This window comes from Tamandua tetradactyla, chromosome 11, assembly GCF_023851605.1.
Source record: "Tamandua tetradactyla isolate mTamTet1 chromosome 11, mTamTet1.pri, whole genome shotgun sequence".
In the NCBI taxonomy this organism is placed as follows: Eukaryota; Metazoa; Chordata; class Mammalia; order Pilosa; family Myrmecophagidae; genus Tamandua; species Tamandua tetradactyla.
The window spans coordinates 12,851,328-12,994,177 of record NC_135337.1 but is presented as its reverse complement, the minus strand read 5'-3'; the positions used below and the strand labels follow the sequence as shown (position 1 = coordinate 12,994,177).

At 44.0% G+C, this 142,850-nt stretch overlaps 4 protein-coding genes and 2 pseudogenes across 9 annotated transcripts in view; 4 read left to right on the top strand and 2 right to left on the bottom strand.

The window, feature by feature from the left end:
• The window catches only part of CSF1 (colony stimulating factor 1), an 18,746-nt gene extending 16,321 nt beyond the window's left edge, over positions 1 to 2,425 (top strand). For 3 of the 5 annotated variants that reach the window (XM_077119981.1, XM_077119982.1, XM_077119979.1), the window contains one exon: positions 212 to 2,425. The gene's annotated coding sequence lies outside the window, so the exon portion shown is untranslated. The other 2 variants (XM_077119983.1, XM_077119980.1) reach the window with 2 other exon arrangements.
• An 8,430-nt stretch (positions 2,426 to 10,855) lies between these two features.
• Positions 10,856 to 12,487, bottom strand: LOC143649398 (transcription initiation factor TFIID subunit 9-like; annotated as a pseudogene).
• A 24,092-nt stretch (positions 12,488 to 36,579) lies between these two features.
• On the top strand, positions 36,580 to 38,158 carry LOC143651019 (spastin pseudogene; annotated as a pseudogene).
• Positions 38,159 to 50,722: 12,564 nt separating this feature from the next.
• Positions 50,723 to 95,785, top strand: AHCYL1 (adenosylhomocysteinase like 1). Of its 2 annotated transcripts, XM_077119977.1 has the most exons (17): positions 50,724 to 50,888; positions 81,611 to 81,722; positions 83,910 to 84,053; positions 85,013 to 85,113; positions 85,539 to 85,641; positions 86,747 to 86,841; positions 87,416 to 87,522; positions 88,334 to 88,450; positions 88,694 to 88,757; positions 89,964 to 90,052; positions 90,362 to 90,432; positions 90,772 to 90,866; positions 90,951 to 91,049; positions 91,417 to 91,485; positions 91,964 to 92,042; positions 93,122 to 93,242; positions 93,747 to 95,785. In XM_077119977.1, the coding sequence occupies exons 1-17, from the start codon at positions 50,769 to 50,771 to the stop codon at positions 93,751 to 93,753; spliced, it is 1,593 nt and encodes a 530-aa protein (XP_076976092.1). In that variant the 5' UTR covers positions 50,724 to 50,768; the 3' UTR covers positions 93,754 to 95,785. The 2 variants fall into 2 exon arrangements, with proteins under 2 accessions (XP_076976093.1, XP_076976092.1); XM_077119978.1 differs by lacking the exon at positions 93,747 to 95,785 and having other exon boundaries at positions 50,723 to 50,888; positions 93,122 to 93,246.
• A 6,530-nt stretch (positions 95,786 to 102,315) lies between these two features.
• Positions 102,316 to 125,106, top strand: STRIP1 (striatin interacting protein 1). Its single transcript, XM_077119976.1, has 21 exons — positions 102,316 to 102,504; positions 105,048 to 105,117; positions 105,869 to 105,943; positions 106,368 to 106,502; positions 106,582 to 106,702; positions 107,488 to 107,556; positions 108,866 to 108,972; positions 109,088 to 109,215; positions 110,498 to 110,680; positions 113,586 to 113,803; positions 116,101 to 116,166; positions 116,284 to 116,347; positions 118,097 to 118,168; positions 118,656 to 118,730; positions 118,965 to 119,062; positions 120,268 to 120,394; positions 120,605 to 120,705; positions 121,419 to 121,485; positions 122,023 to 122,127; positions 122,714 to 122,918; positions 124,141 to 125,106. The coding sequence occupies exons 1-21, from the start codon at positions 102,325 to 102,327 to the stop codon at positions 124,386 to 124,388; spliced, it is 2,514 nt and encodes an 837-aa protein (XP_076976091.1). The 5' UTR covers positions 102,316 to 102,324; the 3' UTR covers positions 124,389 to 125,106.
• A 5,330-nt stretch (positions 125,107 to 130,436) lies between these two features.
• Positions 130,437 to 140,841, bottom strand: ALX3 (ALX homeobox 3). Its single transcript, XM_077119471.1, has 4 exons — positions 140,571 to 140,841; positions 134,999 to 135,315; positions 131,928 to 132,056; positions 130,437 to 131,590 (listed from the first exon to the last, which is right to left on the bottom strand). Exons 1-4 carry the CDS (start codon positions 140,839 to 140,841, stop codon positions 131,282 to 131,284), a joined length of 1,026 nt encoding a protein of 341 aa, XP_076975586.1. The 3' UTR covers positions 130,437 to 131,281.
• Between the last annotated feature and the right edge of the window lie 2,009 nt (positions 140,842 to 142,850).

The window sequence follows — 142,850 nt, the reverse complement described above, 5'->3', positions numbered from 1 at the left end:
CAGAGGCTTGGACTATTGCCAGGGAAGTTCGCCTGGCCCCTCTGTGGTGTCTGGGGTGGCTGCGCAGGCGAGGGAAAGGACAGGAGGAAGTCTTGCCTGTAGCATCACCAGCGAGCCCACAGGAACGCCGCGCCTCCCCCCACCCATGTCCTCAGCGACCTCTCCCTCCACTCCCACTCGGCTGACCAGCTTTCCTTTCTCTCCCCTACAGCTGGGCGCACAGGACAGTCCCTCCATGGGAGGAGAAGTTACAGGGGCGTCCACCACCACCCCTCCCCGGCCATTCTCCTGGGACGGTGGCCTGCCCACCCTGAGAGCACCTGTCTGCCAGGATTGGACCAGCACAGCCAGGCTGGGGCCCTCCGACCGCCACCCTCTGGCCTTTGACCAACAGCTTCCCGAGCTCCCGATATTTATTGTATGCCCTGGAGGCTCCCATCCACTGGAGGAAGGTTGGCAAGCCCGGCTCAGGACCCTCTACTCCTCAGGGGCTGCATCCTCCCCACACTCCCCTCCAAGTTGACACCTGGGCCAGGAACCCAGAGTCTGGGGGATGTGGAAGAGCAGAGCAGGGGGGCTGAGGAAGGGAAGAGCCCGGTGCTCAGAGGACCCGCCTGGTGCCAAGAGAGCTCAACATTGACAAGCAGGGACTTGTCCCCGGAGAGAGAAGAAGTATGATGTTGGCAGGGCAGGACAGCGCCGGCTGGATTTCCCGTAAAGGCATGTAGCCTAAAGCCTGGAAGAGGAGGCCTCGTGTGCACCAGCAGCCAGAGAGGTTATACCCTGCCCTCCGCCTAAGGTCTGGCGGGGAGGGGGTCCATCCCTGCCCTCAGGACCTACGTGGCCTGGCTCTGACGTCGAGGGGAGGCCCCCGCGCTGGCCTCCTCCCCTCTCTTCCCCCAGCATCGGTCAGAGCTTCTCCGGGAGGCTGCGCAGAGGCTGCCCTCATGAAGGAAGCCGTTGCACTGTGAACACTGAACCTGCCTGCTGTACAGCCTGCCCCGTCCATCCCCGTGCATGAACGTCTGTCCGTCCTCCCATCCCTCCAGCCTCTCCCGTCTCCTGCACTGAATGCCCGAGCTGGCCCTGCCTGTCGACTGAGGGAGTCCCGAGCCCTAACCTTCCCCTGGCCTAGCCTTTGACTCCCTGGGGTGAACCTGGGTGGGGGGAACGGCCCAGGCCACCAGCCAGAGCTGGTCTTTCGGCTGCGTTTGTTCGCCCAGGTTTCTGCATCTTGCACTTTGACATTCCCGAGAGGGAAGTGACTGGTGGGAGTGAATAAGAAAGGGAAGGGCAAAGAAACTGAGAGACGCTGCGGGGTGCAGCTCTGATCCAAAATGGGTCTTTGAAAATAGGGACTCACCCTTGCGGTTGGCGGGAGGTGTCTGTGCCCCTGATCCCCAGGCCAATCCCTTCCCCTGCACCAGGCTCCTGCGCCAATCACAGCCCTAAAGTTGCTGCCGGCAGGCTCCTGGGGCGGAGCTCGTGTTCTCTGTTAGCAGCCCTGGGACTGGACTACACCCCAGCTGCATGGGCACCTGCTCCTATCCTCTTCTCACCTTTCTCCCTGACCCTAGAAGGCCGTGGGCACTCTCCAGCTTTCACACGCCCCCTCCCCCACCACGGTCACCTCTCTGACCAGCACAGCAGGGTGGGAGAGGGACCAGAAGGGATCAGGGCAGGCACCAACCTCCAACACTGCCTCTGAGGGCCTCAGCCCCCTGGGCCCAGCCCCCGGCGCTGAGACCCGGGGCAGTGGGTGACAAGGCTGTTGACGGCCCCATGGTCCTTTTGTGCTGCTGTGTCCCTGCTCTGCTGCCGCCCTGGACCCTCCACTGAGAGACCCTGCCCTGCTGGGCCGGGCCCAGGACCTTCTCTTGCCACCCCAGAAGGTGACGGTCCGCTGGCACCCACCTCCCTGCCCTGATGCTGACGACTGAGGGCAGGGCGGCTGAGAACTTCCACTGGGGACTCGTTCTTCTAGTCACAGACTCTATATTCGATGCTAGAAAACATGTATTTAAAAATGGAAGCTTGGAAGGGAAAAAAAAAAGACAGAAAAAAAAAAGGCATTTTTCCCCCTTATGCATACAGTATTTTAAAAGTCAGCAAAACAAATCCAGCCCATCGCAGAAAGCTCTTTGTGGGCGCTTGGTGACACAGGAGGAGCAGGAGGGGCCCCAGAGCTTCCTGTGGGTGCCTCCCCTGGCTACCGCACATAACCCCTCCTTTTCTCTGAGAAAGCCTGGAAGGAACATTGGCTCACGCACTGTGAGATTTCGTTTTTATACTTGGAAGTGGTGAATTATTTTATATAAAGTCATTTAAATATCTATTTAAAAGATAGGAAGCTGCTTATATATTTAATAATAAAAGGAGTGCACAAGCTGCCATGCGTGAGTCATGGGAAAAGTTGCTTTTGGGGTACGGGGACAAAAATTGGGGGCAGGCGGGTGGGTGGGCAGCCGCCGTTGGGCAGGCCCCAGCTCAGAAGTCTTTTTCCAGGATCCACAGAGAAGGAGGGTTCTGTCCAGGTTTCAGTCTTCTTACCAAAACTTCCTGCATTATTGCTGCCCTAAACACATTCATCTGTATATCTGTTTAATAGGCAAACAGGCAGGAATCAGCAAACCACAGACCTGGCCCAGGGCCCTGCTCCAGCGCAGCCTAGCCCAGCCTGGGAAAATGGCTGGTTGGGCTCCATCCAAGGGCCCGGGGGGCCTGCAAGGACAAAGCTCCTTGCCTGCTGAGCCCTGCTGTCCGGGATGGAGGGAGCTGGTCAGCACCCAGCAGGGTTCTGAGGTGCATGAGCCCCATCTCCGGACCTGGGAAGTCGGGGAGAGAGCCAGCAGGCTGCGTGAGGGGTCCCATCATCCTACTGGGACTGGAGAGATGGTTGATCAACTTTGGGGCTTCCAGGGAGTGACTGAAGGTCCAGCAAAGCCCGAGCACACGACCTGGGCAGAGCTGCAACGAAAGGGACCTCCCCACCCCTGAGACAGTGGGTGACAAAACTCTGAATCAGTGCTTCCCAGCCCCGGCGCACCTTAGAATCACCTTGGGGATTAAAAAATTGCTGATACCCAAGCCCCACCCTAGACCAACAAAATCAAAAGCTTTAGGCCGAGGATCAGGCACCAGACCTCAGAGATTGTAAAGATATCTCAAGTGATTCCAAAGTAATCAGGGAGGAGAAACATCTAGAGCTGCACTGTCCAATATGGAAGATATTTAAATTAATTAAAATTAAATTAATATTCAGTTCTTCAGTCACACTCGCCATATTTCAAGTGCTCGAGAGCCATGTTGGACAGCACAGAAATACAAAATCTCCATCAGTGCAGAACTTGTATCAGAAAGTGCTACACAAAAGGTTGGGTTCTAGACTTAAGGGGCCAAAGTTATAGCGCAAGGACTGGCAAACTTGGTCAGAAACTGACATGCCCCTCTGTCTGTGCCCTACCCCTCACCCTGACCTTTACCACTTCCCTTGAACTAGCTCTTCCCTTTCTATTAAAAACTCCTTAGAAAAATTTTTGAACAAACTTATTTCATCTTCAAGACCCAACTCAAAAGTCACCTCCTTTCAGAAGCCTTCCTAGCCTGACCCAGACTTCCTTAGCTCCTCCCTCCTACAGACTAAGAGCGTGTTTATTTGTCTGTCTGTCCCACCAGACTGTAAACTGTGGTAGGAGCTGTGCCATATTTCTCCTTGAACCCCAGTGTCTAAGACTATCTGGTACACAGTGAGTGTTCAATTAATGTGTGCCAAAGGGATAGCAATTAGTGCATGAACAAGGACCTGGTAATACAAATACTTACCAGATTTAATGGATGGCCTTTTCTGAGTGCCCTACTGGTAATAGCCAAAGGAATGAATATCTAATAATTACAATCAACAGTCAAGCAGGAGAGGTATGTTCAGCAGAGAAGTATCCCTGGCTTTTGACAGAGATGGGGCCAGGTTAGAATTACCACCTTGTCCCTAAGCTATGGATAGAAGTATGTCTCAAGGCCTTTAAGCAAGGATTAGCCAAAACCAAACCAAATGAACAAACCAAACCTGGTGCCTCTCTCAGAAGCCCTGGGAGCATACTTAGCAAGCCTTTCCCTGGGCTTCAAATGCCTTGGGGTGTGGGGGGCATGGGGCAGTGCTGGAAGGGTCATACCTATGGATCAATATTCACTTTGGATTTAGAGCAAGAGGACATAGGTCCTTGATTTGGATCTTTTACTGTCTAGCTGTATGACCTCGGACAAGTATTTAACCTCTCTGAGCCTCAGGTTCCTCCTCATCTGTAGAATTAGTTTAAGAGCACAAGCCAGTTATATCTGGTCTGAGGTTCAAGTGAGATGAAGCATCCAAAATCACCTTTGGACTCTGAAGAGCTGCTGCCAAATAAAGCGTGTTCTGGTACTTCCCCTGCCAGGTGGTCCCAGGTACCCAGCCCAACATATCTCTTCTTGGGGTGGGCACTGCAGGGCTAGGATGCCGCCAGAGCCTGAGCTGTTTTCAGCAGAAGCTGCTAGACCTGGGTGCTCCCTGCAGGGTTGGGGATTCAGGTATCTTTGCAGCTCAACGATTCCTGCTGGAAAGAGGGGGCAGGTAGGAGACTGGAGGGGAAAGTGGCTCTGGGGAGCAGGAGATGCTATTTGGTAGGCAGGGTCGGGAACTCTAGCTTCCGGTCTGCAACCACAAGGGATCGGCCCAAACCCAAACCACTGTCCTGCAAGAGCCAGGAATGTGAATCAGAATCAGCCAGGAAGAAGCGGGAGGTTAACCTCAGCCAGACTATGGGCCATGGCAGGGAGGGAATTGGTGGGGACCCAGGGTCTGGGTGGGTACCCAAAGACCCCTTGAGGAAGTTGCTAAAGTCCTAGGGGCTGGGCAGACACCAGGCAACCCAAGGGCCTCACATTTCTTGGCCAGAACCTTCCCACAACATGCACATATACCCCCAACCCTGGCAAAGCCCCCCCCCCCCCCAGTGCCAGAACAGCACTTTTGCCCCCTCTCCAGTTTCTGGGAAGGGGAAATCACAGGCTCTGTGGCCCCGGCTGCTGGGACTGCTGAGGGAGCAAAGGTGGACCATGCCAGCCTGGAAAGCCCCATGGCAAAGTGGCCAAACCTCAAAGAGGCTCGCTCCCGAGGCCCTAGGGGGTATGGCTGCTGTAGCCCCGTCCCTACTTTGGGACCATAGGAAAACCACAGATTGATCCCCCTGGCTCTCTGTCTGTAGCCCACAGTGACTCAGCTCAAGGACTGAATTTCTGTGAGACAGAAGAGGTTATGGATTTGAGGGTGGTTGGAGGAAGCTGGGTGAGGGGAGCTGGGTGAATTACTGGAGGAGGGCTGGGTGAGAACCTCAACTTGGATTCCTGAGCTGCTCATAACTATTGCCCAATCTCTGTCACCTCCTCCAAGAAGCCATCCCTAACTGCTCTAAGTCACAGTCCCCAACCCTGCTCTGAGGTGCTGCACACCTGCCTCCAGTAACTCTGCCGTTCAGTCTCTTCTTGAGTGTGTACACCTAGTGAGATCTGGGAATGAAGGTCATTCATCCAGTTCCCCATTTATTGCTGGTTACTGAGTATAACATGGCCAGCAGAACAGTCAATGGGGGAGACAGATTTTGGCCCAACAACCACACAAATGAATATTTGTTCACGAAATGTGAATAGAGGTAGGAAGATACAGGTGCTGTGAGAGCTTATAAGAGGGAACTTGAATAAGGGATGCAGAGACTTGCAGAAGGATTATGGCAGTAGGAAGCCTTAGGAAAGTCTCCAAACAATGAGGCATGGTCTGTTCCTCCTCCTTAACCAATGCCACCGAGGAGATGTAGTAGCTTTCAGATACTAATTACCCAGTACATGTGAGATACTTTGTGAAATACTATCTCATTCCATTCTACAACAGCCCTGCAGTAGGTGCTGAGAGCCTCGCAGATATGGAAACTTGGGTTTAGGGAAACAGAATTACTTGGCATAAGTAGAATCTGGACCAGAATCTGGCTCCAGGCCTGACAGTTTTCAAAAGCCACATTCTCGCCATAATAGCACATTCTAGTTTGCTAGCTGCCGGCATTCAATATACTAGAAATGGAAGGGCTTTGAAAAGGGGGGATTTAATGAGCTGCTAGTTTACAGTTCCAATCTAAGGCATCCATCCAGGGAAAGATACCTTGGTTCAAGAAGGCCGATGAAGTTCAGGGTTTCTCTCTCAAATGAGAAGGCACATGGCAGACACAGTCAGGGCTTCTCTCTCAGCTGGAAGGGCACATGGCAAACACAGTGTCATCTGTTAGCTTTCTCCCCTGGAGGCGTTTTCCTTCTTCATCTCCAAAGGTTGCTGGCTGGTGGACTCTGCTTCGTGGTGCTGCAGCATTCTCTGCTCTCTCTGAATCTCCCATGTTTCCTTCATTCTCTAAAATGTTTCCTCTTTTATAGGACTCCAATAAACCAATCAAGACCCACCCAAATGGGTGGAGACATGTCGTCACCTAATCCAGCTTAACAACTACTGTTGACTAAATCACATCATCCAGGGAGATGATCTGATCACAGTTTCAAACATACAGTATTGAATAAGGATTATTCTACCTTTATGAAATGGGATTTTGATTAAAACATGGCTTTTTAGGGGGCATTCATCCTTTCAAACCAGCACAAGCACATTCTAGCAGGTACTTAATAGATGCTTGTTGCACCAATGAAGGGCTTGTGAGAGCCCCAGTGGGCTTTGAACTTAGTTCCCCAGGGCCTTAGCACACTCTCCTACCCCTTAGGAGGATTGTGCAATCTGACCCAGGGAATGGACTGTCTAGGGCAGACTTCTGTTCTCCCATCCCTGTTGCTAACCTTAAACCCACCAATGAAGTAAGAAAGAACCCTCTTGGGTGGTGTACTCATTGCAGGGGCCACTGGGAAAGACTTCTTTTGATTGCCCCTCCCTCTGGTTTCCTTTCGCTGGGATCCTTTGTGATCCATAGGTTCTCTCTCTGTCCATGCTTCAGGCACCTCCCAGGCCCATGGTTAATCATTGGCCCACGTAACATCTAGGCCCTGACCGTTCCAGCTAGTAACAGACTTTGGCATCATTCTTCTTTTGCCTAACCTTGACTTCTTAGATGAAGCGTCTGGAAATCTGCTCCCCACCCACCCAGCCAGATCTCCAGTGGAGGTTGTCCCAGCCTGGGCTGGGCCCGCATTAGCAGGACTTGTTCAGCACCACAGAGGGTGACGTCTGCAGGTTTGGCATGCTCTACTGATTGTGGAGACACAGGCAGAAGGCTGGAGGGTTGAGGGCCGGGGGACAAAGTGCTCCCACTGCTGTGATGTTGGAGAGGACCTCAAACAGCCACCATTAACAGAGGGCTCTGTGGGTGCTCAGCCCATATTGGTTTTTCCATCCACATGCAGGAAGCTCTGTCTGACTGTCCACTCTTCCAGGCTTGAAGGCACTTTGGCCCAAGGTCTGTGCTATGTTGAGAGTATTTTTCTATAGCAGCAACAATAAACCCGGAGGAGGAGAAGAATCTGATTTCCAGAGTTATTGCATTATGCTATTTAAAATGTCCAGTTTTCAACAAAAAATCGCAAGGCATACTAAGAAACAGGAAACTATGACTTACACATAGGGAAAAAAAATCAATCATTAGAGAAGTCCCTGAGGAAACCAAGACATTGGATTTACATATTTTAATTATGTTCAAAGACTAAAGGAAACCACGTCTAAAGAACGAAAGGAAAGCACGAGAACAATTTGTCACCAAATACAGAATATCAATAAAGAGATAGAAATTATAAAAGGGAACCAAATAGAAACTCTGGAGTGGAAAATACACTAACTGAAATGAAAATTTCATTAAAGGGGCTCAACAGCATATTTGAGCAGGAAGAAGAAAGAAGCAGTGAACTGGAAAATAGATGAATTGAGGTTATCCAGTCTGAGGAATCGAAAGAATGAAGAAAATGAAGAAAAAGGAACAGAGCCTCAGATATCTGCAGGACGTCATCAAGAATATCAACATTTTCACACTGGGAGTCCAAGAAGGAGCAGAGAGAGATAAAGGGGACAGAAAGAGGGCAGTACAGTGGTGACTCGGTGGCAGAGTTCTTGCCGCCCGTGCCAGAGACCCGGGTTCGATTCCTGGTGCCTGCCCATGCAAAAAGAAAGGGACAGAAAGAATATTTTTAAAAATAATGCCTGAAAATTTACCAAGTTTGATGAAAAACATTAATCTATACATTCAAGAATCTCAACAAACTCCAAATAGGAAAAACTCAAAAATGATCCACACCTCAGCATATCAGAATCAAATTCGAAAGACAGAGATTCTTGAAAGCAGTAGGAGAGAAGTGACTCCCCAAGTACAACCGGTCCTCAATAAGATGAGCAGCCGATTTCTCATCAGAAAACACGGAGGTCAGAAGTGCTGACCGTCAGAAGTGCTGACAGATGCAAAGTGCTGAAAGAAAAAACGCTTAATCTATAATTCCACATCCAGCAAAACTATCTTTCAAAACAGGCATCTCACAAAAGAAGATATGCAGATAGTAAGTAAGCATGAAAGATGGTCTACATTATATGTCATCAGGGAATTCCGAATCTAAGCAACAGTGAGATACCACTACACACCTATTAGAATGGTTAAAATCCAAAATACTGACACTACCAAATGCTCTCGGATGTGAAGCAGTGGGGACTCTCATTCATGGCTGGTAGGAATGCAAAATGTTCCAGCCACTTTGGAAGACAGTCTAGCAGTTTCTTACAAAGCTAAACATGGGATTGCCAGGAGATCCAGCAATCACTCTCCTAGGTGTACACAAAATCCTGCACACACATGATTACAGCAGCTTTGTTCATAATTGCCAAAAATTGGAAATAACTGAGATGTTGCTCACTAGTTGAACAGAAGGAAAAACCCTGTGGTACATCCATACAATGAAGTATTATTCAGTGATAAAAAGAAATGAGGTCTCAAATCACATAATCACGTAAGAACCGCAAGTGCAAACTGCTAAGTGAAAAAATTCACTCTAAAAAGGTTACACACTGTATGACTCCAACTCTATGAAATTTTGGAAAAGGAAAAATTATTAGGAGAGTAAAAATATCAGTGGTTACCAAGGGTTCAGAGGAGAGGAGGGAAGGGACAAATAGGTGGCGCACAGGGTATTTTTAGTAACGTAAAACTATTCTACATGATATTGTAATAGTAGATACGTGTCAAAACCCATGGAACTGAACAACACAAAGAATGAAGCCTAATGGAAAGTATGGACTTGGGAGGAGCATCTGAGAACTCCCTGTTCTTTCTGCTTAATTTCTCTGCTAACCTGAAACTGCTTTAAACATAAAATTTATTTTCAAAATGAAGAGGAAATTGAGATGTCCCAAGATAAACAAAAACCGAGTTTACCGCTAGTAGACCAGGCCAACAAGAGGTACTAAACACTTCAGGCTGAGATGAAAAGATATTAGATAATAACTCAAATCCACATGAAGAAATAAAGAGTACCAGAAAGGTAGCTATATGGATAAATAAAAAAGACAGTATAAATATTTTTGCATTTTTAACTGCATTTTTCTATCTGTTATAAAAGACAGCTGCATAAAGCAATAACTATAAACCTATGTTGATGAGCACAAGAGGTATAAAGATGTCATTTGTGATCATAACAGCATAAAAGAGGTAGAGGTAAAAATAAATAAACAACAGGGAGAACAAATGTTAAAGTAAATTTAGTAGATTGAAATGCTAGTGATCAATGAAAGGGAGGGGTAAGGGGTATGGTATGTATGGATTTTTTTCTGTTCTCTTTTTATTTCTTTTTCTGAATCGATGCAAGTGTTCTAAGAAATGATCTTGATGATGAATATGCAACTATGTGATGAGAAAAAAGAAGAAAAGAAGAGGTAAAGGGACAGAGCAATGCAGGAGCAGAGTTTGTGTATGCTATTGATATTAAGTTGGTATTAATCCAAACTAGACTGTTATAAATTGAGATGTTAATGGTAATCCCCAGAACAAACACTAAAAAATAACTAAAAAATATGTAGTAAAAAAAGCTACTGGATCACCAGAACATTTCTCTATGAAAGCCTCACACGGATGCTCCAGTGGAAAATGGGGAGCCTTCACTCCCCGTGAGGGGAAGATGGCACATCCTGCCATTCCTGGATTCCATGATCCATCTACTCCTTAAAATACTCAAGGTTCCTTATTTTACCAGGCACTTTCCCAGATAAAATCACATTTCCTCCTCTCAGCAACACAATGACTCAGGCTTTATAATATCACTTTGTGTGATAACCATATTTACTCATTAAATACTAATTAAGGATATGAGTGTTGAATCATTAAATTGGTGTCTCTTTCAGTCTCCAGTATTTTAGAGCAGCTAGGAGTAAAAGCCTAAAATTGTGAAATTGGAACCTATGTCAACGTCTGAAATATGTTCTACCACTGATGGCCGTGCTGTGCTTGGAAATTTATAGCTTCTTTGTATATATGTTATTGTTCACAAAAAAAAAGAAGGAAAAAAGTCGACTGCGATGATAAAAAAGTATTTAAGCCCTCTAGCCTCCTATATTCTGGAACAGCTAGGAGGAAAAATATGAGAGGATCGTATGGTAGCCCATGACAAACTGGGATCTGTCCTGTAACCACTTGTTGAGAGTGCTTTGAAAACTATTGCTTTTTTATTTCTTTGCTTTGTATATATATTACACTGCACAATAAAAAAAGTTAAAAAAAAACATGAAAAAATACTAATAAGTTCAAAAGATCCAGCATGCATGTTTAATTTATGTATATTGGATTCAAGACCAAGCATCAAGGCTGGATCACAAATTATCATAGCCATCATCACCATCATCATCATCTTCGTGTTTTCTTTTCAATGCAATTGATGACTCACTGACAGTGTTTTGTGATGACACTGGGCTAGTGGTAATAAGAATGTTTTTGGACCCAATTAATGATGGGTTAATCAGAACAGTCTGAACTGCTGATGTTGCAGGAATGGATGCTTTTACAGCTGGGGACTGTGAATTGGGCGTCTAATTGCAAACTTAGCCCAATGAGGGACATCAGAGCCCCTATTTTAGTTGAAACAGACATAGTTTGTGGGGTTGTGGGAGTGCTAAGTCTGAACCCACACTTAACTGGGGAACTGTTATTCTTCCTGCAGAAGTAGATGCCTTTATATATATATATATATATAAAGACTTAAGTTTATGGTTTGGAACAAAAGCAGTATCTATCAGGTGGCAATCTAGGAACTAAATATGGCTTTATTAATGACAAACGGGGTTGATTTATTTGCCTTGTAATATCTAATAAAATGTAGGGACAATTATTCAATAGGCTGAGCCCTCGTTCTTGGGGTTTACCCATATGAAACTTATTCCTGCGAAGTATAAGCTAAACCTGCTTATAATTGTGCCTAAGAGTCACCCCCAGAGAACCTCTTTTGTTGCTCAGATGTGGCCTCTCTCTCTAAGCCAGTTCAGCAAGTGAACTCACTGCCCTCCCCCTACGTGGGACATGACTCCCAGGGGTGTAAATCTCCCTGGCAACATGGGATATGATTCCCGGAATGAGCCGGGACCTGGCATCACAGGAGTGAGAAAGCCTTCTTGACAAAAGGGGAAGAGTGAAATGCAACAAAATAAATCAGTGGCTGAGAGATTTCAAACGCAGTCAAGAGGTTATCCTGGAGATTATTCTTAATGCATTATATAGATATCCCTTTTTGGTTTCTGGTGTATCAGAATGGCTAGAGGGAAGTACCTGAAACTGTTGAACTGTACTCCAGTAGCCTTGATTTCTGTGAATGACCATATAACTATATAGACTTTATATTGTGACCATGTGACTGTGAAAATCTTTTATCCAGGGTATGGACAGAGGAGTTTAAAAAAAAAAGGACAGAAATAAATAAATAATGGGGGGGTAAGGGGTAAAAATAATTGGGTAGGTTGAAATACTGGTGGTCAATGAGAGGGAGAGGTAAGGGATATGGGATATATTAGTTTTTTCTTTTTATTTCTTTTTCTGGAGTGAGGCAAACGTTCTAAAAATGGTCATGGTTCTGAATCATACACAACTATGTGATGGTATTGTGAGCCATTGATTGTATATTTTGGATGGATTGTATGTGTGTGAAGATATCTTAATAAAAATACATTTTTAAAAATATCTAATAACAGCAGTCTCTGGGGAGGAGACGTAAAGGATTGGTCAGCACCACACTGAATTGTCAATTGCACATCAGCTGCATCAACAGTAGCTTTCCTAGCATGGCTTGAATAAGTTTTTGCATCATCTAGCGTTGTGGTCACATATCAGAAGGCAAACTCCAACATCTGATTTATAACTCTTGGCTCATAGTCTGTAATATCCTTCTGGATTTGTGCCATCATCTGTGCATCTCTAAGCATGCTCTTGGGAGATGCCGTCTTGCCAGGCTCCATGACATCAGGTGATCCGACTTCTTTAGCTAAATCACCCACATTAATGTATTTCAGTCTGGATCCTGAGGTAAGTCCTTTGCCTGGTATAGTTTCTCCAACCCCTGGTGGACTAATAAACAGGCTGCTCAGCTGCAACATGGGCCTCACCTATAATACGACTTTTCTAAGTGTGACCTCTAAGGCCCAAAGAGGTTAGATGAGCAACCCAAAGACACATGGCTAGTATGTGTGAGAGCTGGGACTAAGTGAGGGCTGCTTTGCTCAAGCACAAGGCTCTTTCCTCCACAGTTCAATTAAACACTTGTCCATCAGAGATGCGGGTGTTTATCTTGAGTTGCCCAAGTCTGGGGATAAAGGGGTCTGAGGTATCACGCAGGGAAGGGGCAACATTTAGTTAGTGTTTGGGCTGGAACGGGGATTTGGTTACCTGTGCCCAGCTTTCACTCCATCAGAGCACCGTGCCCGCCCACCTTGGCAGTAGCAGATAAACACAAGGAGACTAGGCGGGAAGGAATTAAACGCACATTTAACAGCCAGTGTTTAATGACTGCTCTTGAGTAGCACCTGGTTTAGTACTTTACATATATCATCTAATTTTTCTTTACAAAAGTCCTGGCAAACAGCCCCTACTCTCATCCCCATTTTACAGAGAAGGCCAAGGGAGGCTCAGCAAAGTTCTCTGACTTACCTTAATTCACACAGCTTATAAGTGGTGGACCCAGGTTTTGCAGCCCTGTTGTGTCAATACGTGAAAGTCACGTTCTTTTCCCTGTGTGGAGCTACGCTATGCCCGGCCCTGAGATAAAATGGGGAGCGGCTCTGCCCTTCTTGGAGTTCAGTCCAGTGGCTCCTTACTCATGATGTTCCCCAAGATGAAAAATAAGCCTAAAATCCACCCACTTCTTGAAATGTATGGATTATAGAATCCTAGATTTTAGAGTTGAAGCGGGCTCAAAAAAAAAAAAAAAAAAACCAAAAAATGCATGTAAATGTCTTCCCGAAAAATAGGGAATTTGTGTCTACAGTTTCAGACGAGCTAGCCAAAGTTGAGGTAAGGCCTCTAGATTTCTGTGTATGGGAATGACGAAGGGGCTTATGTTCCCTCCACAAAACCAGATAAGAGCAGTAGGCCCCTTGCCCATTAGCTGTCCCAGCATCTCTGGAATTTGGACTCTTGAAGGGAGACCATTACAGATGTAATTTCCTTCTGGGGTGAGGGTGATGGTGGTGGAATTTAGTTACAGGGCATTGTTAGAATTTCTCCAGATACATTTCCCTCCTGCCTCAGCTTCCCTCTGATACCCACCCCATCCACCCCATGCCATCCGATCGCACCAGGCCCAATACCTGGATGAAAACTTCCATGAAGCCATTTCACTGCCAATGAGCCTTAAGTGTTCATTCCCACACTGAGGGTTCTAAGGGTTGCTTCTGGCCACATCCCTGCTCACACATGACCTCCAGGGCTACCCAAAGCCCTCACCTACCAGCCCCCAAGGCCTGGAAACACAAAGGGGCAGAGGTGCGCATGCTCAAAGACCACCAAGGATGTCTGAGGTATGGCATATGCCATTGCTAACTGTGAACCTGCAGGGCTGAACTCACATGGCCTTCAAGAGGAAGGACATTTAGTTTTTACTGCACACTTTTAACCTTGACCCTGGTATTCTTGCTGGCCTAAGCTTTCCTGTCTCACTTTCCCAAGTTAGAGAAGGGTTCTCATTTATCCATCTCCCAGGAAACTGAATTGAGCAGTTCCTTTTATTTTGTTCTTTTTTCTGACTTTTAACTATGGAAAATGGCAAGCATGCACAAAAGTAGAGATAGTAAAATGAATACCCATGTATAAATAAACAATAAGGAGGTCAAAGGGTAAAATAAATTGGGTAGATGGAAGTACTAGTGGCCAAAGAGGGAGGGGTAAGGAGTATAGTATGTATGAGTTTTTTCCTTTTTATTTCTTTTTCTGGAGTGATGCAAATGTTCTAAAAAATAATCATGGCGATAAATACACAACTATGTGATGATATTGTGAGCCATTGACTGTACACCATGTATGGAATGTATGTGTGTGAAGATTTATCGATAAAAATATTTTTCAAAAATGAATACGTATGTGAGCCCAGAATAAGAATGAGGGCCTTTAATCCAGTATAGTTTAATGTAATGTCTGGATACATCCTAGGATATATTAAGGAGATAATCAAAAAGTATTGGCGAAGTCCCTTGAGAGATGGGAGGAAAAATATGGTACTATTAAACTTTACCACCAGAGAAACCCCTGATACTGTGCCAAACGTTAGGGATACCAAAATCAATAGGCCAAGCCCTTAACCTTAAGGCTTGCTCTTGTGAAGCTAATGCATGTAGCAGAGAAGCTTAGCCTACCCATAGTCACTTTGGGAAGACCTCTTTTGTTGCTCAGATGTGGCCTCACTCTCTCTAAGCCCAGCTCTGCAAGTGAAGTCATTGCCCTCCCTGCTATGTGGGACATGACATCCAAGGGTGAAACTCTCCCTGGCAACATGGGAATTGACTCCCAGGGTTGAGTCTGGCCCTGGCGCTGTGGGATCAACAATGCCATCTTGACCAAAAGAGGTAAAGAAGTGTAACAAATAAGGTATCAGTGGCTGAGAGAGTTCAAATAGAGTCAAAAGGCTACTCTGGAGGGGAGTCTTAAGTAAGCTTCAGTTAAACGTTTCTGCCTATCATAACTTGCCAAACCCCAACCAAAACCATTCCAGCCAATTCTAAAGAACACCTAGGGCAATATAGAAGATTCTTAGAAAGGTTCTATGCACTAGGGTAACTTTCCAGAAACCTACAACCTCCAAATGGGTCCCTAGACCAGATAAGCCCTGAAACCTAGCGGGCCCAACCTCTCCAGAACATCAGCTAGTTCCATCTTCCTACCCCTTATTACTGACAGCCCCTTCAAACATGAAAAAGTTAGAAGGGCCATAGCCCAAATACCCCTAAAGAGTGGGAGAAACACAAAGGTGATGGTGGAGTTAGAGAAGATAGGGTTTAACAAATGAGTATGATTGCTGAATCTTTATATTCACATTTCTTTTAGGGTCCAGTATCTTAAAGCAGCTAGAAGTAAAAACCTAAAAATTGCGGAATTGTAACCCATACCAAACTCTGAAATCTGTTCTTCAACTAATTGTCACACTGCGTCTTGAAATTTATTGCTTTTTTGTATATATGACATTTTTCACAAAAAAAAAAGAGAAAAAATTGATCGTGATGATAAAAAAAGATTTACTTCTTTTAGCTTCCAATATTCTGGAGCAGCTAGAAGGAAAAGTCTGAGAGGATGGTATGGTAGCCCATGATAAACTCTGGAGTCTGTCCTGTAACTACTTGTTGAAGAGCACTTTGAGAACTATTGCTCTTTTCTTTCTTTGCTTTGTATATATGTTATACTAGACAACAAAAACAGTTTAAAAAAAATGAATACCCATGTACCCACCACCCAGCATCAGCAATTATCAATTAATAGCCAATCTGGACCTGTCTGTATCCTCACACACTGGCCCCTCCATGGTCACAATTATTTTGAAGAAAATCCCAAATCCAACCTTTCAAACATAAACATTTTTGTCTGTATCTTTTAAAGAGAAGAACTCGTTTTCAAAACCTACCCATAATATTGTCATCACTTCTGAAAAAAATAGTAATTCCTTAGTACTACCAAATATCAAACATTGTTTCAATCTCCCTAATTGTCTCATAAACAGTTTTTTAGAGATTGTTTGAATATGGACCCAAATATTATTCATACGTTGTAATTGGTTAATATGTCTTTAAGCTTCTTTTCATCCATAAGCCTCCTCCCAACTCTTTCCCCACAGCAATTATTTGCTGGAAAAATGGATTCATTTGTCCTACATACAGAGATCCCCAGAATCTTGATTTTGCTGATTTCAGCTCTGTAGTGAAATGTTCCTCTGTCACCCCTATTTTCTATAAATTGGAAGTTAGATCTAGAGGCTTGATCAGATTTAGGTTCAATTATTTTTACAAGAATACTGAATTCATAGATGGTGGTGTACATTTCGATCAGGAAGTAGAGAGGACCGGTTGTGTCTTTCATTCCTCCTGACATTTATAGCTGTAAAATTTGGAAACAGCTTACATGTCTAATATTAGGAGAATAATTATATAATGATGGTGGCACATCACTACAATGGAATTTTATGCAGTCATTTCTAATCATAATTTTTGAAGAGTATTGAATGACATGTGGAAATGCTTATCTTATGATGTTAAAAAAGCAGGAATCAAGAGTACATAGTGTATCACATAAACTGCACATAGAAGAAATATTGGAAGGAACTACTACTAGGAAAGAAAAGCATTTATTTAAATAGATGTGCTTACCAAAGGTTAGAACTTTGGGTGATTTGTTTTCTTTTTTTATTCTTTCTGTATTTCCTGATTTTAACAAGTTTTATACTAATCTTATAATCAGAAGCATTTTAAGAAATATTTCCTTAAAAACTCTTACTTCTGCATGAGAAATTGTGATTTTTCTGACCCACAAAATGCTACCTTTGGAGGCAAGATCTAAATGTACAAAGCAGTTTGACCATTTGAACATATGACTGGTTGGTGGCTGGCTGGCCACTGGTTACTTGATGTCTCTGACTTGTCATTTTGGTCACAAGGACCTTTCTGTTGGTCACGTGGGCCTAGAGGGAGCAGAGGGCAGTTCATTTGAAAGGTCAGCAGAGTGGATGCCCTGGCTCAGCTGGCCTGGGTGGCAGGCTCGGGTCTTCAGAAAGCCCAGCCCCACCCACCGCCCTGCGCTCTGCTCCTACTCACTCCTCACAAGACCTCATGCTTGCAGCTCCGGGGACACGAGCCCTCCAGCAGCCAGGAAGATTCTGGCAATTGCAGGGACTAGGACAGGGGACAACACAGGGAGCCCCCCACAGGAGGCAAGCTTGAGGGTTCTTCCACCAGGACAACAAGGTTTGACCTGGACAGAGGAAGAAGCAAAAATTCTGGTTCTGATTCCAACCTTCTCCTCCTTCTGGGTCTATGTTACCCTAGATTAGTGCCCTGACCAGAACAGGCTTCAGATATTTATCTATAAGTAATGGAGATTAGATTTCAGGCTATCTGAGGCCCTTCGCGGCTCTGACACTCTATTCCTTTCTGCGACCACATGCCTTCCAAGTCCATGGTTATTTGAACTACATAAAACTGAGAGGTATTTCGTTTCCTCATTCGTAAACAACCATTTAAACATATGTCCTCACATATTCATAATTAGGTTGCAACACAGATGCCACCTACTCAGACAAATGCTGTGGGATCCGCCCACAACCTAAATTCCACTTACGTAGCTCAACCCTGGGGGAGACCACAAATCTCTTGGGTCACCCATCAACTGTTCTTTTCCATGTCGTTCTTGCTTTCCTTTAAGGAGATGACTTATTTAAAAACTTTTATAAGGTTTTTCTGTTTACAAAGGTAAATGGGAAGGGCGGGCCACGGTGGCTCAACAGGCAGAGTTCTTTCCTGCCATGCTGGAGACACGGGTTCGATTCCCGGTGCCTGCCCATGCAAAAAAATAAATAAATAAAGTAAATGGGAAAATAAAGAAAAACATAAATAAGAAAATTAAAACACTCTTTGCCCCAACAATCAGAGATAACCATTACCAACATTCTGTGGCATTTATTCCCAGTGTTTTAGATAAGTATATGCTTTTTACATAGTTAGTATCACAGTGTACATGCAATTTTATACCAATTTTTCACTAAATATTACATCAAGACAACTGCCTCATCTCATGACCATTTCTTGTAGATACTCTTTTATTCTTTTATCTTCTCTGTTTTTCTGAGCTGATTAACCAGTCCACAAATAGTTTTTAGGCTTCTCTATGTACGAGACAGTCACTGTGGGGCACTCAGATGTATATACCCATAGCAACATGTCTAGTCATGAGGAAATGAAAGACATACAGGGGCAAAGCTTTCAGACAAGGCCAGGTAGGAAAGAAACCACAAGTGTTTGGAGAGTGGAAGAGAGAGGATGGGCAATTGTGGGAACCCAATTTTCCGAGCCAAATATTGTACCATAAGATCTGACCAAGATGACCTTGGGCAAGTCATTTAGCCTCTCTGTGCCCCAGTTTCCTCCTCTGTAAATTGGAGATGATAATACCACTTACCTCTAAACTGTCCTGGGAATTAGCGCTATATAAGTGTTCACCATTTACTATTATCTGGGGGACATGGGTATTTCAGAAGCTGTTGCTTGGTTTTCAAAATGTTTGCATTTCTAGCACATTCTAAATAAGGATGGTGGTGCCAATTGTGTGACATCTGAACTTTCCTGGGAGATACAGAATAAAAGTCCATCCTCACCTACAGGAAGGGGATGGGAGGTGGGGTAGTACAGGGAAAGGGAGAGGGAGGGTGAGAAAGTCCTTCTAGATCGGGGAAGAATAAACAGAGGAGAAGGGATTTGAAATGAACTTTAGAACCTGCCTTAAAAATTATAACCCTGGGCGGGCCATGATGGCTCAGCAGGGAGAGTTCTCCGCCGCCATGCTGGAGACCCGGGTTCAATTCCCAGTGCCTGCCAAAGCAAAAAAAGAAAATTACAACCCTTTGACTTAAAGTTCAACATATGAGGTTGGAGAACCTTGCCTGACCAATTTCCCCCGCCCGACTGGGAACTCTGCTCACCACCCAGAACAGAACTGGGCACAGAGAAGAGCTTTAATCCATCTCTGTGAAGTTGAAAGGAACAAAACAGGAAGAGAAGACAAATAAAACTTTCAGACCAATTATTTCTCTCTTTATTTTTTCAAAGAGGAAGCAAATTCTGAGCTGGGACTTTTGTTCCAGTGCAAACATTCTCCATCAACTTTTCAACACAAGGTTATTTGATGTGGGATGTCAGCAGAGATCCAGCTAGAACATACTTTACACAGCATCTGCATTATTGGCTCACTTTTCTCTCCCTCTTCACAGGGTTTATATGGCTTGACAACGAGCGAGTTTCTCATTAAAAAAAAAAACAAAAACAGACAGACAAAGACCAGCCTCAAACTGTTTGCTCAGAGTGGAAGTAGCCCTCATGGTGAAATGTGAACTGATTGGAGTCACGAAACCTGGGCTCAAGTCTGGGCACCCGGGTGAAGGTGGTGGAAGTGGGGGACCAAAATAATCATTCTGAGGTTAAGAAGGGTTTATGGAAAGGCTGGGATTTGGCTCTATGAAGAGACCATCTTCCACGCCATTTCCATTCACCATCCAGAGGTTCAAGGTCACCTACAAAGTAGGCGGGTAACCCCTTCACGTTTAGGGCCCCATCTACCACGTAACCTCATCTCCAGCTACTCATGTCCGTACGCATCATGTTCTTCCTCTTTGCCTTTCTTCAGGCTCGCTCTCTCTCCACTTGAGGCGTCCACGTCCTATCCCACCGCAGACTGCCAAAATGCTTCCCCTCTAGGAAGCTTTTCTGATCCCCACTCCATCTGAGTCTCTCTTATGTTGTGTATCTCTTTCTCATACACCTTGAAACCATTTGGGTGCTCGTCTTATTTTTCTTATGCCTAATAACAATAATACCTTTTATTTTTAAAATGCTTTATAGGTTACAAAGCAATTTTGCATATATCTTATCACTTGATCCTCCCAGCATCTGGGAAAAGTAGCTTTTTAAATGATTTCCCCAGGAAGAAACTGGAGCCCAAAGAGGGTAGGTAACTTATCCAACATAATGACAACCCGGACTTTTTATGCCAAATTCTCCCCTGCTGGACTGTAAGCATGATGAGAGCAATAACTCTGCCCTTCTCACCTTCATATCCCCATCAAACCCATCACAGGACCTGGCTCAGAGTAGAGGCTCAATAAATATCTGCTCGGTGAACGGATGTGCGTGACCTTGGGCAAGTCCCTTCACCTCTCTGCCCCTCAGGTGCAAGGCAAGAACACAGTAAGTGTCCTTCCCAATTCGAAAGAGTCAATGGTGTCACCTCTCGAATTCCCTTCTGACACCTGTGTGCACCAGGTCAACAAAGTGATAGGGCGTCCATTCCATTCTATGCCCCTTAGCTCGATAAACGTCACTGTACTAGTTTCCTTGCTGCTGTAACGACAACAAAGTTATTGGCTTAAAACATCAGAAATTTACTGAAGTCCCTAATCAGTTCCAGTGTCAGGAGGGCTGGTTTCTGGTGGAGGCTCTGAGAGGAGAATCTATTTCCTTGCCTTTTTCAGCTTTTAGAGGCTGCCTGCATTCCTTGGGTTGTGGCCCCTTCTTCCATCTTCAAAGAACATCATTCCAATCCCTGCTTCTATTATCCCATTGTTTTTTTCTGCCTCTGTCATCAAATCTCCCTCTTCCTACCACTTATAAAAAAATCACACTTGTGATTATATTTCGGGCACATCTGGATAATCCAGGATACTCTCCTCAACTCAAGAATCTTAACTTAACGCATCTACAAAGTCCCTTTTGACATTAAGGTAGGATTCCCAGATTCCTGGGATTAGGACCTGGATATCTTTAGGGGGCATTATTCAGTCAACCACAATTACCATCACACTTACAATTCATCTTTTAATTGCATATTTACCTACCTGTCTCCATAGACTGTGAGCAACTTGAAAGCAAAGACTGCCTTTTTCTACCTCTCTATTCCCAGCTCCTAATTGGTGCCTGTTTTAGTTTCCTGGTTACTAAAACAAATACCATATAACAGGCTAACTTAAACAATAGGAATTTATTGGCTTACAGATTTGAGGCTAGGAGCAGTCCAAAATCAAGGTGTCTTCAAGGCCTTGCTTTTTCCCAGAAGACTGTGACACTCTGGGGCTGGCTGCTGGCAATCCTTGGTCCTTGGCTTTTTCTATCACATGACAATGCACTTGGCGGCCTCTCCTGGCTTCTCTGGGTTCTGCTGACCTCAGGCTTCCTCCCTTGGTTTTCTCAGTGTCTGATATGGTTCTGCTTATTGAGCACTCCAGTAAAAAGATCGAGACTCATCCTGATTCAGTTAGGTCATACCTTAACTGAAGTAATCTCATCAAAAGGCCCTACTTGCAATGGGTTTATGCCCGCAGGAATGGCTTAATTAAGAACATGTTTTCCTTAGGTACATAGCTCCAAACTACCACATGTAGCTGTATATGTCTCACATGCAAAAGGTGCTTAACAAGTAATTATTATATGAATAAAGAATTCCATGTATGTAGATACCAATTTCTTCTGGCTTAAGGACCATCATAGCCCAATGTCTCATTCCCCAAAAAATCTAAATCTAACTCCAAAAATGCCTTCATCTGAGCATGTAGAGGAAGTAATTACACAGTATATTATACACAAAGCTTCCCAAAAATGTGCTGAGATTTTCCTCTCTCTCCTCCAGGACTCTTCACTCAGTCTCTCCACTTGCCTGTCCATCCACTTCCCCAGGCAGCCAAGAAAAGCATCTCTTAATTTTTATTTATTTATTTTTTTTAAAGAAAGTGGAGAGAGAGAGAGAGGAGTTGGTAAATGCTCATAATTTAAAATTTCTGTACCCAACACTTTCCGTCTAGTGAAATCTTTATGGTCCGCTGCACAAATATTCCTGTGGCATCCAAAGTCCCTTCTCATTCCCAGCATTCCCACTTCTTTCTCCCCGAGAAGGAAAACCAAAAAAAGCATCAGCCTCTTCTTAAACCCTTGAGTTTGTTCCTAGATGTGTCTACACACAAGGGGCTGTGAAGCACCTGTGAATTAGTACTCAGTGGTTTCATGACTCCATTTGGAACCAGCCTGAGTCACTAGAAGCAACTCAAGGGGAACTGCCTCCAGCTGCCACCTGTACCCCCACCCCCACCCCGAGGATAGCTCTGAAGAGGCTTCTGGTGAGGAGAGAAACCTGCCTGGTGGCCCACCTGGTCTGGAGGTTGAGAGACGACCCACCAGGCATCGCCAGTGTGAACTCCTCTGAAGCCCACCTTGAAGGCCTTCTTTCTTTCTCCTCCTGAATTTGTACCATCAGCCAGATGAGCCTTGGTGAAATCTAAGTTGGTTCAGCTATAAATTCCTGACGGACTCACCTGATCCAGCCCTTTCTGATTTTCTAAGCCATGTCCCTTGGTACTTTGCTGCATGGGCAAGAGATTCCCAAGTGCCTAATAATGACAAGAGCCAAATGTTCATGAGCATTCCTATGTAAGAGCTTCCTCTGTTTTATCACATCTAATCCTCACAGAAACCCTATGAAGTAGGTCATGTTATTATCCCACATTTTACCAAAGGAAACCGAAACCGAGTCACACTCAGCTAGCATAAGTGACTGCTCCAAGGTAGCACAGTAAATAAGTGATGGAGTCTGAATTCAAATCCAGATAGTCTGACACATCCTTGAGCTAAGCATCTCATCTTTCTGTTTTCCTGGATTGTGAATTAGACATACAAATTGCAGCTGCTCTCTACCTTGCCATGTATTATTATTATTATTATTATTTTGGCATGGGTAAGCTCCAGAAATCGAACCCAGATCTTTGGCACAGCAGGTGAGACTTCTGCCACTGAGTCACTGGTGTACCACCTGCCACGTTATTCTTTCTAGGGCTTCCAGGCAGCTTGCCCCCTACACAAAGGGCTGTGGGTCCACACACACAATTCCCTATTTTGGTGGTTTTCCCGTGCCCACGCCCCAAGGTCCACCATTCTGTAACTTTGGAGGATAGCTCCCGGGTCCGTGGCTCTAGCTTCCAGGAGCATGGGGTCTCTTTATTGCTTCCTCCTCAGCAGGCGCCCAAGCTCTGGTGAGAGAGGGTCCAGGCCCCCGGACACTTCATATCTGCCTGCCTAAGCCTCCCCTTCCTTTCCAGGAAGATTTTTACTTTCCTTGGGACCAGAGTGCCCATGAGTCAATAGCACCCGTGGAGGCTAAGTTAAATCCTAACTTCTAGGCTCAAACCTCACCAGGGAGCTTTTTAGGCTTTTCAGTCTGGAGAGTTCACATAACTCTGTGTAACTCAGAGTCCTGAAGGGTGCAGAGTCCCAAATAATCAAATTCTGATCTCAAAAGTGATCCTGGCGACAGGAGGATCACACTTCAAGTTCAATAGCTCAGATGGTAGCACTGCTGAGTTGACACTCACATTCCCTCATGTCAAAAGAAAAGTCCCCAAACTGTCATTTTTAATGGTCCAATTTGTTATTATAAGAAATTTTCCTTAGAAATTCCTCTGTTATTTGGCACTTGGGTTGTTTCCATTTTTCCACTGTTCTAAACTGCTTAAGAGATTGCTTTTCTCTCCCTTCCTCTTTGTTCGTTTGCTTACTTTTGGTTTACAGTCTTGTTGATAAATTTCCTAAAGTGGAACAAGTCCAAAAGATATGACGTTTTATAGCTTTTGATAGGCATCATTTTTTTGTGTGTTTAAGAGATTGCACCAATTCATATTGTTGTCATCAGCAACACATATGTTAACACAGGGGTTACAATTCTTAAATAACTTTTAAACATTTGCTAGTTTAATAGTCCTAGAATGATACCTTAAACTTGTTTAAATATGCTTTTCTTATGCTTTTGAGGCTCTATCTTTTTCTATGCAATGACTGCTCTTCCTTTTCATTGGGTAATAAGCTATTCATCTCTTCTGGCAACTTACAGAGTGGATCTGGACACTAACTAAATATGTGTATCAGTTCTGTCCTATGTTTTGGAGTAATCTTCTAATTGTTTTTCACACATCCTTTCTTTCAATGACTTTCTTTTTATATATATATTTACTTCACATTTTAGAATAAGCTTTATATATTCATATTTCTCTATCTTGCCCTTAACAATATTCTTCTTTTCTTTAGTAGTTACAATTTTATGACCTCTTCAAACATGAGATAGCCATGTTATTTTTCCCCATATTTTAAAATATTAGTTTATGTTTCACTCTGACCCATATGAACTTTATTATTCTGTATTTCTTATTTATGATTCTCAGGTAATAAATTGCCCTTCTACCATCCCTTTGCCCAAACAACAATTGATAAGCAGTGGTTTCTTTCTGCACGGCTGCATTGCTTCCCCTTTGATGTAAATCAATTTCACAAAATGGGACAACTGCACTAAAGGGATTTCTGGTCTATTTCATTCATTCCTTCATCCACCCATTCATTCGACAAATATTTATTGAGCACCTACTATGTACCAGGCATTATTCTAGGTGCTGAGAATCCAGCTCTGAACAAAACAGTAAAACCTCCCTGCCCTCATGGAGCTGACATTCTAGAAAGAGAAGACAAACAAATAAATGATTGATGGATAAATAAATACCAAGCAAAGTAGAACAGGGCAACAGGGAACCGGGCATGTGGGGGGGAAGTTTTCAGTGTGGAACTTAAGGAGGCCCTCGGTGGGCAGTTGACATTTAAACAAAGACCTGAAGGAGGAAAGGGAACACCATGCTGCAACCATCTGGGGGAAAGAGGGTTCCGGGTAGAGAGCTTCTTGGGAAAGAAGGCGCCAAAATATTCAAGGAGCCTGAGCGTTTGCACCAGAGGGAGGGACAGCACTAGGGGAAGGAGTCAGACAGGGAAGGGGGAGTCACTCTTGTACGGCCCGGACATGGACTGTAAGGACTTAGGGGTTTACTCAGAGTGAGACGGGAAGCTTCTGGATGATTTAGAGCAAAGCGAAGGCATGGTGTGACTGAGCAACCTTGCAGGGTCACTGGGACTATAGCGCTGAGAAAGACTGGAGGAGGGCAGGGGTGGAAGCAGGAAGCTCTGGTCGAAGGCTCTGGACCAAGGAGCAGCAAAAGACACTGGTGGCTTAGGTCAGGGCAGTGGAGGGGAGGCGGGGAGCAGCCGTAAACGACGGATGTATTTTGAAGGTAGACTGGAGAGGATTTGATGACATCTTAAATACAGGGAGCGAAAAAAAGAAGGTCAAAGGATGACTCCACGGATTTTGGCCAGAGCGTTGGAAGGATGGAGTTACTATTTACCGAGATGAAGCAGACCATGGCAGAAATGAGTTTGGAATGTGGAATTGGTCCTGATAAATTTGAGATGCTGTTAGACTTTCAAGTGGCTATGTTCTATTGATTTTTTTTTTTCTGCTTAGGACCTAGTGATTTTATAAATGTGCTTTTTGTAATACGTTTTAAATTCTGTAGGAAAGTTTTAATTCTTTCCTAATTTTCCCCATTATTCTCTGAGATAAATAGCTGTGATCCAACTTCTATAATTATTTTGCAAGTGCTTTAATTAGAATTGCAGTCAATCTATTAAATTTGAAAACACTGTTAATCGATTTTGTATTTCCAATAAAGACCTGGTACATCTCTGCATTTGTTCACATCCTCCACTATTTTGCCCATTATGGTATAATAATTTTCTTGGAATGAATCTTGTGGCTCAAGGAAAATCCTCAAGTAAATTTATTTTTGGTTGGTGGTTATGAATGTGATCTTTCTTTTTTAATTTTTAGCTTTTTTATTAATATGCAGCTGTATTTCACTGACAGATAGGAATGCAAATGTTTTATGTGGATTTTCTCTGGCTCATGGCTTTGCTGAATTTGTTTACTATTTCTAGTAATTTGGGGCTTGCTTTTCTTGGAACTTTCAGGTATATAATCATGTTAACTATAAAAAGTAGTATTTCTATATCCTTACATGTTTAGTTCCTTCCCAAATAGCTATTACCAGCTTTTCTAATACCATGTTGAAAAGAATTATGGTGGGGTAGACCTCCTGCTCCTGCTTTTAAGGGGAGAGAACTCTGTCATGTGCCTTCAGTAAGTGTTACATTGATTATTCAGATTAAGTACTTGTTTCTTCTCATGTAAGATTGAAGATCTCCTCATCGTATTTGAAAACTTTAATAAGAAGAAATATTACACTTGGACTGCTTTTTCCACAACTATAAAAATATGACTATATGCTTAAAAATTACTTTTCCTTTTTCATTCATGATTTAATTTTCTCTCTTTTTAAAATGAAAATTAACTAGTTAATGAAGTGCCAAGAAATCCAAATGCAATTGTTTTTCTTTTTTCTTTAATTTTTACTAGCCTTTTATGTGTCTTTATTGTTATGAATTTGGAATCTAAAACTTGAGGATTCTTAGGCTTTCATTTCCCAATGTAAGTTATGACCCTTAATATTTAAGACTGTAAATTTTACATTATTTGATACCATGTTCTTTACACACCCATGAGAGAACTTTGAATATTTCTATCACTTTGTCTTTTTTTAAAAAGTCTTTTAATTTTAATTATTTTTGTATACATAATAACTAATTATGTTTCTTTTATAACCTAGTCTTTGAACTTTTTTCGTCCTCATAGGGAAAGTATTTCCTTGGCATTTAGTATAAATGATATACTTTCCCTTATGTTGATCTATATTTCATTATTTTTGACTTTTGTTTTCTTGTTTCTGTAGAGAAATAGAAGCATCAATCTTGAGGTAATAGTTTGACAGTCTGAAACCCTTTTTGAAATTTTAGTTTTTTAGTTTGGATTTGACAGATGTTTGAGTGCCCAACATATTTTTTTGCCTTTAGTGTCTCATTTATATGGGGTAACAAACGTGAAAAAAAAGGTATTATTATACTCATTTGCAGACGTTGAAGCTCAGGGAGGTTAAGTGTGTTGTCAATGTTTTACATTTAGTAAGTGGTAGAATTACAATTTACATTTATTATATAGCATATTGCTGTTTGGCTTTACTTTGATTCATAAACCTTACCTCTGGGAATATCCTAATGGATTACTTTCTCCTAATGGCTTACTGTCCCTGGTTGTGGTTTTTGCCTCTATAGGACTCTGCTGATAAAGAGGATCTGGCCTTTCTTTGGTCTTCAAAACACAGAAGATGACAGCTGTCAATATCTCTTGTTTATAGGCAAAGGGGAAGCTCAGATCCAAGTGCAACCTTCTCCAAAGCCATGAAGCATCACTCTGTGACAATGCCTTGGTAGATACGGCCTGGGGACCAGATGTATCTGAGAAAACTGCTTGCTAACAAGACATATTTCTGCCTCTCTCCCCCTTCCCTCCAGATTTATCAAGTCAGAAATACTGGATGGGTGCCAGAAATCTAAATCATTAAAGATGCCCCAAGTGATTTCCATGCATAATTGAGTTGGAGAGCCACTGCCCAAGTTTGATGCAGTATACTTCCTGGGTCAGACACATCCTAGGATGACCCTCAATGAGTCACAGTCTTGGGTAATCCCTTCCACTTGAGTGTAGGCAGAATGTGTGGGCTGCATCTAACCAACAGAATACGGGAAATCCGCTCCCATTGATACGTTATGTTATATAAGATCTATCTTGGAGACTGGAGAGAGAGAACCTCTATTAAAAGTGCCAGTTCAATGAGTTTTGACAAGTGTTTACATTTGCGCAATCAATACCACAATCAAGATATAGAATATTTACATCATCCCCCAAAGTTTCCTTGTGACCATTCGCAGTGTGTCCTCTCTCCACCTGCCTCCTGCCCCACAACCACTGATCTGCTTTTTGTCATTAGAGATTAGTTTGTGTTTTATGTAAACGGAATTATACATATGTACATCTAGTAAGTGGTAGAACTAGGGATTCTCCTACTAGCCTTAAAGAAGAAAGCTGCCATGTTGAAGAGGCTGTGGCAAGGAGATGTGCATGAGCTCTAGAAGCTGAGAGCAGACCCTGGCTGAGAGCCAGCAAGAAACAGAGGCTTCAGTCCTAAAACCACAAGGAACTGAATTTGAATTCTGCTAACAACCACATGAATTTGAATGAGGACCCCAAGCTCCAATAAAGACTGTTACCACAGCAAAGACTTGATTATAGCCTTGCGAGCCCCTGAGCAGGGGTGTGTCTGGATCCTGGCCCACAGAAACTGTGAGATAGTAAGTGCATGTTGTTTTAAGCAGCTAAATTGGTGGTAATTTGTTACACAGTAACAGAAAACTCAATACCTCCCTTCTCACAATCTCAGCACCCAACTTTCTTATTATAGCATTATTTACAGACTTTACCAGAGGGTTGGGGGTGGGGGTGGGGTAGAGGAGCTTTAATAATTATTTACTTATTTTTAATTTTAAATCTATCTTTAAAATAGGTAATACAATACCACTAAAGACCCATCATAAAACTTAAAAGATCAACCATATCAAATATCGGCAAGGATGTACAGCAAATGGAATTCTCACACACCGCTGGTGGGGATGGGGAAAAGGTACAATCACTTTGGAAAACATTTCTTTAAAATGTTTACATGCACCTTGGGGTCCAGCCATTCCACTCCTATGTATTTCTCAAAAGAAATGAAAGCACTTTCCATTCAACAGTTTGCACACAAATGTTCATAAAAGCTTTTCTTCACAGTAGCTCAAATCTAGAAACAATGCAGGTGCTCATCAACAGGTAACTGGATAAACAAAACCGATACACCCCTACAATGGATACTATTCGGTATCTATTTCATAGGTACTATTGCTACACATAAGGTAGGAATGAATCACAAAATTAATATGTGAGGTGCAGAAGCCAGACACAAAAGAGTACATACTGTGTGATTCCAAACTTTTGGTCTTTGTCAATTCGTACGTGAAAAAGTATATTTTATTGTAGTTGTATTTTGTGTTTCTCTTGTTATAAGTGAGGTTGAGCATCTTTTCACATTTTTAAAGAGTCATTTATAGTTGCTTTTCTGTGAAATGCTTATTCATATCTGCCCACTTTTCTATAGAGTTGTTGGTCTTTTTGATGTTGTTTAGAAATAGTTATTTACTAGGAAGCAGAATCTGAGACAAGGCTTACCTGCTGCTGTTTTATTTTGGGGGTGTAAGTCTAGGAAAACAAAAGTGAAGGGGAAAGGGGAAGCGGGACTGGGAAGGAGGGAAAGCAGATGCAAGCTCGAGGTGGCCACAGCTTCATGGGGAAACACGGTTTCTCTGTGAAATCTATGTGAGTAGCAGGAGATGGTGGAAATGGGAAGGAGAGGATTTTGTGTCAGTTCTCTTCCATCTGCAACTTCTTGTAGGTCAACATTTTCCTTACAGGGCATTAACTGCCCTGCGATCTAGATTGCATCACCCAGCACAGCTGGCGGGAAAGTCAGATGCCACGTTCCGTGGCATGGTGCTTCATCTGAGTCCAGAAGAGGGGAAAGGAGCCGTAGCTTCTGAACCTGGGCGCCAATGCAACTGTGGTCCTGGCCCAGGATTCATCCTGGTGGAGGCCAAGATAAGTAGTGTTGTCAGGGATAAGGCGGCAAGGACAGTGGCCAGGGTGCTTTGCTGAGCCACCAACGAAGATGCCGGATGGAGGGCAGGTGGCGAGAACAATTATAAAGGACACAGCACACACACACACATACATACAAGAAATATTCAAATATACACATATGCACATATATATCTATATTATTATCCTTTTTGCCATTATAGCAGGTTTCAGATACTTTTCCCCCAGTTTTTTATTTGACTTTAACTACGGATGGTGAATTTTTTTTTCATATGCTATATGGTGGGAGTCCCATTTCTGCATGGTGATTATTTTTGTCATGCAAAAACGTTTGATTTTTATGTGACTGATGTTTTATTTTTATCAATGCTTTCTATTATGACTTCAGGATATTTGTATCATACATAAAAAGCCCTTCCCTAGGATTATGTAAAGAAATGATAGAAGAAAAAAAACCTCCCATGTTTTCATTTTCATTTGCAAAGTTTATCTCTGATCTGCCTGGATTTTATTTTGGTGTAAAGATGAGTAATATGGATCCAAAGTTATTTTTTTTTCCAAACAGCTACCCAGTTGTCCCTAGTTGAAAAGGCCCCTTTTATCACATGCTAAATTTCCTTATGTTTGAAGACTTCTTATTGAACCGACTGGGCCTGAGTGTCACTAGACCTGAGAAATGATTTATGGAAATAGAGTTGTGGAGTTGTAGAGCTGAACTTTGTGCTGCACAATTGCCAGCCTATAGTGGTCAAATAGCAGGCAGTTAAGCATAATTAATAATGCATTTTGTAATACTGTGGCCAAAGTTTCATCTCCTTCATTTCACCCAGATGTTGCTAGCTATGGAGAAATCTCCCCATTTTGATGCATTGTGGTTTGAATTATAGCTTTCCCTGGAGAATGTTGTAAAATATAAATGTAGTTTTAGATGCACTATTTTTACTTGGCGTGGTCTGTGGGATATCCTCAAAGGTGTTGAAAGTGCCAAAAACACTAGCAAGACAGGAATGAGCAGGGAAAAGAAGAAAATAACCTATTTTGAAGAAATGGCCCTTCTGAAATAACCCTTGCCATATAAAATTAACTATTCCCTGTATATCCCACCACCTCCACCACCAGTGTAGCTTCTACATCCCTTTGTCATAACCCCAATACAATTATAGTGGCATTTAATTATTTATTGTCCATGTCTCCTGGCTAGACTGTAAGTTTCTTGGGGACATAGCCTGGACAGAGATCATGTCTGTCTCTGTTTAATCAGGTCTTCGGGGCTAGAAAAGCAAGACATCTCTTCCCAAAGGAGAAAATGTGGTTGAGTAGGGAGAGCATATGCTTTGGAGAAGAACTGGGTTCTAATTCCCCCTCTGCTGCTTACTTTGGACAAATCTCTTCTCTACCCTGAGCTTCAGTTTCCTGCAATATAAACTGGAAATAGTTAGGATTGGAGCTAACATTTGGAAATTTCCAGCACAGGGCAGGACATGTAGTAGGCACTCAATAATAGCTGCATTGTTGCTATTTTTAAAACTATTCATGTTATTAAGAGATCTATAGGGCTGTTGGGGATTGAATTATGTCCCCTGCAAAAGATATGTTCAGATCCCAACCCCTGGTCCCCTGGGTATGGGCCCATTGGAAGATATTATTAGTTAAGGTGTGCCTAAACTGAGTAAGGCTGGAACTTAACCCAATATAGCTGAAGTCCTTATGAGGAAATTGGACCTGAAAGGAGAAGCCATAGGGAGCAATCAGAAGTTGGATATCAATAACACCTGGAAGAGAAAGGAGAAGATGCCGGCATGTGCATGGTCACGTGTCAGAAAAGTCAAGGACCAAGGGACCCCCTAAAGCCAGCCCCATAATACCAGTCTTCAGGAAGAAAGCATCGCCTTGCGGACACACCTTGATTTTGAACTTCTCCTAGCCTCGAAATTGAGGCGATACATTGCCATCGTTTAAACCAACCCATTGTATGATATTTGTTTTGGCAGCCAGAAACTAAAACAGGGGGATACAGAGGAAGATAGGGTTGTTAGGCTTGGAGTTTAGTAGCTTTGGAGCAGCTAGTTTAGGCATGGAAATGAGTGTGGAAAGACCACCAGTGATTGTTAGAGTGACCACAGCCAGCGCATATCAAGCACCTACTGTCATATGTCACTTCATTAAAACCTTACAGCAAATCTTAACATTAGTAGTATCACCCCAACTGGTATCACTCTAAATGAAGAAAGTAAACCCCAGAGAACTCTGAGTTTCGAAGTCACAGAGCTAGTAAATGGGTTCAGCTCCAGACCCTCTTGATTTCCATCTGTGCTAGAGGCTTAACTCTAACTAGTCTGAATAACCCAAGAGCTGAGAATATTCTGGGAATAAAACCTAGGCCCAAGACCTGTCAAGAATGTGGATGGTGAGTTAAGCAGGTCTGAGATATTGAGTAAATTGCAAGGCTACATGGACCTGTTTTGCATCTCCTTGTGTTTTTCACACTACTACCGGCATTAAAGATATCTTAGCATTTTAAATTGAGCTTTTGCTGGAGCAAATGGACTGCATTAGGTATGGGCCACAGACAGGAAGGGGAGCTGGTCCTTGGAGAAAAAAAAAATCTCCCCATTCCTTCAGCAACAGAAAGTTATCAGTGGTTTTGGTAGAACTGCCTTTTAGGGAATTGTCCTGTGTCTGGATTATCATATGAATAGAGATCTCATTCGTATGCATTTTCCCAGCACACATCAGATGTTTGCCTTAGCATACCACACATTCTCAAAGCATGCAGTGCATGGGCTGCACCCCAGTCACAGCTATTGCAAAGCTTCATCCAGCCGCAGCTGCCTGATCCCTTCTCACTTGTGCACAGGCTGGTCCTAGTCAAAAGTTTCTCTTTCGTGTCACAAAATTCAGAACCAGATTCTGATTCCATGCGTTGTTGGCAATTGTTGCACAAGTCTCGTCTCCTCCGGCAGATGGTCTTAAATGTGTTCTGGCCCCCCACAGTCCCCAGCGAGTTGCAGAGCACTTGGTAAGCATTCATTAAACATGCTCTGAATTGAGAAGTTCACTGAACTGGAGGAGTTTAGCAACATTATATCTTTGCATCAGCATTGTGTGGCATCGGTATTTGGGAGAACTGGAGAGAGGCTTGGAGCAGGGGTGGTTTTTAAAATCCACTTGGTTTGTATATATGCCTCCCCACAAGAGTCCTGCCAAAAATAAGCATAATCTTCTCTGTGTGTCTCCACCACAGGAGGGGCAAATGGCACAAACTGGACCTGGAGTCCCTGGAATTGCTTTTCCGAAGGACGCCGTCTATTTACCGAGCAAGATGGGAGGAGGAAAGGGCATTCCAAGAAGAGAGAATGATTCGAATAAAGCCAAAGAGAAGAAAAGACCAGAGGTCTAACGGTGTACGGTTTGAGGAGTGAAATTCAGAGATAAGGGCTGAAAGGGAGGCTGGAGCCTTATCAAGAAGAGCTTTGAATGCTGGGCTAAGGAGTCTGGGCTTTATTCAGCAGGCAAGAGGAAGTCAAAGAAAGATTGTGGGCAGTAGATGGACATATTCAAAACTACTCATTAGGAAAACTAATTTGACAGTAGTGCTTAAAATGGACTGGGGTGAAAAATAATCATATAAAACAGCCAGCAAGGACTGAATACTTACTATGCAACCAGCACCATGCCAGGTCCTTCATCTACGCTGTTTCATGTAACAAAAGTAACAGTTAGATGGTACATTTAGGACTCGTAGCCTGGCATCTAGCGTTTTCTAATCCTCACCATCACCTTATGAGTTGGGTATTATTACCTCAATTTTACAAATGATACCTGTGTTAGTTTGCTAGCAGCCAGAATGCGACACACCAGAACTGAAACTGCTTTTAAAAAGGGGAATTTAAGTTCTCGTCTGCCATGCTGGAGACCCGGGTTCAATTCCTGGTGCCTGCCCAGGCAAAAAAAAAAAAGGGGGGGGGGTAGGGTTGTGAGAATTTAATAAGTTGCAAGTTTACAGTTCTAAGCTATGGAAATGTCCAAGCTAAGGCATCCAGGGAAAGACACCTTAATTCAAGACAGGCTGATGCATCTGAAACAGCTCTGCCAGCTGGGAAGGCATGCTGGTCCCTTTGCTGGGCCCTTGCTCCTGGGCTCCATGCTTTCAGCGTCTGTTCCTGTCAGGGCTACTCATTTTGCTTCTCCAGGGCTGGCTTTCATCACTTGGCTTCCCTTGTCTCTCTCCAGGTTCTGGTTTGCTTAACATTTCATGGTGATGTGTGCTGGGCTCCAAGCATCTCCAAACATCCGTGTCTCTGTTCTCCACACGTCTGTGTCAGCTCTGCTGTGAAGTTTTCTTTCAGCTCCGAGGCTTCTGTCATTTCTCCAAAATGTTTCCCTTTTGAAAGACTCTAGTAATCTAATCAAGACCCACCCAGAATGGGTGGGGTCATATCTCCATCTAATCAAGAGCTTACACCAGCAGTTGGGCATGTCACATCTCCATGGATATAATCTAATCAAAAGTTTCCAACTTACAGTATTGAATCAGATTAAAGGAAATGGTTGCCTCCACAAGACTGAATCAGGATTAAAACATGGCTTTTCTGGGGTACGTAATATTTTCAATCTGCAACAATTCCCAAGGTTCAGAGGGGTTAAGTATATTAGACTTGAGGTCAAACACCTATAAGAGGCAGGGCCAGGATTTAAACTCAGGTTGGTCTAACTCCAAAGCTGGTGTTTTTAAGGCAGGAAGATGTTAAGAACCAATTGCAAAAATACTGACAAGTGAGGAGCTAGAGAAAGGACAGGAGGGAAGGAGAAGAGAAGATGGATATCCATTTAAATTATGGATGTATAATAGACAGAACATCACAACTGATAGGCTGTTGGGGAGAGAAAGCGGCCAAAGATGACTCAAAGTTTGAAGCATGGGTGACCAGAAGACAGGTAAAACTATAGTGAGAAATAAGAACATTAGAGGTATAGTAAGTAAGAGGGATTCTGAGTATATTGAATATGACGTGTTGAATGTCATAACCAAGTAGAGATATCTTGCAAGCATTTGGAAATCATCTTATTTCTTACACCCTGTTTCTCATAACTCCCCATTCTTTTCATTTTCTTTTATTTGTTTAAATTAGCATAAAGTTAAATTGATGTGTGTGCATGCACAGATCTATAAATTTCAACGCATGTATAGATTCATGTAACCATCACAAAATCAGGATACAGAACATTTCCATCCACTCCCCCCAAATTCCCTTGTGCCAACGCTTTGAAATTCCATCTTCCTCTCTACCTCTATCTCCTGCCAACCAGCACTGAAGAATGTCTTCTAAATGGAATCATGCAATGTCTAAGCTTTTGAGATGGGTTTCTTTCATTCAGCATAATGCTTTTGACATTCATTACAGTTATTTTGTATATGAATAGCTCTTCCATTCTAATTCTGTGTAGCATTCCATTGCATGAATATACTATAGTTTGTTCATCCATTCACTCATTGAAGGATTGCTTCCACTATTTGAAGATTTTTAATAGAGAACATTCTTGTAAATGTTTTAGTGTAAACGTAAGGTTTCATTTCTCTAGGGCAGATAATTGTGAGTGCTATTGCTGGATCATATGGTAAGTTTATGTTTCATCTTATTAAGACACTGCAAAACTGTTTTCCAGCATGGCTATACCATTTTGCATTCCCACCAGCAATGTATGAAAGTTCCATTGTATTAAAACACCCTTGCCAATACCTAGTGCTATCATTATATTTTATTCCAGCCATTCTAACAGGTATGTAGTGGTATCTCTCTAAGGTTTTAAGTTTCATTTTCCTAGTGGTCAATGAATACCTTTTCATGTGCTTATTTGCCATTTGTGTATCCTCTGTGGTGAAGTGTTCCCTTAAATCTTTTATTCATGTCTTAATTGGGTTCTTTGTTTTCTTATTGCTGAGTTTGAGAGTTCTTTATATAGTTCCAATACAAGTCCTTTGTTGGCTCTGTGGTCTGCAAATATTTTCTCCCAGTCTGTGGCTTATCTTTTCATTCTTTTAATAGTGTCTGTTACAGACCAAAAATTGATAACTTTGATGAACTAAAAGGTATCAATTTTTTTCTTTTGTAAGTTATGCTTTCCTTGTCATGTGTTAGAACTTATTGTATGTCTCCAAGTTATGAAGATTTTTTGCTATGTTTTCTTCTGAAAGTTTTTACATTTAAGTCTGTGATCCATTTTGAGTTAATTTTTCTATAAGGTGTGAAGTTTATGTTTAGATTTGTCTTTCTGCATAAGGATGTCCGATTCTTCTAACACCATTTGTTTTTGTTTCACATGCTGCTGGAAGCAGATACCATAAAATGGGCTAGCTTTTAACAATGGGAAGTTATCAACTTACAGTTGGAGGCTGTGAGAATGTCCAAATCAAGACATCATCAAGGCAATGCTTCCTTCCTTAACAGCAGCTGCCAAAGATCCTTGGGTCCTTTGCCACATGGCAAGGACAAAGCAGGGCCTTCTGGTCTTTTTCTTCTCTTCTAGGTTTCATTGCTTTCAGCTTCTTGCTTCTGTAGCCTTCTCTCTCTCTCTGTCTATGTATTTATATACATGCATTTGTTCCATTTATAAAGTACTCCAGTAGTAAGAGGCTCAGGACCCATCTTTGATCAGGTGGGTCACACCTTAACTAAAGTAGCCTCATTGAAAACTCCTATTTACAATGGTTTATACCCACAGGAACCAGGAATGGATTAGGTTTAAGCACATGTTTTGCTAGTGTACATACAGCTTCAAGCCATCACACCATTTATTGAAAAGACCTTTCTCCTATGAATTGCCTTTGTCCTTTTGTCAAAAATCAATCGGCCATGCCTAACTGTTGTTCATGGGCTGAGCGCTGTTGCACCTGGTGGCCTTCCACCTGGGACACCTCTTCGTGCGGCTCTGTCTCTTCGTGGGCTTCTCCCACATCCTCATGAGGCCAAGAGGCACTCCCCGGCTGCACTGGCCTCTGCCTCACCCGCGGTACCTGTGTCAGGCGGGGTGGCCTAGTATGTCCGAGCCCTCTAAAAGCAGGCCTTTGAGTCATCTCCATTGTCCTGCGCATTGAAGAAGACCAGAAGGGACAGAAGGAACAAGCCGTGGAACGGTACAGAAAAGGTACTGAAGAACTAGAGGGAAGAATAGCGGTCATAGTTACAAGACAAGGTGAACACTGCGAAAGGGCTAGACGCCTTCAAGCTAAAATGATGACGAATTTAGCTATGGCCAAGGACCGTTTACAACTTCTACAGAAGCTACACCCGGTTTTACAATTTTCCAAGTCATAAATGAATGGTTATAATGACAGCACTAACTTAACATGCCACAATGGACATCTCCAGTCAGAAAATGGAGTTGTTCCAAAAAGAAAGGATCCCTTAACACACACAAGTAATTCACTGCCTCGTTCAAAAACAGTTATGAAATCTGGATCCACAGGTCTCTCAGGCCACCACAGAGCACCTAGTTGCAGTGGATTATCCAAGCTTTCTGGAGTGAAGCGGGGACCTGGTCCTATAACCGCAACTCGTAAGGGTGCTCCAAAAACAAATAGAAGTGATAAACCTACCCCTACAACTGCTCTGCGCAAAAAAGCAAAACGAAAAATTTTACCGATGTGGACAGCAACCTTGCTAACCTTATAATGAATGAAATTATGGACAATGGAACAGCTGTGAAATTTGATGCTATAGCTGGGCAAGAGTGGGCATAACAAGCATTGCAAGAAATTGTTCTTCTTCCGTCTCTGAAACCTGAGTTATTCACAGGGTTTAGAGCTCCTGCCAGAGGATTATTAGTCTTTGGTCCACCTGGAAATGGAAAAACAATGTCGGCTAAAGCAGTAGCTGCAGGGTCTAATGCAACTTTCTTTAATATAAGCACTGCAAGTTAAACTTCAATATACGGGGGAGAAGGAGAGAAATGGGTGAGCGCTCTTTTTTCTGTGGCTCAGGAACATCAGCCTTCTGTAATTTTTATAGATGAAGTTGATAGTCTTTTATGTGAAAGAAGAGAAGGAGAACATGATGCTAGTAGATGTCTAAAAACTGAATCTCTAGTAGAATTTGATGGCGTGCAATCTGCTGGAGATGACAGGGTACTTGTAATGGGTGTAATGAGCAGACCACAAGAATTTGATAAAGCAGTTCTCAGGCGTTTCATCAAACGGGTATATGGATCTTTACCAAATGAGGAGACAAGGTTACTTTCACTTAAAAATCTGCCTTGCAAACAAGGAAGTCCATTGACTCAGAAAGAGTTAGCACAACTTGCTAGAATGATTGATGGTACTCCGGAAGTGATATAATAGCTTTGGCAAAAGATGCAGCTCTGAGTCCTATCCAAGAACCAAAACCAGAGCAGGTGAAGAATATGCCTGCCAGGGAGATGAGAAATATTCAAATATCTGGCTTCACTGAATCCTTGAAAAAGATAAAACGCAGTGTGAGCCTTCAAACCTTAGAAGTATATGTATGTTGGAACAAGGATTTTGGAGATACCACTGTTTAAGGAAATATCTATGTAAAACCACAAAATATTTTACTTATCAAGAGAGAAACACTCAATCTTCAGTGAACAGTTATTATCTCAGCCTAAGTTTATAGGACTTTTCAGAGTCTTACAGTTTGTGCACTAAACTTGAAGGTAAACCAGAAAACAAATTAAAATAAAGTATACAATGCAAATGGAAAAAAAATCAATTGGTCATATTTGCATGGGTCTATTTTTAGATTTTATATACTGTTCCATCAATCTGTTTCTCCTCTGTTGACAATACCACACTATTTTGATTACTGTAGCATTATAGTAAACCTTAAAAGCAGGTAGTATGATTCCTTCAAATTTGTTCTTTTTTTTCAAAATTGTTTTAGTTATACTAGTTCTTTTGCTTTTCCATATAAATTTTAGACTCTGTTTGTCTATATCTACCAAAATATATAGGGCTTTTATTGGAATTGAGTTAAATTTATGATCAATTTTAAGAAAATTTAATATTTACTATGCTAAATCTTCTTATCCATGAGCATGATATTTCCCTCTATTTATTTAGGTCTTAAATTTCTTTCATCAGTGTTTTGCCATTTCAGCCTAGAGATGTGCTTGTTCTGGGAGATTTCATTTTTGACTATTATAAATGGTATTTTCTTAAATTTTGGTTTCCTATTCTTATTGCTAGTATACAGAAATATGATTGATTTTTGTGTATTGACCTTATATCCTGCAACCTTGCTGAACTCACATATGAGCTCTAAGTGTTGTGTGTGTGTGAATTCTTTGGGATTTTGTGCATAGACAGTCATGTCATCCACAAATATGGAAAAATTTATTCCATTTCCCATATATATGCTGTTTATTTCTTTTTCTTGCTTTATTGCACTAGCAAGCATTTCTGATATGATGTTAAATAAGAAGAATGGAAGTAAATATCCTTGCCTTGTTTCTGACCTTAAGGAGAAACCAAGAGTCTTTCACCATTAAGTATGATGTTAGGTATAGGTTTTTTGTAGCTGCCCCTCATCAGGTTAAGGACGTCCCTTCTTTTCCTTATTCACTAAGAGGTTTTTCTTTTAATCATGAATTATTGACTTTTATCAGATGCTTTTTCTACATAAGTTGTTATAATCATATGGTTTTTCTCCTTTAATGGTCAAGATGATGGAATACATTGATTTTCAAATATTGAACCAGTCTTGAATTCCCAGAATAACCTTACTTAGACATAGTGTATTGTTATTTTTCTATTCTATTGTTGGATTTTATTTTCTGAAATTTTGTTGGGGAGTATTGTGTCTATGTTCATGAGGGATAGTGGTCTGTGTTTTCTTTCCTTGTAATGTCTTTGTCTGGTTTAAGCTTAATGCCATTTTATTAATGGGCCAATTCTTTATTTTAAAAAGAATGGAACCCAAGAAATTACAAGGATTCTGCAAACATCACATATAATACACCTAATAGATTATGGGCTAATGGCATTTGTTGGATTGTGGATTGGATGTAATTTCTTTTATGTTTTGCTCCTGAATCCAAAACATAGGTAATAACCATGTTGACCTCAGTGATAACTGACTTTTGTAATCTCACTGCCTCGTTACTAATTATTAAAAATGGTCTTTCCTGTGCACACATTTTTGGTGATTGATGCAAGAAACTTTCACGGTTTCTTATTGTCAACCTGATCTCTTTTTCTGCTTCTGTCTTGCAGTTATGTTAAGACTGGAACAAATCTACCAACCAGGTCAACCCAGGCCTTTGTGTAGCCCCACAACTATGCAGATTTCCAGGGGCCTTAGGACATTTCTGCTTCCTTTTCCTTCTATAAGATGCAAATAGTTCAGGTAATCCCAGGCTTCTATATATGCATGGCATTCAGCTAAGCAGACTATCCATCTGAGGCTCATGTTCCTTCAGGTAAAGTCCAGCTGGGACACCAGCTGTGGAAACAGACAAATGGGAGAACTTTCCCTCAGGTAACTTCTCTCTAAATGGCAGGGGGAAGGAGCTGAGAAGTTAGCTATTCATTCGTTTTGTTCCATTTTCAAAAGAATGATTTTTGGGCAGTGCAATGGTGGTTCAGTGGCAGAATTCTTGCCTGCCATGCTAGAGACCCAGGTTTGATTCCTGGAGCCTGCCCGTGCAAAAAAAAAAGAATGATTTTTCTAATTCTTTCCTAAGTATTAAATTGACATAGTCCTAATGTAGAGGGATATCTATGAAATTGAGTGGGAAAATACATAAATGCATAAAAATAGTTAAAATTTGCACAGTACTTTTTATATGCAGGCATTGCTCTAAGCACTTCAGATATGTTAACTCATTTAACCCAGTAAACAACCCAATAAAGTAGTGTCATTGTTGCCTCGATTTTACTAGGCAACTGTCATAAAAGAAGTTGCAGAAAAATACCTATAGCTCCATATATGCAGAAAAAAAAAACTACACAAAAATATGTAGATGTGAGGCTCCCCATTCGAATCAAGGTAAGCCCTGGAGTATGGGAAGGGAAAGACAGGATTGCCGCTATTGTGGCATGTTCATCTGCAATGAATATGTATTACTTTTGTAATTAAAAAAAAATCCGTTAAAAATTCATGTTTTCTCCCCCAAATTACTCACAAAAGAGGTAATATATACTCACTGTAAAATTTTAAACAAGCAAAAATAAGACAATGAAAATGCCTTGTAATCTCACCACATACAGGAAGCAAGAATTTTGACGTTTACATTTGTGGTCCCTTTTTCTTTCTATAAACATATCATTTTAGGGTGACATAAAAAATTGGAGCACATTGTAATACCGTTTAAGAGCTGCTTCTTTTTAGTTAACAATATTAACACGGACCTCTGTCCATCAAATATCCCTCTGCCTGGCTGCACGGTGCTCCCTCGTAGGAATGTTCCATGTGCTAAATCGCCTACTACCGAACTTTTGCTGCTGGAAGCGTAAGAAGGTGATTAATTGAAAATGTAATGTGGCACAATAACCTGATTGAGAAAGAAGCCCTGTCTGGCTTCTTGGCTGTGGGTTCTTCTTTTCAGAAGAGAATGTGAACTATTTTCCCCACATCCTCCCAAGAGGGTGGCCAGGGCTTTCAGCCCTAGAGACTGGGAGGCCATGGGGCTGGTCTTTTGACTGGGGAGGGGGTACAGTCGAATCCATAGACAGTGGCTTCCAGCATCTGGGAATGTAACCGAGAAATTAGGATTTAAGGGATGATTGTGATTAAACTGAATCATTGTATAGATACTCCTTTTTGCTTTCTGGCGTAGATGGAGGGAAATTCCTGAAATCCCTCAATTGTAATCCAGCTGCCTTAATCTCTGATAAAGGTTGGATAGCCCTTATCTTCTGTGCCTGTGATTGTGAAAACCTTGTGACTAACCTTCATCTAAACTCAGTTACCCAGTTTTTTTTAATTTTAGAGACTTGTAATCACTAAAAATAGCCCCTAATGTTTTTTAATGAAGGGTCTTGGGTCCACCCAGAACTGCAAGTCCACCCCAAGTCCAAAGTTATCTTGATGACTGAGACTGGATCTAACCAAAGTGGGCGCACTTGACATGTGCAATAGCTTAGACTTCAACCCACAAGTCACCTAGACCTGATTCAGCCATTACCTTACATGCTTTCTGTGACCAAACATGTGATCGATCCACGCATGCTCAATAATCAGATCGCCTCTGATTACGTCACCTGGGGCCACTGTGCTCATTGTCCTAAACCCTGCCCACGTTTTCTCTAATAAAACCATCAGAATCACTGCAGTTCGTGGAGACAGATTTTGGGCTGCTAGGCCATCTGCTTTCGTACTACCCGCCTCGTGATAAACTCTCTCTTTGAAACCCCAGTGTCTCAGGAATTGGTTATTGAGCGTGTTGGGCAAAGGAATCCACGGCCTTTGTCCAGTAACAGGAAGATGGGAGATTGTGAGTGTCCACAAGTGCCAGAAGCTGAGATCCAACTGGAACATGGCCCCACCCCTTTGAGTGCCAAAGCCTGGTGTGGAGACACCTGGGAGGAGGCGGGGAGGAAGACAAGGAAGTAGGCAGCTGTGAGAGAAACCTCTGTGAGTGGGCAGCTCACTAGCCTGCCTGGAGAAACAGTGCCACGGACAGGGAGATAGAAGAGTGGCCAGAACTGTGGCTATCTCCAGGGAATAAGGACCAGCACTTGCCCTGCGGGTCCACAAGACCAAGTTCCTTCTTTGTTTGCTTGGTTTTGATTTTTTTTTTTTTAATCCAATGACCCAAGAGACACAGTCCTGATAATGACAGACTTCTCACCAATTGCAGATGGGGCTTAAGGTCAGATTTAAGTAAATTTGGAAAAATAAATAATGCTGGCATTTTTCTTCCATCAAATGTCCTTCCTCACGTCTGTGCAACACAGCGAGGAACTTTTCTGCGCTAAATCTGTGCATCCATCCATGATCACTGTTAATTTCAAATGTCTTTGTCACCCCCTAAGGGGTAGCAAAGTCTGCTGGTTCAGCCAGCTCCACGGATTAAGCCCCCTGGCTTGGGCCAGGACACATAAGGGCGGCAGAACCTGGGTTCTAGTCTTCCCTATCAATACATGATCCCAAGCAAATTCCATCACCTCTCTGGGCCCCATTTTCCAATCTGGAAAGCGTGGTGAACCATATGTCTTTGCCATGTGGGAACACTTAGTCTATAAAGAGGCCTAGACAAACTCACCCGTAAATTAAATGACACGTGCATGGGAACTGCAAACAGCAACATGTTCTCCCACGTGCTCCAGTCAAACCAGATTGCTGGCCGTGTTGTAGAACACATCCTAGATTTTACACCTCCATATTTTTGCTCTTGCTGTTCCTTCCTCTTGCATGAGTGTCCCCTCGTTGCTGCCTGTTGAAATCTGACTCATCCTTTAAGATGCAACCAGAACAGCATCTCTTCACCAGGCTGCTGGTTCCTTCTGTGAAGCCATCCTTCCTTCTTCTTATTCAGGTTTCCTATGCCTTTGTCTGTGATTATCGGGGGTATGTCACAAGCTGCCTGAAGGTATGGGCTGGGCCTCAGTCGTCTCTGCATCCCCCCAGGAACCAGTCCAGGGTGCAGCCAAATATTTGTGGACCTAAAATTGGGACCAGGGCCTGGGCTTGGATGAAGTTTCAGGCTATTTCAGGCCCTGGAAGGGTGGGGCGAGGAGGGCTGGTATTGGGAGATAAAAGTCCCGAGCAGGAAAGCAGCCTGGGCCTTACTGACTGGAATAGGCCCTGACTCCTTATGACACCTCCACGGCACAGCTTCCCCTACAGGGGCAGGGAAACACAGTGTACTCAAGGCTCTCTGGCCCTTTGGGACCTCAGCCACCCACCCCTTTCCTGGGCTCCTATAAAGAGGGGCGAAGGCCCAAGTGAGTCTGCAGGAAATGGCTAGAGGGGTGAGGGGAGAGGCCTGTGTCCCAGCTCCTGATCTCGGGCTCGGGTTCCAACTCCTACTTTTGGTCTAAAAAGTTGCATTGACCCTCTGTCTGGGCTCCCTTTGGACGGCGGAAGGGGCATGAGCTCATGCCGGAGGCTGAGCTCTTTCCTCACTGCTGCAGAATGGGACAAATGCTCAGGGTGGGGATGAGAGCGGTTAACTCTTTTCTTGGGAAAGAGACCAGGCCTGCTTTGGGTATGGTGGAGACCTCAACCCTCAAAAGGCTGTCTAGACAGTCTCCGGGCACCATGGAGCAGAAAGGAGGTTTGCAAAATGAGGACAGAGAAGTGCGAGGGGCAGCCTGGGGACTCCAGATTGACTAGAGGGAGGGCAAGGAAGGGGAAATGGTTAATGGTCTGTTGAAAAACAGGGAGAGTCCCTCCTCCAGGGGCCCAGCTGGCTGCAAAGCCAGGAGTAGAGGCTCCAAGGGTGATGCAATGGGGCCCGCCCTGCACACCAGAGAGGGTGAGGAAGGCAGGCTCCCACCCAGCAGCAGCCTCTACACCACCAACATTCTTCCACTGTCTCCTCCTCTGGTTCCAACTAACCAGATACAGGCTGGAGCTTTGGGGGCAAAAGGGCAAGATCTTGACCATCTGAGATGTGGGAAGTTGCAGCTTCTGCCTGTCTCACTCCTTGCAAACCCAGCATCTTTCCAGTCAAAGCAAGCCCCTCCACTGGCCCCTAGCAGGCATCCTGAAGGCATACCCACTGGAGAAGCTCATCAGCCCGGCCACCCTCATTTCTTCCAATTCCAGGAAGAGAGGATGGCTGCTTCTCTGTCTCCAGGTCTAGAGGCAGGTGTCAGGCAGGGGCTAGGGGTCCATGTCTGGGAGAGGCACGGACACACAATGCAGAACCTGACCCTGACAAACTGGCACCTCTGCCCTGCCAGCTCACTGTCCATTGTCTTGGGAAAGGGATCTGCTAGGGAGATGGTATCCTAGAAACTTCTAAAAGACTCAGGGCAACCCCAAGGGTGGGTTAAGTCCATTTGAACTCTGGACATACCAGTCTCCTCCCACCCACCCTAGGGACCACTACAGTCTCAGTGGCAGGGAGAGCATGGCATTTACTCTTAAGAGGGACTTCTCAGGGTGGGGAACCCAGAAAGAGAAAGGAGGCACTCCTCACGAGAGACCCAGCGGGGACCCAGATTTCCTGACAAAATCCTGCTATTGACTTTGAGCTCCATGAGGACAGGAACTGAACCTGTTTTATTTATTGCCAGATCCCCAGTGCCTAGCACCCCTCTTGACACAAATCTAGTGCCCGGTAAATAAATAACTGACCGGGCAGAGCCCTGGACTGGATCTGAAGTCCAAGGCCGATTTCAAAATTTCTGGAGTCTGCTTTTTTTTTTTGGTAAACTCCTTAGTGTGTACACACACACACACACACACACACACACACACACACACACACACACAGGCATAGAAAAGTACACAAGGTAGCATAAGGAATCATCAGAATAGACTCTTTGAATGTTGTTTACAGTCACTGCGTGCCTTTTCAGCCTTAGCTTTAATGGGCTGCAGCTTTGGAAACTGAAGAAGGATACATCGGGATATCTGGTGTAACTCAGAAATAGGCATTTGAGGAAGTTTGGAGGGGCTGCCGGATACATGGTAGCTGGAGCATGGGGCTAGGTTGGGCCAGGGCAGAGGAGGCAGGTCCTCCCAGCTGGGGCAGATCCAGCCCTCCTTTCGGGGAAGCACAACCCAAGTGAAAACAAGCACTCAACACCAGCAGTGACAAGACTTTCCTGCAGTCAGTCTCTGCTTACTCTTGTCATTCTGGGAAGCAGGGCATAGAGAGAATTCCAAATTCTCAACAACAACCCCTTCCCCCCTCCAGATTTTTAGCACGGACCCACGTCTTAGTAACCCACATTTGCACAATATTTGCAATTTGTTCAAAGCGCTCTTGTTTGTTATTTTATTGGATTGAATCATCACCAGCCCCAGATGGAGAGCTATCACCTTGTTTCGCATGAGGAATCAGAGACCCAGTAAGGCCCAGAAAGGCTCAGGATCCCAGTGGTGGAGTTGGGGGCAGAGACAAGATTTGAGCCCACCTCTCTGTCTGCCCATTGCATCTCTGTCTGCCCAGATCGCCTGCTTCCCGCCACAACACGCATCCTCCCCATGAGTCAGCTATCACGAGTTCTGGGCACACGACCTCAGATCCCCTGATGGCCCAAAGGTGCCTGATCCCTGTTTACAGCCAGGACAGTTGACTCCCCCACCCCCCCCCCACCCCGCCCCCCTCTCCCAGCTTACATTTTTTGCTGCTTCTCTCCTGGCAGGACCTGGTGCTCTGACCCAACCTTGCCTGTTTTGCTTGAAAGCCATCCCACTCCCTGACACACACTCTACTTATCTTGCACTGAGCTGGAAACAACTCAGATGCCCAACAATAAGAAAGTGGTTAAGCAAACTCCTATGTCAACACGCTGGAACACTTGGGAAACACTGACAATGGCAAGTGTGTGAACAATCTCTGGCTGTGGTGATGTGTTTTCGAAATATGTAGTAAATTGGGCAAAACACAAAATGACCCGTGCACAGTGATCACAGGTATGTAAAAATGAGCTCTTACAAATCGATAAGAATAAGGAGTGAATTTAGAAAGACATAAAGAGACTTTTATCTTTACAAGGTTTCTTTCGAATAGAAGGAAATTCAAAATAATTACAATAATGTGATTAAAAACAAGCAGAGGAGGAGACAGAGTCTTTCCCAGTCTCAGGGGACTGCCCATTTTCTCCCAAGGGCTGGAACAACAGAGAAGGGAGGGGAAGGAGCTCAGTGGCAAGGAGGAATCCAGCCTGTCTGGGGAGTGAGTGCCCAGAGCTGGGCCTGGCAGCCCTCCCCAGGGCTTTCCTTCGAGCCAGAGGGGCAGATTACCAATTTGGAGTTGCGTTCCAGGGGCACGCCTCACGTTGATGACAATGTCAGTGATGCCTCCCAGATTTGTGCAACTTGGCAGTGGTGGGGCAGAGAGAAGCCTGGGATGTAGAGGGGGACACGCCCACCCCAGAGTTCTGGAGGCAGCGCTGTGGGGCCATTCGCCCGTGTCCATGCTGCCGCGGTCACCCACGACCTCCTGCAGTGTGTCCGCACTGTTCATCTGGTAGCTGACGAGGGCCTGGCCTGGAGGAGGGGAAGGGCCCACAGGAGAGCGAAGCCCCTCTCTGGTAGGGTGTCAGGCTGGCAGGGAGCAGACGGCTGTGAAAGGCAAAAACCTGGGCTCCCTGGGACTCCGAGACGGTGCCCCCACCCCCAGCCCCCGCAGAGGTATCAAACTCCACTCAAGCTGGCTCCTTATCGCAGTGGTCCCTTCGCCCAGATCTGCTTCTCCTCCAAACACAGCGGACGGCACCCCCGTGCACCCACAGCTCACCGGGCCCTGTGTGAGCTGACCTCGGCTTCATCGCTCCCTCTGCCCCACTTTGCACTCTGGGCCCCACCTGCACTGAAACACATACCAAGTTCCCAGATCATGGCAAGACGTTTCAATAGCCCTGCCTTTTCTCCTGCTGATCGTTCACCCTGGCAATCCCCCCTACCTTGTCCAGCTGCTTAGCTTTCAAGCGTCAGCTCAGACAGCATCTCCCTCTATGAAGTCCCCCTCCCAACTCCAGGTAGAGATCAAGCCTTCGTCGCATTTTTCTCTGTTAAGTCCCAACATTGAGTGCTGCTCCTGAAACATCTTCAGCAGTCAATATATATTTTACGAATAAACGAACAAATAAGTGAATGTGGAGGGTAAATGCGAAGGAGGACAGAAGAGTGAAATGGATCACATATACCAAGCTCACCTGCGGGGCCGCAGGGCCACTACATTTCTGGTGGCAGCATCTCCCACCCCCTCCTCCCACCCCTGTCCAGAACAGGGTCCCCTTTGGTGTCCAGGCCCTTTGGAGACTTCCTCACCACACCACACACACCAGGTGTACCTGTCCTTGGGTCTCTGCTTTTCTGGCCCCTGGACAGCTCTATCAGCTGAGTGGGACTGAGCTGTTCAGAAGGGTGGGCCTGCTTGCAGAGACTCTGAGTGAGGTGGGCAGATGGACAGAAGACCACTCATTCCTTGACATCCATGTGAGGCGACCCCCCCCTTAGCTGGGCTGCGTGGAACCATTTTCGGAGTGGTGGGGGTAGCACGCTATGGCCTTCATCAATGTGATGTCGCTGCACTCCTCGGCTGGGTGGGCTCTTTGATCTCTGGCCCACACATGGGGAGTGGGGAGGGGAGGACAGGCAGCCACCCATGTCCTCAGCAACAGGTAGGTTGCCAAGAACGCCTCTGGGTCCTGGCCTGCCATGAACCGTACAGGCCTGCTACCCTTCCACCAGGGCAGGGAGGGCTGCCCCTCCCGCCTTTCAGCCTAAGTACCCCCAGCTCCCTTAGATCAGCCTCACCCACCAAGCCTCTCCTCGGGCCCAGTCTCAGGTGAGTGGAGAATGACATGCTGCTAGCTTCTTGGCCCCAGCTGCTCAGGCATGGCCTCCTCTGGTCCTGGCCCAAGGCTCCACCCTCCTCAGCGGCAGCAGTGGTGCAGACAACGCTGGGAGACCGGTGTGAGGGGAAGCCTGTTACTTTGGTCTAGGAGGAGGCAAAGAAAGGTTGAATCTCACCACCTGACTGCCATGATGCATAGCTGAACTGGGGAACTGAAAGATGAAGCTTTTGGATAATGGAAGTTTTCAAAATCAAATCCAAAAGATAGACACATCTATGCTTTTTAATTTAATAATTTAATTTGAATAAGCTATCCTAAGTTGCGTGTCTTTCTATTCGAGGGACTTGGAATTTTCATCCCTGGTTCTAACTGGCTCTGCCTCTGTTCTTTAAGCGGGCATCTCTGATCCCTGGGCTCTGATAACAATTCAGGCAAATCCACAGCTTGAAAGCTACTGCGGGCCTTAAAGAGTTGTGGGTGAGGCTGGTGTGATTCTTGGCTCTACCTGGGAGATGAGGAGAAAAATGACAGTCTGGCATGCTTATGGATGAATCTGACATTCTGGTCCTCTGTCTCTAAGCCCTTCTGCTAGAAAAATGCCCCTGAAAGGGGTGTCTGGGTGCTCTGAAGGCTGGGCCAATGAGAGAAGCATGTAAGAGAATCTATCTAAAAGCTCAAAACCGGGATCTGCAGAAGTCTGCCTTCTTCTAGGCACTTCCACAGCCCACTTCAAACAAAGAGCCTCATCAAGCTGGATGGTTAGAATGTGGGCTTCTCCGACTAAGACTTCAGGGCACCCAGTGGAGAGTATTGCACACACCAGTGGAAAAAATGTTATTTCAAACCATAACTTCTTTCTTGGAATTATTGATCCTGTTAAAGGCTCGGTGGGTTTCTGGAAATAAAAAGGTGGATTCAGAGAGGAATTTAGGGGAAAGGCACCAGAAGACTCACATTGCTCAGCATAGTTGAGAAAAATCGGGTTTCCCAGAGTCAATCAGAAAAGAAAGGGTGAGATAGAGGGATGGGGGGGAGTAAACAGGAGGGAGTTAAATTAGATGGCAATGGCTACGGAACTTTGCAGAATAGTGTGGCCAGTGAGAAATCCCGGGTGTCAAAATAGCCAAAATAACTTCTCAGGACATTTCAGAAATGTGATTTTAAATTGTTGACTGTGTGATGTAACCTCTCCCCTGTGACCCACAAACCTTTGCTAAAAATTCTGTTACATGTTACAACTTTATTTTTGTGTCTGCTTTGGGATAGGGGTGGGGGTTGAAAGGAACAAAAGCTGTGTTCTATATCTGAATTGACAGCAAGAGTCAAAGAAGCAGTCACATGATCAGGATAATGAATAAAACTTCAGAGAAGACAGAAAACTGGAGCCAGACTTGACCATGAAAATGTAAGTTCCCCCAGTAATTCACAAAAATTTCAGGGAGGACATTGGACTTTCCACAGTAGCCAATGTAGTTTGAATCTCAAAGGACAAGCTACCTTAGCTGACATGTCAGATCCATTCAGGCTCTGTCTATCCCTCTAGACTGAGCCTTGCAAAACATAAAATGTCACACTCATCTTTGCATTCCAGGGCCTTGGCACAGGATAAGGCCCAGTAAAAATGTGCAAATGGCACACGTGTGCCCTGGGCGCCCACCGAGAGCTAGCAGAGCCTAATGCTTGGTGAACACCGAGGAGGAAAACATTCAGGCCAGGGACCCTCTGCGGACCCATCAGCTGATATTCTAATGGCCACTTCAGCGAAATCACCTCTGTGGCCTGGAGATCGCGTAAACAGGTAAGACCCAGGCGGACAATGGTGGAAGAGGTCAGAAAGGACAGTACACAAATCAGACTGTCCAAAGTTTCTTATGACCAATCCCTATGGGGTGATGGAAGGAGCCATCACCGCCCTTGGAGAGGGTAATTCTGGTCCAAAAGAAACTGGGCAGAGTAGGCTGTCCCGCGCCCCAGATTATTCCTAGGAATGGCCGTAGAATGTGTCTTTTGGGGTTCATGCCTTTTCTGCTAGGTATCCCTCCTACTCCTCTCAGAGACGTCGCCCGGAATCCTGCAGCCCAGAGACCCTCCACCCCACGTCACCCTTGCAAGAATTACACGTCGCTCGCAGGGCTGATGGCGCCATCTGGCGGCGCAAAGGGTCCTGCTCACCCTGGTACACCTAAGAGCCCCACCGAGGAGGGAAGGCTTCGGCATCCAAATCCAGCGTGATGACGTCACGACAGCGCGCCCTTTCTCCCCGCCTCTTCCCCCTCCCCGGAGCTGCCAGTACTTGTCGTGGCGTCACCGCCCTCTGCCCTTACTTTGCGTGCGTGTCTGCGTGTGTCGGAGGTGGCGGCGCGGGCCGATCGGAGCTTCGCGCGGCTGCTTGTGGTGTTCCTTCTGCCGCCGTCGCTGTCGCGCTCTGTTAGACTGCCCGGCGGACGAGGCGCTGGCCAAAGCACCTCAGAACCGAACGCAGCCCGGCGTGGGACCGGGTGGGAGGGTGGGCGAGCGCGTGTCGGAGGGCGCAGTGCGGGCGGCCGGGCGGGCGGGCGCCCGCGGAGGAAGGAGGCGGGGGCGGTGGGTCAGCCACGGGCCGGGCCGGCCGGGGGATGTCGATGCCTGACGCGATGCCGCTGCCCGGAGTCGGGGAGGAGCTGAAGCAGGCCAAGGAGATCGAGGACGCCGAGAAGTACTCCTTCATGGCCACCGTCACCAAGGCGCCCAAGAAGGTGCGGGGGCTCTGGGTGCAAGCGGGGACCTGGGCCTCGCGGAAGGGGCGCGAGCGAGTGCCAGCCCGGGCTCCGGCTAGTTCGGGACTTTAGGGGAGAGGGTTCCGGGTGATCGCGGACAGCTGAGGTTGTGTGGGAGGTAGCGGTGAGCGGCCCCAGGCCCATCCCGGGCTGGAAAGGCCGCCCCTGACTTCGTTTTCCTTTGTTCCTCGGCCGTAGTCCTCCGAGATCTTTTTGAGACCCGACAGGACCGGGTCTTAAATTTGCGGCTGACTTTTCCAGGACGAAAGGCCTCGAAGACAGGTGTGGGAGGGAGTGAATCAATTCAGCTGGCCCTTCTGACCAGGCCGAGGGAGGGGGTTGAGGGGGGTGCAGAAAATCCCCCTTCAGGTGAGTGTGTAAATCTGGCAGCACTTCTTTGGGTGAATCTTAGGGATCAGGGTCCGATTTATCCAGCAACTGCGTGATAACAAGAGAAAAGAATGCGTGGACCCAGCTCTTTTTATGCAGATAAAGGCAATGAGGGCGGTGTGAGATTGAAAAGAAAACTCTAATTTTCACCTTCGGCGGTCTTCCAGTTGCTTCAACAGCTGTAAGAAATTAGCATTTGGAGGTTAGTGACAGCAGACACTGTCATGGATGCAGGTTGATCCAGGAGTCATGTGAATAGACCACTTAGGCATCCCTTGAAAAAGGAGCTTGGGTGGGTTGGAGGGGTGGGTGGTAGGGAAGGATTGCTCATTCTTTACTGCACTTATTAAGGCAGAACAAGTTTAGTCTATTGTACCGTGGGTTGAGCTCAAAGGACACTCTTATTCTATTGTTGTGGAAGACTACATGGGAACGTTTGGAGGTTGTAGTCTAAATAGCGCTTTGAATGATAGAATTGGGATCCCCAGAGCTTTCTGATCATTTGCTGACAACTTCATCTTGACTTTACTCATGCCCATCACCTGGTTAACAGTCGATCAGAGAACCTTTGCAAAGAGGTGACCTTTCTGAAGCCAGTGAGAACCCGGATAAATATTTCAGTCTAGTATAAAGAGAGTGTTTCAAGGCTATCTCTGCCTGCAGTGTTTGATAGAAAGCAGTGCTCAAGTTTTGCAGGAATAGTTACAGTTCTTAAGGCTCCTACACCTGAACTAGTTAAACTACCTTGAGTTGGAAACATGGCTTTAAAAAAAAAGAAAGAAATTTAATCTACTACTCCAGAAAGCAAATGCAAAATTGAAAAGACAAGTCACCATAGTGCACTTTATCTTTGTTTTCTCTAAAACTTGAAATCTTAACAACAGAATGTCTTTAAAATATTGAAGATCCCTTGACTTTAAGGAGTAATTAACCTTATTTTTAGAGCTCTCAGTTCAGCAGATTACTTTGTTGGGGCTGTATTTGTATTCTGCACTGTTCTTTGAAGAAACAGTCACAGCTCTTTCAAGCAAAATTCTTGTGAGTAGTACCTTAGGTGAGTTAGGGGGAAAATGAGAAAATGCTTAATTCCCTGAACTCTTCCCCCCCACACACCCCCCATTTTCTAGTCATTTCAGGGTTTGGGGTGTCTTTATTCTTACCTTTTTTAGTAAACCTTTATTCTTACTTGTCAGTGCCACTGTTGATAAGACAAAGTTTGCATTATGGATTGTAAACTTTCATAAAGACAAGGACTCTCATTCACCATTGAATCCATTGTGCTCAGTACTGTATCTAGCTTATAGGAAGTACTCAATTATTAATTGCCCGCTTGGCTAACTATTAACTGAGATGTCAGTAGGGTTGTCTATTCCTCCTCTCTTCCCAGGAGGAATATTACTAATGTGTATTTTTGTCAGGCCAAGTGCTAATGATTAGAGACTCGTATTCCGTTAGTTGAAAGAAGCAGTCTCTGCCGGGGATGTGATAAGACCCTGCTGTGAGTTACCATTTGCTGGTAAATGTGCCCCTGTGTTTTTAGTTTTACTTTTTCTGAGCTTTATTGTTTAGCATTTACACAGCACTTTGTAGTAAAGTGCTTTATAATGACTAATTACTCTTTCTCTGGTGATGATGAAATCCATTTATTTAGTTAATGGGTCAGTTGAGTACTAGTTCAAGGTCACATAGCAAGTCCTTGGTAATTTGTTTTTCAGAATTTCAGCTGAGTTGGACATTATGATTCAGGTAACTTGTCTACTTCTGCTGTGTGTTGATGATGTGAGAAAGCATGGGAAAAATAAAAGGAAAAAAAGTAACCTGGCCAGGTACTGAATGGTATGAGAAAAGGGCCTCTCACCTGTGAGGATTGCAGTTTGACTTTAGACCAAGTAATTCTTGAATAATTCCAGACCCTGAGGCCATTCAGGAAATGAGGTCATTGCTGGGGCCAGTGAGAGGGTACAGGTTACTTGAGGGTGACCTTGATGGTCCTTAATCAGGTCATATCTCAGAGGAGCTTTCTTGTTAATTCACCTTGTCTGCCTTCATTTAGGTAGAGTGAATATCCTGCAATTAAAAGCATTGATAGCTGGATTCTTTTGCTATAATCATGATTTGCTCAGTTTTATATGCCCCTGGGGTCTAGTACAGTGCTGTTGAGGTAACAGGGCTTGTTGGTTTGATTCAAGGATCCATCTAGCTGTCAAGAAGCCAACTAAGTAGGTTCCTAAGTAAATTAGTTTCTGTGCCGCAGTTTCCTTATCTGACAAATAAGTTGTTATTTGAAATAGGTAGAGATAGGAACATGTTGGGAGCTAAATAGCAAGTGTGCCTTTAAAAAAAAGTCTGTTTATATCTGGTATATTTTCCTGTTTTTAAGAGCATCTGAGATGGCTTAGAGTACAGAAGGTATAGACAATATAAATAGGAAGGAAAGTCAAAAATATAATAAGAAGGAAAGAAATATTTTAACCCTGAGGGCTAAAGTTGTTGATGAGCCTGATCATTGTATGCTACTCTAAGCTTCCTAGCTACCAGAGCACAAAAGGGAATCACAGGGCTATAATCTCATTAGCAGGCATGGGAAATAATACATACTAGTTCCTCGGAAAGACAGCTTTTCCTGACAACTAAGTTCTAAAGGAAAATTTCATGCAATAATCTTAATGGCTGTAGTCTGATTGAGGTGGTAAGGCTTGTTTACAGCTGTCACTGGCAATTTCAGATTGCATTGTCAAGATAATTTGAGGTGAAAAAAGAAGTCCTTGAGTTGTAAGGGCTGTGTTCATTGTACAACAACTGAAGAGGATCCTTGTTTTGTGTTGGCAGTTATCGGCCAAACCAAGTATGCCATTCGGTTTGTCTTAATCACTGGGTATTTCTCCCTCTTTATCTGCTACTTTGTGTTGCAAGGGTGATGGCTGTCCTTGGACCTTTGAAAAATTACACTGTCAAGTTGATTCTTTTTACAAAGAGTAAACCGAAATCCCCAGCTTTTTGATGAAACTTGCTACAATAGACACGTTCCACTGGAAGGCCTGTCTCAGAACATGTCCTATTTGAATTTCACAACTAGGTGACTCTGCAGAGTGACACGTTAGGCATTTGACCTAGGATCTGTGCATTCAGACCTTCACGTCCAGCAAAATGAAAGAGACGTAAAAAACATGAATGAAATTTCTTTTGTTTGCGGGATATTCCTTATTTGAATAAAGTATATGTAGCAATAATTCATCACAAGATCACCTGAGACTTATGACACAGACCAAGTAGAACCCCAGTGAGTACTGCTTGGGTGTTAACCTGATGGGCAAAATCCAGAGGGCTCCTCTTGTCATCGGAGTTATCTTACAGCTAATTCTTGAGGCAGTTTTATAGACTTTATGCCAGTACTACTCAGATTCACTAAGAGATTGAATAAGTTGACATTCCTGTCTTCTCTGCATCTTGAGTATCTATTGATTTTCTTCAGAGTGGTTATTGTTTATTTTAGTGGTTTCTCTGGAAAAGAGTCAGGGGTATAAGAGAATTCCATCTTTGTCAGATTTCTCCACAGATGTTGAGCATCTCTCTTTTTCTTATCTGATTTGGTTTAGTTAGATTCTGGTTTCCATATTACTTTGTTCTAAGTTCCTTTCGATTTTTAGCCTGTACCAAGAGAAGTCTTTTCATTGGCTGGATTCCTTCCCAGCAAGATGATATATGTATACTTTTATTTTATTGGGGGTGGAGTCATTTAGATTCAGTGTGTGTTAACCTACATAATTGTCTTGTAAAGTTGCTCATAAAGAATATTTTAATACATAAAATTTAGTAAATTTTCAGTTGCCTGTGACTTCTAAGTTTACTCTGCCACCTCAAGTAGTTAATGATTTGTAAATAAGCACTTTAATGGTCTCTCTGGGGCTGTTTTTTAAAGGAACTGGTTAGTAAAGCAGAAACATTTTTTACTCATCAATTTCTCAAGTTTGGGAATTATGTATTAAATTTTTATTTAAAGAAGGGCCATCCTTTACTGGGTATAATAATTCAGAACACATCATATTGAGGTGAATCAGAAGCACCCCCATCATGTAATATGTATACGCACCTTCATATAGACCAGAGTTTTTGCAACCTGAAGTCAGAGAATACACAATTGAAAACAGATTCTTAATAGGCATGTCTCTTCCAACTCTTGCCCGCACTATCAGTGCCTTACACCCAGGTACTTCTTTTGCTATACCATTATTGCTTGCTATTAGGTGAGACCTCTTTAATTTCCCCTGCTCCTAAAACTGTAAGACTTAGTACAGTAGGTTAAGCACTTGACCTTTGGAGTGAGAGAGGTTCACCTTCAGTCTCTGCCATTTGATTAGCCATGTGGCCTGGAACAAATGATTTAACCTGTCTGAGCCTCTGTTTTCTCATCTGTAGAGTGAGGAGTAATGATAGTACTACCTGTATAGGATTGTTGAGGGGTTCACATTTGTTCTAGTTTGCTAGCTGCCGGAATGTAATATACCAGAAACGGAATGGCTTTTAGAAAGGGGAATTTAATAAGTTGCTAGTTTACAGTTCTAAGGCCAAGAAAATGTCCTAATTAAAATAAGTCCATAGAAATGTCCAATCTAAGGCATCCAGGGAAAGATACCTTGGTTCATGAAGGCCGATGAAGTTCAGGGTTTCTTTCTCAAGTGGAAGGGCCCATGGTGAACACAATCAGTTTCTTTCTCATCTGGAAAGGCATGTGGCGAACACAGCATCATCTGTTAGCTTTCTCTCCTGGCTTCCTGTTTCATAAAGCTCTCTGGAGGCGTCTTCCTTCTTCATCTGCAAAGGTTGTTGGCTTGTGGGCTGCCTGCTTCTCGTGACTATGTCGTTCTTCTCTGCTCTTTCTGAATCTCCTCATTCTCCAAAATGCTTCCTCTTTTATAGGATCCCAGAAACTAATCAAGGCCCGCCCGAATGGGTGGAGACACACCTCAGCTAATCCATCTTAACCACTCTTGGTTAAATCACATCTTCAGGAGATGGTCTAATTACAGTTTCAAACATACAGTGCTGAATAGGGATTAGAAGAAACAGTTGCCTTGCAACATGGGATTAGGATTAAAACATGGGTTTTCTAGGGTACATACATCATTTCAAGCCAGCACAACATTTAATAAATATTAATTAAGTTTACACCTTTATACTAGAACAACTGTGTATCCTGATTTGCCTGGTACAGTTCTGGTTTATAGCCTTATTATCCCAGCAGAGTTGCCCGATGAGTATCTCCTTCACTCTGAAAAGTACCCGTGTTTGCATGATAAATTATATGGTTACCCTATTTATAACTCCCTGGATGATGTCACATGGTGGCTCAAATGAGAGCCTAATTTTAAAATATCCTTAACCCAAACAAAGATTTTTCTATTGGTATGCCTTTCAACAGGGAAATGGGCTATTTTATATAGAGTTTACAACAGCACTAAAATGTTTGTTGACTCGGGAGGGAGGGATGAGTGAGAAAAGCATAGACAGTGGAAGATCTTAGAGCTTGTGATGGGAATGGGATATGCTCTACTGACCTTTCCCCAACCCTACCTCCCAGACACAGTGTACTCTTAGCATCTGGGTCTTGGTCAGACGCTGTTGGTCAGGCACTCTTCTAGGCCCAAAATATGTTTATTTCTTCAAACTGCAGTAGGTCTTCCCGATTTCCAGAATCCTTGAATTGGATGAAGTAATTCCAAAGATGCTTCTGAGCTGTGGCTTTTATATGATCAATTTCAGATCCTATCCCTATGTAAACCAAACTCCCTCCCCCAGGTAGTTTCTCTCTGCTCTAAGCAGCCTGCTCCTAATTATGTATAACTGATTTTCTTCTGCTGAATTGTGTGTGCCTTTTTGCTTCACAGCAGTTACAGCACTGATGTGAAGCACACAGGCCTTTGTTGAGAGGCAGACTCATTTTATTTTAGTTTCTTTCTCTGTTCAGTTTTTTTTAAAGGATTCAGCCTGATGTCTGATTGCAGAATATTTATAATAATACTGGTATTGCTTAGCAGTATACAGTGAAGCTTAATCCTTTATGCCCAAACAGGACACAAAGTGAAAAAGTTTGATGAACTATTGGTAAAAGGTAGTATTTGAAATTCTGGGGTAGAAATTGGGCAAAGAACTTTGACAGAACCACAAATATAGGACTGTCCAAGCATGCTCCTGCTTGCGTGCCACAAAAACCTGAAAGCCTTAGCTCCTGTGCCCTGTAGGCAGCTATATGTTCTCTTTACCAGCCCAAGCCAGTTAATTTCTTTTGAAATGGACACTCTGCACTCAGTTATGTGATAGAAATGAGGCTTAAGCAGTAGGGGTTTGGGGCTTCTCACTGTTCCATGCTGTTCATCTTGGACCTAACTCAAGCTTCATTCCTTGTAAACAGAAAATTTGCCCGGTAGAGCAAGTCCTGTTGTTTCTGTATGTTTTCTTTCCTCTTCTGAACCTGTGTGCTCAAGGTGCCAAGGAAAATGCTTATGTGCTGCTTTGTAATGGAGTGCAGCTAAACGTACTAAATGCAGAGTTGGTGAATGGCAGAATGAAGAGGCTGAAGACCTAGAGGAGATGTGTGTAACCATGTTTCATTCATTTTGGCTTCTGGAATGAAGCAATTCATACTACTATTTAGAGCAATGACAAGATTTTGGAAGTTCTGTTTTTAATAAATGGTTCCAACTCTTTCAGTACTTATCAACTGTATTAAGGTGAACCTTTGGGGCACTGAGATTTCCCGGGGGATAATGGTAACTACTTTATCCCTTCCCCTTAAGACTGCCTTGACCTCAGGTCAAAGCTTTTGGGCCATGACTTGTTCCCATTATGGTACTGGGATCCTGAAATAAAAAAAAAAAAGAAAGTTATCAGGAAAGTTATAGGAGAGACTCTCTCAGACCTGCCAGAATCTGCCACCTCCATCCTATCTCCTTCCACAGAGGCTTTGAGGAAAGCCTACTTGGGCTCTTGAGACTGTTAGCTTTATTTTAGAAATATAGGAAAGCCTTTTGCCTTGAATTTTCAAAGTGCACACCCCTTTTCTCTTTAATTGCAGAGGGAAGTCAATAAATAGACAAATCTGTGTGGAAGATAGAGAATTTAAATAGGTTTCTCTCTGGCCTGCATGAGGAATGAATGCACTTGAGGTTCCCTCGATGAGATAGACTCCAGAGCAATGATTCTTAATCCGTTAAGTCATAGATCCCTTTAAAGAGCTTAAAATCATGGTTCTTTCTTCAGGAAAATGCAGATGCACTTTGAGAGGGTTTTGTGGGACTTGGTGAGACCTATATCCATGGATCCTGGGTTAAGAAGCCCTGTTTTAGAAAGTCAGACCTATAGTACCTCTTTCCTTTCCAGGTACAGAAACTGCTAAGAGATTAAGTTTCCAACCTGCAGTTTGTCCTTGTGGCTTGTAACAAAGTTAAGGTTGTTGGTATTCTTTGTGACTCCTCTCTTTGGGATGCTCCTCAACTTCCCAAGAGACTCATTATAAATGCCTTAAGGGTTCAACTCAGGAAGCAGGACGAAACCAGCATCTCAGCAGCAGCTTTTGGGGTTTTCTCATACTATCTCCACTCCACTGCTCTTCATATGGACTGTGGGCCCCCGTAAAGCACAGAACTGATACCACAGGAGTTTTGGAATAGAGAAGTCATATGCTAGACTGAGTATAAAAACCAAACAAAATAATTTGCTTCCCTGTGCCTCACAAAAATAGTTTCCATTTCAGTGTTACACTTCTCCAACTATTTTAAGGACTGACTTTAAATGATATCTGAATCTCATTCTTCATTTGATTTCTGTAGTTTTTAACATATTTAGGGAAAAGACCATATCTCACCCGTATTTATGGTATATAGTACCTGGCGTATTATACTTAGGAACTGTTTATTGAATAAAATAATGTGAGATGGTCATCCCTGGAAGAGAGTGAGTTGGACTCAATGACTTTGGCTTACTTTCCCTTTCAGTTCGTCAGGGCTGTTTTTCTAGTTTAGACTCCTCCCTCATGGGTGATAAGGGAGTACCGAGAACTGCAGGTGAGAAATTGATGGAAATTTCTAACAGCTTGTTAGAGCCCTTTATAATGCCAAAAATTGAAGGTAAGGCAGGAGACTGTCCTGAATATGTGGTCTCCAGCTTCTTAGCACAGTTTCATGAGGTTATAAGGCAGTGGGCTAGAAGCTTATGGATATCCTTAGACATAATGGGAAAGGTAACTTGAATTTCCCACACTTGCAACAACCAAGTTTTAAACACTTAGCATTAGGGATATTCTGCCCAAAGTCAAAACTGGTATTAATAAGTTGCAACAACCAGGTTTTAAACGCTTAGCATTAGGGACGCTCTGCCCAAAGTCTAAACTGGTATTATTGATAAATGCTCCTGATTTAAGGAACAGAAGTCCCTCTCAGAAGGGTGTTTGAGGTTTGGGGCTAGTGATGAGTTGAACAGTTTGATTTTGGAATATGTGTTGGAATTCCTGAAAATAATAAAGCAATAGCTCTGCCTGACAGTGCTGAGCAAACTTCAGGCTCTTCCTCTGCAACCCTACCTGCCCATTATGAGCCACAGGCTGAGCTCAATGCGCAAATGCTATATGTGCTCTTGTCTTTGAAACATATCTTCTTTATAGTTACAGTCTTCTGGGAACTGGGCCAATACTTGACTGAGCCAGGAGTTTAGACTTTAGTTAGCACCAAGGATTTTGTGTCTCTTGTTTCCTTCAGGTGCCTAGGCAGGAGTCACAAAAAAGGGAGATCTTCAGAATTTTACTGCTCTGGAAGTAGAAGTAGCTGCCTGTTAGAGATGGCAGATGTGTTCACTCGCTCTGATAACTAATTCAAGTTCTTATTGGTGGCCAGGTGGTGTCCAGCCTCTAATTCAGTCAGTACTTGAGTTTTTAGGGCCCAGCTTCTATACACCAGACTTCTTAGCAAGCAAGACATGAAGGTTCTCAATGTTTGCCTCTTATGGGGAGTAGCCCAGCTGGCTTGTCATGATGGACTAGATGAATCGTGAATGTTAATTACACTGATCAATACGGTGGCCTTGGTAACAGACTTGTAGCTGCTGTAGAATCTGTTTACTTCAGGTTTGTTACAGAAAAGAGACCAAGCTGGTTGGGGACATGATGTTCTTAGTGCTGCAAACTGTATTGTAAGTCCAGGAAAACACATGCTGCAGGGGTTGATTCTGTTGCACCCCTTCCCCAGGATTTTCCCAAAGGGAAATGTCACTCTGGGATGGTTTCTATTCTCATTTGCTAGTTGAGAATGAATTGAGGTTGGCAAAGACTTGGTTTTCAATGAAGTGGGGAAGGGATGTGTACAAAGTGTGAACTTTGGAAGAAGAGCACCCGTTACCTAATTTGTAATTAGGAGTGGATAGCGTTGATGAGGAATAGATTTGTTTCAATCCTTGTTTTCAGAAGAAGCAGCCCCTCCTGTTTGAGGAGTAGGGGTTCGGAATTCTGCACATTCTTTTGACTCCACAGGAAGGGGATTAGCTGAGTGCTGGGCATGTTTGGAATGAGAGCACCTTGCCAACTTTTACTGAATTTGGACTGGGCCATTGTGAAAATACTGTCTCCGTCTTCCTCAAACAGGCTATCTGTTTTGTGTTCCTAATCCCCTGTGGATCCAGCTGATGGACTTCTCCGTACCTGAGAGAGCTGATATTAAAGGCAGATTCTCTACTTCCTTCGTCTTATTTGTTTTATCTTTGAACAAGGAGTAGCTAACCCACTTGTTCCTTGTGTTCATCAGGTCACTTTATCAAGAGCTTGTGTTTGCCTTTCCAAACTGTGTTTAGATTGTCTCTTAGATCAGTACTTCTTATGGAGTGGGGAGGAATGGACGATATCAGTCACCTAGGGAGCATTTTCAAAATATTCGTGACCTGGGCACTACTTTAGGCCTACTGAATCAGAAAAGGAGATTGATTGAGAATAGGGGGCAGGTGGAGAATGGGTGGATATGCGCATTTTGAAATCCTTTGCCCAGGTAAACTTGATAGATTCCAGACTGAGAGCTACTCTTTTAAATTGTTTAGCAAGGTTTCCTAAAATTGTTATGAAATCTGATGTTGGAATGGCAGTACAGCTGTACCTGTCTTGAACGGCTGGCTATGAGGGAAAATATTTTACCCAATGTGGGAGTATTTGGAAATAGTTTCCCCTTACTCTTCTCCAGAGTTTCTAGAGTAAGACATTACCAGAAGTCATTGCGCAACCCTATCACCTCAGGTAGCAAGTTTAAGTTATTTGTTGAATGAATAAATAAATAAATCTTGGCTGAGTACCTACTGTGTGCCCGGGTCTGTTCTAGGCATGTAGTATAAATCAGTGAAAAAAAAACCTTAAGAGCCTACTTTCTTTTGGGGTTGTTAATTGGGTTAAGTTTAGTGTAGTGTTTCTTAACCATTGGAGGTTCCAAACCCTATCAGAGCCTTATAGTTCTCTCGGAAAAATGCCCACTGCCATAACAGTTTGCATGTGAGGGGAGAGTTGACAGCCTGAAGCCACTGACCCCAGGATAAGAACCTGGAATGCTTGCCTGGAATTGAGGATGTGGTAACTAGAATAAACCGGGCGTTTGAGAGTTGGTGTTTGAGACTGTTATCTAACCAGTCTGGGTTGTAGTTTCTTCATCTGTTGACAAAGAACTCAAGTGTTTCTCTAGAAAACTTAAGTGTAGGGAATGGCCGGGACTCTACTGAGCCAAAAACATTTCTTGAATTTGTGTTCCTTTTGAAATACTGAATATAATTCAAACTCTGTCCCTACTCCCCACTCTAGTTTCTGACTGGTTGGGTTTCCTGAACTCAGTGGATTAAAAGTCAGGTCAGAATATAAAAATTTCCTGAATATGCTAATTTATATTGTGAATTCCTAGACTGAGAATGATAGTTTTAAAAAAAAGATCATGAGGACATTTAAGTGAAATTTTAGCTTCATTTCAAAAAAGCACAGAAAACCACAGAAGGAGTTGATTGAGGGTAGATGGGCTGAGAAAGTAGACCAAGAGTAATGACTGGAGAAGGTGGTAGAAAAAATAAGAGGGCAATGCTCAAGAAAACAGTTGACTGAGCTGGTAAGCCAGGTAACCTGGAGAGCAGCTTCCATGTTAAGTCAAAGTGAATAGATCTGAAACCCGGAGAGTACAAGATTCCTTTTTAGTCCTGAAGGGGTCTGTCAGTGTTGCTTTATTATTGGATAGGATTCAGATAAAAAGAGGAGGGCAGATACGACTGTTTTATTTATAACAATATTCGTATGTCTCTGTCCCTGGAAAAGTTGTTTGACTTGAGAGAATGGCCAAACCGTGCCTCAGCAATAGAACAGTGTGTAACATATACTGTTGAAACATGAACGAAATTTTGTTTGGGGCACCAGGAGAAAAAAATTATATAGAAAGACATAGTTGGTTTTAGAGGTTGTAGCCCAGTGAGCACTCAGTGTGCGAATTCTACCTTTACTTCTTTGAAATCTGATCTTAAGTATAATCACAGGCCAAGGCCTCTTTAGGGTGATCTTTTCAGGGATATATTTGTTTCTCTGCCTGAAGTCATGAGGGGAACTTTCTGTACCCATACTGAGAGATTGCTAACACTTGCTTTAGTTCTTCCAGTCTAAACTTTTATAAACCAAGAGCCAATTAGAGAACAGAGCCCACAGTCTTCCCCAGAGGAGCCAGGAAGCTCTAGATGTTCAGGTTGTAACCAGTTTCCAGCATATAGAAAAACTATTCTGCAATAAAACCATCCAACCTGCTCAGATTAGTATAAGGACATCTCATTGGTTTCTCAGTGATGCATTAAAGCTGAGACTGCCTTGTCTAGGGGAATATAATCACACTACCACTTATCTTTATTTTCTATTTTAAAGAACCCCTTTAAAATGATCAGAGGAATTTCAGACTTCACTTTGTGGAACTTTTAATATCTGTGCAAATTCTTTTCAACCTGTGAAACTGTATAGTTAAAATTGGTTGTTTAGTTTTTTGGAAAAATTCTACAAAACTTAAAAATCATATAAACAGAAGTTTTTCTTCATTCATTCCTTGGGTATTTAAATAAATGTCTCCTGTGGATATGAAACTAATATTCAGAAATTGCATATCACGTTACTTAAATCTAGAATAGTTCAGTGGAATTAATAGCCTTACCTTTTTCTAATCATAGTTGAGACAGTTGGAGAGGTGGTACAAAAAAGTGGGAAAACATTAATGACAAAATATCTTTTTTTAAAAAAAGTTTTACTTGAGGTTACCAAATTTAATAGAACTCATTTTGTAATAGAAAAATTCAACTGTGCTCTATCTTTCTGATGATAAGAGTACTCTCTCTTAGAGAGAGTACTGTTTGAGTGGCACATCACAGATGAGAAAGGAGTCTTGCAAAATATTCTCATTTTAAGGATGCGTTCTTTGATATGTGCCATTAGTCTATGAATGAAAAATCCCTCCATCCTCAGCACAGGAGAAATAAACCCCTGTAGAAAAGTACACTTAAAATATAAGTTCTATTGCATGCTTTAAAGTATGGTAACTTCCTGTGAAAATAACCATTGAGTTTCCTAACTAAACCCCCTCACCCCCCAAAAAAAAATCGTTGGTCGGTATAATGATAACAGATTGAAAATTTCTTGTGTAAATAAATATAGGTAGAATTTCTAAATTTGTTTTGATGCAGTAGGAAATTCTGGGAGCATTTCCTTTGTCCAGTAAAGTGATCAGTATTAAATTGTGCATGCATTCTTCTCACATCCCCACTCCATTCCCAAAAGACAGTGGAAGTATATGCCAGAGTGGAACTTCTTGGTTCCACAGTGTTTGGGCTTGGTATTCTCTCCTTACCTTTTCCAGAACTGCACAGAAGTTGCAGTACTTCTCAGTGGCAATTCATTGGCAACTTTAAAATATTACATTTCTTTTTGTCTGCATCATTTCACTTCCCCCAGAATCAGTCTAGATTTTAGAACTGAAAGACTTTTTTTTTCCTTCCTCAAAGCTCACAAATGTTCATCTGGTATTATAAGCTCAGAAAGCTTTAATGCAATAGTAGACTGTTCTGTAAACTGACCCCTTGAAAATAAGGGGCAAGCTGGTGTTGCCCATCTCATTCCAAGAGAAGGAAAGCATTGGACTTGAAAGGTTTATTTTGTTTTGTTTTATTTTTAATCTCTGTTAGTAGCACATCCTTGAGGAAGTCACTTAACCCCCATACCCATTCTATTTTCTCATCTGTGAGGTGTAGATGCAGCATTCTGATGATTCCAAAATACTTTGAAAATAAAAATCCTCTAAGGGAATTGCAACCACAAACCATTAATGTTAAACCAGAATGCTAGACAGTCATAGAAATCTAGGCATTCAGGACCTTGCTGTAAGTGTGGATTTTAGACTTCTCTAATCAGCTTTAGGTAAAAAATCCTTATCTAGTGCCCTTAGATGGTTTTACCAGTGAGGCTTGTTACTTAAGCAAAAATGGTTTGAAAAATATTTAGATTAATGATATTACTGTTAATTTAGATTAATACTGTTTATTGATATATTTTTCTATACAAAATTTGATCTTCTGTTTTGATTTGCCTCTCCAACTAAAGCAAGAGAGCTTTATCTTTTTTTAAATATATTTTAATCGTAAAAACTTAACATACAAATATATATTCATGACATAAGAACATTCCTTACATGGTGTGCAATCAGTGGCCATGGTATCATCACGTAGTTGTGTATTCATCACCATGATAATTTTTTGAACATTTATATAGCTGCAGCAAAATAAATGAAAAAAGGAAAAAACTCATACATACCATACCCCTTGTTCTAGTTTGCTGTCTTGGTCCAAGAAGGCCGATGAAGTTCAAGGTTTCTCGTTCAAGTGGAAAGGCACATAGTGAACACAGTCAAAGTTCCTGTTTCAGCTGGAAGGGCACATGGCAAACATGGCATCATCTGCTAGCTTCTTCTCCTGGCTTCCTGTTTCATGAAGCTCCTCGGGAGGCGTTTTCCTTCTTCATCTCCAAAGTGCTGGCTGGTGGACTCTTTGCTTCGTGGTGCTGCAGCATTCTCTGCTCTCTCCAAATCTCCTTCATTCTCCAAAATGTTTCCTCTTTTATAGAACTCCAATAAACCAATCAAGACCCACCCAAATGTGTGGAGACATGTTGTCACCTAATCCAGTTTAACAACCACTCTTGATTAAATCACACCGCCAGGGAGATGATCTGATTACAGTTTCAAACCTGCAGTATTGAATAGGGATTATTCTGCCTTCATGAAATGGGATTTAGATTAAAACATGGCTTTCTAGGAGACATACATCCTTTCAAACCAGCACATTCCACCCTCTGGACCCTAAAAAAAGACATGTTTTCCCCATATACAAAATACATTCATTCCATAACATTATCAGAGAACCTTAAACCATTTCAGTAGCAATATACGTGAAATACAAAGTTAGAAATGTACAAACTCCTATCAAAGTTAGTTACAGGCATGGTCTGTTCTAAGGCAAAATTATCCTCTGGCTTTGGACTTTTGAAAACTCTTAAGTTATTTGTTGCCAACATACAAAGGAGGAACAGTCATAGGATATATATATATGTTTCCATAGGGAGGAAGGAACACAGAGGTCACCTGACCCATACAGTTTCAAAAACCCACAGGGCAAAGTCCATTAGATTCAAAGTCTGAGAATCATTTATCTTCAGGGCTTTAGAACACGGCAGTCCCACCCTTTCCAAAGGCCTATGCAGAGGCCTGCCTCTTTTCGAACGCAACCTTGGGGGACATTGGGGAGACCACCTTTTTCTCAGCTCCACCCTCTCCAAGCATTGGAGCTGCACCCAGGCTCTCTGCCATCTCTGGAGCACATGCTCAACCCCACTACATGGTGGCAGCCAGGCTCTCCCCAAACCCCAAGGAATGTGCTTCACTCTCTCCAAGGCCTGAGGCAGCATGACTCTTCCACTGCAATGAGGCGGAAGGCCCATCCTCTGCCTTCGGGGCAAACTCACCCTCTTCACGGGCTTGTGTTGGTCTGCTCTCCTGGCCCAAAGCTTGTTGACTTCAGACTAAATTACTTTGCCTCTGAAATTATTTTTTCTCCAATGTGTCCCTTCTCTGTCCCTCTCAGTCCTGACTGGCAGTGATCCTCTTTATACAGATCCCACAGCACTCTCATTGGCTTTCTATGCGGTAGCCTTGGATCACGCCCATCAGACATAAGGAGTTTCTACAGATCCTACCTGAATAGCTCCATGTCCGAGCCTGACTTTCTCTGGAATGGCAGACTGGTTCCACATCTGGTCATATCTTCACATGGAGTACAATTCTCTGGGGTCTCCCTTCCTGGAAGCCCACAATTTTCTGGGACATCAATTTCTGGTTTCTTTGTACTGAAGAGTTCAGTTTTCAGCTTCTCTCTCTTCTGTCGCATTTCTCTATAAGCTGTGAGGAGAAACCAGGCTGCACTTCCACATTTAATTTGGAGATCTCTTCTGCTAAGTGTCCAAGTTTGTGGCTTTTAAAATCTGTCTTCAACCAATGCCAGTAGTCAATTTTGCCAGATTATCTGCCATTTTAAAACAATGCTTGTCTTCCTTCCAGTCTGTAACAACACATGCTTCATTTCTGTCTAGAGCCTGGTCAGAGGTATATTTGGAGTCCACATTTCTACCAACAGTCTCTACAAAGCATTCCAGGTCTTTTCTGTCAAGCCTCTCATAACTCTTCCAGAATCTTCCCCTTATCCATTTAAAAAGCCATTCACCATCATGTTTGGTATTTACAAGCTGCAGCAGCACCCCACTTTCCGGTACCAAAATCTGTTCTAGTTTGCTAGCTTGGTTCAAGAAGGCCGATGAAGTTCAGGGTTTCTCTCTCAAATGGAAAGGCACATGGTGAACACAATCAGGGTTTCTCTCTTATCTGGAAAGGCATATGGCGAACACGGTGTCATCTGCTAGCTGCTTCTCCTGGCTTCCTGTTTCATGAAGCTCCCCGGAAGGCGTTTTCCTTCTTCATCTCCAAAATGCTGGCTAGTGGACTCTGCTTCATGGTGCTGCAGCATTCTCTGCTCTCTTGAATTTCTCATTCTCCAAAATGTTTCCTCTTTTATAGGACTCCCGTAAACCAATCAAGACCCACCCAAATGAGTGGAGACATGTCATCACCTAATCCAGCTTAACAACCACTCTTGATGAAATCACACCTCCAGGGAGATGATCTGATTACAGTTTCAAACATACAGTACTGAATAGGGATTATTCTGCCTTCATGAAGTAAGATTTAGGTTAAAACATGGCTTTTCTAGGGAACATGCATCCTTTCAAACCAGCATACCCCTATCCTGCGCTCTCATTAACCACTAGCGTGTCCATCTACCCAATATATTTTACCCTTTGTCTGCCCTATTGTTTATTTATTTATTTTTATCCATAATTTTTACTCATTTGTCCATATTCTGGATATAAGGAGCATCAGACACAAAGTTCTCACAATCACACAGTCACTTTATAAACGTTATATCTTTGTACAGTTGTCTTCAAGAAGTGGAACTCAGCTCAGCAGTTTCAGGTACTTCCAAGAGAGTTTTATCTTATGTTTCTGTTCACTTTGTTAGAAAATGGCTGTCCAGGAAGTCATAGATCAGAAAACTCATGTTTCTGTATTCTGGTCTGGGTAGGGGAGAAGGTAGTGGGTACTGTAATCATTCCAGGGCAGTAGGTAGCCCTTATTTTTAAAATAGTCCCAGACGAATGGTAGCCAACATTTCTTCTCAACCAGCTTATTTTTTACAGGCCATTTAAAGTCATGATTTTATATTGAGAATTTTCTCTAAAATTGAACATATAATACAAGTTAGAAAGCCCAAGAAGGATGGCAAATATTGCCTCTCTGGAATGAAAAATACAGTTGATTTTTAAAGATAGTTTTGCATGATGATTATCTTTGATAGATTGCTGTCCGTGTATTGTGTCTATAGTCTCTCCTTTTAGAGGCTTAGTGCTTATTTTATTTTTAAGCACTGTAGAAACTGAAGCCAGCTGAAGCTGATCCTTAAAGGGGTTTCACCTTGTCCTTTAAATTTGAAAATAGCCAGTTTAACTACAGAATGGATTCTGAAAGTTTCCATTGACCCACCCAACCTTGAAATAGTACTTGTTACTAGATAGTTACTATTTAATACTAGGTCCTCAAAGTCAGACTTATTTAATGTTGAGTTTAATGGCTTTTCCTTCCCTTGAGCCTATACTTTATTGGTAAGTAGTTGATGGTCACTAAAAAACTGATAAGATTTCTGTCTCTTTAACCTCTGTTGAGTGTTAGCCTGGGGTTCAGAAAACTGACCAGCATAGACTCAGCTGTTACTTAGTGGGAGTTGCTAATAGTTCTTCTGCCACCCTTGTACTACTTGGCAAAGACTTGTCTTTCACCTCAGTTTAGACATAGCCTGGCCTTTCCAAATGCTAATCTGATTTATAGCTGGGAATCACTTACTCAAGTAATATGTAAAGAGGGATTGATTTTTAAGATGTAATTGGCTTTCAGCCTCACTTAAGCTAGTCTACTAGATCGAGGAAGGAAGAGTTGTTTTTATACACCTCTAATCTTGTTTCTTCTTGGTAGGCCAAGAAGTTACACAGATGTCAGTTTCTGTATATGTGACTATCTCCCAGAATGCCAGAGTCTCCATCTTCCTTCTCAACTGTCTACCAAACACGTGCTTTCTGAACTAACTTTTCTACCCTTAGAAATTTGTTTGAAGAATACAAGTTTAGCTGTTTGTAAGCAGTTGGCAAATTTTCCCCGTATTAAAAAAGAACATCCTGTCTATACATGGCAGTAGGGCTTGCTAGTTGAACTTCTTGTGGGCTTCATTTTTAAAAATCAGGATTGGTTTTAGAGAGGATGGAGAATTAAATTAAGCTAATGACTTTTAATTGCAAACATTAAGGTAAACAACAGTAATCTGCCTCGGTCTTTCCCAGCAACCAAGAAGTGTTGATTTTTCTATTCTTTAAGAATCAAAGTGATTTCCAAATGAAAAAAAAAAAAAAACAAGATACAGAATATTTTAGCATGCTGCTTTTTTTAAGGAAGAAAAAGGGGAAGATATAAATACATATTTATTTGCTTTTTGCTGTTTTCCAAAAAGTAGCATGGGAAGGATAAGCCAGAACCCAATGAAAACGAAGAGCAGAGAGCCAAGTAGTAGGGATAGGAAGAGAAGTGAGACTTTTCTGAGTCTAATTTAACTTTTTTTTAAAATTTATTTTATTTATTAAACATACCAACATACAAGCACAAACATTCTTACCATATGGTCATTCCATTCTACATATATAATCAGTAATTTACAGTATCATCACACAGTTGTATATTCATTATCATGATCATTTCTTAGAACATTTGCATCAATTCAGAAAAAGAGATAAAAAAACAAAAAAGTTCATACATACTATACCCCTTTCCCTTCCCTTTCATTGATCACTAACATTTCAATCTACTAAATTTTTAATTTAGTTTTTGAGACATATAAATGTTTTATATGTCACAAACTAAATTAAGTCAAAGAGAGAGAAAAGAAATTTTAAAATTACTTACAGAAACCTGTTTGTCAAAGATGAACCCGACTGTCAAATTACAGCATCACACAGAAAGTAGTACTCTAACTATACATACTTATTGAAATATTTTCTAAAGACAAAAAAGAACTGCACTGAAAATTTAAACTTCTCTCAGTAGATTGTTAGTAGTACTACTAGTCTTATACAATTTTGAAGCTATTTTATTGTATTGTCACATAAAACAAATAAGTAACTTTATTATTATTAGACTAAGATTTTAAATATAAGAGAAAAAAGATGAAAATTAAAAGTTATAAAATAAAAACCATGGTAATGTTAATTTTGAAATGGAAATATCAATATGAGCAGATGGTTAGCACATAAAAAATTTATTTCTCTCCCCTAAAAGAACTAGAAGCAATGGCACCTCTATTAGCAGTTATACCAATGTTAATTTCTAAATATCATTTCCCACTGAAAGAAATCAGGGTTTCTTAGAGAAATGACTTATTCAATGTCTTGGGCAAAGTAAAAACAAGAAAAGCCTGGTATGTCCTCTTGTGTGAGAAAGGAAGGAAGCATTTAAAGACTAGTTGGCTCATGTCAAAAGGACCGAAAACTTGGCTTGAAGGAAGCCCCCACTGGCCAAGTTTGAGCATTCAGTGTATCCGATGTGTAACTGATTGTAACATATTGAATAAATAAAAATATGAATGATAAAGAAGGAAAAGTGAGTGAGAAAGGGAAAGAAAGAGAAGGAAAACCCTTATTTACAGAAGAATGCCAGCTAATTTATGTGGAAGGAATGTTAAAAAAAATTATAACCCTCCCCTTCCCAGTATAATTGGTTCAGGCAAATTAATGGTTGCTAAAACCACTGGGGAAAAGAATATTCACACAATGTCAGGTGTCACCCCACAAAGTAAACTTCACTTGCAAAGGAGAAAATTTGCCTTTTAAAGGCGAGGTCGGGTGGTTGTCACTTTAACCAAGGGTTCAAACTTAGCATCACTCAGAGGAATAACCCTGACATAATGTGCTTCCTATGTGATACAAAGTGAAATAGATATCACCAATGAGACATTCTTGCCAAAAGTTAACCTCTTTCAAATAAATCCTCAAAATGGAACTTCGAGTTAATAAGAAAACAATCTGAAAATTTCAGAATATGGGAAATTCTATTAAACAACTGGCATGGACTCTTCAAAAAAAAAGTCAGTATCACGGGGGGGTGGGGGGGAGTAGGGCACTGTTCCAGATTAGCAGAAACTAAAGAGACCTAACAACCAAATATATTTAGTGACCTTTGATTCAATCCTGGATTAGAAGGGGAGGGGGCAACTGTTGGGACAAGAGATTCTTGGGGTTATTGGGGAAATTTTTTGATATTGTTATTGTGGTTCTATAGGAGAATATCATTATTCTTAGAATGTGCATTTGGAAAAACTTATGTTTGAATTTTCGTGATGTTTACAATCTTTCTTTCTTCCAAAACCATTTAAAAATATGCATGTTTATGTGTGTACATATATATAGAAAGAAAGAGAGAAGGAAGGGAGGGAAGAAGGAAGGAAGGACGCTTCCATGGAAAATGGAAAGATTCGATCTGTATTTATAGTGTACAGATGTTCGTTATACTGCCCTTTTAACTTTTTTGTGTTTGGAAAATGTTTATCATAAAATTGGAAAACTAAAGAAAATAGAGCAGCAGTTTTAGGGAGTGGGAAACTTTGTCATGCCACTAAAGTTGTGGGTTTGAGGACCCTGATTTCCTTAGCCATCTATACTAATTTTTATTTTTAGATACTAGAGTTGATAACTCAGTGTCAGGAGTAAAAGAAAATGATAGGCATGTTTTTATATAATACTAGGATTAAGATCGAGGATACGAGGTATGTCAGCCAAGCAAGTAAACAGGTTGATCACTGAATAGGCATAGAAACATAGTCCAGATGTGTGTTACAATCTCTCATAAATGAGAGTTTTTAAAAGATTTTAGGAAGCCTTGTTCTGCCCTACTTTTGTTGCCATTTTTTTTACTTCTTAATTTTACCTCTATTTGATAGTTGGTGGCCCAGATTCACTGATTTTCACTAGAGCATTTTATGAGATAATAGATAGCCAATGAAGTGTGGCACATTGTATGAAGACATTTTCATAAGAGTAAAACTCTGCTCTTTGGCAGTTTTTCTAGCTCGATGTTCCTCACTGTTTAAGTGACTCAGCCACGTGAGGTCTGGTGTTGCACACTGCTTTCTCCCACCAGCACTAATGAAGGATCAAGTTGAGTCCTGTTTTGAAAAGAGGGTTTCTTCTGACTGGAACTGGATTCTAGCAGTGTGTGTGTGTGTGTTATATAGCCTATTACTGTGAGACACAGAAACGTTTGGAGTGGGGGAGGGAGGTGAATGCTGTGGTTTCTCAGAAACTCAGGCCTTGTCTGGGGAGAGAGAACCTAAGAATTTGAGACAGGGAAGGGAAGGAGAGCACAAAGTAGCAAAACCTGCTGAATCTCAGAAAACTGGCTTCTGTAATTGGAAATGGAAGAAGTAACTTGTAAGTGGCTGGATTTAACCCCATGGCCTGAGATTGACTCACTGAGATTTCTCGTGGCATCACTGAGATTTCTGAAGGCATCATGTTGGGAAGGAGATGCCATTCTTTGGGAAAACAACTTTTACCTGACTAAAGTGAAGTATATTCAGGCTTATATATTTTATGTACCAAGAAGTTGGTGTTTATTGGTAACTGTTTCTTTGGATTCATCTGAAATGGAAATCAGACTGATCATTGCTAAAATGTCAAGAAAAGGTGTTTGACCTGTTTATGGTGGCAACCAGACCCTCTTCGATTCCTCTGATAAAGAAGAGTGAGTGAGAGTAGAATCTGTTGAAGAAAGAATAAATTAGGCAGAAGAAATAGGGATTAGAAAAGATGTGATAAGAATCCTGGAAGGTGTTCTAGCACACTGTTTAGTAACTGACCTTGTTAAAATTTCTTGCTTCTGGTAGGTACATTTTCCTCAGTTGCTGTGTATTGATTTTAAAAGATGCTTATGGTGACCATAATTTCTAAACAGAAAAATCTGCACAAACAATATGCTAGAGAAGACAATGGGACAGAATAAGTAAAATTGAGAATGTCCCAGAAAGACAATCCTTCAAATAATCTTCAGTAGTAAGAAAGACTCATACCTCTGCTCAACTCTAGGGTGAACTTTTTTAATGTTTTGTTTCCCTAATAACTGCTGCTTACCTTTGAGTCTAGTTCTTCACCCAAAAGAGGAAACCTTTCTAAGGAAATTAAAAGCTGTTAGATAGTCATGTGAAATAACAAATTTTAATAAGGTACCTAGCTTAACCTCTGATTTTGAAAACCTGAATTAACAAAATCCAGATAAAGCTGTAAAGACTACAGTACTAGTATATTCCTTATGGGCATTCAAACTCCATAACAGAACCATTTATATTTATTAAATTGTGGGTCAAAACATGTCTACATATTTTAAGGGACCTTATTTCCTTTCATAGATCTTTCCTGGAATAGTTCTGGTACTTAATTGGTGGCCAGCAAATGTGGTGACTGAAAGAATGCCGTGCACCTTGGATTTTGTCCTTTTCGCCATCCCTTGGCCATAGTGGAATGGTAGAATTCTGGTAGTTTTTAAATTCTCTTTGATTCAGGAGCTACAGAAGACAAAATTGAGTGGGGTCTGGGTGGAAAGTGTAACAGAACTATTTAGCAACTGAGCATATAGGCCATGTGTTTGTGTAAGTAAATGTCTCAGCTTATAATGGTAAAAAAAAGAAATCAGTTAAGAGCAACTAAGTGAGTAGTGTATAGCAGTTTTTCTTCCTTGAGCTTGTAACATTTTTGGATTGCCCTATAGTCTCTTTTTCTTGGTAAGTTCTACACCACAGTTATTTTTAGTTCACAGTCACCAGATTTACCACTAGGTGGTGGGTATACCCCAAATTGTTTCTTACATGGAAATTTCTGTACCACTTTCAATTTCATGTGGCAGAGAGTCAGTCCTTATGCTGGCTGAACTATTCGAAGCTATTCTAAGAGGTGATTTTAAATGCTTAGCTTGTTTAACTGGCCCTGATATTTGCTTAAGTTTGTAAGACATAGCAGGTAGAGAACTGGAGTTCTCTCTTTGGTTGTACTAATCAGAGAATGGGTCAGTCTGACCCTCTAACCTTCTCAAATATAGTATTAGTTCAAGGTGGAACAAATGTTCCAAGGTATGTGCTTGTTTAATTATGGGTTAGGCTGTTTTTGGGGTGGTGCGTTCCCAAGCACCCTATCTCATTCCTGCCCACCTTATCTCCTCCCTGACCCCTTCCTTTCTTACATCTTATTTAGACTCAGCATTCCTTATAGATTTATTTTTTTTTTATTTTTTTTTATTTTTTTATTAACAGAAAGAAAAAAAAAGAAATTAACACAACATTTAGAAATCATACCATTCTACATATGCACTCAGTAATTCTTAACATCATCACATAGATGCATGATCATTGTTTCTTAGTACATTTGCATCGGTTTAGAGGAACTAGCAACACAACAGAAAAAGATATAAAATGTTAATATAAAGAAAAGAAATAAAAGTAGTAATAATAGTAAAAAACAACAACAACAAACAAACCAACAAGCAAACATAAACAAAAAAAACCCTATAGCTCAGATGCAGCTTCATTCAGTATTTTAACATGATTACTTTACAATTAGGTATTATTGTGCTGTCCATTTTTGAGTTTTTGTATCTAGTCCTGTTGCACAGTCTGTATCCCTTCAGCTTCAATTACCCATTGTCTTACCCTGTTTCTAACTCCTGCTGAACTCTGTTACCAATGACATATTTCAAGTTTATTCTCGAATGTCCGTTCACATCAATGGGACCATACAGTATTTGTCCTTTAGTTTTTGGCTGGATTCACTCAGCATAATATTCTCTAGGTCCATCCATGTTATTACATGGTTCATAAGTTTATCTTGTCTTAAAGCTGCATAATATTCCATCGTATGTATATACCACAGTTTGTTTAGCCACTCTTCTGTTGATGGGCATTTTGGCTGCTTCCATCTCTTTGCAATTGTAAACAACGCTGCTATAAACATTGGTGTGCAAATGTCCGTTTGTGTCTTTGCCCTTAAGTCCTTTGAGTAGATACCTAGCAATGGTATTGCTGGGTCGTATGGCAATTCTATATTCAGCTTTTTGAGGAACCGCCAAACTGCCTTCCACAGTGGTTGCACCCTTTGACATTCCCACCAACAGTGGATAAGTGTGCCTCTTTCTCCGCATCCTCTCCAGCACTTGTCATTTTCTGTTTTGTTGATAATGGCCATTCTGGTGGGTGTGAGATGATATCTCATTGTGGTTTTGATTTGCATTTCTCTAATGGCCAGGGACATTGAGCATCTCTTCATGTGCCTCTTGGCCATCCGTATTTCTTCTTCTGGTAGGTGTCTGTTTAAGTCTTTTTCCCATTTTGTAATTGGGTTGGCTGTCTTTTTGTTGTTGAGTTGAATAATCTCTTTATAAATTCTGGATACTAGACCTTTATCTGATATGTCGTTTCCAAATATTGTCTCCCATTGTGTAGACTGTCTTTCTACTTTCTTGATGAAGTTCTTTGATGCACAGAAGTGTTTAATTTTGAGGAGCTCCCATTTATTTATTTCCTTCTTCAGTGTTCTTGCTTTAGGTTTAAGGTCCATAAAACCACCTCCAGTTGTAAGATCCATAAGATATCTCCCAACATTTTCCTCTAACTGTTTTATGGTCTTAGACCTAATGTTTAGATCTTTGGTCCATTTTGAGTTAACTTTTGTATAGGGTGTGAGAGATGGGTCTTCTTTCATTCTTTTGCATATGGATATCCAGTTCTCTAGGCACCATTTATTGAAGAGACTGTTCTGTCCCAGGTGAGTTGGCTTGACTGCCTTATCAAAGATCAAATGTCCATAGATGAGAGGGTCTATATCTGAGCACTCTATTCGATTCCATTGGTCGATATATCTATCTTTATGCCAATACCATGCTGTTTTGACCACTGTGGCTTCATAATATGCCTTAAAGTCAGGCAGCGCGAGACCTCCAGCTTCGTTTTTTTTCCTCAAGATGTTTTTAGCAATTCGGGGCACCCTGCCCTTCCAGATAAATTTGCTTATTGGTTTTTCTATTTCTGAAAAATAAGTTGTTGGGATTTTGATTGGTATTGCATTGAATCTGTAAATCAATTTAGGTAGGATTGACATCTTAACTATATTTAGTCTTCCAATCCATGAACACGGTATGCCCTTCCATCTATTTAGGTCTTCTGTGATTTCTTTTAACAGTTTTTTGTAGTTTTCTTTATATAGGTTTTTTGTCTCTTTGGTTAAATTTATTCCTAGGTATTTTATTCTTTTAGTTGCGATTGTAAATGGGATTCGTTTCTTGATTTCCGCCTCAGCTCGTTCATTCCTTATAGATTTAGATTTGAAAAAATACTGAAACACACAATTAACCCTTAATGATAGGAAGAAATCATGATGATAGGAACTAATGTAAACAACAGTTTTGCAGTTGTCTTTAAATTTTATTTTTTACCTGAAATTACAGTATTTGACTTTAAAGCAGCAAGTCCAAACCAATTAGTGGGCTGTTACTGAGATCTGGTTTCACTAAGGAAGAAATTTGTGACATCTGAAAGTTGTTTTTGGAGGCAGTGTCTTTATTTACAGTGTGGAGGTGAACAGCGCTCAGGAGGTGCCTCACCAAGGGGAAGCTGTGAAGACAGCCAGTGGAGCTGCCAGGCCCTGAGGAGACTGGCAGAACAGTTGCATCCCATAGCTTGTGTTACAGGTTCTTTTCAGCATCTAGTTTGGGGTGGGAGAGAAGACACAATTATCATACATCTTTGTATAGTGGGCCGCCTAATAAACAGTGAGAATATCAGAGACGTGCAGGAATAGTCAGCCACCTATCCATGCCATGGACTTGAATTAACATTCTGCCCACATCAAATATGGATCGTATTCATTATTTGAGAGATGGGGTGGTAGCGTGTTGTACTGATTAGTAAGCTGCTTGCAGCATAATCTAATATTTTTAGATGGGAAAGATTTTGCTAAACTTTAGGCTTCTGATGAGCTGTGTTAATATGAGGTGGGCTTATGACTGTTAATTCAGCTCTTAGGTTACTGAAGAAACAATTCTATCTTGCCACAGCTGCCTCTCTATTTTTATATATACCAAATCGCAAGTATTATTGTAGTTTCTCCTTTTCCCTCCTTCTCCTTCCCCCCAGATAGGTGGTTTCTATCCAAACCTTTTGAAAAAAGTCCAAAAGGGAGGGAGTTGTAACAGACATAAGAAGAGAGCCAACGTCTGGATGGCTGCCCATGCCAGCAACAGGGAGGTAGTGAAGGAAAGGCTGCCTCTTAGAGTATCAAGAAACATCGATGGTCTCTTGCCTGTATGTTTTTCTCTACCCAAATAACTGTATTAAGGGTTGAAAGTTGTTACCTTGATCCTGAATTAATCTCTTCAGTAAAACCAGTTGTGCTGCAAATGATATCAGAAAGAAAGATAGATGATAAAGACTGAGATGGTGTAATCTAGGAATGCCTAGGGTGTATAATGATAGTAACTAAATGTACAAATTTAAAAATGTTTTTGCATGAGGAAGAACAAAGGAATGTCGTTACTGCAGGGTGTTGAAAATAGATGGTAATTAATATTTTAAAATTTTAACTTATGTGTGAGACTAAAGCAAAAAATGTTTATTTGGTACAAAATTTATATTTTGACTAGTGCATTTCCTAATATAACTTATGTAGACAGCTTAATTGAACACCATAAGTACATGCAACCTTGAGTAGGGCATGAGATTTTGTTGGTTTGTTCAGAGTGATGCCCTGATAAATCCCAGAGTGATTTGAACAGTGCATAAAAAAGTATTTGCACAGTCCTCTTTGGGGAATGGTGAGAAAGGGGAAAAAGTCAACTGATTATATATGTAGAGCAGAATGGTCAAAAGTTAAGAACGTTTGTGTTTGTTGTTACATTTTTTAAAAAAATTAATAAAAAAATGAAAACAAAAACTAGCTGTGCTGACTGCCAAAGTCATATAAACATGCAGTCAGAAATCCCATCTAGCAGGGCAAATGCTGACCTGTGACCACCTTAGTATGTTTTTGATAGCACTTTGCTTTTGACATTTAAGCAATGTAGTTTCAACACCTAAACTAAAAAAGCTGCTTTGGATTTACAAAGTATTTGATAATCAAGTGTTGGTGTAGTATATGTGGCTTAGCTTGAATCTTTATTTTAATTTGCTTTCTTTTTCTTTTTTTCCATTTATTTACTTTTGAAACTTCAGTGGTTTGATCTTACAGAAGAGAAGATTTTGAAAGGTTCACTCATTGTACAAATATTTATTGAATGCCTTCTACGGGCAGGGCTCTGGGCTAGGTGCTGGGATATATAGCTCTTTTCCTTCCATGACTTAAAGATTTGTCCTTTGACTTATTCTTATTAAAATGGACTATGGACTCTGCCTCCTTATTTCACAAAGTAGCCTAAAGAAAAAAACTTGCCCGCTGGGATGTTGAGGCAGGGGGAGTTTAAATAGAGGTATACTTGGGTTTTTCTTTATGGCCTGTTGATCAAATAGTAGTATCCATGGTTATAGCTCTTTTCATTCTTTGAGTGAACCATGCTAGACAGAAAGTTGAAAACCCAGTCTGTATTCCCTTGATTATTGTTTCATTACCGATGGATTCCAACTAAGTTGGTTTGGGGTTTGTTTTTATTAGCTTCTTATACCTAGGCTGCACATTTAAGACTGATTGTTAGACTGGTGCTTGCTACTCTAGCTCGTGGAGGAGAAGGTATTGCAGCCACGACTGTTGGATGGGGTGGGGGAGGGTACTGTGAAAGTGGCCACAGTCATGTTGCTAGCATGATAGAGAGGAAGCTATTAATCTATAATGGCTTATATTTCCAGAGATATTTGCTGAAGGCTTAGTTTGATGGATCCTCCATGGGAACCTTTTTACATTTAGTCAAATTGTGATGATATCAAGGAGAATCCCATACAGGTTCTCATACCATCCTGTTTATTTCTGGGAGTGAAGTTTACCTTATATATATATATATATTTTTTTTTACATTTTTTTATTAATTAAAAAAAATTAACTAACACAACATTTAGAAATCATTCCATTCTACATATGCAATCAGTAATTCTTAATATCATCACATAGATGTATGATCATCATTTCTTAGTACATATGCATCGATTTAGAAAAAGAAATAGCAAGACAACAGAAAAAGAAATAAAATGATAATATAGAGAAAAAATAAAAATAAAAAATACAAAAATATACAAGAAAAAAAAACTATGGCTCAGATGCAGCTTCATTCAGTGTTTTAACATAATTACATTACAATTAGGTAGTATTGTGCTGTCGTTTTTTTTTTTTTTTTTTTAGAAATCATACCATTCTACATATGCAATTAGTAATTCTTAACATCATCACATAGATGCATGATCATCGTTTCTTAGTACATTTGCATCGGTTTAGAAGAACTAGCAATAGAACCGAAAAAGATATAGAATGTTAATATAGAGAAAAAAAATAAAAGTAATAATAGTAAGAACAAAACAAAACAAAACAAAACCTATAGCTCGGATGCAGCTTCATTCAGTGTTTTAACATGATTACTTTACAATTAGGTATTATTGTGCTGTCCATTTTTGAGTTTTTGTATCTAGTCCTATTGCACAGTCTGTATCCCATCAGCTCCAATTACCCATTATCTTACCCTGTTTCTAACTCCTGCTGAACTCTGTTACCAATGACATATTCCAAGTTTATTCTCGAGTGTCGATTCACATCATTGGGACCATACAGTATTTGTCTTTTAGTTTTTGGCTAGACTCACTCAGCATAATGTTCTCTAGGTCCATCCATGTTATTACATGCTTCATAAGTTTATCCTGCCTTAAAGCTGCATAATATTCCATTGTATGTATATACCACAGTTTGTTTAGCCACTCGTCTGTTGATGGACATTTTGGCTGTTTCCATCTCTTTGCAATTGTAAATAACGCTGCTATAAACATTGGTGTGCAAATGTCCGTTTGAGTTTTTGCCCTTAATTACCTTATATTTTGAGGAGAACATTTTTCAAAGCTTAAACAAGGGTTCAGTAGGAAGATTTAAACCATCTAATAGAAGAAAGTATTTTCATACGCTTTAGAAACATCCATTTACTTATCTATAAATAATATTAATTACAAGTCTGTTTTCCAAGTATCCTTCGAACAGTTATCAAGTTCTGGATTATTTCATTTATGGAAGCTTTATTTGTTTGTTCTTATTAGAGAGGCTATAGGTTTACAGAAAATAGAGTATTTTACCCTGTATTTTAAAATATGGTATGTTTTACCAAATATGCCCACACCTATACACACACACAGTTTTCCCTATTATTTTTTATTTTCTTTGATTTTGTTTCTACTTTTCCCTATCATTAACATTTTGCCTTTGTGTGATACGTTTGTTACAACTGCTGAAGTAATACTATTATAACTATATTAAAAACCATAGCCCGTAATTTACACAAGGGTTTACTGTTTGTGTTGTATGGTCCTTTGGGTCTTCTGTTTTTGTTTTTGTTTTTCTAATTTTTCTAGTAACATATATACAATCTAAAATTTACTTTTTTCACCACATCCATTACCAAAACTTCCCCATCACCTCAAACAGAAACTTTGTACCAATTGAGCATTAACTCCCCATCCCTGCCCCCACCCCAGCTCCTGGTAAGCTGTGTTCTTGTTTCTGTACTCTAGTTTCTGAATTTGCTTTTTCTCATTATATCCTGTCAGTGAGATCATATGATACTTGTAGTTTTGTCTCTGGCTTATTTCACTCAACATGTTGTCTGATAGATGTCACCTGTATCAGAGCTTCATTCCATTTTAAAAAGTTTTTAAGCTGGAATTTACGAAGTCATTATCTTTTCCTTCCTTCAGATTAGTCCTGTGAGATTGGAATTTACTCTGTTACGTGTTTGTTTTTCTGTTTCTCTTTCATTGGTATATTCTGGTATTTTAATTCTTTACTGAACATAGAAAGTTCTGGGAATCCTACGTTGGCTTTGTGAAGTGTAGACATATGGTTGGGCTCTCATTATTGGCAACTTGATGCTCATCACCATTTCTAGGTAACTCCTTGTGATTCTTTCACAGAGAACACCAGTTGCCAGCTTCAGGATAAGAATGTGTTCCAAGAGAATATTCTAAAGAAAATCGATGCACTAAGAGAGAGTTTTTTAGTAGAGTTGGAAGGATAGAATTGACACATTAATCAAGAGTTTATTTTAACATATCAAGATCATAAGAGGAAAGAAATCTAGGAAATTTTAGAAAGAAGAATTGTGAAATTGAACAAATGCTAAAAGACATTAAATCTCATGCCTCCCCCTCTCTCCTGCAAAGAAAGTTCCTGCTGAAACAACTGTGAACTGAAGTAATTGGCATTTTGGAAAGAATTAGAGAATAGCTTCGGTTCACCTTCATTTCTGGTGGGAGGGTTACTGGCTTAGGAGCCACGTGGTAATATTTACTTTTAGGAAAGATAATGTATGACCTTTAAATGGAACATTTCATAGTCTTTCCTTGTTAGAAGTTTTCACCTTTTCTTATAGCAAATCCAGTTTGCTGATGACATGCAGGAGTTCACCAAATTCCCCACCAAGACTGGCCGAAGATCTTTGTCTCGCTCCATCTCACAATCCTCCACTGACAGCTACAGTTCAGGTAGGTGGGAGCTTCATGTCCTTTCTGATCTCTTTTTCCCATTCCAGAGCCTTGAGCTTGTTTATTACCTGTTGCTCTTTACTTATCTGAAATCGGAAAATACTTCATGTCAGCACTGCCCATCTTTGTGTTAAAAGCTGATAATTAAAGGTTGGGCGGTGGAAATGTTCCCAGCCAGGCTTGTAGTCATTTTGAGACTTGCTTCCTTTGACTCTCTGTGTGTGGTCTGTGGTCATTGCCTGGTTCATAGTTCTGAGCCTGTTCCCATTCCCACATTTATCCACCCACATTACAGAAGGAGGGAATCGATGGTATTTTGGCTGAGAAAACTGGCCTTGAAAAAGAAGTGTACTTTGGAAGCATAATTTCTTTATAAAATATACACTGCCACCTATCTTGTTCTTTGTTGGCCGTAAGACTGTTTGAATTTTAAGAATAAAAATTAACATTTGAGCTCATTTTATTACTTGCGTACCCTGTTGAAAGTATCCTCCCTAGTTAACTTCTGGTGTGGGGAAGATTCAAATTGCTATAATGTGGCTCCAGTTCTGTTTCTTTTTAGTGCTTCCCTCCGTTCTTAGCCCTTTATAAGAAAAGTCTTTTTCTGATTTGAATTGTGATACTCCCAACATGGAAAAGAATATAGAATGTTAGGATTTAAGTAGTGGAGGAAACATGAGGGGCGTCTAACCAACCCAGCCACCTCTTTTTTCAGCTGAGGAAACTGGAGTTCTAAAAGATTAAAAGGCTTGCCCAAGGTCACAGATTACTGATTAATGTCAGGAAAGATTTTTGTGCCAAAAGCTATTCAGTGTCTTTTGCCAGAATAATTGTTTGCATTGTATAATTAACATTATTGACTGGGCTGGATGTTCAAGTAGTGTAAAAAAACCACACACACATAAAAAACATACCCTTGTCTCTGCCCTATGCCACCAATAGCCCAGTATAGAAAATATAAGCAGACAAGAGCACATGTGGTTTACAAGGTTAAGTACTGAAATAAATGAATATATGGATTCACTGTGGGAGTAAGGGTTCAAGAAAAGATTTCAAAACAATGGCTGCCATAAGTGAAAAGCTACCTTACAGTGACATATACAAAAAGTGGTGGATGACAAGCAGACTGGTTATAACTAAGAAAGAAGACAAATTAATTTTGAAAAATTGAGTTTTAAGGGAAGGAAAGATGGAGTGAGTAAAGAAGACTTCAAAGAACTCTTCACTGATCTTGGTGACTTTGTATTATGGAACCTGTACAGCATTTTAAAAAGCTTAGTGATATATAGTTAAATAGTCATAGTGGAGAAGATAACCTTTAGTAGTAATTGTCTTAGCTGGATAGTAGAAGGACTTAAATATAGAAGTCTGTGAGAGACCCAATGCACTGGCAGTGACAGTGAAGAGGGAAATACTCAATTCAGAAAGGAAAGGAGTGATTATTGTACATCCTCTTGCATAAATATATATGAAAGGACATTTTTAGCTCTTATATGCAGCAGTTTTTTAAAGGTGATCATTCTGACAGATTTCCAGGGCTGACAGTAGAACCAGAGCTGTTTGCCTTTTATGCCATTTTGTCCCATCTCTATTTCTTGAGCACGACCTTGTGTAAAATTATTTGTAAGATTATTTCATCTCTTTCAGCTATAGCAGTGGTTCTCAAAACGTGGTCCTTGGACCAAAAGCATCAGCAACACCTGGAAACTAGTTAGAAATTCTCGTTCTTGGGCCCCACACAAGGCCTACTGATTGGGAAAGTCTAGCTTTGGGGCCTAGCAATCTGTGTTTCTGATGGATGTTTTAAAGGCTTAAGTTTGAGAACCAGTGATAAGTAGAAATGGCATTCCTTATTGACCCTAAATTATTCTTCCATTTTTGCCAAGTCTGATTCCAATCCAGGTTGGGATCAATTACCTTACTATCTGGGATTCACTGGTGTTGGTGCAGCTAATCCAGTGGCTCCTTATCACAGGCACTAATAGCCAAATATCCTCAGGGTAGGTAAAAGGGCTGCAACACTGAAAGACCCACAGCAGTTTCATTCATACCATCTGTTGGACCCTGGAGGTATAGAACTGAAAATGATGTAAATGGTGGCTCCTATTAAGAGTCTCTTGGGGCTGCACCCTCTGGAGTTAGGGCAATTGAGTTTTTCCTGTCCTTTTCTTTCTTTCCTGGCTCTAGCTGCATCCTACACAGATAGCTCTGATGATGAGGTTTCCCCTCGAGAGAAGCAGCAAACCAACTCCAAGGGCAGCAGCAATTTCTGTGTGAAGAACATCAAGCAGGCAGAATTTGGACGCCGGGAGATTGAGATTGCGGAGCAAGGTAAAGGGAATGGCTGAGGGACTGAGATGGGCAAAGGGACCAGAAGCAGCCCTCTTGGTGGTCATCAGGGTCCACAAGCAACTTGAGGCTTGAAAGCTAAGTTGAAAGTGTCCTGGAGAAATACAGCGCCTTAGACTTTTAAATAAATACTTCTCTCTGCACAGAGCTTGAACTTCAGGGATTCTTGTTCTTGTTCTCCCTTCTTCCTGTTCTCAGCATATGTTGATTACACAGTGTAGTTTCTGTTTTCTTCCCCTATGACACCATATTCAGAGATCTGTATTGCAAAGTCAGTAAGTCCTGAAACACACACGCTGGTTAGTTCTGCAGGATCCCATTGTAGCTGCCAGTGCACGTGTGGAAGGTTTAAAGCTAGGGGCTTGTTGGTCCTGTCCACCCTCTGCTGGAGCAAGAGTAGAAGCAGCTGACGGGTAACTCTTGTTCCACCCAGTCCCCCTTAAGGCCCATTACTCTTGTTGACTTCACATTGTCTGCATATTCTATACCGGGAGGGAGTAGAGTAACCAGACAGACTGACAGGATGGGATAAGACAGCATAGAAAAGCAGAAGCAAGTGGCTTTCACTGAGGGTGAAGTCTTTCTTCTTGGTCTGATGATTATATAGGAGTCCATTAGCCAGTTACCCAATGCCATAACTACTTCCTTCTCCTCTCCAAGGAATAATGAAACTCACCCTCCATTTTGAGGATTTACTTCATTCTCTGTTCAGCCCTTTGCATATAAGGCTGAAAGCAGTAGAGGAAGAGAAGAATTCAAGTGACTGGATGATGACTCCCCAGTGTTGTTCTGGGTGTTGAAACTGCCAGTCATCATGGAAAAATGCTTTGGAGTTTTTCTGTCTCATCTCACCAGATCTGTACCGGCCCTAGATGTTATCGGGGCAGGAATTGATAATATTACTAGTGCAGACCTAGCTCAAATCCTCTGTTCTTTCACAGACATGTCTGCTCTGATTTCACTCAGGAAACGTGCACAGGGGGAGAAGCCCTTGGCTGGTGCTAAGATAGTGGGCTGTACACACATCACGGCCCAGACAGCGGTGAGTTTGCTGGGAGAAAAAAGAGAGACTTCTAATAAGGGGAAGAAAGAAAACATTTTTTTTAACTTGTTTTTCCTTCCCTAACTAGCCAACCTCCAAATGCTAACTCTTAGGTGGAACCTCCCTGTTACACAATAATGGGGTTTTCTATTTTGTTTGTATAGGTATAATCTACTTTTAGGAAAACTGACTTAAGAAGATCTAGATTTGCAAAAATATGATTGTTATAGAAGTGCTATTAACATTTATTTTGGGTAAAGTTAGATACCAGTGTGACACCTAGCTGGATTGCACCCTTTTGTAATTTTGTGTTTCATCTGTTTCTCCATAGTGCATTGGTATTGTTCTCTTAGTAAGGTTTGCATGCCATGCCCATCTTCAGGGCCTGCCTTTTTCTCACCCTGTATTCCCACACATCCGCACAGGTGTTGATTGAGACACTGTGTGCCCTGGGGGCTCAGTGCCGTTGGTCTGCTTGTAACATCTACTCCACTCAGAACGAAGTGGCTGCAGCACTGGCCGAGGCAGGTAAGTTCAGCCTTTTTTTTTTTACAAACTTTGCCTTCAAAAATTATCTAAATATAATTTTTATTCATCAACATTGTCTTTATGTCTAGGGGATGTAAAATTTGGGGATAATAGTGGCATCAAACAGGAAGAAAATGGATAATAAAATTAGGATCTAAATCTATAATAGAATATTATGCAGTCATTAAAAATGATCTTTGAAAAGAATCTAAGAAAAAGCCTACTACTAATACTATGTAAACAAGGAAGATAATTAAAGCTGTATAGGTATGAGCTCAGCTGGCTCCTTCCTTTGACCAGAAGTCTCATCAATTTTGAGAGAGAGCACAGATAAGAACTGCCTTCTGTTTTGATACTTCATTAGATAATTTAGTATTTGGTAGTGAAAATGTTTGGACTACTTGTGAGTTTAACTGAACATAAAATAATTTTTATTGTTAAAATGTGAGGACCTCTCATCTTCCTTGAATCCTCAGAAAGCAACTTTATAATACTTTTGTTTTTCTTGGTTACTTTTTCTCTAAGTATTATTGCAGAAAATTTAGAGGTTCCAAAATAATACGTAAGCCCACTACACAGAAAAAGTATTTGACACATTTGTCCATAGAGGAATAAATCGTCTTACTATGAGTACAGTTTTACTACCTAGATATAACATTTTCAGAAGTAATTTTTCATGCCACTGAAGACTTTTAAGAGCAGCATTTATAATACTCAGTCGAATGGCTGTGTGATTTTATTGCACTGTTTTCCTAATGTTGAACATTTCAGTTGGTTCAAGATGCTTACTAATATAACAGTGTTCTGGTGAACAATTTTGTGTTCATTCCCTTTCATTTTATCTCCTTAGGATAAAGTTTGAAGTGTAATATTACTAGGCGGAAGAGAAGACTAATTTAAGGTTCCAAAATACTTTTAGAAACAGAAATCCCTTACTTTGTTCACCATAGTAATTTCTGAACTAAACATACTATTTAACTGCTTTTGCTCTGCCTACATTGTTTCCTTTCTGTGGTGGTTTCTATAGAAATCTCAGAAAGTGATATTACTTTACATAGGGTTACTTTTCAGAGGAGGAATCAGCTGTTTTTTTCTTTTTCTGCAGGAGTTGCTGTGTTTGCTTGGAAAGGCGAGTCGGAAGATGACTTCTGGTGGTGTATTGACCGCTGCGTGAACATGGATGGGTGGCAGGCCAACATGGTAATTATACATACCCTTCTTGCACTTTTGACAATAGATTACTTTCTTTTATTTTCCCTCAAAGCATGGTTCCCTAAATATGTTTTGGATATTTTATCTTATCCACTGACTTTGTTGCTAAATGTTTATACTATTCAGAATGGATCTGAGTACTGAATGAAAAGGTGGGGGAAGGGTAAAACCATCTGAACACATATGGCTCAAACGTGGCAGAATGAAGTAGAAGGAAATGATGTGGTAACTTTTTGAAGTAGGATTCTGGTTTCTTTCCTTCCTGTCCCAGCTTTCCTTTTGCAATCAAATGTGCCTTATATTTCAAGATTTTAGACTAAAAATTAGTCACTGGTTAGCCTAATACTCTTCCCTTTAGCCTAGAGCAAACCTAGGAACCTTTTAACCATTTTAAACCAACAAATTTGACTGTATTTCCACTGTCTAAGCCTGCTCTAAGGAGCTCTAAGGAATGCTCTTCCAAAACATACAGGGCTCTCTTATTAATACAGAAAGTGGGTTCGAAGTTCCCCCCAGCTCTAGCAGCCTGAATGCCCATAGAAGTCTTCTGGCTGTTCTATAGATCCTGGATGATGGGGGAGACTTAACCCACTGGGTTTATAAGAAGTATCCAAACGTGTTTAAGAAGATCCGAGGCATTGTGGAAGAGAGCGTGACTGGTGTGCACAGGTAACAGTTCTGGAGTAGCTGCCCCTTGTGTCCTTGCCTCAGCAGATTCTTCAGATTTCTGTTAGGCTTTAGTGCTGTGTTTCAGATTTGTAGTAACAAGTGGGAGGATTGTCACTAGACAAAAATTTTGAGTTTTTATTTTTGAAAAATCAAGGCATCCCTAGGAGGAATTTATTTCATATTGTAGTTCACGTATTTTTTTCTCCCATTTACTCCACTGAGTGATTCTCAGCCAGTGTTGAGGAGTGGGGAGTAGTAAGTGCACCTTGAAAAACTATTCAATATTGTATTAAAACTTTATATTTGAAATATGAAAAATTACTATTGTAAAATTGCATGTTATACACACTACAAAAAGTAAAACTGGGCAAAATATTGTTGGTTTGTGAGGATACCTAAAAGTTATTGAAAGTGTTTTCTCAGTTGGGGGCACATTGCATATGCGCGTGTACACACTCCCAGGAGACAAAATCAGAATCATTAATAATCTTTATCAGACGTGGACATGTGTTTTAAAGGTTGAGAAATGTTGGTCTAAGGAAATACATCCTCTTTTGTTGGAAGAGAAGTAAATTTCTTCGAAAAATTGAAAGGTTTTTTTCCTTCAAAAAGAAGAGCGGGGTTTGAAAATGGAAAGAAGTGAGGAGGGATGAGTAAATAATCTTGTTTATAATGTCCTTGGGCTATAAACAAGTCTGGGGAGGAGAACATAGACGTTGAAGAAAATTAGTCAGACTTTGCCATATTTTATGTTTTACCAGCTCATTTGTTTTTGTTTTGTTTTGTTTTTTGTGGCCTCTTCCCCCTTTAGATTATATCAGCTCTCCAAAGCTGGGAAGCTCTGTGTTCCAGCCATGAACGTCAATGATTCTGTTACCAAACAGAAGTTTGATAACTTGTACTGCTGCCGAGAATCCATTTTGGATGGGTAGGTTGAAATGTAAAAATGTTCAAACTTAAGGGGATAGGCTTGAATGGGTTGCAGTATTAGTCTGTTACCACTCCACCCTTGTTCCCTGGTCTTCCTTTGACTTTAAAGACCCATTTCACGCTGGGTTCAGCTAACATCCAATTGGAATTCTTGTGGAACATTAACCCCACACTTTTAACTTTGCAGAGAGGGACTGTATTTGGGTTAATGTTTGAGTTGAGCCTCTGTCTGTTTCCACAGCCTGAAGAGGACCACAGATGTGATGTTTGGTGGGAAACAAGTGGTGGTGTGTGGCTATGGTGAGGTAAATAGCTTGGCCTCAGTGTCTCTTTTTGACTTTTCATAGACTTATTTGAAATGTTGGGCAAAGGAAACTTGTGCTGTCAGTTTAGAGTTACAGGTACAGAGTTTAGAATTTGCTTTTAGATAATGTACCTTAAAATAATAGCAAAAATCCTTTATTCAAAGTTATAAACAGAAATACAGAATGGATGGAATTTTCAGATTTCACCAGTTTCTGTTCTGGAATGGAATGTTGACATAATTTTCCTCAATTTATAACAATAACTTTTTATGAGACGTCATTTGACTGTAGCATTTTTGCCCCACAAGTGACTTGCAGGTAAAAGGTGGGATCCAAAGTCATATATATTTGAATTTCTCTAAATTGGAATAGATTACAAGGGATTTTATTATCATCAACATTGACTCACAGAAGTTCTTGAGCTGCTAGACAGTTCTTGAATAGATGCATTTCAAGTGAGACTTACCAAGTTTTTCTGAAATAAGAAATTAAAAGTTACAGTTGTTTTTCCTTGATCTTGTTTGCCTAATGATAACACCTTTTATTTCCTTGAGCTCACTTACTATCCAAAGTCCCAGCCCTTGCAATGAAATGGCTGCTGTATTACCTCTGATTTGGAGTCATAACATAATCTGTGCCCATTTCTGCTCTGCCTGGGATTGGAGCTTCCCTGCATGTGCTGACTTGATAGTTGGTGACTTTAGGAAATTAATTCCCATTTCCCAAAGATTCTTCCTTACTTCATACCAATACACCAATAGGCCCATCAACCTGACTTTTTTCTCCTTTTTTCCTATTTTATTAACACTGTGGGAAAAACAAAACAAAAACTATTACATATTATCACTGAAGCTCAGCAGAAGAGACACAGTTATTAGAAATAACCCACGAGGCTTTTTCACAGGGTGGAAGGATGTTTTCCGTTTCTGTGCAGTGTATCAAAGTATTCAAGTCATTTTCATTAAAATTTGAATTTGAACAGGTGCTCATTCCCCTCCCCACCATTTCATATTCCAATATCAGCAGAGCAAATTGAATTAGATGTTGAAACCAAATTTGGCTCTGTTCACCGAAGCCAAGATGCTCAGCTTATGTTAACCCTTTCCTCGACACTGACGCTGCGGAGTACAAACAGGCACTGTGAGGAGTGGTCCGGCCACAAAAGACAAAAACAGCTCAACTTGACTTGTTTCTTATGCTCCACAGGTGGGAAAGGGCTGCTGCGCTGCTCTCAAGGCCCTTGGAGCAATAGTCTATATCACAGAAATTGACCCCATCTGCGCTCTCCAGGCCTGGTAAGAACAGAGTTGTAATACTACTAGATTCACTCCAGGTACTTTATATTTCTGGGAGTTCATTATTGATCATATTAACCATTCCTTGCAGAACTCTCACAGGGGAAGAGATGGCTAGAATTGCTCTGTTCTGGCTGTCCTAGATACTCTTGGCATTTTCCTTTCCCGGATGAAATCTTGGGGAGTCTGAAGAGGCCACTGTGTATAGTTGAGCCCAACTAGTTGCCTACACCCTCTGAAGTAGCACTGGATCCGACTTTAGGATCTGCCTCCTTGCCCTACTCACAGTGTTCTTTCCTTTCCTTCCAGCATGGATGGGTTCAGGGTGGTAAAGCTGAATGAAGTCATCCGGCAGGTTGATGTCGTGATAACTTGCACAGGTGAGTGTCAGTGCTTTGGTGTAGGTGGAAGGGTGTTCAGTCAGAGGCGAGATCTTGAAGGTAGTGTGACAACTTTCATAAAAAAGTAGATGAGGCCAATGCTAAGTTAAGCTCTCAGGACTAGAGAGTTCTAAACATGTTTTCCTGAGCAAAGAACTTTTTTCTTTGGCTTTTTATCATTATCAGTCTTGATTCCAGATAACAGTCTAATGAACTATTATGTACGTTTCTGTTCTCACAATGTATACATATTCTTACATGCCCAGAAACATCTCTTCCATGTTCTAACTGAGAGCCAGTTGGTACCTTTGTTCCGTAACCACTTTTCTTTCCTTTTAGGAAATAAGAATGTAGTAACACGGGAGCACTTGGACCGCATGAAAAACAGTTGTATTGTATGCAATATGGGTCACTCCAACACAGAAATTGATGTGGTAAGACTTCTTTCACTCATTTGCTTCTAGGCTTTTCTCTTCCTTCCATTACAGCCACAGCCACCTGTGTTCTCTTCCTTTCAGACCAGCCTCCGCACACCAGAACTGACATGGGAGCGTGTCCGTTCCCAGGTGGACCATGTCATCTGGCCAGATGGCAAACGCGTTGTACTCCTGGCAGAGGTACTCATACAGTAGGACTCTGGCAGTGCACTATAAGCAGTGGGGGGGAGGGAAAAAATATTAGCCTATATTTCCTTCACCTCTGTCTTTGGATAGAGATATATTTCTTAACAGGTCTGATCCCCAAAACAGAATCACTCAAAAAATTCTTTTTACTAAATAGCATGCTATTTCTTGACCACAACTGATTCTTCAGCCTTTTGGATGCAAATGAATTTGAAGAATATAGGATAAAACGTAGTGTCCTGATCTGGAACTGTAATTCTAGAGGGGTATAAAGTCTTTTCCTGCATTTGCTTGACTTGTATGACGTTGGAATATGTGGCAGGGATAAAACAGCTGACTTCAGGGCTCTCTTCCTTTTCAGGGACGTCTGCTCAATCTGAGCTGCTCCACTGTTCCCACCTTTGTTCTGTCCATCACAGCTACAACACAGGTTTGTGACCAAATGCCTGCTTATCCTGCACTTAGTTTAATGGAACGGGACATAGATCAGAGTTCCAGTGTGAGTGTGGCGTGCAGGCAGGGAGGTTGGACCCTTCACTGCCTTTGACGTGAGCACTGTGCTATGCCCTTATCAATGTGTACTTTTTTCAGGTCATAAATTGTCAAGACAGGCTTTTTCAAGTATAGAAAAGCATCATTAGATAGGCAGAGTCAGTGTTTGGTATCCCTCTGAATTGGCTGTTTTAGTTGAGAATATGGTGTTCCAGCTTAGTTATATTTAGTCTGTTCTTCCATTAGGAAATAAACAAAAGCACCAGCAAATCCTCTTATGATGTGTGCTAGCATTTATTACAGGCTGAATCCTGGGTTGTGTCACCCCAGGACCCTGTTAAGCCTGATTTTATTTTTATGTCCTTGTCTTAAGAAGTAATTTTTTTGTGTTTTCTGGCCCCCTTTTTCCACCTTAGGCGTTGGCACTGATAGAACTGTACAACGCACCTGAAGGACGATACAAACAAGATGTGTACTTGCTCCCTAAAAAAATGGGTGAGTGAAAAACACTCACATAGTTTAATAAAATTCATATCATGAAAAGCAGTGGATTTAAAGTCAGCGTTCAGTAAATTGGGAATAATAATAATACATACATGGCAGAATTGTAGTAAAAATTACAGACTTCTTACTATGAGGAGTGCTTATCTCTCTGATCTAGGGTAGGTGGTCCTATTCTAAGTAGCTTTGTGAAGTTGTCAACAAATTCCATTTCCCCAGTACAACTGACTACAATCTGAGACTAAAAATGAGAAATAGAAACAAACACAAGTTTTGTTGTCCATCCTGTATGTATATATGCAAACTAAATCCTACTCAACCTCCTATAATTCCAGAGGACAATCCCTGTTATGTCCCTGTTGCATAATACAGCATTTCTTGTCTTTTATCTTTCTCAACAAACTCGTGTCCATCTCCCATCTCTCATTGGCCAGTCCAAATTCCTGACCTCTTAAAACTAAAAATTTAGTTCTTAACACCTTCCACAGCTTACCTCAGATTGGTTTTAAAAAATAAAAAGAAAAAATTTCTAAAGACAAAGCCTAGGGAAGCTTATCTAAGGAAAAGTAATGAATTGTGCCAGCTATCTTAGAAATCTATAATCCTAAAATTTGAGCCTTTTATGGATCTTTTCCTAAGTAAGTATTAACAACACAGGCTGTCTTGAGTGTACTGATGTCCACTCTGATTCGTAATTGGACTATAATGTAATTCAGTTAAGGAGGTTGCTGCAGAGAGGAGAGCATGGTAGGTGGCATGCTGGCCACTGAGGTTGAGGCCAAAAGCTTTCCTAGAGAGGGAGAAAGCCCACCACATTTGTCAGCCTGGTAATTGGCTTTCTAAATGCAATCTAGGTGTGCTGAGAGAAATACCTTGTTAGAAAGGCAGCTTTGAGGGTTTTTTAAAATTAAGCAAGTATTTCGAGTTGTGGATCTATCAGAGTTACTCCATCCATTGTCCACTGTCTCGAAAAACTTCAAATGAAAATATGGGGAAGATATACTTTGAGAGGCATATTTGAAACAGAGTGTCATTTCTGCCCCACCCCCCACCCCCGACCTTGCTCTTCCTAGATGAGTATGTTGCCAGCTTGCACCTGCCATCATTTGATGCCCACCTGACAGAGCTGACAGATGACCAAGCAAAATATCTGGGACTCAACAAGAATGGGCCATTCAAACCCAATTATTACAGGTAACTTGGGGAAAGCAAGTGAAAAGCTCCTTTCATTGATACTCAATTAAGCAGGCTGTCCACTTTCTTAAATAAGGATAAGGTGCCATAAATGATTTTTTGGAGAATCCAAGAAATATGCTTCGAATTAACAGGGTAGGCAAAGAAATTATATATCCAGTGACAGATTTAAAGAATTAAGAGTTTTCTGAAATTTGAGAGTGTAGACCTCATCCCCAGAGATGAGGCCCAGGCAATTAATTTGTGAAAGCTTTGCAGGTTATATTAATGTACAGTCAAGGTTGAAAGCCACTGAGTATTATTATCAAGAAGTGGAAGAGAAACTCAGAGATAGCATTGTCGGAAACCTTTATGCTTTGAGCCCACCGATGGCTTGGGGGAATGAGTGCAGGGATCCCCAGCCTGGGCCTGGAGGGACTGTGGAGAATATGCCCTGTAACTGATGCTTCTCTTGGAACTCTCATATGAAGGACAGTGCTAACTAGTCAACCTCTCTCTTTACAGATACTAATGGACCATATTACCAAGGACCAGTATACATGAACCACACAACTCTAAAAGAAATATTTTTAAGATAACTTTTATTTCTTTTTATTCCTTTACTCTTGTTTTTTTTTCTATAATTTCATTCTTGTTTTTTTTTTCATCTCATTTTCCAAGTTCTTCAGACCACACAGGAACTTGTTTCATGTCTCTTTAGATGAAGCTGAGGTTCAGGGTTCCTCACCCTAATCACTAAAGGATTTTTCTCTTCCAGCCCAGAAGACTGATTCTTTACCATTTCTGAGGACTTTAGTCTTAATTGGGTACCTTATTAACAGGAAATGCTAAGGTACTTTCTATGTGGAACAATCTGCAATGTCTAAATTGCCTTAAAAGAGCCCATTTCTTAGCTGCTGGAATCAGTGCTCTTTCACTTCTCCAGAGGAGCAGGGGTGGTACCTACCAGTCAGGTAGGTTAGATGTAGGTGGTGCATGTTAATTTCCCTTAGAAGTTCCAAGCCCTCTTTCCTGTGTAAAGGTGGTATGTATGGTGCAGAGATGTGTATTAGTGAGTGTTGCTTGTTAAGATTCAATAGGCCCACTTGGATTTAGTGCAGCCCTTCCTCCACTCCCACCAGACCCTCTCATTTTTCTCGTTTTTAACCAGACTGCACTTTATTAAGTTGAATTTTGTCCTCTAGCATTTATTTCTGTTGTAGAAAAAAAAATTAAGGAAAATCTTTAGTGTTAACACCGAGGAACTGCTTGTGTAGTTAGTTGTTACCAGTTTCTCTTTTGAACCTTTGGAGCTAAGAGTGCAGAGTTGAATCTAGTGAAATGCTGGTCTCAAACTCAAAATAATCCCTCTATTTCTAGCCCATAGTTTATAGAATCAATGAACTGGGGCTGTAAGGCAAATTCTGTCATCTCTGCCCCATACAGCTTGTACTGAAGGTGAATTTCTTAAGCCATCACTCAGTATAAAGCACTGAGCTCCATCTTTAGGATTTATCCTTTAAGAGTAAATTTCTGGTCAACTGTGCTTCTGCAACCTAAAATATTTCAAGGGAGGTAGATGTGGTTGAGAAGAGGAAGGATAAATTGGGCCAGGGTGAGAGAATTCTAGGTCTGTATAACTTGTTTGGGACTTTAGGCCCTGTATAACGTAGGTTTTACAGAAATGGTGCCGCTTTTGATTGACACATACCACAAAAAAATTATAAATAAGATCTTCAGGGGCAGTTTCTGAGTAGAAAATACAGTAGGTCCTGGCTCATGCTCTGAAAGAATCCCCAGAGAGGCTCTCTGGAAGATCAGAGAGCTGCATTCCCACGCCAGGCACCCTACCTACCAGCATTTTTGCATGGCCAGATGAGCTTTATTCTCATGAGCTTTAAGAATATTATTATCCAGGATTCTAAATCCTCAGCTTGTTTTAGCTTGTGACCCTACAAAGTTCAGTCAAGCATTAGGGCCAGGTACTAGAAATTTTCATTTCTTTATTGCCACTGATCAGAGAGACAGATGTGAAAAACAGGAATATAAGAAAGGAAAGCTTTTGCCCTGCAGCTTCCTAGCAGGGGACAACTGTCTTGCCAAAATTTTTTCCCCTTTTCCTGTTTCTCTTCTCCCAGCCCCTTCTCACTCCTTGCCAGTGTGACCATGCTTTCTTTGTAGATGCTAATGGTTCAAGCCCTTTTTCCCAGGGCACTTAAGCAGCCAATCAGAATACCACATTAATTAGGGGAGGTAACCTGGCCAACAGAGTATCCATCCTGTCAGCTCTGGTGGAGTGAAGGGACCAAGGTCCTGCCACCCTCCGGCTTGTCCCTTACCCCAGTCTTTTACTGTGTTCATAGGAATAATAGGTAAGGGCTCCGTCTCTGTCAAGCCATGTTACAAAGGACACTGTAGAAAAATGTCTGGCATCAGAGGGAGCGTGTGGAGAGCTACTTGGGAGGAACAAGTTTATTTTGTATTGGATGATTTTTAATGAATGCAATATTAATCCTTGCAGATGAGCAATAATCATTAAAGTAAATTAAAATGATAAGACCTTATTGGTAGTCTGTGTCATTCTTGGTGGTCGAACCAGCAAAGCTTCATTAGAACTTGTTTTCTAGGGTGGGTCAAGTCATAGGTCAGCAGTATTGAAGAGAGATTTGTTGAGGACCTCATATGTAGATGAACATGCCAAATGGCAAGTTTTTCAGTAATATCTTCCATTTGTCTGCCAACTTTATGCCAAGCACCAGGCCTAGGCACTTAGAAGGCAGATTTGTTGCTTAGGCTTCAGGGCTCCTCCTCACTTGCACCAGCCCCTTCTGAGACCCTTTGCCTAATTTTTTCTGAAGGAATGCCCCTGAAGTTATATACGCTTCAGCCCCAACCCCAGCCTAAATCCATAACTGAAATTGTCTCAGTGTCTTCTGATATAACAGTGTTTCTATGAATGATATAATGTAATATAATTATAGCATAGTAATATTAATAACAGTATAGAAGGCAATGACTTTTCTAGTTCCTTTTGTTAAACTGACCCCAAACAATGTTGATGAATTCAGTGTACACTGATGCGATTAAATGAGTGTCTCTAATTCTGTGACACTTTTATCATGCACATAAACCCAAATTTAAGATAAACCTTATACTGCCTAATTGGAGATTTGAACTTTTTTTTAACTGTCTTATGAATCTATTTGATAACTTTCCAATTTATATATAAAAAGTTCTTTTATGGTGGAAAAATACCTTGAAGTTAAACATTTGAATGTAAAGAAATTAAATTAACTGTAGCCCTTATAATTTCAAGAAATTGTTTCTCCAAAGTGTTTTTTACTGACTGCTTACTTTGTGGCAGGCCCTGTTTTAGATACTTGGGATACATCATTGAAAATCAGAAGATCCTATCCTTGTGGAATGTTCTAGTTTCCTAGGCTACTCTAAGCAAATACCGTGAAATGGGTTGGTTTAAACAGTGGGAATTTATTAGCTTATAGTTTTGAGGTCATGAAAATGTCCAAATGAAGGCAATGCTTTCTTTGCGAAGACCAGCTGCCAGCGACCCTTGTCTCCTCTGCCATATGGAAAGTCACGTGGCAGTGTCTACTGGTCTCCCTTCTCTTCTGGGTTTCGTTGCTTTCAGCTTCTTTCGTCTTGGCTTTCTCTCTCTGAATTTCATTCTCTTATAAAGAATTTCAATAATAGGATTAAGATGCATCCTGGTTGGGGTGCGACACAACTAAAGTACTTACAATGGTTTTTACCCACAGGAATGGATTAAATTTTGAGAACACATTTTTCTGGGGTATATACAGCTTCAAGCTACCACATGGAGTTTACATAACATTTCAACAAGACTCATATTTTCTCTTTACTTTTTCCCTTACCCACAATTTAGCCATTAGACAGGGCAAAGCAAATGAGATACAACAAGATGCCTGCCCTGCTGTGTCTGTGAACTGGATGTGTGGCTTGCTGTTGGGAGACAAATCCCAAATGGGATGACGAGGCAATTTACACCTAGGGGCAGCAATGGCAATTATAAATTGGTTAGAAATGGAGCTTTCAAATAAGTAAAATATGAAGGATAATGGAAGTCAAGTTTCTCATTTTCGGAGAGGATGCAACAAATTAAAAACGGAAGAAACTAGAATGAACTCGGTGGTATTGGATTTGAATTGGAGATATTGGTGTAAACCTGTGAATTTCAACATAAGTAAATATGGAAAGGCAGAGTGAGTGTATGCTTGTATGTGTGTGTATGTGCAAACATTTCCTAGCTCTGCTTACTGAGTAAGTCTCGGTGTAGTAGTTCCCTCTTTCCCCTAAGACGAATTGTTCTGGATTGTAGGCCAGAAGATACTTGTCACTGGATCCCAGGGCCTTTTCCCCTCTTCCTGCTATCCTGTAGTATAATTTTCCATTGCAGCCACCAGATGGCGAGTTTTCACCTGTTACCTGGTTGCCAGGGTCTCTGGCCAACAAATGATAAAATCTAAGTTCACAATCCCTTCCTCCAAAACCCTTAGGTTTTGAAACTGAAAATTTTTCAGATTTTTAGGTAATCGACGAATATACTGCAGATTGTGTAATACCTATTAGAGGGCTGCGACACAGCACCCATAAACATGTTAATATTTCTGTAGCAAAACTTATGAATATTCACAGCACAAGGGATAAATAAAGACTATTAATGGACTCCCATAATTCAGATTAGGGTTTGCTGCCAAATTAATTTGTGCCAAGCTTGAGAAAAAGCACTTGATTTTTTTAGAGTTGTTTTGAATTTTGGAATTTGGATAAAGGCTTACAACCCTGGAATAATGATCGTAAAGTGTATAATGTTTGCTGTGTATCTACGCTTCATCCTCAATGTGTTACACAATTAGCATATTTGAGCTTTACAGTAACCCCATAGATAAGGTTTTTTACATCCTCTTACAGATGGAGAAGTTGAGATGATGCAGTTGAGCAACTTGCTCAAAGGTAGCAGATGCTAAAGACATCTGCATCCCAGCCCAGATTCACTTTGGGATTAAAAAATCTCAGCAAACTGATAAAACATCTCTATAAATTACATGGGAAATAGTTTGTGATTTCTATTTAAAATTGTGGTACTGAGTTACTGAGTGATTTTTTTAATTTAATTTATTTTGTATTATCAAACCAAAACAACATACAAACATGAACATTCTTAACATACAAACATTCCATGTATGGTGTACAGTCAGTGGCTCACAATATCATCACATAATAGTATATTCATTACTGTCATCATTTTTTAGAACATTTGCATCACTCCAGAAAAAGAAATAAAAAGAAAAAACTCACACGTACCATACCCTGTACCCCTCCCTCTCATTGACCACTAGTATTTCCATCTACTCAATAGATTTTAACTTTTGTTCCCCCTATTGTTTATTTTTAATCCGTATTTATTCATCTGTCCATATCATAGACAAAAGGAGCATCAGATACAAGGTTTTCACAGTCAACAGTCGCATTGCAAAAGCTATGTCATTATACATCGTCAAGAAACATGGCTACTAGGACATAGCTCTACAGTTTCAGGCACTTCCCTCTAACCTCTCTAATACACCTTAAACTAAAAAGGGGATATCTATAAAATGTGTAAGAATAACCTCCAGAATAACCTCTCAACTCTGTTTGAAACCTCTCAGCCACTGACACTTTCTTTTGTCTGATTTCTCTCTTCCCCCTTTCGGTGGAGACGGTTTTCTCAGCCACTTGATGCTGAGTTCCAGCTTATTCTTGGATTTCTGTCCCATGTTGCCAAGGAGGTTTACACCCCTGGGGGGCATGTCCCACATCGAGAAGGGGAGGGCAGTGAGTTTGCTTGCTGCATTGGCTGAGAGAGATAGGCCACATCTGAGCAACAAAAAAGGTTTTCTGGGGGTGATTCTTAGGCCTAATTTTTCCCCCTATTACATATTTATTTTTAATCCATATTTTTTACTCATCTATCCATACTATAGATAAAAGGAGCATCAGAACAAGGTTTTCACAATTACACAGTCACTTGCGAAAGCTATATCATACAATCATCTTAAAGAAACATGGCTACTGGAACAAAGCTCTACAGTTTCAGGCATTTCCCTCTAGCCTCTCTAATACACCTTAAACTAAAAAGGGGATATCTGTATAATGCGTAAGAATAACCTCCAAGATAACCTCTCAACTCTATTTGAAACTCGCAGCCACTGACATTTAATTTTTTCTCATCTCTCTTACTCCTTTCAGTGGAGAAGTTTTTCTCAATCCCTTGATGCTGAGTCCCAGTTCATTCTAGGATACCTATCCCATGTTGCCAGGGAGGTTTACACCACTGGAAGTCATGTCCCACGTACAGAGGGGGAATCTTATGCCTAATTTTAAGTAGGCTTAGTCTTTCCTTTGCGGGGATACGTTTCATATAAACAAACCCCAAGACTGAAGGCTCGCCCTATTGATTTGGTTGTTCCCACTGCTTGCAAGAGTATCAGGAATTCTCCAAATGGGGAAGTTGAATTTTCCCCCTTTCTCACCATTCCCACAAGGAGACTTTGCAAATACCTTTTATTCGTTGTAACCGAGTGATTTAGACTTGCAATTTTAAGTTGCTGGAACTGGAATTAACCCAGGGGGTCTGGCCTCAGAATCAATGCTCTTGACACTAAGCAATACCACTGTTAAGAAACAGCCCCAGTTCAGTTCAACTTGTGGCAAACAAGGTTTTGGTACGCATACCAAGGTAACGTGAAGCTTGTTAAAAATACACATTCCTGGACCCTATCCCAGGCCTACTAAAACTAACTCTCAGGGCCATAAGGAGACAAAGATTCTGAAAATCAAATATCTCTTCAGAGTCACATCACAGTTGATGAAGTAGAGCCAGGATTTGACCCATAGTCTTTCTGGCTCCCAGATCCCATCCCTGTCCCTCCACTGACCTGCCTCCCTTTGGCCTTCTAGGCAGCTTCTCATTTCAGGCACACTTCTCATACCTTAGCAAAGTTTCTCTCAGCATCAGAAACTTGCCACAGGCATCCAAAACTCAAACCGCAGGTCCCAAGCCTTTCCTAACTCTTCCTGAACGCAGACATTGATAACCTGCAGAAACTGAGCTCTGCTTCCAGAAGCCAGAGCCAAACTGGGTCAAAAATATCCACACTTAGGGCACCAGTAGTCCACTGATAAGCCCTTGGGCTCTTGGGCTCTTGACTTGGTTGCTCTTAAATCACAAAATGACTCATCTTCATTATTGATTCTATTATTTCAGTGCATGAAAAACAAAAGGCCCATTCTCTTCAATGATTCTCTTGCCTTTGTATATCTATCTGGGAAAATTACTTCTGAAGGGCAACTGAGAAGTGTTTTCTAGTCCGGGAGCAGATGAGGAGTCTGGATAAATTTGAGGTAGCACACTGCTCTCCAGGTCAGCTGAACAGACCCCTCTGAAAAGCATTGACTTGCTGCTTGCTTTCATGCAAATTTGTCAACTGAGGGGATAGGTTTGAGTCTTGTTTTTGTGCATGTGTTTTTGTTTTTTAAGCAAAGCCTGCTTTAGCTCAAGTTTAATGGGGAGATTTAATGAGGAGGGAACTGTCTTTCTCTCACATACGGTGGGTAGCAAACCAGCACTTGCGGCTTTTTCCTGTCTGAGCTGTGGGTTTGCTATTATCCAGTAAACAAGCTCTTTTGCTTTTCTAATTTTCTTCTCAAAATCAAACCATGGACTATAGTTAATAGTACAATTATAAAATTGGGCTCTTATCAGTTGTAACAAATGTATCACACTAATGAAAGATGTTAATAATAAGGTGACTTGTGGAACCCTGTACTTTATGCATGATTTTTCTGAAAACCCACCACTTTTCTCTAATAAAAAAATAAATGAACAATATGAAAATACCACTACATGATATGAAAATGAATATGCTGCAACCCCTATCATTTAACCTTATATATCATTTGAATCTGTCCCATCACCTCCTTCCTCACCCCAAGTCAAGCCTTGGGATGAGCCAGCAGCCCTGGAACATCATCAGAATTGAGCCAGTGGCTTCCAGCTAAGTCATCTCCAGGTTCACCACCCACAGAAACTGATATAATAAATGTTTTTTGTTTTAAACCTTTAGGTTTTAGGATAATTTGTTACACAGAAATAGAAACGAGTGCAGGTACGTTTGGATACCGTGGTGCCCTGTACACGCAGCTTTCCCATTCATGGCTGATGCACTCATCCCTCAGCCAGGTTTCCCCTGGCTGGCTCAATTTTAGCTGCAAAGACCTCAGGGCTCTGCACTTAGCTGGTCATTCTGCCAGTGTCACCTCCACCCATCTTTGCATGGCTCTCTCCCTCACTCCTTTCAGGACTCAACAAAATTGGCCTCCTTATGCCTGCCTGCCTTGTCCAAGCAACCGAAAATAGTCAAACCTCTGCCCTCACCCCCCATCACTTTCTAATCCCTTACGCTTCTTTGTTTCTCCACAGCACGTATGTCTCTAATTATGTATGTACTTGTTGTTTGTCCTACCCTTTTAGACATTATGAATATACTATGTGTTGAGGAACTTGACATGTTGCCCATTCTATTCGACTGCCTGGAGCATAGGAGGTGTTCATTAAATATTTGCCGAATGAATGATTAGTACTTTCAAAATTTTTATTAATTTGTTTAGTGGCTGTCTCCCCCATGTAAATGTACATTCCGTGAAGACTAGAAGCTTGTCCAGCTTGTCTACGGCGGCTATATCCGCAATGTCTTTAACAGGGCTGTAACAGTGACAAGTGCAAAGTACCATTGAGTGAAGGAGGCGACAACTAAATTGAAATTTCTAAGGAAGTCCTCACAGATAAAATGTCATCCAAACTATCGGGACTGGAAAGAGAGCGGAAACTAAAATTGGAGAAAAGGGAAGAAGTACAAACATTTCAGACACAGGCAATCACGGGAGCTTATTGAGCAGCCAAGATGGCTTCCAGCACACGCTGCCACACTTAATATGGCGACCAGGGAGATTCCCTGACAGAAATCACGCGAGAGTTGCATCACGGCGACTCGGAGAATTGAGCCGGGGGTGTGGAGCAACCAAGATGGAGCCGGCAGCTGGCGGCCCGAGCCCGCTCATCGTGAACAACAAGCAGCCTCAGCCGCCGCCACCGCCGCCGCCGGCATCCGCTCAACCTCCACCCGGGGCACCGCGAGCCGGCGGGAGCCTTCTGCCCGGGGGCAAAGCCCGAGAGTTCAACCGCAACCAACGCAAAGACTCGGAGGTCAGGATATCAGGGGGGCGAGGTGGGCACTGGGCGCGCGGCGGCGGGGATCCGAAGTGGATCCCTTCACAGGGTCCACACTGGGCTTCCTAGAGGGAGTCGGCACGGCCGGGCCTGGGAGCTGTCATTTTAAAGCGAGAGGGGCGGGAAGCAAGACTGGTGTCTCCCGGGCCAGGGGTGTGAAGTCGGGGTCCCCGCCCGGAGCCCCGCCGCCCCGGAGGACTGTCCGGAGCTGGGTGACGGCTCGTGTGCTCCTCTGGGACCGGAACTGTGGGGGCGGCCTCGGGGCCACAACCGCTGGGAAAGCCGCCCTCTGGCCCAGTGCGGTGGGAAGAGTCATTGGTCTGCGTGCGCTCCCGGGGGCCGGGGCGGCTGGACCCCAAACCCCCTAATCTCTGAGCCTCTGGCCTCGGCCCCGGGCTCGCGGGCTCGGGCTTGTGGCTCCCGCAGCGCGCTGTGGACGGCATGTGTGGGCAGAGGAGGAACTGGCGAGGGTTTAGAAGGCACTTTGAAGCCGGACGGAGCTAATTATCATTAATGATACTGTGCGCCCAGAGGTTGCGAGGGTAGGAGGGGAGAATCGCCCGGTTCCCTCTGATGCTGTGCTGGTGTTTGGTGGTTGCTATGTCCCGTGTGCCTAAAGCTGAAATATTAAAAATCCGAAATGCACATTTTAAACATGTGTTAGAGCTCAACATCCCCTTCTCTCTTGCTAGAGGGCTGTTCTTCCGTTCTGGAGCTGACTATTCACCTCTCCCCAAGTTAAAGAATTCCTCCCACTGCTTCCTTTTGTGGAATTCATGAATGAAGACACATACATCGCAGAATTTTAGGGTTTCTTAATTAGCACGTTTCCAGAACACTTACTATGAGTCTCCTTCACCTGAGATAACTCCAAGGCTGGTTGATCATCAGTCATGCACTTACTGGGAAGGAATTCCTTTTTGTCAAGAATGTACTGGGTCATACCACCCAGTGATACTGTCTTTACACCTGTGAAATCAGTTCTTCTCAAACTTTTATTTTGTTTTTTGTTTGTTTGTTTGTTTGTTGGCAAGCCCAACACACATTGTAAAACATGTCAAAATATGGCAACTATAAAGTTTATGTGCCCTGAGCTTGAAGTGAATTATTTGATAAAAGGAATGAAGTCAACTTTTCAGGAGCCCTAAATAACATGATGGGGTGATGGGACAACAATGGTGAATTCTTCCTTTATTGTTATTATTTTTTCCTCCAGTGGTGAGTTCTTACTACCCTTTGAAGTAAGGAGGGTTATGAAAATGATAGGGGTGAACCCACCTTCATTTTGAGAGAAGATATAGTTTAAAAAGAGTTTTACATTTTAAGTACTTATGAATAATAGTTAATGCATTTTAATTTCCCTTTATGCCCTTTAATTAGCGCAGGGAAGGGCAGTCAAATGGATTCGTTTAAATTGAGAGAAGTCTAAGTTCATTTTCTTAGTAGATGCTGCTGCTGCTGCTCTCTGCTCTTTCTTTAGTCATAGTTGAAATCAATAGACTGGGAGCCTGAGCAGAGTGAATGCTTGGAGGGCAGGGAGGCTGACACTTGATGAGAGCCCACTGTGTGCTACATAATTTTGATTACTCCTTAAAATCAACAAGGTAGATTTTTGTCCTCCCCATTCCATGTGTTAGGAAACCGAAGCTTGGTTTGTAAAAGTGTACACTGTGTTGCCTCTGAATGGGCCAAATAAGTAAAGTTCTTTTAGTTGCCCTGTGTTTGTGGGTCTGCTCTCATAGCATACCATGGATGGTCTTTGTCTTCTCAAGTAGATTACGATTCAGACTAAAACATAACCTATTGCTTCGCTTCCTCTTTCGCCCCAATACAAGAACAAAGAGTGTGTTCTCAGTAATCATCTGCCCCAGCAGTAAAAATATTATCTTTGTCGCGTTGTCCCATGTGTGGGAGGGAAGCCGTTCTCTGCCACTGCTGCCTTCTCCAGTCCTTCAGTTCTCATTGAAATTTGAGAGAGGGGCAGGAAAGCTGAAGGGCTTTCAATACCCACTTTGTCTTGAGCAGTTAATAGTCCACTAGCTAGAAAGAAATGAGGCTTCTGGAATCTTCGCACCATCTGGCTTGGTCATTCACTACACAAAATACAGAGAAGCATTGTATTCATTCATTCAACAAGTATTTGAGCTTAAACTGTTCATTCACTCATTCATGCCAGGTACTGTGCTGGGCATTCTGAAATCATCGGTGAGCAAATTGGATAACATTCCTATTTTCAAGGAACTTGCAGTTTCGTGGAAAGATAGATACTACACAAATATAAATGCCAATATATAATTCGAAGTTATGTTAAGTGCTCTGAAGGAAAAGTATAAGATATTCAGAGAGGATTTAATAGGGAAAACTGAGCTGGCCCAGGAGACAAAATATTGTGATAAAACAACAAAAAAGTGGGGCAGTGATATCCTGTAACACAATGGTGAGTCTGGAAGCATGTTTGTTTTTTCCTTTGGAAAACTTTTTGAATGTTCTTTTGCATAGGCTCTCTTGTATCTCAACAGGGCTATTCCGAGTCACCAGACCTCGAGTTTGAGTATGCTGACACAGACAAGTGGGCTGCAGAGCTCTCTGGTAAAGCATAGATCATTGTGTTGTTTTGGGGATGAGGGAAGTGTGTTTTTTTTCTTATTGATCTTTAAGAATATGAATATTGTTTTGAAATTAATTTTTTTCTCAATCCAATTAGTGATGTGTATTAAAAATATTATTTGGTTCAAGCCTTGAGTATCTCATGACTTTAGATTGTCCTTCACTTTTTTGAAGCCTCTGTGTAGTCAACTCATTGACCAGAACCCATCGTAATGTGGGACAGTTAGTGATGTCCCTTGACCATAGACTAGCCCCTGACATTGGTCTCTCCTAGAGGGTCCCGAGGGCTGGCAGCAAGTGTGGCTGCAGCTGTGCACATCTGTCATTGCTGCTACTGCACATGTGTAATGTGGGGTCAGCCTGAGCTGCTTCTCTGGCCTCCATAGTACAGGTCCTATACTAGAGGTAGTGGCTGCTCAAGAGACACGTGCATGTTCAGGATAATGGTCACCCTCTGGCATGGCTAGTTGAGGTTTATGTGTACCAGTCTGGAAATGCCCAGATTTATGCTTTCCTGGCATTCTGGTTGTCAGTTGCAAAGCAAGTCAGCATTCTCTCCATTGTACAGAGCAGAACACCCAGACACCTTAATGCTTAGATAGCATAATGCAGAGTCACTGTAACTCAGGGGCAGAGTCAGGACTGGAAGTCCACACCTTTCCTTTTCTGCTACGTGTGAGTTGTGTACGATATGTGGCCTTGGAGCTGATGGTGATGAGACTGTTCTTAACAGAGCTTTACAGCTACACAGAAGGGCCAGAGTTCCTGATGAATCGGAAATGCTTTGAGGAGGACTTCCGGATCCATGGTGAGATGATTTCTTCGACTTCTTGGTTCCTTTCACCCTGTTATCATGAGAGCTGCAGGGTTTCTCTTAGTCATCTGAATGACCTAAGTCATCCTAGAGCAACCTAAGAAACCTCCTGAACCATGAGTGTACAGGGCCAGATGTGACATTTAGACTGGGCTGTGGATATTCTGATGGTGACTGTTCAGAACCTGAGTATTGGGAGGAAAATATTCCTGTGTTTAAATTTCACAAAAAATATCAGTGTTTCAATCTGGAAATTCAAATTCATCAAACAGCAGTATGACATATTCCTTTATACAGGGAATAACTTGTCCTGAGTTTCTAGTCCTGTGGGAATCCTGAATTTGGTGGATTATCACTTTGTCCATTCCCTTGTGAGGACTCTTCTGGACTCAGGTGTAACTGGCTTCTTATCCTGCAGTGACAGACAAGAAGTGGACTGAGCTGGACACCAACCAGCACCGTACCCATGCCATGAGACTCCTAGATGGCTTGGAAGTCACCGCCAGGGAGAAGAGACTCAAGGTGGCCCGAGCCATTCTCTACGTTGCCCAAGGTACTGAGTGGACCTCCCCAGGGACATTGCCCTGTTGAGTACGGGGATGGCCTTGGTGAGCTATGCTCTGTGTTCATAGGCACCTTTGGGGAGTGTGGTTCAGAGGCGGAGGTGCAGTCCTGGATGCGCTACAATGTCTTTCTCCTCCTGGAGGTGGGCACGTTCAATGCTTTAGTGGAGCTCCTGAACATGGAAATAGAGTAAGCACTTCCGAGGGGCTTGAGTAGGGGAAGGGGAAGCAGGGGTGGGAAGGGGTACAGAATTTGCAGAACTAACTGCCTTTGAGAGGATTCAGTGGGCCCACAAGGCTGAGGGTCTGGTTCCAGGCTCTGATCTAACCACCTGGGTCAGATAGTGGTGACTTGCTCACCTAACCTTGCTGAGTGACACAACTTCCAAAGGGCAGTCCCTCCAGCTCTCTAATGCCAGAGCTTTTACACCTGACATTGGAGGTCTTGCCCAGGCCTTAGATACTGCTCAAAAGGAGGCCTCTCATTTGAACTGTCCTTAGAACCCAGCAGACTCTTCTGTGTTTGTGCTACAGTTCTCCCCTCAGCGGGAAGCTAGGAACAAGCCTGACACATAGAACCAAAGCCTGCTCTATCCTGTGTTACTACTGGTCCTTTGTCTGATGGACAGATCAGCTGCAGCTAATCTCAAGATAACAACAGCAATAATAATAGCACAAACACTCACTGAGTGCTTACCATGTACCAGGCATTGTTCTAAGGACAATAGATGTACTAATTCATGTTAATGATGTAGGTAATATTATCATTCATTTTGCTGGTGAGGAAGCAAAGGCACAGAGAAGTTAAGTACCTTGCCCAAGGGCCCACAGCTAGTAAATGTCAAAGCCAGGATTCAAACCTTTGCAGTCTAAGCATGTGTCATAGTGTTTTGTTCCTCTACTAGGCAGCACTTGCTAGGTGAATCACTTTTCTTCTTCCTGGGGGAAGGTGCTGACTCTTGAATCTTCCTGTAGCAACAGTGCCGCCTGTAGCAGTGCAGTGAGGAAGCCTGCCATCTCCCTGGCTGACAGCACAGATCTGAGGTGAGACAAGCAGCAAGCCTGGGGTTCCCTGAACTTTAGCTCGTGTTGGAGAATCAGATCAGGGAATGGCATGGAAAGGTGTCTTTGGATTTAATCATTGTGCTGTGCATTCCCTCCTTATTCATTAATCTGCTGTTATGGCTGGGACCAGATCTTACTTGGTTCTGTTTTTACAGTGCCTAGAAAGGTGCTGATACAAAAGAGGGGTTTAATAAAGGGCTGTAGAATGAATGAATATAAACAAGAATGGCTAAAAGTATTTCTTGCCCTAAGTTTTCTGAAATGAAGTGGAGTGAGTGGTAGAAGTCGGTGTCATACTAGACAAAGCAGATCAGGGTCAAGGTGACAACAGTGAAAGAGGACAAGGACAGTGTTTATCATGATGGAGTAATACCTAGGAACCTTAACTACAGGAGGGAGTTGGAATTGTGAGTGATTATAGGCCCTGCTGAGGCTCTCCCTAGATGGGGCTCTGGGCTGAGATTCCCAAAGGAAATCCGGGGTCAAGCCACTTAATGGAGCTACAGTTAGGAGTGGGCCTCCTGCCCAAGCAGCTGCTGAGAACTCAGTTGTGTGGTGTTTCATGTCTGGGCAGGACACCCAGTGTGGCTCATTGAGTGTGCACAGCTTGATCTTCATCTCCATTAGACTAGACTTGACAACTTTATAATGTTTTGTGGCTGCGCAAGAAGTAAAATCAACTGCTGAAGAACAACTTTCTGTTTCATGAGTTCTAAAACCTGTTTCCTTTTGTGAATTTGGAAATTTTTCAGATTCTGGGTGTTTATGAAGCTCCCTCCTGTAGTTAAGGTTCCTAGGTATTACTCCATCATGATAAACACTGGCCTTGTCCTCTTTCACTGTTTTCACCTTGACCCTGGTCTGCTTTGTCTAGTATGACACCGACTTCTACCACTCACTCCACTTCATTTCAGAAAACTTAGGGCAAGAAATACTTTTAGCCATTCTTGTTTATAATCATTCATTCTACAGCCCTTTATTAAACCCCTCTTTTGTATCAGCACCTTTCTAGGCACTGTAAAAACAGAACCAAGTAAGATCTGGTCCCAGCCATAACAGCATGAGACAGAGAAAGAAACACAGAGAGGGGAAGACTTAATCATTCCTTTGATTTGTGGGATGCTCAGATTCTGATCTTCCTTTTCTCAGTTTTCTCTGCATTATAGCCCTCCCTCTCCAGTTAGTCCTTATGCACAGGCTTTTCTCCTGGCAGCTGGAATGTGAGGAAGCCGGCATCACTCCCTCAATCCCCCTTCCTTCTCCGTTATGAGCTGACTCTTGTCTTCAGGGTTCTGCTCAATATCATGTACCTGATTGTGGAGACCATTCACCAGGAGTGTGAGGGCGATAAGGCTGAGTGGAGGACAATGCGGCAGACCTTCAGGGCCGAATTGGGTAGGACCTGGGCATCCTGTCTAGAGGCCCTGCCTGGGCGGGCAGCTGGAGTCTCGGGGGTTTTGGAAGGGTCCTGTCCCTGCCCTTGGTCCTGAGTCCTTTTTATCATTCCCAGGTTCCCCGCTGTACAACAATGAGCCATTTGCCATCATGCTGTTTGGGATGGTGACCAAATTTTGCAGTGGCCATGCCCCTCACTTCCCCATGAAGAAGGTTCTCTTGCTGCTCTGGAAGACAGTATTGGTGAGTACCAACTAGAGGTGCTCAGGTGCTAGGGGACAGGGCAGGAGGCAGATGGTTGCTGTATATCCTTTCAAATATTGAATTAAGTGAGTGTACAACTGCTTTGGTTAAAAACAAAAGTATGATGATAGATGACTAAAGAACTTTTATTTTTGGCCACTAAGACCAAAGAAGTCTTGGTCTTTGAGTCAGAATAGACTGTCAGTTCTCTGACTCCTAGAAGCTGTTTTCTCTAGTCAAAGAACAGCTTCCCTCCATACAAGGCTGCCTCTCAGAAAGCAACTTCTGAACCAGGAATATGTAAAGTGATTTGAAGCAAAATTGGTTGAAGTTAGAGCTGATGTAAATGGGACCCCTCAGTCAGATGTCATTTGACAGAAACAAGAGTGAGCCCTGACCCAGACTCCAGTTTCCTCAGGGTGTAGCATAAAACTTGACACTGTTTTTAGCTAGGGGAGGAAAGTGGGCTTCGGGGGAGTGGGCTGATTGGTACCTTTTGCTTGGAGGCCACTGTCAGCAGCCAAACCAGGAGCCCTTCCCAACGGGTAGAGAAGCCTGGGGGAAGAGCAGAGTTGGAATGTTCACTCCTGCTGTCACTAGGGCTCACCCTTCGTTCTTTCAGAGTAGGCCAACTCCGTAAAGCCAGGGTTTCAGCGAGTTCAGGTGCCCTTGTGATTGTCTAGACATTTTATCTTGGCCAGACATCCTGTTAGTTCCTCATGAAGCCTCACTGAAACCAGAGAGGAAAGCGGACTTGCTTAGAAAAAGTGAAACCAAGCAGCCTAAAATTGTACAGTGCTAGGGCTTTGCCTTCTAGGGATATATTGAGATGAAACTTTTATTTTTTTTTTTAATTTGAGCAAGCGAAAATATATTTCCAAATTAACTTTGAATGACTGGCATGTATAATTTTTGAAGCATAGGTATATGGTCAACTTTTCTAGAAACTTGAAGGTTTAGACTCTTTAATCTGCTTTAAAAAAAATTTTTTTTTAAATAAAAGAATAAATCATTCATACAGTTAAATATATCTGTGCTCTAGATTGCATCAACCTGTGTTTCTACTCTTTCCTTGCTCCTTTTTCTACTTTCCCTTGCTGATATCACTGAAGTCTTCTTTGGGGTGGACTTAGTCCCTTGTTCAGAGGTTGAGTGGGTCTGTGTAAAGATGTGGATCGTGGTGGCACGGGTACCTTCAGCCTGATTCAGTGGTGAAGGAACCGGATGTGTCATTTCGGCCCGTGGACGTGCTGACCCCGGCTCTGCCCCCTGTCTGAGGCAGTGCACATTGGGTGGCTTTGAGGAGCTGCAGAGCATGAAGGCTGAGAAGCGAGCCGTCCTGGGCCTCCCCCCGCTGCCTGAGGACAGCATCAAAGTGATCCGCAACATGAGGGCCGCCTCGCCCCCAGCATCTGCCTCGGACCTGATTGAGCAGCAGCAGAAACGGGGACGTCGAGAGCACAAGGTGAGGGTGAAGGAGGTGCCTATATCAAGGTAGAGACATGCAGCAGCATGGAGAGGGGGCTTGTTGGAAATCATCCCTGATCTAGTCAAAATGACTGTCTCCAGGGCTCGGACACTTGGGCCCAGGGCCCAGTTTATAGTGGGTACTCAGGACATGGCCCTTTGTTTTTTCCTTACCATACCCCTTACCCCGCCCTTTCATTGATCACTAGCATTTCAGTCTACTAAATTTATTTTAACATTTGTTCCCCCATTATTTATTTGTTTTTAATCCTTATGTTTTGCTCATCTGTTTATAAGATAGATAAAAGAAGCATCAGACACGAGGTTTTTCACAATCACACAATCACACTGCAAAAGCTATATCATTATACAGACATCTTCAAGAAACATGGCTACTGGATCACAGCTCTGCATTTTCAGGCTGTTCCCTCCAGCCTCTCTGTTACACCTTAAGTAAAAAGGTGATATCTGTTTAATGCGTAAGAATAACCTCCAGGATAACCTCTTGACTCTGTTTGGACTCTCTAAGCCATTGACACTGTATTTTGTCTCATTTCTCTCTTCCCCCTTGCACTCAAGAAGGTTTTCTCAGTCCCTTGGTACTAAGTCCCAGCTCATTCTAGGATTTCTGTCCGCGTTGCCAGGAAGGTCCACACCCCTGAGAGTCATGTCCCACAGAGGTGGGGAGGGCAGTGAGTTTGCTTATTATGTTGACTGAGAGAGAGGCCACATCTGAGCAACAAAAGAGGTTCTCTTGGGGGGTTTATTTGGTATTTTGTACCAAATAAACATTTTTTGCTTTAATCTCACATATAAGTTAAAGTTTTAAAATATTAATTACCATCTATTTTCAACACCCAGCCCCAAAAGAGGGCTAAGGGGGCTTAGCCTATCCTTTGTGGGGTTAAGCTTCATATGAACATTCCCAAGATTGGGGGCTCAACCTATTGCTTTGGTTGTCCCCACTGCTTGTGAGAATATCAAGAATTCTCCACTTGGGGAAGTTGAATTTTCCCCCTCTCTCACCGTTCCCCCAAGGGGACTTTGCAAATACTTTTTATTCACTCTTCAAATCCTTCTGGGATTTGTTGAGGCATCACTCTGAACAAACCTCCAAAATCTCATGCCCTACTCAAGGTTCCATGTACTTAATGTTGTTCAATTAAGCTGTCCACATAAGTTATATTAGGAAATGCACTAGTCAAAATATAAATTTTGTACCAAATAAACATTTTTTGCTTTAATCTCACATATAAGTTAAAGTTTTAAAATATTAATTACCATCTATTTTCAACACCCTGCATTATTGACATTCTTTTGTTCTTCATCATGCAAAACATTTTTAAATTTGTACATTCAGTCACTATCATTATATACTCTAGGCATTCCTAGATTATACCATCTCAGTCTTTATCTTCTATTTTTCCTTCTGATTTCATTTGTGCCCCAAGGCCTCCTCCCTCTATCATTCTCACATTCAGCTTCATTCAGTGTTCTAACATTATTGTATTACAGTTAGGTAGTATTGTACCCTCCATTTCTGAATTTTTACAATCAGTCCCATTGCACAATCTGTATCCCTTCAGTTCCAATTACCCAATATCTACCCCATTTCTATTTCCTGATGACCTCTGTTCTTAACTGAATTCTCCAAGTTCATTCACTAATGTTAGTTCATATCAGTGAGACCTTACAGTGTTTGTCCATTTGTTTCTGGCTAATCTCACTCAGCATAATGTCCTTAAGGCCCATCCATGTTGTTGCATACTTCATAACCTTATTCTGTCTTAACAGCTGCATAATATTCCATCGTATGTATATACCACAGCTTGTTTAGCCACTGGTCTGTTGATGGACATTTGGGCTGTTTCTATGTCTTGGCAATTGTATATAATGCTGCCATAAACATTGGTGTACAAATGTCCATTTGTGTCTTTGCCGTCATGTCCTCTGAGTAGGTACCTAGCAATGGTATTGCCGGGTCATATGGCAATTCTATATTTAGCTTCCTGAGGAACCGCCAAACTGCCTTCCACAAAGGTTGTCCATTTGACATTTCCACCAACAGTGGATAAGTGTGCCTTTTTCTCCACATCCTCTCCAGCACTTGTCATTTTCTGTTTCATTGATAATGGCCATTCTGGTGGTTGTGAGATGACATCTCATTGTGGTTTTGATTTGCATTTCCCTAATAGCCAGGGAAGTTGAACATCTTTTCATGTGCCTTTTGGCTATTTGTATTTCCTCTTCTGAGAAGTGTCTGTTCAAGTCTTTTGCTCATTCTGTAATTGGGTTGTCTGTCTTTTTGTTGTTGAGTTGAACAATCTCTTTATATATTCTGGATATTAGACCTTTATCTGATAATATCTTTGCAAATATAGTCTCCCATTATGTAGGCTGTCTTTTTACTTTCTTGATGAAGTTCTTTGATGCAGAAAAGTGTTTAATTTTGAGGAGTTCCCATTTCTTTCTTTCTTTCTTCAGTGCTCGTGCTTTGGGTGTAAGGTCTAGGAAACCACCTCCTATTATAAGATTTATAAGATATTTCCCTACATTTTCTTCTAGCAGTTTTATGGTCTTAAATTTAATGTTTAGGTCTTTGAGCCATTTTGAGTTAATTTTTGTATAGGGTATGAGATATGGATCCTCTTTCATTCTTTTGCTTGTGGATATCCAGTTCTGTAGGCACCATTTATCGAACAAACTTCAGAACATGGCACTTTTGACGAAATAGGGCAATAAATGATTTATTTGACTTGTCCTTTGGTCCCAACCATGAATCCCTCTGTTTTTTTTTTTCATTTCCCTTGTTCTCTACCTAACACCTTTCAGTGTTAAATCCCTTTCCCTTTTCTATCTTCAGATGGTTCTTGCTATCTGAGCTACCTTCCCTCTATTTCCAGGCTCTGATAAAGCAGGACAACCTGGATGCCTTCAATGAGCGGGATCCATACAAGGCTGATGACTCTCGAGAAGAGGAAGAAGAGAATGATGATGACAACAGTCTAGAGGGGGAACCATTCCCCCTTGAGCGAGATGAGGTGATGCCTCCCCCACTGCAGCAACCCCAGACTGACAGGCTTACCTGCCCGAAGGGGCTTCCGTGGGCTCCTAAGGTCAGGTGAGTCTTGGACCTCTGGATCATTCTTTGCTACTAAAGCCAGAGCCTTCACCCCGGGGCCTACCCCTTGGCCTGAGTCACCACACAGGGTTCTCTACAGGCCAGGCTGACATTGGCTCTGGGACAAGTCAGGGCTCTCTTTAAGTGCCCTGTCCTGGCTGGGGTCTTGGGGGTTGTCCTTGGTATCTTTGATGAAGATCTTGCACAAAGGGGCCCATGTCTGGCTTTCAAGTCAGTAATTTGTGTTAGCTATTGATTAATCATGACACTAGTGAAGAGGGGTAGGAAAAAAATTAAAGCAAGGATCTAAGGACAGCAACCCCAAATCTACCTGTGGTTTTATAGTTTAAGGGAGTAGAAAATTTCTTTAGAACAGTAATGAAGGTAGAAGTGGGTATGTAGATGGATGGAAAGGTACCTGTAATGCTATCTGTTTGAAAATGCACCAACTTAAGAAATGGATGAGTATGTGAAAGGTATAGAAGTCACTTTCTTATCCCTGTATAGCCTCTGTTATTAGTAGTCTGTGAAGAAGAAGCAAAACAGGTCATCAGAAAACATAGATAGCTGAATGTTAGGAAGAGAAAAATGTGACCCATTATCAAAACCAATAGCTTATGATCTGGATGGGACTAAGGTAAATCACAATGCAAGGTAAAGGATGGTATTGTCTGTATTTTAAAACTTTGACTTCTGTGTGAGACCAAAGGAAGAGTTGTTTATTCTGTCCAAAATTTAAATTTTCTGTAGCATACTATCTAACTTAACCAGTCTGGCCAGTTTATTTAAACAACTAAATACATGAAGCCTAGAAAAGAGAATGAGATCTGATGATTCTATATAGCTTAATGTAATGCCATGTTACAGTCTAGAGTATTCGGGGCAGATAATAAAAAAGTGTTTGCAAAGTCCCTTAAGGAACTGGAGAAATAATGTGGAACTAGTAAACTTACCCAGCTGAGAAATTCTTCTGATATTCTTTCAAGCACTGTGGACTCCCAGTTTCAGAAGCCAAGCACTTGATCTTGAGGCTGACCGTTATGAAACTTATTTCTGTAGTGATAAGCTAAGCCTACTTATAAACACACCTAAGAGTCACCCCCAGAGAATCTCCCTTGTTACTCAGATATGGCCTTTCTCTAAGCCAAATTCTACAAATAAACTTATAACCCTCCCCCCTACATGGGACATGACTTTCAGGGATGTGTCTCCATGGCAACATGGGACATGACTGCCAGGGTCAAGGCTGGCCCTGGCATCATGGGATTAAGAATGCCTGCTTGACTAAAAGAGGGAAAAGAAATGTAAAAAAAAATAAGGTTTTAGTGGCTACGAGATTTCAGATAGACTCTAGAGGTCATTCTGAAGGTTCCTCTTATACACGCTTCAAGATATTACAAATTGCTGTGGTATTCCAAGCCCTAACCAACAGTGTTCCTGAAAACCCTAGAGAAAACTCAGGGCCCTATCTAAGACTGCATAAAAGTTTTACTTAATAAGTTTATTTTTCAGAAGCTTAAAACCTTCAGATTGTTCCTAGGCCAGATAAGCCTAGAAACGTAAAGGTACCAGTCTCTCCCAGAACAACAACCAGTTGCATCCCTCTACCCCATAATGTTGATACCCCATTTCAACATGAAGAAGTTAGAATGGTCATTGTCCAAATATCCCTGAAGACTGAGAGAGTGATCAAATGAGAGGGAGAAGTTGTGACAGAGATGTTAGGACTTAACAAATGATTATGACTATTAAATCATTATATAGATATTTCTTTTTAGTTTCTTGTATTAGAATAGCCGGAAGGAAATACCCAAAAGTGTAGAATTGTAACCTATACTATACTTTGAAATTTGCTCTATAAACTATTTGTTAAACTGTACTTTGAAATTTATTACTTTTCTGTATATATGTTATATTTCACAATTAAAAATATGTTTTTAAAAATCAGTAGCTTATACTACAGTTTTAAAAATTGTAAACATTTAAGAATTTGTGTTGGTGTACTTGTTATTACTGTCTAGATAAAATATCCTTTTGAGTTTGATCTATGAATTTAATGTATAAATAAATTAGTCATATACAATATATTTTTAGGCTATTAATCCAACAGAATTATAAAGAACATTAAAATAGTCTGAAGATAATAGGGTTTTTTTGTTTGTTTGTTTGTTTTGTTTTTTACAAAGATAGACTTTTTCTTCTCCTGGCTTCACAATTTCTGAAAGTCTATGTTTCTTTTAACTCTGACAACATTGAAATACTGCTTAATAAAACTTTTCTGTTTCTTTCTTTGGCAGAGAGAAAGACATTGAAATGTTCCTTGAGTCCAGCCGCAGCAAATTCATCGGTTATACTCTGGGCAGGTGAGTGTGAAGCTCCTCTTGAAGGAAGCTGGCAGGAAGCTCACTCTCTGGCCTTTGATGTTTGGGGACCCAGGTGAATACTTGTCTAGACTTAACACAGTTCTTCTTTATCTTCAGTGACACAAATACGGTGGTGGGGCTGCCCAGGCCAATCCACGAAAGCATCAAGACACTGAAACAGGTAAGTCTCTTTCAGTGAGCTTTTGGCCTAGTTTGGTCCCAAGTGAGTGAAGTGAGACCAGCCCATTGAGAGAAGCTTCATTATCTGTTTTGGATTGTCGTGTGCCTGAAAGAACCTGGGGCAGAGGATTGTGTCAGTAGCCTTCAAAGCAGTTCTCATGCATTGTACTTTTTTTAGCTGAGCTTTTGGTTGAGATTAACTGGGGATTCATTAAAGATGAACAGCTTGACAGTATTTAGAGTTTTAAGGGCCCCAATAAATAGCCCTCCTATTTCCTTGCCCAAGTTCCAAGACAGTTGAGATGAGAAGTAGCAGGTAGAAATTAAAATACCAGCTTTGTGGCCGATACAGGTATTTGAGGGTGAGACTTCAGAAAAGAGCAACAATAGGCGTCCTGAAATGATAGTTATGGGACTTATAGAATTAGGTGAGCTCACCTACCTAGCATGAAGCAGAGGTAAAACTCTGTTAAGCCTGATGGAAGAGGAGAAGAGAGCACAGTATCTCCGCAGGCAGGAAGATTCTAAAGAGGAAAGGGAAAGGGGTTGAACTAAGAATGCTCCGTTCCTCATCCCATACTCACCAATCAAAAAAGGGTGGAGTAGACGGGTCCCTGGGCCAGATAGTCCTGACTGAACCCTAGAGGGCCTGACCTCTCCAGAATGTCAGATAGTTCCATCTCCTTACCTCGTATTATTGACAGCACCTTCCAACTTGAAAAAGTAGTTCTATCTCTTTACCCCATATTATCAACAGCCCCTTCCAACATGAGAAAGTTAGGAATGGGCATAGCCCAAATACCTCTAAAGAATGGGATAGAAAGATCGAAGGTGATAGTGAAGTTGTACAGAGAAGGTAGGGTTTAACAATTGAATATGATTGCAGAATCATTAAATTAATATTTCTTTTAGTCTACAGTATCTTAGAGCAGCTAGAAGTAAAACCTAAAATTGTGGAATTGTAACCCATACCAAACTCTGAAATCTGTTCTACAACTGATTATTTTGCTGTGCTTTGAAATTTATTACTTTTTGTGTGTGTGTGTATATGTTATTTTTCACAAAAAAAGGAAAAAAAATTGATTGTGATGATAAAACAATATTCCTTCTAGCCTCCTATGTTCTGGAACAGCTAGAAGGAAAAATCTGAGAGGATGGTTTGTTGTAGCCCATGACAAACTCTAGACTCTGTCCTGTAACTACGTGTTGAAGAGTGCTGTGAACATTTTTGCTTTGTATATATGTTATATTATACAATAAAGAAAAATAATAAAGAAAAAAGAAAGGGAGGCTGGAGTGAGTGTATGGGAGGGGGCAGAGAGAGGGACAAATACAGGTCCCTCTACAGGGAAGGAAGCATCAGGTGGGGAGTAGATGTCTTCCTTAACAAATATCTGGAATCTAACTGTTCATACGTTTTCGAAATACAGTTTTGAAACTTGCGGTACTGAGTGGTCCCTGTACAGCTGGGCTTTTTGCGTACTTGATTTGACTTTCAACAGTTTTTCTCCCATCACTGTGCTCATCCTTTTCCTTCCTTTAATTTGCTTTTTCTGATTTACTGTGTGCTTGTTACACTGGTTGTAAAAAGAAGGGAATTGAGAAATGCTCACTTGGAAAGTATTTTGGGTAGGATTTTAGGTAGGGAGCTTTGTGGTGACTGAGCCCTCTTTCAGAAAATTGTGTTTGAAGAAATGTTTGGGGTCTTTGCCAGGGTCCAGGGAGTTTAACACTCGTCCTTTCTCCCCAGCACAAGTACACATCAATTGCAGAGGTCCAGGCACAGATGGAGGAGGAGTATCTTCGTTCTCCTCTCTCAGGGGTGAGTTGAGGCCTTTTTCATCGCTCAGCATCCCCAGTTGTTCCTCAGGCACTGTTCTTGGCCTTGGCCACAAAACTTTTGCCCTCAAAAGATTCCTAGTCTCAGGGCAGGGGTGGCATATGTCTAGTGCAGAGTTTAAGAGCACAGACTTGAGCAGGTTACTTGCTGTGGCTCCACGACTTAGTGGATAGGTGACTCAGGCAAGTTCCTGGACATCTCTGGGCTTTAATTTCCTCATCTTTAAAATGGGAGTGATAATAGTACCTTTTTCATGGGGCTGTAGAGTAAGGATTGCCTATTAATGACGGTATAATGCTTAGAGCAGTGCCTGGCACATTGTCTGTGCTCAGGGTTTGTTGTCACTTTTATCATCATCATTTATGTTGGCACTTACAGAATCTTTTCCAGCCTGCTAGTAAACTGGCTCGGGAGATTGTAGTCCAGACTAGGTATTGGTTCGCATTTGTTGTACCCATTGTATTAAAAGGGAGAAGAGGAAGTCGAGCAAGTCCCTGCAGAGACCCTCTACCAAGGCTTACTCCCAAGCCTGCCTCAGTATATGGTAAGTGTGGTTGCTTCCTCCTCAGGACTGCTCTGTGCCTGGGGCCCCCTTGCTAGCCATCAGTAGGCACCTGCGGCAAGGTCACCCTCCCACTACGTAGGCCTTGAAAACATGCCCTGCTGGTCTCTGTCCCGTCCTGCCAGCTGATGACCTGCAGCAGGTCCGTGTCACGGGTCTTGACTCTGGTCCCAGACTCTCTGAGACATGTTGTCTGAGTGGTCTGCTCTTCCCCAGATTGCACTGCTGAAAATCCTGTTGGCAGCTGCTCCCACCTCCAAAGCCAAAACAGACTCAATTAATATCCTGGCTGATGTGTTGCCTGAGGAGATGCCGTGAGTATCTTCCTGTGAATGGAGCAGGACAGGGCAGCAGGTGGAGGGGAAATGGGAATTGTTTTCCTCTTCATCCCATTGTTTGCTAGGTTGGTTTATTTATTTTGCCTAACTTTAGTTAAATTTAGGGTATTCCTAGCTCAGAAAAGGGACAGTGTGCTGGATTAAATCGTTTTACTGGTTGGGGAGATAGCTTAATCCACTTGACCTGGATTCTAGTGTAGACTCTGCCTTTATCTCCCAAGTGTGTTAGGGGAAGTCTTTAAGTCTTTAAAATCAGGGGCCTCACTGGACATTCTCCAAACCTCTCCCTCTAAAGCTGTGTGATTGGGACATTCAGGACATATAGGTTAGCTTTCAGACAGTTTGCCAGCCACCAGCTGAACCCAAGCTGAGCTTGGATTTCTTTTCTGTTGGCCAGTAAGCTGGCAGACAGAGCATTTGTGGATGTCTCAGGGTGATAGAGTGAAATCTTTAGGGGTTCTTCATCCCTAGGGCACTGGCCTTGTCTCTTTGATGTGAGAGTACAAGCTAAGATCATGTTCTTTGTGAAGGCCCTGCATGTTGAAGGACTCCTGCTTGCCAGTGCTGGCCCAGCTCTAAGCCAGTGCCCTGCTGAGTGTGCCCATGAGCAGGGCTCTGTACTGCCCATGGGGCTGGGACCCTTGTGTCTGGCAGTTGTTGTGAGGTGAGGGAAGAGGCAGGGATTGATTAATAACAAAGGGAATTTCACAGAACATCAAGAGTTCCAGAGTCAAATATTACACTTACTCTTTTAAAGATTTACAATGAGAAGTCTTGAATTAAGAAACTTGCTTAGCTTTATTTAACTCAATAATTCCTAAATTTACCTGATATAAAACTTTTTCCATAGCATGAAACATTGTACTGTTGTTAAACAGGACACAATTTTGGGGAACACAATTTCATATGGTGGCAGAACCTTAGACAAGATCTTGAAAAGGAGAAGTTGTTTTTTGGAGGAAAAGCAGGGAAGCAGAGGCTAAGAATGCAGTTGAGACATCATGAGAAATAAACAAACTTCGCCACCTTAAATTGCTTTAGGGAGGGTGGAGCCCCAGGCCAGATCTCTGGGATATCCATGGTTTAGGGGGTAAGGTGGGAGCCTTTGCCAGAGAGACCCAGAAGTCCATATCCCTTGTGCGCACCTGGATGGAGGCTCACTTGGGTAATTGTTTTTCTAGCACCACAGTGCTGCAGAGCATGAAGCTGGGAGTGGATGTGAATCGCCACAAGGAGGTCATTGTGAAGGCTATTTCTGCGGTCCTGCTGCTGCTGCTCAAGCACTTTAAATTGAACCACATCTACCAGGTACTTGGAGGCCTTCCTTCCTGTCTACTAGGACAGGGTCAGTAGCCTCAGGCAGCACTTCTTCTCCAGCCCAGAGGAACAGTGGCCTTGGCCTTCTTGAGCTCTGTATGAATGTGTTAAGACACAGTCCTCCAACCAAGGCCTTTATAAAGGCAGGTGAAAAAAGGTGAGCTCCTAAGCAATGCACTTACTTTTTTCTCTTGGTTTCAGTTCGAATACATGGCCCAGCACCTGGTGTTTGCCAACTGTATCCCATTGATCCTGAAGTTCTTCAATCAAAATATCATGTCCTACATCACTGCCAAGAACAGGTGAGAAGGACCAGAGACCAGGAGGGTATGGGTTTGACCAAACGATAAGAATCCGTTCAGCACCTACAAGCCAGCAGCATTCTGCTAGGCATTAGGACCCAAAGATGAATGAGACATGGTCCCTGGCTATGGAAAACTCTAGTGTGTCAAATATGGGTCTGAGTTGTCTGGTGACAGGTGACTTAGTGCCTCAAAAGGAGGATTCTGATCCTGGGCTCCAAGACTGCTCTCACCACCCTTCCTTTACCTTTTTTTGAGGAGACAGCTGATCCTCCTTTCTCTCTGGAGCCCAGCAGTATGCACTGGCTGCCCTGGCTGCTGACTCTTAACCCGTTATCCCTCCCCTGCCTGGTGTCATCTGGTGCCTGCTCATCAGTGTGACACACCCCATGGTGGGCCATCAACCAGACCCTGTCTGGAGTAAGGACTGGCATGTATCACTTGCCTTGAGAAATTCCTCACTGAAGCCCAGGTTCATTGCTGTGGGGAAAACTGCAGCAGACCTCTGGGCACAGAAGGACCTGCCAGTTCTCTTGTAGCAGATATTTCCTCATCTTATAGCTGGGAAATGGTGGTGCAGACAAGGGAGATTCCTACCTCTGCTGCTCCAGCAAGGGAGCGGGGAGAGCCAGGAGCCAGTCCAGTCACTGCTGCTCTGCCACATCCTAGACCTTTGCTCATGATGGGCACCTTGTTTCTCTTGCCCCCTGCAGCATCTCTGTCTTGGATTATCCTCACTGCATGGTGCATGAGTTGCCAGAGCTGACTGCAGAGAGTCTGGTGAGTGGCTAGGCTGTCGCCAGCTGCCCATTGGCACAAGAACCAGCAAAGTGGAGAACCAGCCTCCCCAGCACAGATGTGGACAGTGCTGTGAAGTGCTGACTTTTAAAGAACTGCACTTGCACAGAAGGGCCAGAAGGAGGGAACGCAAAGCTGAAAGATTTAGAAATAGGGATTAGTCCACTGGGGAATCTAACTTCAAGGGCTCCTGACTCAGATCTCACCCTGGAGAGCTGTTTGCCATCTCCCCACCCTGGAACCCTGATGGGACCACAGTTCCTAATGTTAGAGTCCAGGCTTTCCGTGGGAAAATTCTAAGGAGCCCCCTGCCCCCTTCATTTTCTGGGATAGAGCTCCCTACTCTTTGCTGCCCACCCTACCCCCACCCCAACCTCTGGGCTGCAACTCTGAGAAGAGGGAGCAAGAAAGGACTAGAAACTGAGCTACCCTTGGATCAAATATGTGAGGGCCTTTTGGGAACTGCTTGAGCACCTTGCAGATACGAGGGTTATGATTGTTCCTGGGTGTACCTGGCAGGAAGCAGGTGACAATAACCAGTTTTGCTGGAGGAACCTCTTTTCTTGTATCAATCTGCTTCGGATCTTGAACAAGCTGACAAAATGGAAGCATTCGAGGACAATGGTGAGTCCGCCCAGTCAGCAGGAATGAGACCTGGAGCTCACAGAAGACTGTGGTGCCCCATACCTGTCCCTTCACACTGATCAGGGAAGACTTGGGGTGGGGTTTGCTGCTGCAGCTACATCCTTCTCATTTCAGTTTCCTGCAGCCACATCCTTGCTCTTTAAGGGCTGATTCCTGGTTCCTTGATGAGTTGAAGGCTGGGAAAGCCTCAGTCTCGCATTGAAGCAAATCCATACTTAGGGAAGAGATTTTTCTGTATCCTCTGTTAATCCTGGGTCTGATAGATGCCTTTGGAGTGGGGAGGTCCATGAAGCTTCTGAAATTGTATGCATATAGGTATGCACGTAGGAATGTTTCTGGCGAGAAAATTCATGACTTTCTTGTAACAAAAAAAAGACTCAGTTTGCCTGGGACTCTAACAGTTTTAGCACTGAGAGTTCTGTGTCCCAGGAAACCCCTCAGCCTGAGGAAAACTGGAATGTTTGGTCACCCTTCCCGTAGCCCAGAAAAGGTTAATGAGCAGTGTGGTGGTCCATGTGTTTATTTTTGCTCTTGACTTTGGGCTGTTCTCTGTGCCCCTTCACAGATGCTAGTGGTGTTCAAGTCCGCCCCTATCTTGAAGCGGGCCCTGAAAGTGAAACAAGCAATGATGCAGCTCTATGTGCTGAAGCTGCTTAAGGTGCAGACCAAGTACCTGGGGCGGCAGTGGCGAAAGAGCAACATGAAGACCATGTCTGCCATCTACCAGAAGGTGCGGCATCGGCTGAACGATGATTGGGCGTATGGCAATGGTGAGGCTTTGGCACAAAGTAGGGTGGGGTGGGGGTGACTTCTTTCAGTCCCTGCCCATGGCATTTCTGGGGCCTCTGCTCTGAACTTCCTGTGGAGGAACAGGTAAGAATCCAGTTCCTGCTTTGGGAGCATCAGGACAGGAGCTCTGGGAAGGGCTTTGAGAAGCTGTTCATGCTGGTGCCTGTGGTCATCTCCCATCCTCTGTCCCCTCCATCTCCACTGTAATGGCTGTAGTTCTAGCCTCCTAAACCCTGGGCTTCCCTGCCTCCTGTTTCTCCCCTACTCCTTCAGTGCCTCCAAATTTGGCCTAGGGATCTTTTCAAAATGCAGATTGTGTGGTGGTGTCCCCCTGAGTAAAATCCTTCATTGTCTTCCACTTTTCCCTTAGAATTAGAATCAAACTCTTAAGCAAGGCATGAGCTGACTCACCTTCCTTGTCAGCCTCATGGCCTGCCATCAGCCCAGCCCCCATCATACTCAGGGCTCTGGGCCCACCAGAGTACTCAGCCCACGACCACTGGCAGTGTTTCCACTTCTGGGCCTCTGCGTGTACTGTTCCCTTTATCAGCAGTGTGTCCCCTCTGGCCAGCCATTCTGGTGTTCTTTCCTTCTTTGGCAATCTCCCTATCTCCTGAGGCAGAGTTACTGGGTCTTCCCTGTGTTCTCTGGGCGTGTGTTGTTGCACTGTTGTTATAGTTCCTGGGAGAGAGCACCGTGGCCAACTGATTATGCGTGTGTCTGCACTTTCAGTGCCCTGTGAGTCTGCAGAGCTGGGTCAGTGTCAATCACATGTCTGTCCTCAGCAGGCAGATGGCACACAGCATGTCTCAGGGTATGAGAGTGAATGAACAGATGATGGAATGTCCAGTCTCCTGCCTCTGAGCCCTGGGAGAACTTAACCTTTAGAGAAGTGTATTGTACTTATACTGTGGCTCTCCCTCTCTGGGTCATCTCCATAAACCCTGTAGCATAAGTCTGTTTTTCAGTATATCTGGCGTTTCTCCTTTCTGCTGCCTCTCCTGTATATCTGGGAAGGAGTTTCTGTCAGCCTCCCATTATATCCTTTCCCCCTACTTGCCAACAGAAGGACAGGGTTGGAGCTGTCCTGGTCCTTCCCAGTTGATGATCTGCCTCCCAAGCCCTGGCTGACCTGGCCCCTCCACTCCTAGAATGAACCCATGGAGGCTTGACTCCTAACCAGATCTTCCTGCTTCGTCCCAGATCTCGATGCCCGGCCTTGGGACTTCCAGGCAGAGGAATGCGCCCTCCGTGCCAACATCGAACGCTTCAACGCGCGGCGCTACGACCGCGCCCATAGCAACCCTGACTTCTTGCCGGTGGACAACTGCCTGCAGAGTGTCCTGGGCCAGCGGGTGGACCTCCCTGAGGACTTCCAGATGAACTATGACCTCTGGTTAGAAAGAGAGGTCTTCTCCAAGCCCATTTCCTGGGAAGAGTTGCTCCAGTGAAGTTCCCGGGAAGGTCTGAGAAGGGAAAAGGGGGTTATCTTGAGGTACTGTTCGGGTTCATTGGCCTAGCATTGCTGCAATGCTCCCATCCCCCTTCAGGTGGCAGCACAGTCCCACTGTGTACTCCATAGTCAGCATTGGGCCTTTGTGCGAGTCCACATTTGCCTCTCATTGATTCCCGGCATCCTGCTCAGGAGCAATCATCTCTCAGATTGGGATCCTCTCTTCCTTCACTTCCACCTCCTCTCTTGGACATGGTTGGTTGCAGCTTATTTCTCAATCAGCCCAAGGCTTGGAAAAGCTGGGATGGGCTGGGAACCTTTTCTCATGTATCTGAATCTCAGGGTTCACAAGATGACTCCTGAGATTTGCAGATCCTTGGTGCACCACCTTGGGAAGGAGGAGGAGTTAGGATTAGCGCCAGGACCAAAAAGTCAGCATCTTGGTTTTGCTCAGGTGGTTTCTGGTGTCATTCCAGCCTCCTGCTAAGTTTCTTCCAGAAGCAATTGCAGAGGCTCCTGCAGCTGCCTCAGCACTTTGGTTTTAGACAGATCTAATGTAGGAAGAGAAGCTTTCCTTAACCAGAGGTGCCATTTTTCCTCTTGGTTTGTAAGGGCCTGTAAATATCTATATATAAATCTGTGTATTCTCTTGTGTCATGTTGCAGTTTTTAATGTGTTTGTGTATTCTGTTTACATTAAAAGAAAGTAAAAACAAACCCAGTTGCCTTGTTGACAGGAAATATGGCCCCCAAATATCTCCCCCCAGGTCTGGAAAGTAGACAAAGCCAGCATTGATGGGTCACCCACTTGGCCTGGCCAGGATTCCTGCCTTTTCCAGCTAAGGGGAAAGGAAGTGGGGTTGGGGGAGGCAGGGAGTTGTCTGAGTGACAGGTATGGGGTATTTATCCAAAATTTTATCTCCTATTACCAGTCTGGGAGTGTTCTAGCCCAGCTGCAGGGCTCTGGGTCGTTGGAGTGGGAAGTTGTCCTGTATCTCCTGGAATTGACATAGCTGCACTAGGAGCCCAGGTTACTCTGGTTCACACCCCTGAGCTGATCTCAACCAAACCAGTTTCAATACTAAGGATGGGGGTGGCATAAGGGGGCCTAGGTCAAAGGGGTTTCAGCTGTTCTAGGTCCTCCCTGGGGCAGGTGGTTGGGACTGACAGGACACATAATGCTCAGTCCCCAGGGAAGTGACCATCAGGAGTCAGCTTCATAGTAGAAAAGAGTATGGAGAGCTCAGGTGACTGAGGAAGAAGCAAGCTAAAGCTTTGTGGTGGGGTCAGTTTGAGGCTTCTTGGGAACTTGGACTGTGGACTTTAGACCTCTAGTCACTTCTGCCTCTGCTTCACTCTGTCTTGAGGTTCCACCTCAGAGAATTCTACCATTCTGATGCCAGTAAAAGAAGTCTTCCCTTTTCAGAATTGCTTGAAGTTCTCAAAAACCTCCAGGAGGACTTGATTTATAAAGGAAATGTATTCTGGGGAGAGTCTCCCCTTTGTTGGTCCTTCTGCTCCGTGCCTGCCTGGCCTGGGTCCTGCTGAGCCTCAGTCCAGACCCCCACGTGGGCTTCCAGGAAAGGTAAGGACATCCTCCAGCATGGTAAGAGGCAGCGAGGGTAGAAACCAGCATACTCCTTATGTCACACACCCTGTGAGACCTGGGTTCCTTGTAGCTGATTGGCCCTTTGCCCCAAAAGTAATTTGCACAAGACAAAAGAACTTAACACAATTTGTTGATAGATTTTCTGTTGTTTCTTCCTGGGACTGATAGGAAAGATGTCTTGGAATTTCTTTGGGTAAGATGTATATTCATATTCTTACGCCACCTTGCAGCTTGGGTCTTCAAATTTGCCTAGCCTGAGATTTTGTCCTCCTTCCCCATATTTTACTTCCCCAATCTCCCCTCTGACTTGTGAAAAAGAACACAGACACTCAAAGCTGCAAGGACCTCAAAGCCTGGGAAGTTGAAATTCTTCATCTAGGCCTAGGAGCTGCCTGGGGAGGGAAGGACCTGATCACAGCCACCATGTTTGTTGTACTCGATGGGCCATTTGAACCCAGGTCTTTGTACAGAAGTGTCTTTTGTAATGATTGGCCACCAAATCTGTGTGTCTTTATATCTCATTTGAGTCCTGAGATGGGGGGGAGGGGTACATGAAGGCCCTTTCTGAAGGGTTGACTTATATAAAATGTTGATCACTAACCAGCTCCAGGTCCAGTGCTCCTTTTCTCCGTCAGGACCCCAAGGCTGCATCGCCCTGAGGATGGAAACTGTCCCTTGTGAATCATAAAAGTCACCACTTAATGAGTGCTAAATAGGTACCGCGGCTAGTACTAGATGTTTCTGGAAAGCTCATTTTCTACACAGTCAGCAAATAGTGAATGCTTTTTATATCCAGCCACTGTTTTAAGCATTTTGTATAATATCTTATTTCTTTAAAATATCCCTGCAGATGAGAAAACTGGTATAGAAAGGGTAGAGAACTTGCCTATGGTCAGACAGTAATGCGAGCCAGAGTCAGGATTCAAACCCAGCTCTTTGCAGAGTGTATATGCTTTCGACATCCTTTCTCTTATTAATCGTTGTTCCCCAGTACAGGTAACACGGTGCATTCATTTGCCCATTTGCTCACCTTAGTCAGTACTTAGCTATGCTCGAGCACATCTCTGACTCAGATAATTCTCGGTAAATGTCAATAGCTTTAGGCCCTAATTAGGCCAGCCAGGTTTGGCCTTGGCCTAGCCTCTGGTGTGCCCTGAATGTGCCACCCACAATATAATTGGAGGCAGTTGCTGCTAACTTTTTCTCCTTTTCAGTCTGAGCCCAACATTCTCAACTCTCAAGGGACCAAGATGCGCATATACTCTGCGACATCTGTTAGGCAGATCCCCCAGGAGGCGGGCTTCCTGTCCATCCTCCAGTGAGCTGATTGTCAAGAGCAACAGGAACTGCCACCATTCATGTGGCGCTTGGCATAGTCAGCCTCAGGCTGATGCCTACAAAACGAGGTTGCCCCCTTTGGGAGTGAGACAGAGCTGACTCTTAGTCCAGGCTCTGTCATTTACTCACTGAGTCACTTTGGGCTAATCAAGCTCTAAGCCTCAGTTGATTCATCCATAAAAATTGGTTTAATAGCACAGCAAGGTGGTTGTGAGGGCTGAATAAGATCACAGATGATGAATCTGCATACCTGGCCGACAGGAGCGACAACTATTTTAAGTATGCTGATGGCCCTTCCAACATTAGCCTGTGAACTTGCATCCATTTCCAATGTCCCCTCAAAAACGAGACCTCCCCTCAAGGACCAGAGCCACATCTTAGGTCCCCTTATATCCCCCATACCGAGCTCACTGCTCTGAATACAGAAGTTTCTCAGAAGAGACAGCTGATCACCTGGTAAGCCAGCCGTCACACCCTGAGGGCCTCCTAGGGGCCAAGGCTTAACTAGGTGCCGTGAGTGTGCAGATGAGCAGGACACCATCCCTCCTTTCCCCTTACCTGCTCATAGTTGGGATAGAGAGGTGGCCATAAAAGCAAGAAAGGGCAGTAATATGACAGGTTCTGAAACAGATATGTGCAAGAACCCACACAGGTCCTGTTGGTCCCAGCCCATGCCCTCCTGAAGAAGAGAAATTGGATTGGACTCTAAGAGTGAATGCTTTGGCTCATTTCCTCCAGGTAACAACGACTGGGATGAGCCTTGTGGAGACAGGAAACAGTGGGTGATGTGTGCGGTCCCGCTGCTGCATAAAGGACATATTAATACTATCTGCACTGTTCTTCATGATGCTGAACTCTGTTCCTATCTGGCGTTGTAGAGGGACTGCGCTTTGGGGTTATAACTCAGGTTGATGTGTATATGGTTGGGGGAGGTGGGAAAGGAGGATTGAAGGCCTCTAATAAGCATTTCCCACTGCCGGACTGAGACAGGGAAGCTTGGAGTGAAGGGCCCCCTGGCTAGGGCCCTCCAGTCCCAGCTTCCTGTCCATCTCCCTGCCAGGACAGAGATTTAGTGCTCTGAATCATCTCTGGGTGGGCCTCACTAGGCAAAAGGTCCGAAACTTTGCTGATCACTCATTGGGTGAAAAAATTTCTAGTATAGAGGGAGCCTCAGCAGAGGGATATAGAACCTGGTGACTCTTCTAGTTAGGATTCTAGGTGGGGCCACTTCCCTTTTGCCTTTCCTAGAAGAGTAACCAGAGTGCCAGCTTTGCCTTGTGGGGACCATGGTGCCTAGGCTGAGGTCACCTCTGAGGTGAGGTGGAGGGGGCAGGGGCAGGAGCATCTGGAGACCCTGGAGCTGTCTTAGGGGTGGAACACCTAGGGTGAGGGAGGAGGGGAGCTTAGCAAATGGGAGGTCAGTGGAAGAGCTGCCTGAGCCCCAGCCAGGGGACAGGCCGACAGGGATGGCCCAGTCGGTGAGAGGACCCGTCAGCTCACAGATAATCCCACGGAATAGGCTCCGGGATGCCCATTCATATTCATTATGTGTGAAGTGGGCGGTTGTAAAGTTAGCTTTCCCTTCATTTAGCTGTCACCGGACAAAAAAATATGAGCTGTGGGCAGATGCCCCTGGATGGGAGCCAGTAGCTCGTCTCTGGCCTCCCTGTGCCCTCACCCCCACCCCCACCCCACCCAGGGCCTCCCTCACATGTCCTTTGCCTGCCTCTTACTCTTCTGCCTTGACTTCCAGCTCAACAAAATCTTCTCTTGTCTGTCTCTTCCCTTCTTTTATTTCCTTTGCTCAGGTTTTCACAGATCCTTTCCTTTCCCCTGTTTTTCTTTCTATTAGAGGGAACCATGGTTTCCTTGACCATTACTCTGTCTCTGTCACTCAGCACAATGCCTGGCATAGAGGAGGCACTCAGTATTTCTAGAATGAACTAATGTATCCATCTCCTAACATTTGTAGGGCCGAAGGTCCAAAACTTTGCTGACTACTCGTTGACTACTACTCATGCTAGTGTAGTAGTCCTGGCCCTACAGTTAGAAATATGGGTTTGGGTCCCATTTCATCACTGACCAGCTGGGTAAGGGAGATTCTGTTCAGCAGCGGTAGCTGGAGATGCCTCCCCTAGCTCCCTGGCTCTCTCGCCTTTCTGAGTGGCCCCCTCCTCCCATTAGACACAGTGCTCACGCCTGCACCTCAGAGCCAGTGCCAGTGCAGAGAGAAGCGGCTGGAAGCCTTCAGTTCAGGCCCTCGAACTGAAGGAATGGTCGGGAGGGAAGACACTGGTTTCCTCTGGGGGATGAGCAAAGGTCCCAGAGGGAAGAAGCCAGGCCTGGATGCCTCGTCACAGTGACCATCTTGGCTGGGAAATGAGATCTGATGGAGGGTTTGCTTTCTCCTTGGGAGAAGCACAGCGTTGTATCTTCACATGCTTGGCTTTCTCTAGGCCTGAAAGGTGAGGTGCGGGGTGGGGGTGGGGGGCAGCTGGGTTGTTAGCTGAGGCTGAACTCTTCTGAGCAATGTGGTTATGTTTACTGGGAGAGTGGGAGGGCCCGGCCTGGCTTTTTCCTGCCTTCCAGGCTCAGGAGATAAGGCAGAAAGTGGGGGTGAAGGATAGAATGGGTAATACTCTAAAACCACAAGAGTCCTGGCTTTTGTCTCTGCCCCGTAGTTCAGACATGCTCCTGAGACGTCTGGAAGAAGGAATTGCTCCACCCCCACTGCTCCGGGGTCCCGGGCCACAGGGAACTTAGAGCACTCTGTGAGAACCCCAGTCCATTCCACCTCCCTTCTGTTGTCAGCTCAGCCACAAGCTTACTTCAGCTTTCTCAATCCTCCCTGCCTCATGAGCTCCACCCAAGAACTGGCCTCTTCTCCCTGCCTCCCAGCACCAGCCAAAGCCCCAGAGACCCAAGCAGGTAGCAACACCCAGCATGGGCTCTGCTGTCGACTCACCTTCCTTCTCTGGCCTCCCGGGTGCCTGTCAACATGCTGGGCACCACCAGCCCTAAAGCAGTCAGGGCTGAGCCCTGGAGATACACAACCACCTGGTATAAAAAATACTGCTACCTTTATTATTATGCTGGGCAGCACTGATTTTTTTTTTTTTAACAAAAGTATCTTACAAAAGTGGGGATCAGGATCTCAAGGGCTCAGAGTCTGTGGAAATCTGTTTTATTCTCACCAACATCCAACCAGGAGGCCATAGTTTCCATGGCATAACTCTGGCCTGATCCCATGGAAAAGAATCCAAAATTTGGGTGATTTTCTGATGGAATGTCTGCCCCCTCTGGAAGGGAGAAATGACTCCATAACATGTTGGGGGAGGAGGCACAGGTCAGGAGTAAGGGATGGCTAGAGCTGGGGGCACAGGGCATCCTTCACTCTGACATCAGCTTCCTTCTGATCATCAGGGGCTTCTGAGACCCTGGGTATGCACGTCCTGGTGGTGGGAGGGACAGGCAAGGCCTGCCCTGCGCAGTCAAACAAGAGCCCTCTCGTTTGGGTTTCCCCTACTTCATAAGAAGCTCCTCCCAGTTCAGTCCTCCCTGTCCTCCTCCCATTTTCCTGGGTTCCCTGAATAAGGAGTCAATTAAGCCTTTTTTCAGCTAGAGGGGTGTCAGACTTGGACAAATCTGGAGGAAGCAAGATAGGGTCTTCCTCCCTCCAGCCCAGAGTTTGGGCAAAGGGACCCAATTTGTAGTCAGAAGAGGCCTGGGCACCTGCTTTGACACCCCCTTTCTCCTGGGTGGCCCCTCCTTATTCTAAAAGAAACAACCCTATAGCTTGTTCCCTGCACAGAGCTGAGTCCCAACTGCTCTGCTCAGGCCTCCAGAAACCAACTGTCCTCTCTGGGGTCCAGGCAGGGAAGGAGTGACAGCAGCTGGGAATGGAAAGGGCAGTGGGCCGCTCAGCGTGCTGTGTCTGCGCAGTGATCACGTGGTCCAATTCAGCAGGCTGGTTGACTCCTTGGGCTTTACCCTGAGCGAGACGAGGCCTGGAGACTTGTAGTCGCCGTCGGGAGAGGGCTCAAAGCTGTGGGCCCCCAGGGCAGGGGAGAAGCCATGGATGGAGTAGATGCCAGCGTGGGCTCCAGGGGAGGCTGGCATGCCCATGAAGCCAGCCACATTCCCGTGGGAGTGAGAATATGGAGACATGCACGAGGAGGGGATACCATCTGCAGAAACAAGGCAGGGGCCCGTGGGGCTCCCAGAGCCTGGACTGGGCCACAGGGAGTTCTGCAGCTGGAAAAGAGAGGTATAAAGAAGTCCCATGAACCAGAAGCCCTGGGGCTGTCACCCTTATCTAGGGGCTCTCTCTAAGAAACCTCCACCTGGCCCAGGTCTCAAATCTGTCCTCACCCAGCCCCACGCTGCTTCCCAAAATGTAACTTCCCTCAGTGCCTCCTGTGTGCCAGGCGCTGAGCCACTAGCTTCGCATGCATCATTCATGAGGCAAGTAAGAGCCCCATTTTACAGAGGAAGAAGGTGATTTGCTCAAGATCACACAGAGCCTGAATGCTGCTTGGGGTCTCCTGGGGCTACGGGACAAGGTTGGCCCTGCCTGGGGGCGGAGCCTCACCTGAGGGTGGCTGTCGGTACGGGGCAGCACCGAGCTGTCATAGGCAGTTGTGAAGGGGTTCCGCCCCTCCGGGATCTTTCCATAACGCTCGCGCTTCCGCCACTTGGCTCTCCGGTTCTGGAACCAGACCTGGGGGCAGGGATGGGAAGTTTGAGCCCACTGGGGTCCTGGAATGGGGACAGGGGAGGTTGAGGCCCAAAGCATGTTTATCAGCCCTGTGAGCCCCCAGCTGCTTCTCCCCAGGCTGGGTCACTCTCTGTTTCCTCAGCCTGGCTCTGTCTGGGATGGTGCCATCAGTGCTACTGGACTCAGGGACCGTGGGTACTTCCAAGCTGGACCAGTGCTTGTGGATTGGGCTGTCTAGGTCCCCTGGCTTGTATCCTCCCTTTCCAATCTACCCACCTCACAGCACTGAGGAATCTTAAACATATTTCTGTTCAGATCACAGTCCCACTTCAATCCACAGTGGTTCTCTGGGGACCTTGGCCCAGAGCACAGGTCCTTTAAAAGCCTGGGGATTTCGGGTGCACGGGGAATTCGTGTTAGAATGCTTGTTTTTCATGCAGGAGACCTGGATTCAATTCCCAGACCATGCACCTCCCCCCCAAAAAGCCTTGGACTGGTCCCTGCCCCTCTCCATAGCCTCGTACCCTGTCAACCAACTACACTCTGTTCTTTCTAGTTGCCTCCCACACCCCCACCCCAGCTTTCCTTGGAAGCACTCTGCTCTCTTGTTCCTCCCTGCCTTCTTTTAGGGTCTCCCTACCTGGCTGGACTACCTGGCCCCATACAGGTACACCTGAGCTGGGTGCCCTCCACTGGACTTCCAGAACACCCTGGGTGGCTCTCTCAGCTCGATTTCCATTGTCTGTTGGGGGATCTGGCACCCCCATTCATTCATGAACTCTTGAGGCAGAGGGGGCCCATGTGTGTACACACCTGTGTACTTACCTGTGATACATCTGTTGCTTCATATATGCCTTACATATATGAGCACTGGTATATGCATTTTGTATTTCTTTCATTTAATAAACATTTATGTGTCAACAGCTCTGGGCTAGAGGTTGGCAATACAATAGCACCAAAGTAAAACAAGCCATACAAATACCCCCCCCACACACAAAAAAATACCTTGTTTTCCAGGGATTCTTGATCCAGCTAGGAATCACAATAGAAGAAGCTGTGTGCATGCATGTGTTCGAGTGTCTATGTAACCCAACTATCCTGGCTGGGGTGAGAATTTCCACCTGCTCCCCACATTCCTCCTACTCGGATGCAGGTGGGTAAGGCTCTGCACCTGGGTGAGAGCTCCTGCGGGGTAAGCTGAGCTCACCACTAACCCCCCTAACTCTTAGGTGAGGTGGCAGAGGTCCCAGAGCAGGCCTGGGACAAGTTCGGGGAAAAGCCACCCCCACCTGTTCAGCCACCTGGACTCCTTTCTTTACTCTCCCTTCCCTGCAGGCACAGAAGGCAAGTTTGTTAGAAACTGACTTCCCTGTCACCACCCATTTCCCCTTAGCGTCCCCACTGCAGATCTTCACCAGGGCTCTGAACCTACCCTCTGCATTGTCCTGAGGGTGGTTTTATTTGGAAAAGGGATTTTTTTTTTCCTGTCAGAGAAAATATCCCTACTCTACAGCCTCAATCATCCAGGAAGATTCTGGACAAAGTCTGGAGGCCTCGTAGCTACCCTTCCCTCCTCCAGGGTTGAAAAGGCCTGGGAGAGGAGTGGGCAGCATTCCAACGCAGTGCCAGAGAAGACAGCTATTTAGATTCCACTCCAGAGGCCAGGTGAGACATTCCAATTGGGACTTTCACAGCATATGTAATCTGATCTGGGGTGGTCCGAATAGCTGGGCATCTCACCCTCATGGCCCCAAGCCCTGGGGACTCCTATTTTGGGTGCCGTCTTGGGGGGGACCAGGTCAGCAGGAGGACCTAGTAGAGAAGAGGTAATAGCACAAACCTCTCTGTACTTACTGGATCCAGCTGTAGGGTCTGCCCTGCTAGAAGGCAGCTGGCTTCTTTATAACCAAACCTACCAGTCCCCCTATTCTGCCAGACTTGGCCTCTGCCCCATAGCACCTTCCAAAAGAGTCTCTGGAAGGTCTCCATGCAGGATGTGACAAGCCTGAGCTTTGCGCTACTAAGTCCCCTCAGTGGTGGAGACGCAGATGCTCCTGTGCCTGAGAGGGGACCTTCACATTTCCCTAGAGGTCCAAACTCAACCCTCCCAGCGCCTGCCGCTTGGCACCAAGGGCCTGCTGGGTATCAAAGCAAGACATTTCAAAGCAAGTCAACAGCCACCCTCCTTTTGGGCCAGACTTAAACTGAAGCCTCCTGCCCTGGTCCCTCCCTGTGCTGGCCCCCTTCCTGCTCCCTCTCACTTCCAACCTGCCTTCGATGGAGACTTCCCTTCTCCCCTTCCCCTTCCCTCTTTCTCTGTTCCCAGCAACCACCTTTCCCTCCCCTCTCCGCCCCCTACCCAGCCCCCTCCAGACTGGGGTCCACCCTTTGTGAAGCTGGCCATGGCCCCACCCAGGAAGGCCTGGTCTCTGGCAGGGAGAGTTTGTTGGGTTGGGCAGGGCCTCCCAGCTGAGGTCTGAGAGCCAGCAGGGGCTGAGGGTCACCAGCCCAGGATGAATTTGAGGGTCTCTGACTCTGGAACCCTCCAGCAGTCTCTGCCATCTGGGCAGCCACCACGGGGGCAACCCTGGGAGCTGTGTGGCATGTCACTGCTCGCCTCTCTGCAGTCCTTGGGATGTCCCTAAGGAGGCGGTACTACATTCTCTTTTCCTAGACTGGGAAGCCGAAGCTGAGGGATTCAAGCCATGCCCAAAGTCCCCTGGCCAGCTAGCAAGGGGCAGAGTCATCACACGCCTGTCCCCACACAAACCTCAGCTGGGGTGTGAGAGCAGGGCTGGGCCTGGCAGATAAGCCCAGGAGGAGCAGGCTGGGGGCCGGGCACATCAGGGAGGCACCAGCGCCCACCCTTCCCAACCCTTCCGTGGCCGGCCCCTGGTCAGGGCGGTCTCTGCAGAGGGCGAGCCCTGCGTCTGCAGCACCCTCACCTGTACCCGGGCCTCGGTCAGGTCCGTGCGCAGCGCCAGCTGCTCGCGCGCGTACACGTCGGGGTAGTGGGTTTTCTGGAAGACCTTCTCCAGCTCCTCCAGCTGGAAGGTGCTGAACGTCGTGCGGTTGCGGCGCTTCTTGCTCTTGTTCTTGGCCAACTCCATGGAGTCGGGGAGGCCGGGGGACAGGGGCACGCGCAGGCTGGCCAGGCAGGGGCCCGGGGAGCCTCGCAAGTGAGAGGGCCTGTCCCTGGGGCCTCCTCGGCAGTCCAAGGGCAGCTGGGGGAAGCTGGCGGCTTTGGAGGCCTTCTCTTCTGCTGCAATGGGGAACACAGAAAGGAGGATGGAAACCAAACCAGGGGGTTTTGTGGGTGGAACGGGGGGGGGGGGGGGGGGGGAGAACATTGACGCCTCATTCCCCGCCTCCCCTTTCCTCTCTCCTCTCCCTTCCCTTCCTCCCGGCAGCCAGCCTCCCCAGGCAGCCTGGCATTCCGAGGCCTGCCTACTGAGCCCCTGGCTGGGGAGGGGGCCCTGGGAAACCATGTGCTCTGTGGTCTGGGCGGATCTGCCGGGGCTGCAGCGGGGTTCATTTCGGGGAAGTGCTCTGTGGTGGTGTATCCCACAGGGTGTGGAGGTGTCAGGACTGGCGCCACAGCAGGGACCGCCACCCTGGCAGGGCTGAGGACTGAGAGCTAAGAGGCGGGGGCAGGGGGACATGTCCTGCGCCTGTCAGGAAGTGCTTCCCTGTCCCTGACTCTGCAGGCCTTGGCTCCCGGGGTTCTGTGTCCATGCATCAGCTCCCAGGATCAGGGAGGGAGATGCACAGGAAGCTCAGACCATCTTGGCCTGGTCTGGCTGTGCCTTGGGCTCTGAACCCCACTTCTCAGGTCAATGTCAAGTCCCCCAACCGTGTGGTGTAAAGAGCAAGACTGGACAAAGAAGCTTCCAGAAAGACTTTCTCCGTAGCTCCTAAAATTGTGATGTCTGGGCAGGGACTCAAGTTCCAGCACCAAAAGAGGCAGGAAATAGATTATGAGAGGAGGAGACAAGTTGGCGGGACCAATGTTACAACAGGGCACAGACCCCCTTTCCTTGTCATTCTCATCCTCTGCCCCCTCCCTCCTCTGGGGCTCTGGCTATTCCCCCAGGCAGGGCTGATCCGATTGCAGACTGGAAACTATTCCCAGCAGCCCCACTCTGACGTAGCAACCGTCATTCAGGAAGTTTGGCAGAGACCCACCAAGACCAGGGCACGGTGAAAAATAGGTCACTCTGATTGTCCACACCCTCTCCCTCTGGCAAGGACCCCCAGCAGCGTCCCCAGGAAACGCCTCCTCACTTGTCCACTGGAAGGTCAGGAGTGACGCCACAAAGATGCCCCACTGGCTCACACAGCCTCTTCCTTGGCCCATCCCCAGCAGGGGCCCGGCCCCCAGGAGGCCCAGCGAGCAGTTTCTTTTCCCAAGTCTTGGTGACAGGATCACAGCTGGAGTTGGGGGTGGCGGGGGGGGGGAGGACGGGACCACAGAGATGGGGTTTCTTGGGATCTTCGTCGGATGAGTCCTTCCCTGCACTGTGCCTCCCAGGACCACCAGGCTGTGAAATCAACTCTACGTTGTTGTCCTGGGGGCCTGGGAGAGTCAGGAAGGGCCTGTCCTCAGGGGCTTTGAGCACACCCAGTCCCAGTGACAGCCCGGCCACCAGGTTTCCTTCCCCGCTCAGTGGAGCAAAGGGGAGGAGATGCTCCAAGCCCTGATTCCCACATATATTTCAGTTCTAGGGATAGCTCCATCTGGGGGGAGCTGAGGAATGGGGATTTAGGAAAGTTGAATCAATCACTGAAAAGGCCAGGTTGCCCAGGAGAAAGGGAACGGAACAGGCCCTCTGAGTGCGTGACTTGAGAGGAAGGCATCTTGGTGTCTTGGGTTCACAAGGAGGCCCTGAATCCCGGCTGAACTCCCAGGAGAAAAAGCAGTGGCTTAGGGATGGGGGTCAGGGCTGAGGCAAGGGAACACGGATGTCACTGCAGAGGGCTTGCATGTCCACCCCCTGGGCCCTCAAGGTCTGTCCCAGTAGGACCTGCCCAGAGGCAGTGACCAGAACTGGGGCCCTGGAACTTGCCTGACCTTGACACAGTTGAAAGCATCAAGAGACAAGAATGCAGCAGGACTTCTCAGAACAGCTACCCAAGGAAAGGGCCAAGCCTTCTGCTTCTGCTTGCTCCCCAGCCCTGTCCAGTCTCCAGCCCCCATAAAAGACCAGGAGACGTCTTCCCTCTCCACTGCCATTGCCCTGAAATCTCCTAGATCTTCCTGGAGAACACCTGGGGGAGGGCACCATGCCTCCCTCTTTGGATAAACCAGAGGTACTCCTCAGAGAACACCAAGCAGCCACCCAAGGAGCAAGGAACAGAAGAGAAAAGAGATAGAAGTTGAATATATGGAGCGCAACAAACTAGGAAGGCAGATCAGGAATTGAAGCCCTCAGTTTTGAGTCCAAGCTTATCAGGGGAAGTCTGCTCTTTAAGGCCCGGGGACCATTCAAGCTGTGCATGGCTGTGGAGTGGGGTCACTTGTACCTGGCCAAGGCACTGGGCCATGGTGGAGACTGGGAAGCTGGGGATCGGCACTGGATTGTCGGGGGGGGGGGGGGGGGGGCGGGGGGCTGCATGACAGCACCAGCACTGGAACAAGCCGCCAGGATAGGGACCTTTGACATGGAGCCCGGACGGAGAGAGTCATAGAATTCTCCATCCCTGACCTGCTTTTACTACCCCCCACCCCCACTCACGGCTGCCAGAGTTCCTACTACCAGAAGCTTTGCAGCTACTACAGCCCTGGTGTGACACCGCGGTGGGTTCCAGGGCCCACTGCCCAGAGCTGCCTGCCCAGCGCCCCACTCTCCCCACGGAAGGTAGGAGCTGAGGCCGCTGGACCAACCACTGAACCTTCAGCTTTTGCTCCAGTCTTGCTCCGCGCCCGGGGTCGTTGAGCAGAGGTGGTTGTGGCCTGAGCTCTCGCAGTCAGAGGGGCAGAAAGCTCAATGCTAGTGGCAGATTTAAGAGCTGTGCGAGGGTTATCGGCAGACTCTCCTTAGAGGTCTCCGGTCTTGGCCTGGAGGTCTCAGCCGGGAGTCAATGACCTAGGATACTCTCGGCTTGGTGGTTATGGCCCCTACGGCCATCGGGCTCAGGGCCTCGGCGGCGGCGGGCAAAACTTAAGCGGGATTCCCTTCCTGGACGGTGCATCCCGTGTGGTCCAGTAGCCAACCTAAGGGGACTGGTTCTGAGCGGCCCCGGCGGGGTAGGAAGGGCCAGCCGAGCGCTCCTCCCGTCCTCGGAGCAGCCACGCACGGAGGAGGCGAGGGTATCTGGCACCGCGAGGACTGGAGCGGGGCTGGGCGCTCTGGGCAAAGGGCCGGCCCGAGGCAGGGCGTGCGGCGTGCGGGAAAGGGGCGCTTTGCGTCCGGTTCTCCTGCGCGCAACCGCCCGGTCGCTGCAAAAGATCGTGCCCGCAGCTGGGGCCCATCCGCGCGCTCACTGGTCTGAACTGGAAATGCGCGGAGCCCGTTAATTTAAAAGCCGGGAAATAAGACGGGTTGCCCCTACTGCCGCCGCTTCCCACTAGGTGGACCGCGTGGTTCGAGCTCCCGGGGCCGTCTCTCCCCAGCAGCCCGGCTCCGCTGTCCGCGCGCCACGCTCCGCGGAGGCTGGACCGCAGGTTGACTGTCCGCCTGCCGAGCTCCGGCCCCGGCACCTGGGAGGTGGGTGGGGGCCGAGGTCTCTACCCCGGGCTCCGCTCGCACCCGCCGCACCTCCTTTTCTTTTGGCCTGACCTCCGCTCAATTTGAATCGTTATTTTTCTTCTCCCATTTGCTCTGATTTTGCTATTTTTCTACTCTTTCAGGATATTCCTTTTTTCCTTTCGTTTTGTCTGCTCCCTCTCTTTGACCTTTCTGTCCTCCATTTACCCGCTTCGTTCGATCTTCCTCTTGCTTTTTTCGTTCGTTCATTTAATCCTTTCTGTTCAGCCCACATCGCCCGTTGCCGTTTACCTCTTGTTCTAGCTGCTCTCAAAACGGCTTTTGTTGTTGTTGCATTTCGATTTCCTTTTTTATTTTCGGGTTGTTGTCCACCTTCTCTGGTTTTAATCCCCCGCAGTTCGTTGCCTTCGACTCCCTCACGGGCGGCGCGGAGGTTGGCAGGTCCCTCTCGGCCTCTGGTTCGGCCTTGGCGCTCTCCGCAGTTCGCCCCGCGCGGGGGCCAGACCCGCAGCGCCGGTCGCCCGTGCGGGATCCGGCGCGCCCAGCTGGGACGCGGGCCCCCGGGGTGGTCCTGCCCAACACGGCACGCCAAAAGGGTACCTGTCCCCGGCGGAGTTCGCCGTCTGGTTGGGATCAGAGGAGCCAGACCAACTGCTTCTCATTAAGTCCCAACTGTGGTTTTTATCAGGAGAGCCTCTTTCAAAGGGCGCAGACACGAAGCTCCTCGGACTCATTCATTTCCTCCGCTGACCCCCACACACCTCCCGGCCCTCCCCTTCACATTCCCACCGCCCGGGCTGGGCAGAGGCCTGAGCTGCCCTGATCACTCCGTGGAGGCCAGGAGGCGCCAGCGGGGCGGTTCTCGGAGAATCCAGCTCTGGGTTTGGCCTGTGGCATGTGGCATCGGAGATGGAGCCGACCACGAGGGCCGAGGCTTCTACAAGCCAGCGGGTGCCACGGGCGGCAGCAGGGCCGCAGACTGGCCTGCCAAGCCCGGCGCCGACCTCCGCGCACAGGAGCATAGGCCCAGGAGCCCGAGGCGCCCAGAGGCTGGGCCCCACCGTGGGGCTGCTCCCGACGGCCCAGCGGTGGCGATTCAGGCCGGGGAAGACTGCAGGAAGGGCAGCCACCACCGTGAATAGCGACGGGAAGGCCAGGTTAGTCTGGGGAATAAGAACACAGTTATTTCGAAATGAAGATGGCCCTGACACTGCGGAACCGGCCGCGGCCACTCGCCAAGCGCCCTAACGCTCCGCGGGCGCCTTACTCGCGGAAGCGGGGACCTGGGAGGAGAAGCCGGCGGAAGCCAAGGCCGCAGCCCTCGGCTGAGCCCGGCTTGGTTGCGCTGGGTCGGGCGCCCAGCCTCAGGACCCACCACGGGCGCCAGACACAAAAGCAGCGCGCTTCTCTCCCGGCGTCGCGGCCAAGCGCTCGGTGCAGCCCAGGGCTCGGGCTCCTGGGCCGCGGCTTCGGGTTCGGGGGCGGCTCTAGTCAACTGCGGCCGGGCATGATCTCTCCTTCCCGGCCGCGGCCGCCTGCGGGCGCTACCCCAACCTTCCTCGACCTCCCGCCTCCCGTTCCCGCCGCCGGGGGTAGGGGCGGCCCTGCCTCTCGCCCGGCGCTGGCCTTTGCCCGGCCCCGGCCAGCGCCGGTCGGGGAAACCGGTCCGGCTTCCGAGGGGCCCGGCGACAGGGGCAAAAGTTGAGACGTAGGCGAGCAGGGAAGCAAGGAGGCCCGGGCCGGCCCGGGTCGGGAAGGAGAACCGAGGGTCGAGGCTGCGCTCCGACCCGCGTCCCGCGCCGCGCGTTACCTTCCGCCGGGCCATCGTAGAAGTGGCCGCCGTTGAGCGCCGGGCCGGGCCCGAGGTCCTGCAGGTACTTGGCGGGCGGCTTGGCCGGCTCTGGGAGGTAGGGTTCCAGGGGCCCGCAGGCCAGAAAGCGGGTCAGCCGCGGGCCGCGGGGCGGGGCGGGGTGCAGGTGAGGCGCGGCGGCGGGGGTCCCCGGGGAGCCTGAGGACTCGTTCCCCGCGGCCGCGTAGGGGCTGGGCCCCACACCGAAGGGCGCGCAGTGCTCGGGGTCCATGCCGGCTCGGGGCGCACGGGCCGGCCGGGGATCCCGGGCTCCGGCTGCCCGCGCGGCCTGTGCGCGCCGGCCGAGGGGGAGGGACCTGGGCGCGGGGGCGCGGAGCCCCCGGGAGCGGCGCGCGCCGCGGGGGGCGGGAGGCGGGAGGCAGGGGAGGGGGCGCGCCTCTGACTTAATTCTGGAACCATCCACGTCACGTACGGCCCCGCGCGTGTTAACCCCTGGGATCCCGGGAGCCCCCTGATTCACCCCGAGCCCCGGATCCCGGCGGCCTGGGACAGGGGAAGGAAGCCACCTCCTCTAGAGAACCCTCGGGAGGCGCGGGGTCTCTTTTGTCTGCTTGTCCGGGTGAGTCCCATGCTCAGAGCTGCATCTTACAGGCTCTTGTTCCTAGAGGGGTGAGGCAGAGTGGGGGACAGAAATACTCACGTCGCAGCGAACACTTTTAGGCCTGGTCTCCTGACATCAGCCTGGAATGAGTGTGAGCCAGGCAGGGGGAGCAAACCGGGCGGGGTCCCTGTGGCAGGAGGCTGTGTGTGACTGTAGGGAGTTCTCTTTGCCCGTCTCAGGGGCAAGCTGGGAAAACGTTTCCCACAGCAGAAGCGTCCCAACTTGGTGATCCCTTGTTTCTCTTAGGGAAACGAGCCATTGGAGCAATGTCCCCTTATGTGGAAACAGATGGAAATGGGTGGCTGGAGTTCTTCCGTGAGCATTATGGTTACGAAGCATGGGAGCTTAGTGTTCTCATCAGTGAAGGCCGAGGTTGGCCCAGTCAACCCCAAGAGTCTTTCTCTGCATTGCTGGTGGGTCTCAGAAGCAGAAGGAGGGGCAGAAGAGACAGAGAGACTGAGCAGGGGCAGCTCAAGGCTACACAGGGTCCAGGTGTCAAGGACACTTTGGAACAGGTGGAGGAATTGGCAGAGGAGGTTCATTTCTGCCATGGGGAGAATGCCTTTCAGCGGGCAAGTGATCTGCAAGTACCTGGGGACCCATTGGGAGAGAAGGGCTCTGCTGCCCCAGAAGGAGGGTCAAGGTAGGACTGTGTCTCCCAAGAGCTGGATCTTCCCAGATAAAGGGAAGCATAGGATTAGGACAGTAGCTTCCGCTTTCTGAAAAGAGAAACAACCCCCCACCCTACCTGAGATCTGGGAAGAAACAGCCAAGGGCCCTAGGACCCTGCTCACTTCCTATGGGGGTGAGGACCCCTCGGGCTGGGTAAAACCATTTTATTTTCAAGGCCTCTAGAGACTACCGAAAGGCGTGAGAGCTAAACATCATTTATATTTCATTGGAATTCTTAATTTTTAAAGGAATCCAAGAGGCCTGGTGTGAACACCTCCTTCTTCCGCTGGGGGCTTGGAAGGGGTTTCTTGGTTGTCCTCAGCCTGAGTTGGGCTGTAAATCAAGGCCAAACAGGAACCAGAAGCCTTGCATCTCACAAGGAGCCATTAAGCCATTATTAAACATACCATAACTTCTCTGAAGCCCTTATTGGTTTAAATGCCGCATTGGAGGCATTAGCGCCATTAGCGCCCTAATAGCAGATTGCTGACTGAGCAGAGAGACGGGAGCACCTGGGGCTGGTATTTCCAGCCAAGAGGGAGGCTCAGCTCCGAATTAAGCCTCCTCTCTGACCTCACCAGGGGGATACATTCTACAGGATCTAAGTGGATTCCAGCTCTGGGCAACAAACCCATATTGACCATTTTTGTCCTGAAAAAGGTTTTTTGATAGTTGTTGATTGGATCTTGTTGACTTTTTAGGAGGCTGTTAGTGTCAGTTCTATTCAAGGAAGTTATCAAGCAGCTTACCATAGAGGCTGCAAGTGGGAAGTGGGAAAAAAATGTAACCAATAGTTTAAACCAGAAGCCTGGTTTAAATGCCAAGTCTTTTGATTCAGGTGATGACCTTCCTGAGCCTCAGTTTCCTCATCATAAAAATGGGCAACATGCACGGCTGTGGGTATCTGAGAAGCATTCATATTGTGGTCGGTGTGATGCACTTTGTTA

Bases quoted from the DNA above. Each gene is read 5' to 3' on its own strand.
- ALX3 (XM_077119471.1), bottom strand. From the start codon at position 140,841: ATGGACCCCGAGCACTGCGCGCCCTTCGGTGTGGGGCCCAGCCCCTAC. The intron at 135,316-140,570 runs GTAACGCGCGGC...TCCCCATTGCAG, and splicing joins CTACGATGGCCCGGCGGAAG to CAGAAGAGAAGGCCTCCAAA. The intron at 131,591-131,927 runs GTGAGGCTCCGC...TCTCTTTTCCAG, and splicing joins GTACCGACAGCCACCCTCAG to CTGCAGAACTCCCTGTGGCC.
- STRIP1 (XM_077119976.1), top strand. From the start codon at position 102,325: ATGGAGCCGGCAGCTGGCGGCCCGAGCCCGCTCATCGTGAACAACAAG. The intron at 113,804-116,100 runs GTGAGTCTTGGA...TTTCTTTGGCAG, and splicing joins CCGTGGGCTCCTAAGGTCAG to AGAGAAAGACATTGAAATGT. The intron at 121,486-122,022 runs GTGAGTGGCTAG...TGTACCTGGCAG, and splicing joins AGCTGACTGCAGAGAGTCTG to GAAGCAGGTGACAATAACCA.
- AHCYL1 (XM_077119977.1), top strand. From the start codon at position 50,769: ATGTCGATGCCTGACGCGATGCCGCTGCCCGGAGTCGGGGAGGAGCTG. The intron at 87,523-88,333 runs GTAACAGTTCTG...TTCCCCCTTTAG, and splicing joins AGCGTGACTGGTGTGCACAG to ATTATATCAGCTCTCCAAAG. The intron at 92,043-93,121 runs GTGAGTGAAAAA...TGCTCTTCCTAG, and splicing joins CTTGCTCCCTAAAAAAATGG to ATGAGTATGTTGCCAGCTTG.